The sequence below is a fragment of the Stegodyphus dumicola genome, chromosome 7, assembly GCF_044657685.1.
Source record: "Stegodyphus dumicola isolate Sdum_Otavi_A_Nest chromosome 7, ASM4465768v1".
NCBI classification, from domain to species: Eukaryota; Metazoa; Arthropoda; class Arachnida; order Araneae; family Eresidae; genus Stegodyphus; species Stegodyphus dumicola.
This window is the reverse complement of record NC_140774.1, coordinates 172,599,374-172,743,552: the sequence shown is the minus strand read 5'-3', so window position 1 is coordinate 172,743,552 and position 144,179 is coordinate 172,599,374. Positions and strand designations below refer to the sequence as shown.

The window sequence follows — 144,179 nt, the reverse complement described above, 5'->3', positions numbered from 1 at the left end:
TGATAGCAAGCTTTCTTTCATAAAAAGAAGGGTCCACGTTTCCTGTTTCGGTTGTTTTCTTTTCCTTATTCATCATTAGTAAGAAAACGAGTTACAAACTATAATATCGACAATACATTTAGCTTATTCTATCATATTTTTGTTTACTTTTATGTTGCTTTAGGCTAAGGGAACATTTATCTTCTAGTACATATACCAAAACAATCATTCGATAGAGCATAAGAATTTCATTTATCACATTTATCATTCGGCTGCCTAAATGAGTTATTATAAAACTTATATATATCTATAATGATTTTAAAGTGTCAATTTAGTGTAGTTTCATGGATCCAGTTATTAATTAATTAAAACAGAGATGAAGAAATGCATTTATTGCTTCGTTTGTTAGCAACAGACAGATTCACTTACATAACTTACATAAATACAAGAAAGAAAGAAGAAAGAATATTAATAAAGAATATAGAAAGAAAAAATATCTTGCGATTGTCGAATGTCAACACAGTGGTGCGTGGAAGGCAAAAATACTTTATTTTGGGCAGTGGCAACACATTTTTTTAAATATTTGAGTATTCTGATTGAATTTGAAACACAATAATATCTGAAGTTTTTAATTAAAATGTCATTATTTAACATATAATTTATTCAAAGATATATTATTTAACGAGGTGTCGCCGTTCGACGCTCCATCTGATCAGTAATTTATCTTAAAAATTAAACCTATATATTGCTTAAAAACTGAGCGATTCGTAAAGTAATGTATTAAATGTGTTTTATAATTTAAATCCTCACTCTAATAATGACTCCCATTTAATTAATTTATAAGCTGTTCTTTTTTCGTGTTATTTATAATACAGCTAAGCGAAGATTTTAATAAATAGTTGCATCACTATTACTATCAACGAAAAATGTTTCTAGTGCTGTATATTATTTACTTTCGTCTAGAATAATACTTTGCATGCCGCGCGGCGGACGATATTTTTTAACTATAAATAAATAATAAAAAAAAAACTATAAACAGAACTCAATCAAAATGAGCAAAAATGTATAAAATTTGTTCGAAATTAAAGAAAACTTTATCAAAGTTAAGTAAATATTCATAACATTAGATAGAGTTTATTGATCTTATAGTATTTTGTAGTTTAATGTTATCAGTCAACGTTTTCTAGTTCTTTTATGTCTTATTTTTAACAAAGAGCTATTAATTTCTTTTTGCGTATTAAATAGTGTACGAAATTAATTTTCAAAATTTTCATTTACAGACAATTTTATAGTTTTTATTTAATTTTCATTTGCAGTTTTCATTTACAAAATTCATTTTCAAAAATATTGAAAATTACTTCTTACAAACATAAAGTTTGCAAAAGGATTTAGTTAGCAAAAGCAATAAATCGGAAAACTTTCGCTCACGTTAAATAAACAACGTAAGGTAAAAATTCTTCCTGGTGGTGGTGTATTTAATTATGGCAAAGCACACTAGGGCTATCTGCCTAAGGGGAGCGATGCCTTCGTGGAGAACTTTCTAAGAGAAACCGGTTCGTATACACGTTACACATGGGGGAAACTACGAAAACACCCATGCATCCAGTCCGTTCGCGGGATTCGAACCTCGGACCGAACTATCAGTGTTCAGCGACTTTACCGCTCGGCCGCTGGTGGGTTATCAATTCTTCTTGAATAACGTTTTAAATTACCTTATACAAAAACTAAAACTACTTAATTGCGTTTACTAAGGATTCTGACTGAGAAAATGCACATTTACAGACACATAGGAAAGGTGTATTATGTGTGTTAGGAAGATGTAGTTGCAGTAATAAATTAAAATGAAGCAATGTGAAACTAAAATTGCCATGAAAACCATCTTACAATTACATGCATGTTCTACCTAATTTTATGATAGCATTCTTAGTCATTGAGAAAATGTATACCTTATTTCGTGATAATGCGGCCTGCTCATTGTCCTTTGATTTTCACTGTCTAACCGCTGTCACTGGTAACTGCAACACGAACATTCAAATGAATCCAAGCAATGGCAGTTCTCTGCAAACGGAAGAATCACGATGCCTAGATGCTACTATTCTTAGGTCACATTACATGTAGCGCAAAAGTCATAAACTTTGGAATGGAGCTTTTCAGACCTGGATTTTAGATCGGTTTTCTTTTATCATTTTAAAGTTTTGTTCATGTTTTTTTTTATCCAAGAGAGGTAACTTACCAAGGCTTATTAATTTCATTTTGACATTTTGCGCTGGTTCATTATAAACGGCGTTTAACTTTTCAAACTGTTGCCACCAAATATTAGAGCCCTGCATTATATTTAAAGAAATTAAATAATGAAGAATCTACATGAAAGTATGTACAGTGTCTCACAAAAGTAATGGGACACTTGTGCTTTACAAAAGGAAACTGTAATAAAATAAATTAAAAAAACATGTAAACATTTTTGGTGGGTGTGTTTCATACTTAAATTTAGTAACAATTATTACATAACATACATTTTATCAAAATATTAAAATATTAATTTAATAAAAATACAATTGTTTAGAACGGAGCAAAAAATGGGACACCATTAGATACTACTACGTACTACACTAAAAATATTTTTTTGGGTTTTTATTTTTACTCAAAAGCAATTGGCAATAATTTATAAAATCGTCTGCAGTATTTCCCTCCAGTTTGTTTTGGAAATTTTGTGTTTTTTAGCTCTGTGCAGCCATGAATGCTAAACGAAAAGAAATTTTGCCTGAAATTCAAAAATTAGTTATTAATTTGCATATTGAACGTGGAAAATCTATTAGAGAAACTGCTGAAATAGTTAACTTGAGTCATTCGTTTTCAATATAATTAAACGATATAAAAAGAATTATATGATTCAGGATAAAAGAAGACCTGGCCGACCATCAAAGCTATCCAATTGAATAAAGCGAATTATCGTTCAAAATATTTAAAAAAATCGAAGAATGAGTGCTCCTAAAGTTGCTGCTGATTTACAAGCATTATATAGAGTAATTGTTAATCCTGAGACTATTAGAAGAGTAATTCGATCTGCTGGATATCACGGTAGAGCAGCCAAGAAAAAATTCTTCGTAAGTGAAAAGAATAGAAAACTCAGACTGGCTTTCGCAAAATCCAGCGTAAATAAGAATTCTGATTACTGGAATGAAGTTATATTTGCTGAGGAGAGTAAATTTAATATATTTGGTTCTGACGGTAGAATCTTGGTGTGGAGAAAACCCAGGGAAGAATTTCGCAAACAGAACTTGATGCCAACAGTAAAACATGGTGGAGGAGGAGTTATGGTATGGAGGTGTATGTCGTCCGCTGGAGTTGGTAATCTTGTTTTTATTGACAGTATAATGGACCAGTACAAGTGTATTGACATTTTAAATCAAAGTTTGAAATCTTCAGCACGAAAATTGAACCTTCATAACAATTTTAAATTCTACCAGGACTATGACCCCAAGCACACTGCTTTGAACGTTAGACTCTGGCTGCTGTATAACTGTCCTGAAATAATGAAAATAGCACCACAATCTCCAGACTTAAATCCCAAAGAGAATATTTGGCAAGAATTCCCAAACACACCATTTCTTAAAAACAACAATTAAAATCGGTGCTTCAAGAAGAATGGGGTAAAACCACTCCATAAATAAAAAAAAAAAAAAAAAAAAAAAAAAAAAAAAAAAAATAGTCGAATCCATTCCAAGAAAATTAAATCATGTTTTAAAAGTAAAAGGAAATCCAACAAAATATTAAAACCTTTTAAAAAGTAAAATTTTTTGATAAATATTTGATGGAAAAGTAAGTGTCCCATCACTTATGTGAGCCATTTTTTGCTTTGTTTCTAAACAATTGTATTTTTATTAAATTAATATTTTAATATTTTGAGAAAGTGTATGTTATGTAATAATTGTTACTAAATTTAAGTATGAAACACACCCACAAAATTTTTTACATGTTTTTTTTAATCAATTTTATTACAGTTTCCTTTTGTAAAGCACAAGTGTCCCATCACTTTTGTGAGACACTGTATGTTTCTCGCACAGTGGAAAAAAAACTAGAGATATAAAATTTTGAATAACGTAGTCCTATACTCAAATATGGGCATCTGAAAGCGCGATATTCGAATTTTAAATTTGGTTTATTAACTATTTCATATTTTGTAAAATTTTAGCGAAATTTTGATTAACAAACTCAAAGATTTTAAAGTGAACAATGGCAACACTGCACGAAAAAAAAAATTATCTCCAGCTGGCGAGACTGCGTATCGGAAATTCCAAAAATATGCTCTTTTTAAATTATTTTTTTTGATACTGCTGTTGAACTGAATTTTATGGTTTAAGTTCTAAGAACATGATATTTAATAAATAAAGGTAACAGACAAAACGTTAAGAAAGCCCCTTTGGACGTAATAGGAAATGTGAAAGCTTTCAGACTTTTTTTTCCCTTCTAGATGCAGTAGGAGACGTATACAATTATTATCATTGCCAAAAGTATTTGCTAATTAGCTCTACAAGTTTCGACAAGCTGTTGGATAATCAATACTATGACACTAATTCCATATCTCCCTTGATGCACATGATAGTCAATATCCTAAGTACCTATATGGTGAAGATTGAATTTTAAAGATATCCAGTTTTGTTTTGTCGATTAGTTTCGTCGATTTGTTTTGTCGATTTTGTTTAGTCGATTTGTTTCCTTAGTTTGGCCACCGAGATTACCCTACATTAATTATTTTATCTAAACTATCAAAAATCAAATAATTTTAAAAATAGGCTTGTCTTCAAAATTTGTAATTAAACCTCAAGTTGCAAAACAAGATGGAAAAATAAGATGGAATCTAAACAAAGTGAAAAAAAATGATGATTTTTTTCCATCTTATTTGGACTGAGTAGGTTTTAATTAAATTGGCACGCATTTTTACTTCCTTGTACGAAGTAAAAAGGAATATTGTAATCGCGAAAAGTTTCAGGCAGCATATTTCAACGAAAATATCCATTTTGACCGCTATCAAATGCAATTTAACGATGTTTTTGCGTGATAATCTGTACGTAAGGACAGAATAAAATACTCGTTTCCTCAAAAAACATTATAAAACTGCTTTAAAATGAATTCTGAAGAGAATTTTTCGTGGCGCCTGTACGAACATATGTACTTACGTACGTACGTATCTCGCATAACTCAAAAATGAGTAGCCTCAGAACGTTGAAATTTTGTATATAGGACTGCTATAACGTGTAGATGTGTACCTCGTATTTTGGTTGCAATCGGCCGCACCAAACGTATATAAATATATTTATATATAAAAATTGTAGTAAGCTCGCCTAAAAATTACCAGGAGCTGTTGCTCCAAAAAGTTCAACACGTTTTAAAAAATTAATACATATGAAAATCAAACCATTAAACATGTAAAACATTAAAAAAAAAACAGAATCAGATAAAAAAGTAAGCGGAAAATGGTAAATTAACCCAACTCGACTTCCAAACTGGCTTTTCAAGGGAAATTTAATTTGTTTGAACGTCGAATCAAGCTAACCCCATTACGCGTTTCGCCGAAACAGACAATTAAAACTTTTTCGCTACAAAATTTTTTTAAAATTTAGACAAAGTGTCTTAGAAAATTTTAATAGTCTCAATTCTCTGTTCCAATTTCCCGACGCGTCCGGACAAAATGACACATTAAGGTGTTCAAATATGTTAAACTATACCGAAACATCTTAAATCTAGACTAAAATCAAAATCAAAATTAAAAGTTTAACATATTTTAACACCTTAATGTGTCATTTTGTGCGGACGCGTCGGGAAATTGGAACAGAGAATTGTGACTATTAAAATTTTCCAAGACACTTTGTCTAAATTTAAAAAAAATTTTGTAGCGAAAAAGTTTCAATTGTCTGTGTCGGCGAAACGCGTAATGGGGTTAGCTTGATTCGACGTTCAAACAAATTAAATTTCCCTTGAAAAGCCAGTTTGGAAGTCGAGTTGGGCTAATTTACCATTTTCTGCTTACTTTTTTTTTATCTGATTCTGTTTTTTAAATGTTTTACATGTTTAATGGTTTGATTTTCATATGTATTAATTTTTTAAAACGTGTTGAACTTTTTGGAGCAACAGCTCCTGGTAACTTTTAGGCGAGCTTACTAAAATTTTTATATTTTACTTATTTTGCAGCATATTGCGCAAGATGTTTTCTAGACCAAATTGGTTTTTCAAAATTGTAATTACCACCTTGCTTAATGTATTTATATATATATCCACTCTGTTACCCGGCTCAGTGATCTCAGTTTCTTTACTCGTATATGTTTGTAAATTGTACATTTTTTGCTTTAAAAATGATTGACTTATGTTGTTCTTATCTTCCGGTTAAGGTTTCTATGCCTTTAGTAAATCTTTATGCAATATTTTTAGAATTATCAACAATTTTAAAGTTGTTTAAGTGCCGCTAATACAAATATTTTGAGTTTTTATGTATTTTTACCTTGTCGCGAAGTGAGAACTGAATTAATTGAATGAGAAATACCCAATCGTCAGTGAAAAACTGTTTCTTTTTTGTTTTGTTTGCTTAATTTCTTTTGTACATCATTCTAAATTTAGTATAGTATTTGAATAGAACATGTGGCTACGTTTAGATAATTCTTTAAATGATATAAATTTTGTACATTCTGAGTTATAATATGAACGAAATATAATACGGTTAAGTGAACCTAGCGCCAAAGTGTCGCTATGGTAAACAAATAGAGTGAATTTTAAAGAATGCATTTATTCTATTCTGGTTTATGCGCTGTCGGCGAAGTAGATTTAATTCAATCCAATACGTTTAAATGAAATGCAAGAAAAAATGCGTATAATTTAATATTCCGTACAAGGAAATCATGTGGTGTACACATCAGATTTTTATAGTTGTATTTATGTAAGTGGTTAACAGTTTACCTAAATCTCTATAGACTTTTATTCTGTTAAATATCAAGCACATTAAAATGCCAAAGATGGGAATGCGGACACGGAAAGAAATTTTTAACTCAACTTTAGATATTACACTTTCTACTTAAGCAGCCTTGAAAAGAGCATACTGATGATGTTTATGTATTTTAACTAAGCAAACACTTAATAGGTCATCTAGGCATGATTTCTGTAAAACTGAAGTTGCTTGATGTTTCGTAAATATGAAATTAGCGTTTTGTGAAGATGGTTAAATTAAAGTTATTTAATTGATTAATTTTAACATTTTAAATACAGCTTTTCATTGCCAATTCCCGGAGTCTTATTTCATCGTTTTAAACCCTCTCAGAACTTCTTTCCAATTAAAAATTCCGCTGGAAATTGTCGAGCAAGATACCGACGCACCAAAATGGAAAACCTCATAATCTCATTTCAATATTTCACGTTTAGAAGTAATTTCCCTTTAATTCTTAAAAGATAAGAGAGTTTTGAAGTAGGTAATCTTCCTAAACAATGCAATTCACTCCAACGATCTTTGGACTTCTCCCCCCGCCCTCCATTTTTTCCTGATCCAATCCCAGAAAGGATCCATTCCCAAATAAAAGGCAACAAGCAAAATAATAACAATCATCTAGAAGAGAAGAAGAAAAAGGTGGGGGGAGGGAAGGCAGCAAGATTAGAAAAAAGGCAACGAGCAGCAGCAGATAAATGAAAGGAAATGAATGAAAAGAGCACCATTTCCGTATCTCTTTTCAAAGCTTAGGATATGAGTGACGCCTCGGCCAATTATATGTCACACTGGAAGCGAAGAAGCAGCCATTGGCGGCGAACAGGAATCCAATTTCGGAATTCTTACACTTCGCCGAATTTACGCTCCCCCCCCCCCGAAAAAAAGCAATCGCCGAAATGGAGTGAGAAAGAGAGAGAGAGCAAAAGAGTATGAGGAAGTAAATAAAAAGACAGAAAAAGCTATTTCTTCAATTTTTTTCCCCTTCTTTTTCGGTTTTTCTCTTTCTCTCTCTCTCTCACTCTTACAGTTCCAACCCGAGCCATTGAAGCACTGCTACTGGAACGGGTATTACGGATTTTTTATTCTTTAACATCCAATATATACGTAGGGATAGATATATATAAATCCCTTTCCCTAGTAAATATCGGGGCGGAAATGGAATGGTGTCTTTTTTTAGGGAGGTTGTGTGGATATATTCTGTCGTCCGGGCCTTTGTGATTTTTTTTTTCCCAAGCCTCTGGCACCGGAATCTCTCTTTTTGGCGACAGGTTTGGCGCTATCGTCTGGGATTTATATTTCCTGCTCTGGAACTGAGTAAGACTGATGTTTCCATTCCAACTACTATCGTCAATTGTTAAAATGACGTCGAGGTTCGGGTTCGTTGAATACTTTTGTGGCCACTTACGTTTTTCGTGAGTGATGGTAAAAACTTATTATGTTAAAGGAAAGCGATGGAAGTAAAGAAACTCCGATAAGCGAAAGAACAGCTGAACAAAATAAACCACTGAACAGCGGCAAAGAAAAAATAAATGAAATGTAATACATTCTACTCTTCTTTTCTATGGCAGTTTTAATTGTTGTTTGTTGAATCCTTCTGCATGATTTTCCCTACATTATGGAAAATTTTCCCTACATTATGGAAAGTTTTCCCTACATTATGAAAAATTTTCCCTACATTATGGAAAAGCAGGTTATCAAATCAGTGCATAAACGAATTGCCACAACTTAAAGAACTAATTCAAATAAGAAATTAATTTACATTTAACAGCCTTCAAGCATTTATTATTGACTTTATTAAAAGAAACAAAAATAACGCTTTATGATTATAAGGTATTTCTCCCACTTCCCTAAAACCCTAGTCGCTCTTTAAAAAGAGGAGTATATAAGGTATTTCTCCCACTTCCCTAGCGTGCCTTCGTGGTGTAACGGTAGCACGTTGAGCCGGTATTCCAGAGGTCCGTGGTTCGATTTCCGGCGAAGCTGGTTGCATATTTTTCATCTCTCTAGCTTCCAAAAAATCCTAATGACTCTACAAGGGGCACCCGAACTAAAAGGGTAGTGGATGATGATTCTCCGCACCCAGGATTTGGCGACTAGGTCCCCTAAAACCCTAGTCGCTCTTTAAAAAGAGGAGTATATAAGGTATTTTTCCCACTTCCCTAGCGTGCCTTCGTGGTGTAACGGTAGCACGCTGAGCCGGTATTCCAGAGGTTAGTGGTTTGATTCTCAGCGAAGGCGGTTGCATATTTTTCATCTTTCTAGGTTCCAAAAAATCCTAATGACTCTACATGGCAACTGAGAGTTATTTTGTTTAGTTTCACATACCATTAGTCTTTATTATTATGTATGTATCTTTATGTATGAATATAAGTATTATTTGGTATTATTTTTATTAAAGCAGATTGAGATGACATTCTTCAGATTTTTTTTTTAATACCTTGTATTCTCTTAGTGCTTCCAGTGTGCCGGTTAGCACACTCGGCGCGTTTTCTAGAGGTCAAAGTTCGAGTCCCGGTGAGGGTATTGCACATTTCTTCATGTCTCCTGCATCAAAATAACCTAATGACTCTACAGTGGCCCCCGAAGTAAAAGGTGGTGGATGATGAATCTTCACCAGGACTTAGCGATTGGGTCCCCTAACCCCAGTTGCCCTTTAAAAAAGGGAGTATATAAGGTTGGATTGGAAGACGACCCGGTCCTCCGAATAGAGTATATAAGGTTATTTTCCCCCTCCATTCCGCATGCCTTCGTGGTGTAACGGTGGAAGCGAAGCGATGGCGAGTCTTGGAGAGGACAGTGTACATTTCTTCATGTTTCCCATATCTTCATTCTCCTATTTTCTTCCTCAAAATAACCTAATGACTCTACACATACTTTAGTGTAATTAAATGAAGTTTTATTAGATCTTAGATTATACATTAAAGCAAGGCGCATTAAGGGAAACCGAACAGTATTCATCTTATGGTTGGAAACCAGGAAACCTCCATGCAATCAGACCATTTATTATCCTAGAACAGAATCCGATAGAAACAGTCAGTACACTGAGATCTTACCACTCTGCCAGTGCTGGACTAAACTATATTATGAAAGAATGTAAGATATTTTCTTTCCCGTCTAAACGTGTGCCTTTGTGGTGTAACTGGAAGCACGTCCAGCTTCAATCGGAAAGTCCACGGTTCGAACACCGGCGAGGGCATTGATTTTTCGTGTTCTCAACTTTAGAATAATTCTAAAAAGACTGTACAAATATGAAATAAAATCTATGTAGCATCCATTTTATTAATCAGATTTTAGATTTCTTACTTCTGAACAGAATAAAGACGATAAAATTGGTAATTTTGCTTCTTGACTGTAACAAGAAAAATAAAATAAAATTATTTGCTAGCAAAAAGCAGATTTAAGAATTTAAAATAGAAATGGTGAAATCATATAATTCAAATGAAGTGTTGCAGTGATTTGTTTAAAATCTCGACTCGGTAATTTATAAAATCGTTGCTATAGTATTTGTGACAAGAACAAGGGTCATAATGGTTTGGTTACAGGCGAAAAAATCACGGCGAAAACCTGGCAGGAGAAAAGAAAGCAAGGAGAAAACATCAGTACAAAACATCGCTGTTGAAAACAAAGAGTTTCAAAAACTTCGCATTTGAAAAACATTGTCAAAATTAAAACACCTGCAAATCATTGCAGGACTCTAACATCGCAGACATACGCTTTTCAGGCTTTAAAAGATGTAAATGCATATCCGAATAATGACTTGTCAGCGCAAGAAAGAAAGAGGAATATTTTTACTTTTATATTTTTGAATTAACTAATAAATATTTGCTGAAAAATTAAAGGGAAATTTAAGCATTCAAAAACTAAAAATTAGCAGAAAATTAATGCTCCTGATTTAGCAGTTAACGGAATTTGTAAGTTTATGATTAATTAAACAATTTTAATAGTGGTAACCACATGCAGCTACTCACCTTCCTTTTCTAATCTTTTTAGATTATATTTTTCGCGATAAATTACCTATAAAACCTTATAAATTATAAATGAGCTTAATTAGTTAATAACTTTTATTAGTTAACTATATAAGTTTTTAACAGTCTATTAAGTAATATACCTAGCATTATTTTCCGAGTCATTTCCAGTTTTTGAATGCTTAAATTTCCTGCAAAATTTTATTAGTTAATTCAAAATATGAAATGTAAGAGTAAAAATATTTCCAATTCCTTCTTACGCTCACGAATGTTTACGCGAATATGCGAGTTTTTAAAGCTTGAAAACACACGTTTGCGGTGTTATCGTCATGCGATGATTTGTAGGTGCTTTATTTTTTACCACGATATTTTCGACGACGATGTTTTTAACTGCGAAATTTATAACCGATTTATTTTCAACGACGATGCGTTTTATAGCGATATTTTAGAACTGCAATGTTTTCGTTTTGCTTTCTTTTCTCCTACGATGTTTTCTCCTCGATGTTTTCGGCGGACACCGAATGGCTTTGATAGTCTCTTCTGCAACATTAGAAAAAATGAAAGGAGGTTTCGCTATATTAAAACTATTTGATATTTTGAAAAAACTTAATTCTACGTATTTTCTTTATATAATTTGATGTATTTATTGTATGTTTTTAATTGCTAACTGTATTTTATTGCAAATGTTTTAATTGCTAACTGTATTAATTTAAATCTGAAGAATGGCTATTTCATTGACAACTAGTGTCAAAAACTTTTTCTCGCATAAAAATATCAAAATTGCTTATTTTTACAACTTAATATAACACAACTATATTCTTTAAAGTTAAGAAGTAAATAGGATTTAAGACATAATTGTTCAGATAGACAAGACATAAACATAAAAATTAGTATAGGTGCACTTAATATAATTATTTACAGTACTTTCAAATGCATGTACACTTCGTACTTACGAAAAGATTGTGAGGTGCTGTTTTGCCAAAATAGTATGGGTGATGAAAAGATGACAAAAGTTTTTTTAAAAAATAAAAGGGAAAAAAATTAAGAATTACAGATTAAAATAATAATAATAATAATAATAATAATAAACTGAAAGGTTTCAGATTTTAAATTACGTTCAAAGGGGCGTTTTTTTAACAATTTGTCTGTTACCTTTATTTATTAAATATCTCGTTCTTCGAACTTAAACCATAAAATTCAATCCAAAAGCAATATCGCAAAATAGTTTTAAATTGAGTATATGTTTAGAATTTCCGATACAGAGCCTCGCGCGCTGGAGAAAAAAATCTTCTGTACAACGTTGCCATTGCTCGCTTTGAAATTCTTGACTTTGTTAATCAAAAATTCGTTAAAGTTTTACAAAATATGAAATCGATAATAAAGTAAATTCCAAATTTGAAATTTGTGCTTCCACAAGCCCATATTCGCAATAGGATTACGTCATTCAAAATTCGATGGCTCTAGGTACCGTTGTTTTATCACAATGCGAGAAATATGCATACATTTATGCAGATTTTCCATTATTTAATTTCTTCAAATATAATGCAGGACCTTAACATTTGGTGGCAACACTTTGAAAAGCGAAATGGACATTTATAGTGAACAAACGTAAAATCGAGAAACGAAAACAATAGTCCTTCAGGGACAAAGTCCCTTTGGACTAAAAATTTTTGATACGTTGATAATAAGTCCACTGTTGTGCCAAATACAAACCTAGTACGTCTTTTTGAAGCTGTTAGAAAAGTTATCAGACATTGTAGGACGCAAGTCTCAGCTTTCATTGTTGTTTATTCATTGATCTTAGAGAAAGGATAGTGACTATTTCTCTTCATACGGTCCCATAAATATTCATCCAACTAAAGACTGGTGATTTAGCTGGCTTATTTATTTTTTGAATTTCGGGATCTTCAGGAAACTGGTTGATTATATTTTCTTTATGCTACCGGGCATTATCATCTGTTAAAACGAAGAATCACCTATGGCTAGCAGTAAATGATATTACATGTTGATCAAAAATCTTGCATTGATACCTCAGAAGATTAATTTTCACCAGGAAATACGTAAAAGCAATGTGAACATCCAAAGAGATTTGTACGCAAATTAAGGTACTGAGTCTAAAAGTCTTTTTTTCAGGAAAGTTGCATTGTTTCTACTAAGTATCTTTTATTCGCGAATCGTGACACGGTGTAAGTTACAGTGCAGAACGTATTTGGATTCACATGCAAACATTATAAAACTCCGTTAGTGTTGTATCCATGTGATATGTTCTCTTTATCAAGTTTTCCATCTACGTTGTATAAACGAGACACAAACTAAATACAGTGAAGTATAAGGATTCCTGACAAAAGTATTTGTAAACGAAACCTTTTTCTTAGATTTAAATCAGATATCTATTTTCTACTAGTTACAAAATCATTGTTAGTAACTGCCGACGAAAATGCAGTTATTGTTTTCTAGCTGTAAAAGCTAGAAAGAGATCAATATTAGCATCGACGACTTGGGAATAAACTTTCTAAAACTGAGTGCTTGTTAAATGATTTCTTACACAATCTGCTGATGAAACTGCGATTACTATTTAACAGTCTTAAAGTTTAAACATGTATCAGGTTAATTTTCATTAACTAATTGTTCACCATCTCCTTGAGTCATGTAAAATACTTCTCTGATATGTAGTGGCAATATATAAACACAAAATTTTAATACCTCTTAAGATACAATTGTTTATACATACAAATATTATGAACATAACTAAAGTATCTAATTTTTTAAAAAAAGTAATGGCCTCCGATTACATGGGAGTTTTTTAGTTCCTTGTACGAAGTAAAAAGGAAGTATTGTAATCGCGAAAAGATTCAGGCAGCATATTTCAACGAAAATATCCATTTTTACCGCTATCGAATGCAATTTAACGATGTTTTTGCATGATACCTGTACGTAAGGACAGAATAAAATACTCTTTTCCTCCAAAAAAATTATAAAACTGCTTTAAAAAGAATTTTGAAGAGAATTTTACGTGGCGTCTGTACGAACGTATGTACGTACGTACGTACGTGCGTATCTCGCATAACTCAAAAACGAGTAGCCTCAGAACGTTGAAATTTTGTATATAGGACTGCTATAACATGTAGATGTGCACCTCGTATTTTGGTTGCAATCGGCCGCACCAAACGTATATAAATATATTTATATATATATCTACTCTGTTACCCGGCTCAGTGATCCCAAATTCTTTACTCTTATATGTTTATAAATTGTACATTTTTTGCTTTAAAAATGATTGAATTATGTTGTTCCTATCTTCCGGTTAATGTTTTTAGGCCTTTAGTAAATCTGTATGCAATACTTTTTAGAATTATCAACAATTTTAAAGTTCTTTAAGTGCCACTAAGCCTAATAATTTTTTCCATGGTGGCCATTGCTTGTTTACATTTGAAACAGCAGAATAGTAGATTTGTTGCCAATCTAGAGAGACTAAGCTTCGAAACAACAAAGATAACGCCTTCATATATTATTGCGAATTAAATCATGCTTAATCATTTCTGGGATTTTTTGAAGAAATAAGTGTTTAAGATTTACTTCAAAATTTTTAATATATAGATAGTTTGACTTTTTATGTCTTTTTGCCTTATCACGAAGTGAGAACTGAATTAATTGAATGAGAAATACTGAATCGTCTGTGAAAAACTGTTTCTTTTTTTGTTTTGTTTTGTTTGCTTAATTTCTTTTGTACATCATTCTAGATTTAGTATAGTATTTGAATAGAACATGTGGCAACGATTAGATAATTCTTTAAATGATATAAATTTTGCGCATTCTGAGTTATAATAAGATACTTCTCTTCTAGAGCTCTGCACTAGGAGCAAAAAGTATGTTCCATCTTACTGGATTCAACTCATTATTAAAGATACCCTATTTATAATATATTGGTAAAAGCCGCACTAGGCCGATTGCCTCTTAATTGCGTTACGACATAGATATAGTTATAATATGAACGAAATATAACGCTGTTAAGTGAACCTAGCGCCAGAGTGTCGCTATGGTAAACAAATATAGTGAATTTTAAAAAGTGCATTTATTTTATTGTGGTTTAGGTGCTATAGACGAAGTATATTTAATTCAATCGAATAAGTTTAAATGAAGTGCAAGAAAAAATGCGTATAATTTCCGTACAAGGAAGTCATGTGGTGTACATATCAGATTTTTTTAGATATTTTTATGATTTGCAATCCGTTGTAAAATCTGATGTGCAGTAAAATGGCTTATTAAAATTCCATCCCTTTACTCATAAACAATGTACATATCCTCAAAATGCTTATGTATATTTTATGCTAAAATTTTAAGAAATTATGCATTCTACTCTGCGTGCTTTGTGGCGCAAGTGCAACAACAGATATAGCTAAAAGTTGGAAAAATGTAACCCGTTGAGGAGGCATTTGAGTTTTCACGTTTCCTGTTTTGAAAGGCCTACAACTGTGTAAGATGACACCCGAACTAATAGATGGCGAACAATAACTCGTTGCTGAATAGTTGAGTAGTCGGTTTAGTTGACTAGGTCTCGTGCCTCTTCCCAATTGTCATTAAGTTTTTGAAGAATGTAAAGAATAATCTAATTTCCCAGTGCATTTTCAGAGCTCGTAAATGGTTAGTGACTCCAGCTAAAATGGGGAAGATTCGCGATTCGCAGTTAAGTTTTCATATTTGATATTTCGAAAGCTTAACAGTCTCAGGAAAGTAATTTGAAAAAGTCCTGTAATTGTTTCAATTTGAAGCCACGGAAAAAGGAAGAGTTGCATGGTTGATTGATAATTAAAGGCAAAAGGAGCATTATTATGATTGGATACTTGGAAATATACGAAGATATGCAGCAGGAAGTATGTTAGTTAATGAATTACTGCGAATTATATGTAGACCATTTCTCTCTCTCTGAAAGAAACGATGTCCATGTTTGGTGTTTTTCTAAGAGAAACTGGTTTATTTATACTAGAAAGGATACTCCGGATATTAAAGAATTACATTCATTAACTATCAGCCAATGTAAATAAACACACAAATTTTTCGAGTTCTCGCAGTCGCAGACAGTCATCTTGGGATTTTAGAAAGGATTTTAAAATGGCGCTTCATTTCATAAAATTATTCTCAGAGAACGAAATAACACGCGCTTATAACTGGTAAGTTAAGCGAAACACCTGTGTTTAAACCTTACAAAAATATTCAGATATCAAAAGCAATGATTTGTGAAGACACCAAACACTATGAAGAGCATGGACAATTCGTTTTCAAGCAAGAGTTTGTAAAAAGATAGTAAAAAGTAAGTAAAAAATCATGAAGATGATTAATCGTATATTACTGTAGAAACTGTATAAATCCCTGAGTCAACTTGCAGAAAAATTGAAGAAATCAATATCAGTTATATGTAAAATTAGTGAAAATCTAGGGCATGAAATCTTATATAAAAATGCAAAATAGCTGAAAATAGATGAAAATATTCAAACAAAACGAGCTACTTACAAGCATCTGATTCTATCCTGAAGTGCTCAAACTCATCATAAAGGAAAAATCTTTTGTTTATATTTGATTCTAGTCCCAATGTAGCATTAAGTATTACGATCCAATATTCGATAACTATGTGTGCTTCAAAAAAAAAAAAAAAAAAAAAAAAAAAAAAAAAAAAAGCTTAAGGAAAATTTGATAAGAAAAATTTTACGGCGCACTGTAGAGGAAGCGGGCTATGTTACTAAACAAGTCTTTTTTCAGAAAACTGTAAACATTTTCATTTATTATCTCAGAGGTGCATTATCTCAGAAGGGTTCTTAGTCTCGAAACGAGATCTTGCGTCGAATCACTGTAAAAGGTTGAATCACTTTTCAAATTGTTGCCACCAAATATTAGTGCCCTGTATTATTTTAAAAGAAATTAAATACAGGAGAATGTGCATTAATGAAGGCATGTTTCTCGCATTGTGAAAAAACGACGGTACCTAGAGACATCAAATTTTGAATAACGTAATCATCCACCCGAACATGGCACCTGGAAGCCCGAATTTTGAATTCCGAATTTATTTTATTTTCTATTTCACATTTTGTAAAATTTTAACAAATTTTTGATTAACAAATATAACAATTTCAAAGCGAGCAGTTGCGACACTGTACAAGGGGAAAAAATTATTTCCAGCGCGCGAAGACTGTGTATCGGAAATTCTAAAGATATGCTGTTTTTAAATATTTTACAATATTGCTGTTTTTAAATATGTTACAATATTGCTAAGAACATGATATTCCAAAAATAAAAGCAAAGTACAAAACACATAAAGCCTTCATATATGTTATTTTCATGACATCTGCTTTTTATAAAAAAAAAAAAAAAAAAAAAACGCATCGTAATATAAAATCTGAAAGTTTCGGATTTTTTTATTTTTTTTTTTCAATTAGTGTATTAAACACGTTTTGATTCCTTTCATAAAAATGGAGATACTATTTTGTTCGTTACCAGCCATTACAAGAAGATACTGTCAACGTTTTGCGCAAATTGAGAGATGATGTTATGTATAAATTAAATAACGCTTCTGAACATTCTTCAAGTTACAGATATCGAATTGTTCTTGGGCATTATTAAAAACAAGCACTCCAATGACAAAAATGCAACCTATAAACTTAGCTCAGTTCAACAAAATTTACCTTCAACTCTTCAATAAAATTTCTAAATAAATACTAATATAAGCATGCGTGTTAAGAGCCAGAGCAAAACGTAAGCTAGACTTAAAATGAATTCATGCAGCAATTTAAGCAGTTTAAAAATGTTCATAAAGAAAGAATCAATCGCGTAACATTTTGATATAAGCTCCAGTTTTGTATGAACAACAGCCTTAATCTAAAAAAAATCTCGAATTTGTATTATTCGTATTCGGAACGATTTCCTTATTTTGGGAAAAACAAGTACCTGAATCAAGCCAAACTTACTCGCATGTCACATGACCTTTGACATCCGTTATTAATATGCTTTTAAATGTCAGAAGAGTATCCGGTCTAAAAATATTGCTTTAAATGTCTCATTACTTATTTTTGCGTGTGAAAACAAAATCAAAAGTTTGCCTGATGACTCAAGAACAGGCTCTAAAACGACGCATTAACTTTAACAAGGTATTAGAAGAATAATTCTGATTACACTAAGGGTTTATAATTGTGAGTATAATAACTTTTATGCAGAATGCAGTTTGTATTATATACTACCATCGTGCTTCATAAAATTAGTATATAACACCAAATGATTGTTTTCTACTTTTTTTTTTCTTTTTTAAATGAAATTTATTAATGTTTATAATATAACGATTATTTGGAATAATGAAATATTCAGAAGTTATACTATATTTCTTTAAAGTTTGTTACAGTCTTCTCTGAGACAAATTCGAATTATTCGAAATAGTATAGTATTCAGAAATTATACTACACTCTATAAGTTTGTTAACTTCTGCCGTCTCTGAGATAAATGCCATTTTTTTTATAATCGCTTCTCACACTCTTCGTGTTCTTTACCCATCTACTTCCACTTTCATATTACTTTAAGAAAAAGTAATTTAGAAAAGTCACGGAACCTTTCCAAAGTTTAAGCTCTCCTTTTTTGCAGTTAATTCTGAGGCATATTATATGTTCAATAATCTTTATCTTATATTTATTTTTTTGGAAACACATAAAGCCTTCATATACGTTATTTTCATGACATCTGCTTTATACATTCATCTTGTATTCTAAAAGAGAAACTTCATTAAATACTAGTTACAGAACGATAAAATAATGAGACTAAAATTTATTTTAATATTTATTTGCAAATTACCAGTGCATGATTCTATTTGTTCCAATTAATTAATTCATGAATATTCACTACACATATTGTGAAAGAAACGTAATTATTTGTCCCATTAAATCCCAAGGGTGGTTAACACAAGGTATTTCATCCTAAAATCATCCTAACCCTTATAAGAAATTATACTCATTTATCACAAAATTACTTACTTACTATATAATTTGAGTTTGAAGGACTTTTAGATGGCTTATCCTTTGTAGAATCATTAGGTTATTTAGATGATGTAGACTACAAAAATGCGCAGCGCCCTCGCCGGAAATCGAACCTGGATCTCTAGAAATACGCGCCGAGTGTGCTACCGTTAACACAAGGAGGGCATACTGATAGGAGGGAGAAAATACCTTACATATTAATCAGAATATTTAACTGATATTACTAAAATGAGTTTAGCACAGCTTTTCCATTTCGCCTATTTTTCTTACAGCTTATAAGGGATCTAAATTTTGGTGTCATAACTTTTTAAGATATTCGAGGTACTGTTTACTAATTTACAATGAACTTTAAAATGTTTACACTGAAGTAAAATAAAAAAAAAATCTGATGTGGACAACAAATGACGACATTCTACGGTTTATTAAATTATACATATTTTTTTCTGCACTTTATTTAAACGAACTTCCTCGAATTTAATTAGAGATATATTTCTAATTGAATCAATTCAGTTCTCACTTCGTAGCTAGGCAAAAGTAGATAAAAACTCGAAACATCTTCATTAAAAATTGAAAAATACAGAAAAGCATAAAATACCAAATACAGCTATAAGCGCCCCCTCCCCAACCAGTATAGTGGTTAGCGTCGTTGACTGCTGTACCGAAGAGCCCGGTCTCGAATCCCAAAGAAGGCATGGATGTTTGTAAATGTATAGGATCAGTAATGTTTATAAATGCATAAGGTGTAAATCCGAAAGTCCTTTCGTGTGGTTTGATTTCGTTTTGTCCTTTCGTGTGGAGGAGAGAGGGGTGGGAAACCCTCGGACCCGTCCCCCGCCGGGGTGCTCTCGATCAAAATTGGGGGCGGAACTGAGCTAACTCGCACTGTCACCTGAATGGTGCTCAAGGCTGTTGCCAACGGCAGGCGTGATCTAGCGCTACTTGCCACGAGGTATTTTTGTGGGCTTGGGCTGACTACGTCAGACAAGTGAGCATAACAACAACAATAATTGTCATTCCCTGCTCCGCGCGCGAACTTAATCGCACTGCAGGTCCCCCTGCTCCTTAGAACCAGACTCGGAGGTTCAACCTCCTTTCTGGCCCTTCAGAGAGGGAGGCGCACCGCCCAGGCTATCACCCGGTACGGCACTGGTCGTTATTTGCTACCCACCAGTCGCTCGGGCTGCCCGTCGCAGCGGGTCATTACCCAGCGAACCCGGGGTAAGTCCCCCGGGCTACTAGTTCCACGCCGCGCCAGACCCCGAGGCCGGCCAATAAGTGACCTTTCCCGGAGCCTTCAGAACCACCAAGTTCATAAATCTTATACCCGCGTGGCCGAGACTGTCTAGGTACAGATCCTAGCCATAAGCAACAACATTTATAAGCAGTTAAAAAAAAGTAATTGTTACAATTAAAATTAGGAAAGCAATGAAGCCAGAGACACAATTTTCGGTGCACAAAACTGAAAGTTAACTTTTGGTCACATTGTGCAAAAAGACACGTCAATTGGTGCAACAACTGTCTTAGTTCACTATTCTACCAAGAGTTTCAAATGTGAACAAATGGTGATTTCGTTAGTGTTAGAACCAATTAAACAATTTTTAAAATTGTTGATAATTCTAAATCTATAGCAAGCAGATTAACTTAAGGCATAAGAACCTTAACCGAAACATAAGAAGAACATCATTCAATCACTTTAAAGCAAAAAATGCACTATTTTCCAAAGTATAAGAAAAAACACAAAGCTCACCGAGCCGGGTAACAGAACTGCAATACACATAGGAACGGAAAACCTAAAACTTGCGCTGAAGCTGTATAGTAAGCAATAAAATTTATCATATAAAAAAAAGAAGAAGAAATAATCATCTCCGAGGAAAAGAAAAAATTTGCCGATTGCGTCAAAACAGGGAGGTGCACAAATAGATTTTATAACAGTTCCATACAAAATTTCAACGTTCTAAGGCTACTCGTTTTTTATTTGTGCAAGATACTTACATACAGTCGTCACGAAAACAAATTTCTTTTAAATCCATTTTACATTCCGTTTTGGATAAAAAAATGGTAATTTATTCTGTCCGTACGCACAGATGTCTCGCAAAAGCATCGTTCATATGGAGCGGCAAAACGGTCAAAATCGATATTTTCGCTGAAATATGATACCCGAAATTTTTCGAAATTACAATACTTCCTTTACTTCGTACAAGGAAGTAAAAAATGGACAAATAAATTAACGAAAAATATTTTGGCTGAAATTTGGATTCAGTTATACTTCTTGTAGAAGTATTTATCTTCTTTGAAGTTTCAAGATAGTAAATAAAATTATAATTATTATTAGATTCACAATATGTGTAAATCTGCAGATGTTCTCTAAATCTGCCTCAGACTTAACTGTAAGGTTTCCTAAATTTTCCCGAAACAAAAGCTTCGGGTTTTTCTCGAGATTTATAACTTGGTTCCAATGGGTAAGGTCATACGGATATGATTACTGTAAAGGCAGAAGGTTAAAAAATTATCTGATAAGTTCAAGATAAAAAATAACTCAATGAATGCAATAAACCTTTATTATAGGATATTGAAAGATCATGTAATAGTTAATGCCGACGAAAATTTGTTTGTTACTGCTACCTCTTCAGATATAAAATAAAAACAGAATCTGACAAATCTTCTTCAGAAGTTCAATTTTCAGCTGCTGTGATCGTGAAGTGAATTTTTCAGACAACATCAATTATGTGATTATTATGTTGTTGTAAGTAAGAATGAGAGTGGGAAAAATATTTAGTCACACATTATTTTACATTATTTTAGTGTTAATACGTGATTTATTATTCTCCCAGGGTTTCAAGGGGAACGGCTGTTTGTTGCTTCATGCATGCCTTAAATCTGGGTAAATACAAAATTTCTGTTTTGTACAATTCTTAATCCAATTTAGAAGTCTTTTCTACCGCTTAATGAGAGGGGGAACAGAGAGGTACTGGACAATTGGATTGCATTCTCCGGGTGGCGTTTGATAAACGTTGAAGGAGCTGGACAGCCTTCGTGCACTTTATTGTATATGAAGAAAGATAAGACATATCTTGCCAGAAAAGATATATCTTGCCAACGACAGGCGCAATCTTGTACTCCTTGCCACTATGAATTTCGTGAATTTCTTCCACTATGAATTTCGTGAATTTCTTCCACTATGATTTTCGTGAATTTCTTCCACTATGAATTTCGTGAATTTCTTCCACTATGATTTTCGTGAATTTCTTTCACTATGAATTTCGTGAGTTTCTTCCACTATGAATTTCGTGAATTTCTTCTACTGTGAATTTCTTCCACTATGAATTTCGTGAATTTCATCCACTGTGAATTTCTTCCACTATGAATTTCGTGAATTTCTTCCACTATGAATTTCGTGAGTTTCTTCCACTATGAATTTTGTGAATTTCTTCCACTATGAATTTCGTGAATTTCTTCTACTATGAATTTCGTGAATTTCTTCCACTATGAATTTCGTGAATTTCTTCCACTACGAATTTGGTGAATTTCTTCCACTACGAATTTCGTGAATTTCTTCCACTATGAATTTCGTGAATTTCTTCCACTATGAATTTCGTGAATTTCTTCCACTATGAATTTCGTGAATTTTTTCCACTATGAATTTCGTGAATTTCTTCCACTACGAATTTCTTGAATTTCTTCCACTATGAATTTCGTGAATTTCTTCCACTATGAATTTCGTGACTTTCTTCCACTATGAATTTCGTGAATTTCTTCCACTATGAATTTCGTGAATTTCTTCCACTATGAATTTCGTGAATTTCTTCCACTATGACTTTCGTAAATTTCTTCCACTATGAATTTCGAGAATTTCTTCCACTATAAATTTCATGAATTTCTTCCACTATGAATTTCGCGAATTTCTTCCACTATGAATTTCGTGAATTTCTTCCACTATGAACTTCGTGAATTTCTTCCACTATGAATTTCGTGAATTTTTTCCACTATGAATTTCGTGAATTTCTTCCACTATGAATTTCGTGAATTTCTTCCACTATGAATTTCGTGAATTTCTTCCACTATGAATTTCGTGAATTTCTTCCACTACGAATTTGGTGAATTTCTTCCACTACGAATTTCGTGGATTTCTTCCACTATGAATTTCGTGAATTTCTTCTACTACGAATTTCGTGAATTTCTTCCACTATGAATTTCGTGAATTTTTTCCACTATGAATTTCGTGAATTTCTTCCACTATGAATTTCGTGAATTTTTTCCACTATGAATTTCGTGAATTTCTTCCACTACGAATTTCTTGAATTTCTTCCACTATGAATTTCGTGAATTTCTTCCACTATGAATTTCGTGACTTTCTTCCACTATGAATTTCGTGAATTTCTTCCACTATGAATTTCGTGAATTTCTTCCACTATGAATTTCGTGAATTTCTTCCACTATGACTTTCGTGAATTTCTTCCACTATGAATTTCGAGAATTTCTTCCACTATAAATTTCATGAATTTCTTCCACTATGAATTTCGCGAATTTCTTCCACTATGAATTTCGTGAATTTCTTCCACTATGAACTTCGTGAATTTCTTCCACTATGAATTTCGTGAATTTTTTCCACTATGAATTTCGTGAATTTCTTCCACTATGAATTTCGTGAATTTCTTCCACTATAAATTTCATGAATTTCTTCCACTATGAATTTCGTGAATTTCTTCCACTATGAATTTCGTGAATTTCTTCCACTACGAATTTGGTGAATTTCTTCCACTACGAATTTCGTGAATTTCTTCCACTATGAATTTCGTGAATTTCTTCCACTATGAATTTCGTGAATTTCTTCCACTATGAATTTCGTGAATTTTTTCCACTATGAATTTCGTGAATTTCTTCCACTACGAATTTCTTGAATTTCTTCCACTATGAATTTCGTGAATTTCTTCCACTATGAATTTCGTGACTTTCTTCCACTATGAATTTCGTGACTTTCTTCCACTATGAATTTCGTGAATTTCTTCCACTATGACTTTCGTGAATTTCTTCCACTATGAATTTCGTGAATTTCTTCCACTATAAGTTTCGTGAATTTCTTCCACTATGAATTTCGTGGGCCGGTTCTGATATTACTGTCAGACAAATGAGATAAGTCACAACAACAGCAACAATAAAGTACATGAAAAGTGTTTAGCTCTTTAGACTTGTTTCAAGTTTGGAAAACGCTGAATTTCATTTTCGTTACACAGTTCTCAGTATGCTGTGAATACTTCAGAGTTATATGAGAATTCTAGATTCAGGTTTTCAGCTACAAAAAATTATGAGAATTTATCTTGTGCATCAGTTTCTTATGACCTGAACCTCAATGTGTGCAAAAGCCTTTTCTCTCTTAAGGAGGTGTCAAAGGACAAAAAAAAAAAAAAAAAAAAAAAAAAAAAAAAAAAAAAAATCATAATATTCGCTGATAATAATTATATGTACCTTATTTACTCCCATATTTGTCTTTAAAATACCCAACACGATGAATTTAATATGTCTTTAGGTGTGCTTTTTAAAGTGCGATGTTTATAATTTAAGCGTCTCTTCGGAAATAGCATACACTGCATACTTTCCTCTTCCTGGTTTCAAGTGCTAAAATTAGTATATAAAGATAGGAAATTACGGTATTTCCCTTAGCCATTGTATGAATATATGGAATGGAATTGCATAGAATGACAAAAGATATTTAGGCAAGGTATTAAAAGAGTCACAAAAAGGCTTTTATTGGAAAGACATGATGTAGAACCTGATAGCATTAACGACTTCATGTGCAGGACAAATCAGTTTACTTTTGTTTTTCAGTAGCATCACATCACAGCGATTGAGTAGTCAGTCGTCATGTGCTTCTTCTTAGTAGTTATATGAGCCTTTTCCTCATAACTTCTGGAAATTATTTCAGTTAGGAAAACACTGTTTTTTTGCAACACAGGTTCGTTCATTGCAGAATCGTCGTTGCATGTCAACATGCTACATGATTCTTTCTCAAACGCTACACCTTGCTCTTCCATTTTCATACAGCACGGTACGGGATAAAGTTTTAGCTGAACAAATTAAAAGCAGTGTATTTCATCACTTCTGAGCAAAGACTGACAACGGAAATGGAGAATTCTCCGTTTGACGCAAGCATCGATAGTCATGTGCCTTGCTATTTGACATTACAATGCCACTAGCGGGAGTATTTTATGCTTTGACGATTTGTCTTTTGGCATTACATAGAATGACTAGGAAATGAGTAAAATATTAATCTTTTCATACTTTGACGTCCAGCTTTCGGTATTCTATATATTGCCTAGGCAATCTATACAACGCCTGTTTTTATACATTGCCGGAAACATATACATACTTATTTCCAGCTTCGAATGTAATTTATGAAAGTTTTAGAGATTCATTAGGCTTTCTGAAAAAAGAAATATTAAAAATCACGTGTGCTCGCTAGGATTCAAAGCATGAATTGCTAACCATTTACGCCACAAGACGACACACAAGAAAATTGGACAATCTCTTATATTTTCTCATACTTTTGCAACGACAATGGAACAGTTGGGTTTCAGTAACTGGGTTTTAATTGCTGGGGGCTCTAGAATGTCGGTTGTTGAGGTAACTGTTATTTAGTTTAGTCCCAGTTTTGACACTTCCGCAGGTGGCAAACCCGAAAATCTTTTATCTCTTTCTTTTACCACCAACCTATGGATTGTATTTTAAGCGCCCCCATTGCAATAAGACACTATGCATTTGCAAATATCCATTCGTTCTCTTTAATATGAACCCAACCTTAAATTGCGGCAGCCGGATGCCTTCTCTAGCACTTAGTCTTAGCTAGTATCCGCCATTTAAAGGTCCTAAGCAAAAGACTCACTCTGCCCAAAACAGGTGCCGAGCTATCGTCTATCAAATTTTATTTCAGGTGCCACAGTAGAGACTATTAGACATTTCGGACCTGAAAATATGGAAAAATCAACTGTGCGGAATGGGAGCACTTATAATATTGGTTAGACGGAAATCTTTTCGAGAGGTCTGGGGTTAGGAAAAGGGGAGTTATAGGACTTCGAATCTCTCTCCAGGGACGTTCTTCATGAAATCTAGGACGAAATTGTACAATAAATGCGGTGGAATTATATCTGTAAAACGTTGGTAAAGGTCTGGTAATCCAACCGCTTCTTGTCCTGAAGAGCAAGCATGGGGAAATAAGGTAATTTTACTATAAAGTGCTTTGGTCCGGATATTTATTAAATTTTTAAATTTTTTGTTTTATAGTTATCTACATATTAAGATACTAACATAATACAGACACTTATAATTGAACTTGCTAATATCGATACATATCATGTACCTTAGTCCTTACATTGCATCTTGTATATCTGCGCGTTTTCTTGTGAGTACTATTATTATCATTGCTTCATGAACTACTGTCATCACATTGCTTCACGTATATATGCGTGCCCTATTGAGTGTCCTCTCAGTATCACACGCGCTGTTTAAATAATTACGTGCTATTATGCGTCTCATAACATCATCAAGTGTTTCGTTTTTATGTGTCCACATTATATAATTGTCTGCATCGTGTTTATCTATGTGTGTTCGGTGTTTATTTAGTTACGTGTATTTTAGTGTACCTTTTTGTGTTTTTAGTGCTTTATGTGTTTCTTTATATGTTTCCATTTATGTTTTATCTTTATGTCTTATTTTGTTCTACCTCTGTAACCATATCCTTCAGTTGTCTCACGTTCTTACAATGTACTTCATGGCCCTTGTATGGCCATGTTAACATTTTTTTTTTTTTTAAGATCCTAATAAACTCCCGGGGCGGCCTCATGGGGCTCCAGGGAGTTGTTGCCTCTAGATAGTGGAGGACGCTGGGCATATGCCTGTTTACCTATGTTAGACACCAGGTGCCCCCGTCCTCCGTCACCTGTCACCTGATGAAATTAATTGATTAATTTTTCATTATTAATAATTTCTTAAGTAAATATAATTTACATATAAAACACAGAAAAGTAAAAATTTATTACGACAGGAATTTTTTAAAAATCGATCAGTTAGACTTACAGTGGGCTGTTATAATAAATTATAAAGGTAAATTCTTATGCAGCATGGGATGGCAACAGTTATCAGAATTGGTAATCTGTGAAGTTACGCCGATGTTTGATATGATAAGCGCATGTTGAATAACACAATGCAACACGGCGCAGGAAGTGAAAAATCTAGGTTATAAATATTTCTACCATCAAAACAACGCACGCAAACGATCCATTATTACAAACAAATCCATTTAGGATTTATGCCAACGAACTTTTATGGACCACCCACGGACAGAAATTCTCGTCAATCGCACGGATAAGAATTTCCCAAACGTTCCAATGAAATAAATCCATTCTTGCCCAATTGGCGAAAAAAAGGAGGGATGAGAATGAAGAAACGATTCTAGCGTTTTCCAAAAAGCACATTTCAAAAATCTAAGCTGAAGATTAGAACTTCTCTCGCGGAATGGGAGGGTGAGGAGCGAAATCCTGCCCGAGTGAGAGAAGGAAAGAAGGTTCCACATATAAACGACCAAACATTCATATATATATATATATATATATATACACACACACACATATATAAAGACACTGGATAGCCTACCAGAGGTTTATCAACGTTATTCCAGCGCACTGAGCCCGCCTTGGAGTAGAAATGGCGGGTAGGATAAGGGGGGGGGCAAGGAAGGGGCTCAGCCCCCAGATGGAGCAACGCGCGCCATCAAGCCATAAAACTCCATTAGAGAGAGGAAATTGCCGTGTAAACGCTTATCTTTTTAAGGATGAATTGTATAATGGCTTTCGGGGCGCCGCCTTATCTCGAGCCGGGGCGGAGAAATGGAGCCCCGGCCTCGACAGCTTGTCATTTTTAAAAGGGGGGAGGATTTTATCATGATAAAGGGGTAAATGGTTTTCATAGCGTCGCCTCGGGGTTCTTTGGATATCCAAGGCCTATTATTATTATACGGAGCTGGGCCGTGATTTGCTGAGCTCGGGTAGGAGTGAAGGAATATATATTTCGAATAAAGTGACCGCTGGGAGACGAACTTGTTACCCGTCACTCATTCTCCGCGGAGCGCTGGGTATAGGGAGGGGGATTATTTATATGCCAGTTGCGTCCTAGACGAGTTTCGCGACTTTAAATCGCTTTTATTGTCAGAGTAGGGGCTGTAAAGTTTGCATTTCAATATCTTATACACAGTTTAATAATTAAAAAAAAAAAAAAAAAAAAAAAGAATTAAAAACAAGAAATCGCTGCTAGAAGTCAGGGACTTATAATATTAGGCTAACTGCTGAACTTAAAATGCCGTATATAATAAAGTGTAAATACAATAAAATATTTTTTTATCATAAGAAAGGCATTATAACTACAATAATATAAATATAAAGGTAAGTAGAGTATTCATATATTTGAATGATACTTGACCGGATATTATAGAATATTATAAAATATATAGTATTTTAAGTTAAATATTTATTAATAAATTTTAAATATTAAGTATTAAAACAATCAGAAATTTGAAAATTTGAAGTGTTATTTGCTCCTTCCTCCCCCCCCCCCAAATACAGAAAATGACTGGAATTAATAATGTCGAAAAAGTTACGGATAAAAATGTCATTTAGTATGGGAAGATATAAAATTATTGAATCATTTAACACTGAACAAATATTTTCATCCAGCTACAGCATACCTATTTTCACCATAAAATACCAAAAATTCAAATAAATAATTAAATAAATGAGACGAAAATAAATAGAAAATATTATTTTCAAAATTTATATAATACTATTTGTATGCTTCTTCAATAACGTTATAGGGAATTATCATATTTCCCTTCGCAGGATTTCTCAGTGTAAATGGTAGCAAGGTCAAGTTAAAAATTGGAAAATTTATGATTCGAAATTCTGGTGATTGCATAGTTGCTTTCACATATGTCTTGCTCCATTAAACATAATGTTCTTTTAAGGTAAAGTATTACTTTCCCAATAACTTTACTACTCTTTTTATTTTTTGTTTATTTAGTAAAACATTTAGTAATAAATTTTTGTTCTTTTTACCTCAATTTTCAGATAATTCGAAAATATTTTTGCATTTTTAAATATTCCAATATCTCTTAAGTCTTCAATTTCACCATGCAAATATTTCATTTCAGAGTCTCTTCATAGAACTCATTTACACAACATTCATTACACGTGTAACTTTTGATACATTTGTAGAAACATTAGGTTTATTAGAGGCCGAAGAGATGAAAAATGAGCAAACGCCTTCGCCGAGAATCGAACCACGGACCTTGTGCCCAGCGTGCAGAACCACTATACCACGAAGGCACGCTAGGAAGGCGGGAGAACAGTGGCGTAGCGAGCATAACTGGCGCTCGGGCAAAATACCATTTTGGCGCCCCCCCTCCCGAAAAAAACACAGTGATATGATGAAAATCTTGTTTGGAGACAATTTGGCGCCCTTCTGCGAGCGGCGCCCGGGGCATCATATACCCCCTTGCCCCCCTCGCTACGCCACTGCGGAGAAATACCTTATATACTCTCTCTTTTAAAGGGCGACTGGGACTTTTAGGGAACTCAATCGCCAAATCCTGGGTGAGGAAAAATCATCATCCACCACCCTTTTAGTTCGGGCGCCACTGTAGAGACATTAGGTTAATTCGAGGCCGGAGAGATGAAAAATGAGCAAACGCCTTCGCTGGGAATCGAACCACGGACCTCTGTAATACCGGCCCAGCGTGCAGAACCACTACCCACGAAGACACGCTAGGAAGGCGGGAGAAATACCTAATACGTTCATTAATAAACTTATCTAAAACATTTCATATTGCCATAAATATGAAGCTATGTATAAATTATATAGATATATATACCCCGAATAAAATCATCGATATATACCACTAGAAGCATATATTCACTTCAGACTTTCTTGAAAATCTACATTCTCAATTATGAGAACTGGTAGTTTTCACAATATTATACAACACATATAAAATGAAAGCCCCTGTGATTCGTTTTCTTTCTTGATTTTGCCCCAATGTTTCTCAGTTAGCTCATAAAAGTTGGACTCAAACCTAAGTATACGCTCAGAAGACAAACTGCGCAGTTATACTTGTATTTACAAATCACCTGTAAAATGGTAACGATGTTACTACAAATAAGTAAAACATTTTATGCATTGTTTGAGTAACACTAAAATAACTAACAGTTATACGTCTATGTTTTCATGAAAATCCGAGCTTTGCTGATAAAGTCCTGCTAGTTTAAACTGTTTCCATTTTATGTTAATATTGTTCCGTGCGTACGGGTTCGTTTGAAATGAATGCACAAGTCCGGTAAAAAATGAACAAAAATTTATTATTATCACAAGAAATATGCTTAAATTTCCTCAAATATTCAAGCAGTATTACAAAATCTCACAGTAGTTATATTTTAACTACTCAAACGTTCAAAAGAACTTAATTCAACACAGCTAAAGAAAGCTAATCCGCGAATTCGCTACAATGAACAAGAGCAGTTTTCTAAACAACAACAAACTAAGCAACTACCACGAGCTGAGATGTTTTCCTGCTTTTATAAGATTTTAAAATCACGCGCTAGAATTTTTTAGTACTTTCTCGAAATCAAAAAGATATATTTATTTATTTAATGCACGCGCTCTTGTATTTTCAATTTTCCGGCTTAGCTTTCTTTTAATATTCGTCACGTAACAATATGTACAAAACATAATATGGAGGTTTCTTCAGTGACAATGGATTACACGATATCATACGCTGTAATAATAGACGTAGAATGCACATGCTTGGCATTTAAGTCCGCAATATGCCGCTCACAGTTCTTGGACCTGCATCTCTTGCCATCTATGCAACGGAAGAGTAAGCTTGAAATTAGAGATATGGACTGCCGGTATTCCAATGGACATGCGACACCAGTGAGAGCTTGTGTGTTTATGAACTACCATTTTTAATTCAGTTAATGTAAATATTAATTAATTTGTGCCTCCTGGAAGCCAAATGCAAAACTGCTCTGCATATGGTTTACTTTACCAGATTAAGTAGAGCAGATAAAATCACAAAATTAGTCAAACTATGAGTGATTATTCTTCATATCATAGTGGTCTAATATTTTAAAATCCATTTGGATACTAATCTGATTGTTGAAAGATTCAGTGATATGCGATAAGGAAGAACATCGGTTTACAGCTTAAAATAACCCTTTCCCCCCACAAAAAAAAATCTTTATGATCAAGAAGGAAAATTTACTAAGCAAATTCCTTGAACTAATTAAGCCTTTTGCAGCTGGACAGACATTTGTAAGCTCAAAACGTTTAACACCAAATTTTGGCATTATTGAGTTTGGCAAAGATCTGCACAAGAGGAAATTGACAAAAACCTTAAGCACCGAGCCTAGTCATGCTCAGAGATTGGAAAATAAAATCCAGATCAATGTTCATCAATGCATCATGGCAAAGCAGGCTGACACTCAGGAATGTAACCAATTTCCAGATTTGTTAAATGGAACAATTAAGGTTTCTCTGTTCAGTCACTAGCCATTTACAAAAATGCATACAGAAACACTTATCACACACGGAAGCATTATCATAAACAATCATTTACGAATTTTTAGGATAACCATGAAGCATATGCTTTAACCGCATTTATCTCCAGAAGTTACACAAATTATTTCCAGAAACTTCGCTTAATTTCTCAGGATCATAAATGTAGTAATCATATTATATAGTAATCATACACTGCCCGACACAGAAAATGCACCACCATGAGATATTCAGAATGTGATGTCAATTGTTAACCAGACAGAGCACGTATATATAAAAAGTGTTGCCATTTCTAGAAAGATAAATTTATTACAGTGCTGAAATATACGGGGAATCAGAAAGATGTAGTATGACCTCCTCCCGCGGCGAAGCAAGCTGCAACTCTATGAAATACGTGTTCTATCAGTGTGCGGATAATGCCCTGAGAGATGGAAGCCTATATGCTCTCAATTGTTCTCCAAAGTTCATCCTCCGATAACACAGCTGGGGCAGAGTAGAAAAACGATGACCAATACCAGATATGCTCGACAGGCGAAAGATGAGGGGAAATCGCAGAACAAGAAACAATAGGAAATGCTACAAGGCTTGTCGGCTAACGAAAGCAGTGTGTGGTGCCGCTTGCCCTGCTGTAAAGTACCATTTTGCAGCCGCTGAGGGTAATGTACCACTACTGGCTGCAGTACATCATCAACGTATAATTTAGTTGTGCCGTTCATATTCCTCTGATGCGTAACAAGGATAACATGTTATCATGACTCATGGCATTATGCCAAGTTAACGAACGGTGTGGCGTTGAGCAATAGTAGTTGGATGAGTTCTATCTCCCTGACGCCTTCAGACTCTTAACTGATGATTATCATCAGACAAACAACAACGAGATTCGTCGCTGAATATCACATTGTGCCAGTCATATGCCAAGTGCCTCACTGACGATACCACCACAGTCTTTCGCGTCTATAGTTTGATGTTAATGGCAGTCTTCGCAAAGAGCAGCTTATGTGCAAGCCACTTTCAGCTGAAAGTAGCGAAACTATTCTCCCAGAAATTAGAGCATTCGAAGCTCTTTGCACATTCCGCAAAATATCAACAGTAGTAGATTGTCGGATCGCTACGTGGTTGGATTTTTGACATACACACACACACACCATAAAAAAAATAAAAAAAACTGTTTTCATCCTGCTTTTTTTATTTTGCAAACGGATTCAATTTAGAGGCGTTGTCGCCATGTTCAGTGAATCTTAACAGGAACAGGACCGCGTATCGATGCTAACTGATCATTTCGCATATCGCTTGAATTGCGATTGTATGCGCATTCTGATACGGAGTGAGCAAGGAGCAAGCAATTTGCCGTCCTTTGTTTTCTAAAATATTACTTTTCTACGGAAACGGTTTCATAGTTTGGAGAAGTATCATCAAAAACGGCAGCACCTAGCTGCATATTTTTGACAGCGGCTCCATAACTAGCCACACGTTTATGGACGAGATCTTGAAACCGCTGAAAATAGTGGATATCACTCGAATAGATTAGCCAGCTTACTCACCAGACTTGATCCCGATTGAGCGGGTATGAAAAGCCTTAGACTTCCAAATCGCAGAGCGTCAGCTACGCCCCCGGTCTTTCCAAGGTTTGAAATGAGCACCTTCAAAAGAATGATGAGCCGCATGACTTGATTAACAGATTGTTCAATTCTATGAAATCAAATGTGAGTTTTACGTTTATGTTAAAAGTGACCATACACTGGGATAAAGTAAGTAATTGTATACATGCTCTGGACGCACTCATTAGTTGATTACACGGCTCGCCGCGTATGCTCAACTCCACATGAGGGAGGAGCGGGCTCGTAAAATGTTTCAAGTGGGCCTTCCCGCGATCTTCATTTTATGGTAGCGGACTTTAAAAATTTCTAACAGACCACGTATAAGGTATTTCTTCCGTCTTCTTAGCATGCCTTCGTGCTATAGTGGTCAACACGCTCGACGCATATTCGATATGTCCGTGGTTCCAGTCCCAGGGAAGGCATTGTTCATTTTTCATCTCTCCTGCTTTGAAATAACCTGATGTCTCTACACACGAAGATGTGCAGCTTATTGGAACCGATATCTAGTTTCGAGTGGAGTAAAAAACTGTTGTAAAAAAGGGAGATTAATTATAAAGTTCTATAAATTTGATTTTAATTTCAACATTTTAAGATTAAGAAATAGATAAACATGGTAATATATGTTAAACACTATTTCTGCACAACTTGTTTTGAATGATTTTTAAGTTTTATTTCTATCAATCGTCTTTAATTCTGATGAACACCATGCCTCAAATACATATTAAAATGACTGATTTCACCAGGAAGTTTTTTTTTTTTTTTTGGCTCCTGAAGGATGATTAATTTATTTTATATTTACAGATGACATAAAATAAGTTTTACAGATAAACAGAGACCTTGAATATACTAAAGAGTTAATCTGCAATATGAGCACTTTCGTTGCAATAAATATTGTAATTTAGTTCAAATTATTTTTCATATACATGAAGGGCAGAAACTCATATTGGCATTGTAATATAAAATAAAAATTCTGCATTCAGATATTCGCGGAAAAGTCATGCCAGATGCATGAAACTTGAAATACTTAAATTTGACTGTCAAAGAGAATTAGAATAGTCCTTATGAAAGATATGAACGAAGTGACATCATCGGGGGCAATATCTTTAGTTCGCGCTTGTACTATAAATACAGCAATTTTCAATCATCCAGTGCGATGTCGAATTTTTGACAATAGGTGCTTCAGCACAGTAGCTTTGACAAAATAGAGATACTTATCATTGACACAAGTTCCTTGCTTTCCAGATTTCTCGTCTTCTGACGCCATTGTTTTGTCTAATCAAAACGGTTCGACGGGGTCAAAATTTTCAGACAATTCAGGCGAAGGGCAGTCTATAATAGGTACCAAAAGAAAAATTCCCCAGTATTTTCAAGAATGGTAAGAGGCTGCCATGTAATTACTGTCTACTGCTTTGGCAACTATTGTTACTGAAGAACACTGCAGTACCTACACTGGTGATGACAAACCCGTAAGTCTTCATGGCCTAATCGCCTTGACGATCGCTGATGGCCATAGGTAATCACTGGTGTCCTCAAGCTACTGCTGACAGTAAATTGAGGACATTAACAGTTGGTTCTAGCATATTTTATACCGGTTTCGTGAAATTTTGGCAATTTACCTAGATTTACTGCGCTAACACATACAGGTGCCTTTAGGGATGACCACCAGTAATCGTATGTCATCGACAACAACCGTTACCCGTGATCGACGAAAACTTAGAGCAGGATTTCAAGCAGAGATGATTATGGTTAACTTTTCTGAAGTGAATTAGCACCAGATGGCAACACGTGAGCAGTCTCTTAACCCCAATCTATTTCCCAGGCATTTTTAGCACCCAACCAATAGATGGCACCACATTCGACCCCCAGCTAACCTTAAGTCTCGACTTTGGGCTCACTTTCCACGGCTAACGAGAGATGGCGCCACCCAAGCGGCTACAGTTTCTGCATGCACTTTCAAGAAGATTTCCCATCTTTTTACTGCTTTTCTTCACTTCCACCGCCATCAGAGGCTGACCAGTTCAGCATTTTCTTCTCTAGCTTCTTCCTGCCACAGAATCCACCTGAGTTCTCCACAAACCCGCCACGAGGTGACGAGCAACCGCTTTAGCGTCTTCCGAAGTCAATGGGGAAAACTCATTTTCTGCCAATCTAAATAATCAAAAACAATTCGAGAAAAGCACTTAGAAGCTCATCACAATTCAAGAAAACACCATCAAAAACCAAATCATACGAGGAAATAATCCAGATGTAATCAGATTTTCTCATGAGTACGAGGCTCGAATCTTGGATCATATCTTTACTGCTGGCTTTAGCTACTAGGAGCTCTTACCAGTATATTATCATTATACCATAGGCCATAAAGTTAAAAATTTAAGAGGTGCATTTAAAAATACACCGCGCCCGAAGGCGAGATCAATAAATGAGAGAACTCATAAAATAAGTTTTGCTAAATTGCATATCATAGGTAATTATATCAATTGCGGCGAGAGGCGAAATGAAAGTCTAAGCTTCTGGGTGAGTCTAGAAGAGCAGAAACACGTGATCAGCGTCCGGCATTAAGCCTGGTCGAAGAGTCAGAGTTCAAAAAAGTTTTTTGTAGTTTTTGGAAATAAAGTTCGAATATAGCAAAAGCAACATCTATCTATCTGTGAATTTAAGAGTCCTATGTCTTTTGAAACCCTTGAAAATCATCTAAACTTGCGATATAATCATTAAATGAATAGGAAACTGTAAAAGGCGAAAATGAGGTTATGTGGCTCACTAGGGCTAATCAGTGAGAGTAAGTACTTGGTATTGACCACGAACAGAATAACCCAGTTCAGATATCGGCAACCTTGTTTGGCTGGAGGTCAAAATCAACCAAAATGTGTGTATTAAGAAGACGTTTCGGGTTTCATTTTAACCTTTTACATGCCGCACTACGATCCAGAAATAAAAGTTACACTTCATCAAATTCACATTAGAATACACCCATAAACAAAAAAATTTCTGACTATTATTTCCCGGTTGTTCCATTTTTGGACAGGGTTCATAGCCACATTTTAGTTAAAAAAATAAGCACTTTTCAAGCGCATTTTAAGGAAAAAATAAGCACCTGTCTAGTTACATTATACACAACTGCACAACCTTAAAAGAAAAATTAGACTTGTAATTTAAAATATGAGCAATGCAATATTTATTACGAGAATGAGCATTACCTCAACAATGGAAAACAATTAACTTTTTTTTTTTTTTTTTTTAAATTTTAAATGACAGTTCAATTTACAGAATTAGTTTTCAATAAGAGAAAAAAAAAACTACGCAGAACTAAACTATATTACAAAATTTAATGATGATATTTCAGTTGAAAATATAGAAAATAAATAATAATAAGCCATATTAATTGTCCTCGTTTGGCACCTAATAATAAATACAATTTATTTTTCCACTTATATTAATATTTAAATAATTTAACTTAAATCAAAATTCTGAACATTTTCTAAATTTTCATTCCATAACAGTTTTCTCTTAAAATATATCCCAAACAAAGTAATTTAAGTAAAAAAGAGGCACATTTCTGAAATCAGAAGATGGGAAATTGCTTTATGCAGTCATCCTTTAACAGTAAAAGCTTAACTAACCCGCAGACTCGGAAATTCCATAATAGTAACTGGAAAAAGAGGAGTGGGGGAGATTGTAGCCGTTCTTTAGATTTAAATTTAGGCTCAATAAATGATTTTGACATTTCGATATGTGCATCATATAAAAACAACGGAACTGAGAAATATTCTGCTTAGAAAGCACAGTAAAACTCTTTTAAGTGTTCATAAACAAATCTCAAACTGAACATCAAAATTAATTATCAATGCAAAATACCACAAACGTTATTGCGCAATACGCGCGGCGTAATTCTTCCATATGTGATATTACGCAATCGGAATCAACACCTGCCGGTATTCGAAGAATAAAGGACTAAATAAAGGAAAAGAAAGAGACTTACTAATCTGGGGTGTTTCTGATTCTAATTTTCAACAGACTGTATTAAATTTCCGGAATACAATCAATCTTCGCTTGGGTTGGGTAGACCGCAAAAACGTTTAGTGCTATTCAATCCAGATTGGACAGCGACAAAAAAAAAAAAAAAAAAAAAAAGTCCGCTGCTTCAATATTAGAGATTTTGCGGAGAAACTCCCAACCTCCGTACTGTATAATGTATTGGCAAAGAAAATGAAATTATTTTGACTATTCGATTACTTTCCTTTTATTTAAGCCATTCCGAATATTATTCCTTAGAAAGCTAATCTGTGTAAAAACACACCCATTTTTGGAAGTTTATCTATACTTCAGCAGTTACTGCAACTATATTATTATAAATATTCATACATATGCTCATAATATAAGCACAACGATTACAATAAACATGAATATGAACTGACCACGCGGAACGAGAATGCAAATTATTAAAATCTTGATCAAACGAGTGTAGTATTTGGGTGGGAGGAAAAGAATACGAATGTACCGGAATTTTCTACCGTTTTCGCAATTCTTTGACCAACAGAACGACGTGCACCTGTCTGTACTCTCGCGCGCACCATAGGTTACGTTAATGCAGAGGAAGAGGGGAAAAGCAATTTCCGGGAGTATGATTCCCCATCTGACGTTGCATATAAGGAAGAAAAGTTGTTTATTTAGTTTCGGCTTTGGTACGGGGGAAAAATGCGCGTTTATTAAAAACAAAGGGTTAAAAAAATGCACTAAAAGCAAAAAATAAGCACTAAAAAAAAAAAAAAGAGTAAGCACCTATAAGGGTCTTTATATTTTATTTTCAAATATAAGGACTTATAAGCACTTGTATGGACCGCTACGAACCCTGTTGGAACATTGACATGTAAGGCTGTGTTCAGACGGCGGCGTAAAAGGCATAAAATACGGTAATTCCGTTCACACTTGCGAGAACAGGTGCAAGCCGTGGCCAATGAGAGAAGCTAAATTTGCGCATGCGTGGATGTGTCTACAACTTTCACGCGCTGTTCTCCTGCTCGATTGATCTCCCGCGTTCGCTCTGCTTGTGTTGTGACAGCGAAATCTTCTGTAGAACGCCGCTTCGCTCTGATTGGTCGACGCTTATCACAAACTCGGCGTAAAGTTGACACCTTTGAACCCTATGCCACGAGCCCTAAACCAGATTTTGTGACGTTGCACAAATCTGGTTTAGGGCTCGTGGCATAGGGTTGACTGGTTGCCTTGTCAACGAAGTTCGGCTTTAACCACTTATGCCCTTTACGCCCCCGTCTGAATGAAGCTTAACGTTAACTTTCTCTCTTTTTTTTTTTTCACTTCATGAAAACAAAGCGTTGTATGATGAATCTATCTTTTAAAATTTTGTGCTGTAATAACGGTTTACTGAACAATTTGATGTGAAAATTACTAAAATTTAAGAAAAACTCATTAAAAAATTTACATAATTTTTAATTAGCGTATTATTTTATAAGAAATGCAATGCGAAAGTGTAAAGAAACAATAAAAACAAATTTACACTTGCACAAGCTTGAGTAACAATATACATAATATGAATAAATGCGATTTTAAAAATGTAAGCAATAAAAATACCAATAAAAACGTACCAATAAAAAAATAAAATATTTTATCCTTTAGAAGGTACATGGGATTTCAACCAGTAGCACAAAAAATATAAAACATTCTAAAACACTAATTTTTTATAATCCTTTTTAGCAATTTCTCAGTGTCCATGATATTGCGGGATGCAGTGTACATGGAGCATTTTTTTGCATTCAAAATACATGTTATAGTGTATTTTTATACACTATAACATGTATTTTGAATTTATTTACACAATTATAGTGTATTTTTGGGACTCTACACAATGCCCTTGTGATGATGCAACTATATAATGTGCATCTGATTTTCAGATGTTGACTGATGGGCACGGGGTCCAGGTATAACGCGAATTTTAGGTTTCGCTCGAAGTAATTTCTCTTCCAAGATTCAAGTGAGTCATTTCTAATGTGGTGTTTTTGTGTAAATCAGTGTGTAAGATCCGCCCAGCAGCCACAATCATATTCAGTGCGTTGATAAATAAGTTACAGTACCATTTTTTGATGCGAAAGTTTAGTCGATAACTCCAATAAGTCGATCCAAAGATCTATTCCACCCATTCCTTCATTACATAATTTTATAATGTAAGGATGGAGAACATCAACTTCCTTTTTTTAAACTCAGACACATCTTTTTGTTCTTCTTAATGGTTCGTGAGCGATAAAATTTGATGCAATAGTTACAACAGAATTGTCGTTCCCAAAGGCACATATAAACTTCTCCATCGCATCAATAATCAAATTCTCCATGTTGAAACTTCGATATCTCTTTTGCAGTTCTGCTGTTTTCATTTCGTTTGCTGGTACTGTGCCAATTGCCTTAAAGCCTTTGTTAGACAAATCTATCAGCAGACTGAAATAATGAAATAAAGTTATCAAAAAATACTTTGTGTTTCTCTGAATTGTCAATAAAAGATAATAGTTCAGAGACAGCTTTTGATCTAAGCGGCGAATTTTCATTTTTAGAAAGACCTAATATAAACACACAAATCCTTGTGAAGTAGATGTGGTTATTGCTAACAAAAGATAAAAGCAGATATCGGAGCTCAAAACAGGGAAATACAACTGAAACTAATTGTCACATTCCCTTGGTGAGAGAGGTCATACCCCCTTCCAATCCTCTGTCCCCTCCTTTCTACAGAAATAAATGACACACCATTAATACCTCTAAAAGAAGGGGCATGTTTACAAGGTATGAGCAGTGAATGTATTTAAAATCTAATAAAGAAAAATATATGTGTGATATCACTGATTTTGCATCTCGTTACATGCCAATGTTCCTTTTTTGGAACATTGCAATTTTACGCAGTCCTGAAGAAATATTTCTTGTTATTATTTGAATTTCTTTCATTAACTCATTAAAGTTATCCTTTGCAAGTACGATGGGGAAATGTTTGGGTGGATTTGAATTTTTAGGAATTTTTTAAGTACCGTAAAAAAAGCCAATTTTTAGAAATTTTTTATGCTGAAATATTCATATTAAAAAAAATTAATTTTATGTCAAAAATTCAAGCTTACCGTCTATAATAAATGGTAATTTTTTCAAACTGACAGATATGATATGATAGTTTATTTTTTTTAAAAAAAGTATTAAACATGATGTTCCAAAAAAGGAACATTGGCATGTAAAAGGTTAAAACAGTCTATTTTAGTGAATATTACTAAAGATTTTATTGAGAAAATAATAACAATACGCTTTAGATTTCAAACATAAAAATTATATTTAAAATTCTAATGATTATATAAAAAACATAACAGAATGATCATTATTTTTCTGTTCGATATCAATAGCTCCCCTGATGCTGAATTTGTAAAAGTAATTTTATCTAGTTCACAAAACGAATACAAGCATCTGAATTTTCGGTAGTTAATCTGGTCCAAACTTAAAATAAATTTCATGTGTGAAAATATTTGCTCACATTTCGAAGTTCAACCGAATGCAGACAAAATGGCAAAGCCAGTTTTGTTTTTCAGGTATAAAAATTTCGTAGAAAATGATGACCACATGTTGATATTATGAAAAGATCATAACCTTTCCGCAGTGTCTTGAATTTATCCGCCTATAACACTCTTTAAAATCAATCATTTCTAAACTAAAATTGCCAATTTTAAGATATTGAAAATACTGTAAAGCTAAAACTTTTTCTTCTGTTTCGTCCGGTTTTATTATAAAAGTAAACATGTCGCCATGCGTTTTTGAAATCGATATTCAAATCCGCTTTCGAGCTGTTCACCACTGCAACTTTCCAAAATCCAATTTTCGAACGTTAATGCCGCTCTCATCGATATTTTCCCTTGGATTCGTAAATTGGATTCTTTATTATGGTTCATTATGTCTGTTAAGAACAAAAGCCTTAACAAACATTTTAATCATTAAGTCCGAGACCATGTTCTTCGATTTCATGAAGAAATATCACAACAGTCTACAAATTTTTCAAGAAATTTACCATCGTTTTCTTAATGTTAAAGCAAATCTCCACATTTCGATTCAATTTTCGTCACAAAAGCTTTGAAGCGCTTATTTATTAATGCTGATCGTGTTACTATCATGTCCACGATCTTTAGAACCTTCTCATTTCATCTTCAAGTTGTTGCATAGATGCCTTTTGCAAATAAATTTTCATCATGTATGATACAATGAAACAATCATTTTCCATTAGTTACACATATTCAATAACTTTTCATCTCCTAACTAGAACATCATAAGCTAATAAGGAAAACAATTTATTATTTAAATGGAATAGTTGCCCATTTCTTAAATTAGCTAACTCTTGTTCTTGACGAACAATATCAGTGCCTTTAGTCGTGTCATTCATAGAAGCATGACAGCAAAGCTCTTCATTGACTTTGAAACTATTTATTGATGCATATGTAAAGAAAACTGCAAGCCTACCATACCATTTACATTGGTACTTTTAATCAAGTGCAATGTTAATTACCTCACCAGGTAACAATAATTTTTGACTTATTCATCAATATTTTCAGCCATATCTCCAAAGCGATAATTCCATTTATAGCAAACAACAGCATTCCTTTAATTTTCTCAATGATTTGCTTTTATTCGCAAAGTCATAAATAAGTGTTTGGAATAATTTACGAATGTGTTTTTGTTTGGTAAGAAAACTTTTAAACAATTTATTTTGTTTTCCAAAATTTAATATACTTTTAGCAATGTATTCAGATTTTTGTTCATTTGGCATCTGACCCACATTTTTATGCTTTGAAGGCAGCAGTCACATCTGTACGCAAAGTACATTATCAATTTGTCAATATTTTCGATACATCCATACTTTTCGTTCTATACATCTTGAATTCTCTCGTTTGGTTTTTATTTGTCTATGTTAATAGTTTGTTTTAAATCATATATATTATTCACTGCACAACTGTCACTATTTTTGTGCTACTGAACAAGTGCCAAAACTGAGAGTGATCTCAGAGTATGACACTAGTGTTGCCATATGCCTTCAAAGAATTGTGGATTGGTGTTGACAAACTTATCGATTTCTCTTTGAAATTACATTATAATTTTTATTTTTTATATGCAAAAATGCATGCTCATTACGGCTTGTTATCAAATAAAAATATTACTGTTATTTCTTTTCATTTTTTATGTATTCTTCAATACTTCATTTCATATTTTGTTTTATAATTTATTTTTATATATTTTTGGAACTCAAGTGGGTCACTTGAAATTATGAAATGGGTCACTTGGTGATCTGCAAGTCATAGGTTGTGAAGTCTGATCTAGTTTATACAGACAAAAACAAATGCAAGTGTACTAGAATATTAGGTAGCAATTAAAATAAAATAACAAGTATATAATATACTTACAGTAACATTTAGTTCTACAAAAACAAATTCTCCCTCTCACCTGTAAGAATGATGCTTCAGAAATTTAAGTTGCTCGCAATTAGCTTTCTTTAAATTCACTCTTTTCGAAATGTTTTCAGCATAAAAAAATAACATTGAGTAGGTTTGTTATTTCTCTCATAAAGTAAAAAAAAAATGGTTATTATCCATTTTGAGTCTGTTGCTCAATTTTGGATGTTACAATAATTAAAAAAATAATTAATACTTTAATATTATATCATAGTTTACACCACAAATCTGTAATTGCACCAAACTGTCAAATAGTGAGAAAATCTGCAATATAAAATGGCATTAATATAGATATAAGTGAAAGAGCATGTAACTTAAGAACTTAAGCCATTCTTAATATTCACTAATTTAATTTCTGTTTCCTTTTTAGAAACAGGACGATTTTTTATGAATAAGAAAAAGATTACTAAGCTTCACATTAATTTATCTACTTCATAATAGCCTCCAGAGAAGTTTACACAGTTTTTCCAAAGTTTCTTCAAGTAATCCAAACACTGTTTAGAGGTGTTGGAACTAACCGTTCATAAAATAAGCATGACATTTATTTGATATCTGAGACGTTTTCAAATCTCTGCTCTTTCATGGTTATTTTAAGCTTCGGAAAAAGGAAAAGATCAGCTGGCTACAAATCGGGAGAATATGGTGGATGATTTATCACTGCAACTGAATTGATACTGTTGTACAAACAATGATGTATTGGGTTTAGTGTTATTGTGTAAAAAAAAATTCCCCAGAATAAATAAATTTCTTCCTGATTCACCTTATCCAGTTTCTTAATCAAAAATCAACCAAATACTTACTGATTGATTGATTTTCAGCAAAAATTTCCTCATGAAAAAGTCCCTCATAATTAATTTCTGTTTCTTTTGTATTCAAAACATACGATCAATATCACCTTAGTCTTTGATTTCAACACCCCTGCTTTTTTTTTCCTTTTTTTTTTTTGTATCAGAGAAGATTGCCCTTTTCCACTGTGGGCCGAGTGGTAAAGTCGCTGAACATTGTTCAGTTTGAGATTCGAATCCTGCGAACGAGCTTGGCTGCATGGTCATTTTCCCCATGTGTAATGTGTATATGAGCCAGTTTTCTTTAGAAAATCCTCCATGAAGGCATCCCTTACTCTAGGCAGATAGCCCTCGAGGCTTTGCAGTAATTACATAAACCAAACCAAACCAACCTTTTCACTGTGCCTTCATCTTTTTTTTTTTTTACCCTGGATCGTACTGCAGACGCAAGGTCTTGTCTTCCACTCGGACATTCACTGATATGCTTCGAGAAATTCTCCTACCTCACAATAATAACAAAATATCCACAGCAATCTTTTCTGCTGTTAAGGCACAAATCGAGCAAAAACCTTCCTCCTTTTTAATTAAAATTAACCTACAGCATTCTTTACTTATTCTAGGAAAGTCTTAAAGTTGCCGAGTTGTTACACATCATTGAGATTTTATCAAACAGAGAATTTTCTCCATGCTTTTTGTATTGTTTAAAACTGAAGGGTGCCCTAACTTTAGTTAATCTCCAATGCTTTCGTGCCCACGTTTACAGTAGTTCTACCACTCATACACTTATGTTCTTGATAACAATGCATCGCCATACACTGTTCGACAAAATAACCAGTTTAAACTGGCTTTAACAAGAGATCAGATGTTATACTTTCAAATATACATTTAATTTTTCACATTTTTATTTTATTATTTAGTCTTTTAATTTGTCTGATTACTTTATCAATGCACCTTGTATTTGCACTTAATTCATTAGACATTGCATTAGAGTTGGCCTTTTCACTGTAGCTTTCTTTCTTTTAATGAGTCACTCCTTTGCAAATGCTTTCAGTATAAAAAATTAACATTAAATAAGTTGAAGTTTGATTATTATACATTCTGAGTATGCTGCTTAATTTTAGATGTAACAATAATTAAAAAATAATAAATGTTTTTAGATTATGTCAGAACATACTCGTAATATATTTCCCATTAAATATCTGTAACTGCACTAAGTTGCCAAGTGGTGTAAAATCTGCAATACAAAATGACTTTAATGTAGGTATAAATGACTGAGTATACAAATTAAGAATTTAAGATACTATTAACATTCACATTTAATTTCTGTTTCTTTTTTACAAATATTTGTGCTTAATTCACTAGATGTTGTATTAGAGTTAACCTCATCACTACAAAGGTTTTCATCTATATCAGAGGCAGAAACACTGGAATTTGACACTGCTTTAAGGATAGATTGTTGCTGGTGTAAGTCATCACTGATAGTTGCTTCTATGGGTCCTTTGGGTGGGAGCTTTTCTGGAGGGCCTGCATCTCTAACATCATAACTATGATGTGGTAAAGTTTCAAGCCACTGCAGCATACTAAAAGGAGAATTAAGGAAATTTCTTGTGGAGTCTTGGTTGAATGAATGCCGAACTAAAAAAATACTAAAAGACATACATAAAAGAAACAATAAAAGTTTATGCCAATACTATGCAGATAATATAAAAGGCTACTACAACTGAAAATAGTCAGATATGAAATGCAGAACTCAAATTATAATTTTATGGATATATTTTTTTGCATAAGTAAATTATTTATCTAAGATTAAAGCATAAATGGGTAGGCACTCCTGAGATTTGAGAAAGTTGCATAATGGAAGAATGCATTACCAAAACAGAGAAAGTGCCTGTCAACCAAATCTCAGTCAACACTGCCATAGCACCAAATTTATGTTTCCTAATAGGGAATAATGCACACAAGCCAAAATTGTTTGTGATGCTAAAATCAGCATATTATAGTATTACTATATCTGAAAAGCAGAACTTCAGTTACTTAAACTCTGATAAGTCTTAAGTGAGTGCTTACTACAAAAAAAAAAAAAAAAAAAAAAAAAAAAAAACCCTACAAACTAATGTTCTTTTTGAAAAATGAAATTTCTGTTTCTGGAAATGTTTAATAAATCAGTCTTTTCTTGAATCATTTTGAAATTATTGTCTTTAGAATTTTTTTTTCATGATAATCAGATATTCATTTATCTGAATAATCTACCACAGAGGCATGCTTCTAATGTTCTTTGTGGAATTCTGAAATGTTAAATAATTTCTACCTTAGTTGTAAGAACATGTTTTCTTTTGAATAGTCAAAAATATATGTAAAAAGGTCTTATAAATACAATCTACATTTTTTCTTTAGAACAAAACAAAACTGAGCAGTTTTTCCCCCATTTTTATTCCATGTTTTTAAAGCACTTTTTTCCTCAATGACCACAATATTATTAGTGCCATAAAAATATTAAAAGTGAACTGATTTGCTGGATGGAGTTTGAATCTCTTTTATAAAATTTTTTAATAGTAACAATTATGGTATTGTAAAATAAATTGTACTCTAAAAGCCCTTTATACAAATCAAGCATCACTAAAATTTATAATTTATAATGGGCCCATAGTTAATGCCTTAAATGTTTTTTCATAAGTTCAATATTTTTCATGGCTTTAAGTGCCTTATTGGCTACATCCAGCTTCAGCTACACAAAGAGATAAATGCAAAAAAGAAAAATAGTATTGCAATGCAAATTTTAGGATATCTAATAATTAAGTTTCTTCAAAATAATTGGATAATTTCATTCTTGAACAATGTTTTTGATTTGATATAAAAGAGATGTCTAACAAGTTCAACAATTTTCTTTTTATTATGTATTAATATTTGTTAGATATTAGTGTTGTTTTAATTCATATATATGAGTCAAACAAAGACAATCCAATCAAGGTTTTTCTAGCCTGCAGATCTATTTCTGAAATTGTGATTTACCTATTTAAAATGTTCACAAAAATTTCCAGATCATCTCTAGTAATATTTTTATTTCCTTCATTTTTCAGTTGTTGAAAATTTATAAAACAATTAAAATTCTTAAAATTATATAATTAAAGAAGTGTAATAAAGCAAGGAATTGATTTTTTAAACTTTTATTATGAATGAAATTTTAGATTATGTAATTTTCTTTTAAATAATATATTATTTTTTTTTTTAAATCATGCTAATAACTGATTTATTTTTTGCTGATCTTTAATGACTCTTCTCATCAACTTTTTTTCTCCTTAAGAATGGGTACCCATCACTTTCGCATTTCTTGATTTACAATACGGGTTACAGGCCAATATAACTAATGAAGTGGTGCAATATACTTCCATTTGGGGGGGGGCAATTTCAATATGGCAATTAAATGAGACTCTTCTTTTTTTAATTCTCTCTTTCATTCAGTGGAAGACAAAGGGAAAGAAACTACAAATAGTTCACTGACTGTAGCAGACTGAACAATGAATAGCCAGTAGCTAATTACAGAATTACATGATGGCATATGCCTACATGTAAAAAAGGCTCACAAAATAAAATTAGAACTTTTGAAAATTTTATGAATAATTATTATAATGTCTAAACTTAAGGTTTTCCTGCAGTGATGTTAAATTATGCAAAAGCACAATAATTAAAAATTAAATAAGTTATTTGAAGCCTTGACAATAATAACAGTATTACTGATTAAGCCTTATCGCTCCAACAGTTTTCTTTAAATATAGTAAACTGTTCTATCTCTTCCACTGAAAAAAAAAAAAAAAAAAAAAAAAAAAAAAAAAAAAAAAAAACAGGAGCTCTTTTGCAGCGGTATGATATTTGACTGCCACATAACAGACCTGAGATCAAATTCTAAAGTCGCTTTCATCTTCAAGGGTTATGTGAAACTTGTGTGGTGCTGCACATTTCAATGGAGCTAACAAAGAGTGACATGAGCAAGAAACTATATACCAAGCAACACTAAGTCAGAGTTTGTACACATTTCTGCACACAGAAATTAAGTACTTTTAAGGACCATCAATGAAAAAAAAATTAAAAGGACCTATGAGCAAATGAGAACTGAATAAATTCAATTAAAAATATTATCTGTGCCTGAATTTCACTTTTGTAATACCACCCTAAAAATAAAATAGATCCCTAAGTAGTATGCTTTATTACTAAACATGAATTAATTAACATAATGATTAATAAGTTTGAGAATAAAATAAACGTTACGCAATTTATCAAGTAGCATTTAATATTTTACACTTATAACAGTTGGACATATTTGAAAGAAGATAAGTGGCATATATGTTTTACTAACAGTACAGCTTTAAGTTGATTTTTTTAATGTCTCATTTTGTCACATACTTGGTCAGTCTAGAGGTTTAGTAAGTAGCAGGTAGATTTTTATGTCAAATGACATACGTTAAAATGAGAAGTAAGATCACAATTAGCATGATTCATAACAAAAGACTGAATGTTGTCTCACCACTGCTGCTTGTCTAAAGAGAGACCTGCTGATTAAAACTAACCTGAAAGGCCTCATGTAGGCATGGTTGGCAAGTGCATGAGGCTTTTCAGGTTAGTTTTAATCCATACATTTCAGGTTAATTTTAATCCATAAAGTGCCTACATGAGGCCTTTCAGGTTAGTTTTTCAGGAAAGTTAGCAAGGCTCAGTTTGATGCAGTTAGTGTCATAGCTTCGTGTACTGTTCCAGGGGTTGTAACCCAGTTAATATACTTTAAGGTTCCAGTAAGACATTAAAGCACCAGAGGTGATAAGTTGTTTTGTATTATTTTAAGTCTCACTGGATACAAAGAATAAATTTTACTTGAATTTTTACATTTTTGTCTTTTATCTTGTGACCACACAGTGAGTATTAAAGAAAGGCAATAACTCGTTTTAATATGTAGAAAATTTTTTAAGGGTAAGCAGTTAGTTATAAATAATTAAATTAGGTAGTTAGATAACCTTAGTCATTATGGATTTACATGGCCACTATATTAAATTTTATTTTCTAACAATATTGTTAAAAAGCCCTATTAAAATATAATCTAATAAAATTTCAGTTTAAAATACATGCAATTTATGACATTGATTCTTAAACGATATTAGGATAATTACACATTAAAAGTTACAAGACATTTATGTTTCGTAACAGCAACACTCAACAAAAAAATTTATCTGTCATTTTAATTTGAGGCCTTCCCAAACATTTTGGCTAGTTAATATTGATTTCCTTCTCTTTAATCATCTTTTCTAACAATGAAAGATTTGTCTCAATATGCAAACCAATGTTCTCACTAGTTTCTGAAAGCTTTATCTCCTAACTTGTCAACCTCTCCACAATGTACATATGAAAGTTTACTTGATCTGATAAGTTAAATAGTCCAAAAACCCCGACAGACGTGAAGCAAATTATCACTATGTTTGAAAGTAACTACAGACAAAGATTTGAATAAGCCTCTTATTTAAAAAGAACTTAGAACATAAAGGCATGTTCTGATGCTAACAAAATCAATTACAGCTCCCGGTGATGTAATTAAACAAAAACAGTCAAATTCAAACTAAAAATGTGGACTAGTGGTCAAAGATTATACAATTTAATTTGAATTTAATCTGACTCAGTAACTCTATTGTAGGAGGAAATAGAAACGGGAAATTATAGTAAAGGCTGAAATCATAAACAATTGGGTAATTTACATAATAATAACTGCACATATCTTTGAAGAATAATTTTCTTTATGTTTTTTCTTCAGTTTCTTTCTTCAACATGTTTCCTTTTTATTTTAGAATTTTTGGATTTAAAAATAAGGATTTCTGTCATTCTAAAAAACACTAAATGCATTTAGAATGTATAGAGAAAGTGGCTAATTTTATTTCTTTAGTAATATGAACATTCATAGGAAATATGAAATATATATGGTAAAGCAGGCCAGTTACAGAGTGACGCAACGATTCCACTCCTACTAGCCCAGGGTCCCGTATATGTGACGCAACAATTCTGCTCATACGAGCCCAGCGTCACATATACGTGATATTAAAATGGAACGATTTATTTGAATATTTAAAAGAAAGTAAATGGAGCTAAATGGTAATTGTTTTCACATGGATTGATTCATACGGCATTTGACCTTCATGTACTGGCATTAGTTTTTGTTTGTGCTTCTGGTTTTGAGAGATTTACTGAAATAAACAAACTGGAAATCACGGCTCTTTCTAAGTGCACATGTGATTTAAAGGATGTTTTTGTTTATTTCATTAGGATTTTCTTTTTTTCCCTATTTATTTTGAAACTTAACATAAGCTTTCTTGGTTAATTAAAAAGTAACATTACAACATTATTACAGAAGGGGAAAGACTATCAGCTTTCTCGACGCATAATGCATCTTGCTCACATTTCTCAGGAAAGAGCCAGCGTTTTTGTTTTTGATACTCGATTTAATAGGTCATTATATATAATACCTTGAATGGTCATTATATATAATGACACAGGCATTATATTTTGGTACATAATGTATTATTTACTTTACATATAATGTATATATTGACATGATCAGTAACGAATATCCCACCAGTGGGGGTATTTCTTTGATCAATTTCCGGTAATCGTGGACGCTGTTTTCAATTTAGAAAAACAGGAAGTTTTCTAATATAAACCTGATATCACACAGTGTTTGAGGGTAAAATATTTCTGAGTGTCTTTTGAAGTTTTGTTACATGTGTTGGGGTTATATTCAGTTTCATTCTGTTAGCCATGGCTAAGAGACCTTATTTAAAAACTTAAAAATTTGTCCAAAATCACCAGACACTCCACCTTTCCATGCAACTGGAAGACAGTTTCTGAAATTCACGTTGACGGAGGAGGTTATAAAGGTAGGAGAAGATGCGTTGTGTGCACTAAAACCAAGGAAAAGCGAAAGCAAACAACGTATTTTGAGTGTGAAATATGCAATGATGGACTGTGTATCGATCCTTATTTTGAATTATTTCACATATGGCAGAATTTTTAAACTGGAATTTAATTACCTACAGGTAATTATCGTTTAGATTTTTTTAAAATTTTGTATTTGTAATTTTTTTCATATTTATAGTATTTATTTCTGTGTGTATAATTATGATTTTAGTATTTTGCCTGTTTAACTTATTTCTATTAATGTGATATTCTTTAACTGCTGAAAATGTGTGGGCCGATGGCGACGATCCATTTCAGAGGCTCCGGTCCCGTGACTGCGCTTCATTCTCCCGGCGCTGGTCCTTAAGGAGTTAAGAGCTCTTTTAGAAAAAATTAATTTCAAAATGCTTATGTCTCACTTCTTGCTTAGAAACTTGAGTATCCCATCATTTATTTTAGAAATAGAAACAAATTATAACCCACGAATCCATTCAAAAGATAACCAGTGAATCGCCAAAAAATATTCCTCCAAAATGCTAATTCACACTCAAAATGGCAGTCATAAAAACAGACAGAAATTTCAGATGATTAAAATTAAGGACTTTCTGCTGATTTGGGCCAAAATTAAGGACCAAAAGTCGATTCCAAAAAAACCTAAGGACTTTTAAGGACCGTACAAACTCTGTAAGTGAACATACCACCATTAAAAGGTCACACTGGCGACCCAGAGAAGTACACACTCCACCCCACTAAATGATGACAATGTACATCATACCTGCCAAGGTGCTCCTTCACACATGCTCTGTCTCGAACATAACAGCAACATACATGCCAACAAATGATGTCCTCTTAATAACACTCCATCATGCAACAATGGGTCCAATTTAGCTTGCCCACACATCACATCCACAGCTCATCAACATAACAATCAATCTCATTAACACACTGGGTCCCACAACCCTGCCTGCAATGCACACTTAGTTCACAATTATCTATCATATTGCCTCGTATAGTTTGAGCAAAATGAATGAGCCTATGATCTTATACTCTAAGTAGAGGAAAAGGTATGCAGCCTATTTTGTTACTCAATATCTTTGTAGGGATTTTTAATGTATTTCAGCTGAAAAAATTAGCATTCTGGGGAGCAACTAGTGATCATTAGTGTAAAAAATATTTAAAAACAAATGTCTATATTTAAAAAAGTATATTCAATATTTTCTTCTATGATTTTGTTTTATAAATTTCTACAAGATAATTTTATTTTTATGGTTCTATTTAATTTATTTTTATTTTTATGCAGTAAGCTTAAGATTAATGAATATTATTATTCTTATTATAATTAACATTATAATTGTATATTTACATGCTTTCAAATTTAATTTTTCACTTATTGAGAATATTTGGGGCATCTAATTCAGTTGCACCATTCACAGTTTTGCAGTAAATTAGAGAGTAAAGCTCTAAACATATGCTTACTTCATATAATGGTTAATGTAGCTATGCTTTTAAGGTAATGCAAGTGTGCTTTCACCACTGAAGTAGAGAAGCACATATATGCTAAGTCTCAAATTTTAAACATACTTATATATTTGTAGTTGATTAAATAAGATAAATTATTTAATGCTAAATAGTTAATTCATGCATTTTCTTTTATTTCCATCTAATATAAACCAATATAATTTCAGTATGCATTTGAAATTTTTTACCAAATATCACAATAGAAACAAAGAGAAATTTAATCTACTAAAAAATTAGGGAGCTGAGTTAAAGATTTGAATTCTTTATTATATAAAGAACTTTATAAATTTCTTTTTCAATATGAGTAATTTTACATCCTTTTATTATACTGGAAGAGAAACTCATCTAATTTATGTGATGGGTAAAAAAAAGCAAGCTTAGCTTCATGTAGATTTTGAAAGTGATTAGATAGATATAAGTTGCTCATTTTCAGGAGCAAAAAGACTTTTGCCAAAATCTAGGCCGAAATAAGGCTTTTGGTGGGGGTCTAATTTTAAATAACTCCTTTCCTTACAATTTATAATGTCTAATTCTATTTGTCTTGGAAATCATTTTACTGTACATAATTGACATACAGATATATTTGTGAATATTTTCCCTCTTAAATATACTATACTATCAAAATTGAAACAGATAAAATTTGAATTCATTAAAACAGATAAAATATGTTAAAACACACTAAAGGATACGATTTTTCTTCTCTCTCTGTTTTTGCAATATTCGCACATATTTTTTCTTGTTTAAATGTCTCAATGAATTCCTGCAAAGAATAGACCAGTTTAAACAATACATACTATATATCAAAATAAAAATGCATTAAATTATAGCATTAATATACGAGATGCATTGTAATTTAGTGCACTGCAATTATGTATTATTACTTTTTAATAATGAACAATTTATTCAATCTGAGAACCACAGAATAGTTCTATTAAAATTTGATTAGCAATTAAATAACCACTACTCAAAATATGGTCAAAAGCAACATTTGCTTTCGTTTCCTATCTTAAGATGATTTTGAATATGAAAATGTCTGATAGATATATCTAAACTTCCTGATTTCTTGATTTTAATTCTAAAACACTGATTGGTGATGAAATAGATAATCATCTCATGCCCTTTAATCATTCTAAAAGGTCATTATATACCCAAATATTCTCCAAACCATTCTAGAGATGCATAATAATAGTTTGATGCTGATAGTTTGATAAGCATAATTAGACATTAAAACAGTTATGATAATACCTTGATTTGGTTTATCTGATTATGGTAAATCACATTAGGACTACCTACCCAAGGGAAAGGATGCTTTTGTGAAGGACTTTCTAAGGAAAATTCGCTCATATCCATGTTACACATGGAAAATTTCGCGAAAACACCAGTGCAGCCTGGGCATTTGTCTGGAATTGAGCCCAGGTTGAACTATGAATGTTGAGTGACTTTACTGCTCAACCCATAGTGCCTTGAGCCCCATAGGTCTTTACATGATTACAGGAAGTCTATATATGTCTAAAGTTCTCAAAAAGTATGTTGAAATGCTACAGATGCAATATGCACATTTACTTTACTTTACAGGAAAACACATAAAAAGAAAACTGCTTCAAAAATAATTTTCAGATGAGCTATTCACATTATTCTAAAGTTTTAATTAGCAAAACACATTAATAAACTTCAAAATTAATTAAAAAAACTACAAGAAAGACTATTTACAAGAAGATGTACCAAAATCTTTCACGGAAAGTGGGAGGCAGGCAATCAGAGACTCAGTCTCAGACAAATACCCATATCAGAATCACTAGAAATTTCACTTTAGAAATGAATCATCACTCTCCATAACATGGCATTAATTGGCTCATTTACTATGCGAGTATAGCTTTCCTCTGATAAATAATGCCTTCTTGCGATAATAAACTGGAGTCAAAGCTTTCCAAAATAAAAAGGAAAGAATACAAAATATATACAAAAGCAACATAAAGCCTACAGACCCTACAAAGTGGAGAAAAAAGGTGATTCAGTGGAATATCAGAAACACAAATGTTTTATATCACGTGGCAAATTAAAGAGACAGGACCTGCTTGTTTATATTATGGCCTCCCCCTCGAATGAGTAACGTTTCTTTCATTTCGAGTAGAAGGTCAAATCTACATGTAGCTATGGACATGCAATGCCATCTTGTGTTAAAAGTTATAATTTTTAAAATGCTCCAAGACCCTAGCATAAATGTGTGATGGTTAGGGGTGAATAAGAATGCCAGTCGGGAAATGAATGAATTTCTTGACATGAATGACATAAGCGTGACAATTGCAACAAAAGGGTTAAGCTTCCATCCTAATTTTGACAGACCCTGGGAGGAGGACGGTTTGAGGGAACTCATCCCCTTCCCTTCAGACTTTGAACAGGAAGCTTGTGAAACCATCATAAAAGCAAATTTCAGTATTAATTATTAGCCCAAAGAGGCATATTACCCAGAAGGGCTATTAATTTCACATAGGAATTTTGCCTCATCCACTATAAAATGGTGTTTCACTTTTCAAATTGTTACCATCAAATATTAGAGCCTTCATTGCATTTAAAGAAATTAAAAAATGAAGAATCTGCCCAAATGTATGTGTGGTTCTAGCACTATGAAAAAACAAAAGTACCTAGAGACATCAAATTTTGAATAATATAGTCTGCACTCGAATATGGGCATCTGGAAGCCCAAACTTGGAATTTGTTTTATTATCTATTTCATATTTTGTTAAACTTTAATGGATTTTTGATTAACAAATTCAACGATTTCAAAGCGAGCAATGGCAACACTATGTGGAGAGAACAAAATTATCTCCAGAGTGCGAGACTTTGTATCGAGAATTCTAAAGATATGCTCTTTTTAAATAATTTGTGATATTGCTGTTGAACTGAATTTTATGGTTTAAGTGTGAAGAACATAATATTTAATAAATAAAGGTAACATACAAAATGTTATAAAAATGCCCCTTCGGGCATAATATAAAATCTGAAAGCAGATTTTTTACTTTTATTACTCAGCTATGTTTAATATTTCAGGTAATTTTACTGAATTACCAATCAGGATAAAATATGCCCCATGAACGTTTAATATGAATTCTCTCCATAATAGAATAAAGAATTACACACTTCATGACAGGGAATAAAAATATTATTGCACCACTATAAAAAGACAAATATACATATACTCAGATATATTTTTTTAAGCAATGAAAATAAAAAAAATTTGGAAATTTTCTTTCTTACATTGTATGCATCCCATTTTAATGGTTCATGCATGCCATCAGATCCATACTTTGAATCATACCAGTCATAATGTAACTCTTCTAACATTAGACCTAATCCAGGTGCCTTTGGAATGTCAATCTGTAAAACATATTAGTAAAATCATTGTTGAAGAAAAATGTAAACAATAAAATTCATGGAGAAATATGCACAATAAACATATACACTTGTGTGAAAAATTAAGAAAATTTGCAAATTATGTCAATCTTTAATGAAAAGTATTGAACCAAAGGTACTAATTAAGGCACCGAATGAATATGTAAATAATTACTTAAATGCAATAGCATACATGTGCATGTCTGCACAGCTGTGATTGTGATTATGGAGGGGATATATGTGCCATGAGCAGCAATTTACGTACATGTACTGCTTCATGACATTTGCTGCATTTCTCGCAAGAGTTGGGTAAATTTTAAAATGTATCTGGTAAAATGAGTAGCCATGAACATATGGATGACAGAATGAAATGGAGAATTGTCGTTAGACAATCATAAATGCAGGTGGATACAGACCTCAATGCCTAGTGTCATTCGCAATTTGTGGAAACAGTTTCAAGACACTGGTTCTATATTGTGAGGATTGTTATTTGGCACTTTCAGCAAGGCGATACAGAACTGCTACAGCTTCACAGCTCTCGTGTGAGCTGTATGCTGCCACTGGAAGCTAAGTTCCACAGTCTACAACTGCCAATTACCTTTATAAAATAGGGTTGTATGCAGAAGTTTGTGCTGTTTGTGTCCCACTCACAGCAGTACACAAGAGTATACAAGAGTATGCATTTAACAAGGTGCAAACAACGTGCACCATTGACCAGACTTCAGTGGAACACTGTGAAATTCCCAGATGAGTTGAAATTCAGCCTGGGCACTAATTCTGAGTGTACCTGTACCTGGATAAAGAGCCTAGGACATAATACCATCTCTCCCTCATTAGGGAAAAGGATCATTATGGTGGTGGAGGTATAACAATTTGGACAGGCATTATATTGGATGGCTGAAGATCTCAGCATGTATTTGACAAAGGCTTCCTGATTGCTATGAAATATAGAGAGATCTTGTGAACTTCTGCTTAGAAAATATTTTTAATGATTTCAATTTCTCCATTTACTTCTTCAAAACTGCAGACACTAAAAAGTTGTACGTATTGAATAATCATTTTAGGTTATGTTTTTCTTAAGCTAAATCACAGTGTTAGATTGCTTATGAATATACATAATTGAAAAGAAGTGTCGAATCCACTTTCATGAGATTGTTGAAATTGAAAATGTTGGAAAACATACTAACATAGAATTTTCTGCATCAAAAAATCGAAATGTTCAAAACGAAAAGATAAAATTAAGAACTGTCACCAGGGATATATAAATTATGTTGGGTGAAATATGTTAAGATTTTTTATGAATATATAAGCTTAATTTAGTCATAGTACTATGCTCTCCTTGATTCATGTCATGTAACTCACTCCGGCCACAAGGTTATGCAAATTAGCACACATGCAAGAACATTCAAAATCTACAACAGTTTAACTGAAACGAGGGCCAGGGTCAGAATTGGTGTAACCCATAAGGCCACACTGGCACTGCGTTTGACTTTTCAAAGGTGCACTTGATCTTGGGTTCTTGTTAATTAATGTCAACATTCGTCCACATAGGGCTCAGCTGGTGGATGAATACCTGAAAAGTGAGGATATCTGCTGCATGGATCAGTCAGACCTCCTCCTGATGTTAACCCTATACAGTACGTCTGAGATGCTCTTAGGAGGGCAATTTCATCTCACCATCCTCATCTGAGAACCATTCCTGAGTTAAAAACTGCCTCACTGCAAGAATGGAATTGACTGCCACTATGTGGATTTTGGATATCCCTATGCTATCAGCTTTACTGATAACCATGTGTATATAAAATGGCTTTTGAATGGTACATCAAAAAGCTTAATACTAGTTTTTCAAATTTTCCCATAATACTTAAATAAACTGATCCATCATTGCATAGTCTTCATAGTCTTAATTATTATTAGAGAATTATTACTAGTGAATAAAATTATGAGTTTTTTTTAAATGCTCACAATAAGCACTTGCGATCCAAAAACAGGAGTGGGAGGTAGGCACAACAACAGCAATCTATTTGAATGAAATCAAGCACACAGGCTTGTGATTAGAGATTCAAATAATTAAAGTTTCATACTTGTCCACGCAAATGGTGTCAGCAAGGGCAAGGCTTATTGGTGTACCTATCATACTATGAAAGGTAATGTATAGGTAATTTTTATTTTGACTAGTGCCGCTGTATTAAAGCTATCAGTTTAAAGAGCATTACACCTCTGAAATAAATTCAACAACAATTTTGAGAGCTGGATGCATTCAAGAAGGGTCACTTTATACAAGTGCTTGAAGGCAGGCAGTCATTTTTTCATATTTTTCACTACATTGCTCACGTGAATATTACTGATGCATGTTGCAGGCAGTATTGGATTCAATAAAGTATGCACTCAGATATGCAGGCCATGGAAGATCCCCACACAGAAGAATGAAAGAAAGCTGAAGTCTAATTTGACACGACTAAACTGCCCTATCTGTGATGATCAGCAAGCAGTGATCCTTCATCTCAGCAGATGGCTGAATACTATTGGACTGCAGACCGTTATGAGGGGCACTCCTGACACCACAACACCACCACCAAATTGCAATGCTGCTACAAAAGAACATCATGTAATCATGCTAAAGCATGTACACTGCCTTTCAGCAAGTCTTGCTTTTGTCCTGGTGACAATGAACAATATATTTAGCTCCGAAGACATGCAATCAGCACCACAAAAAACATTTTGTTGCCCTGTATCATATACTTAGATGAATGCATGCCACGATGTCCAATCACTGTTTATCACTAGATCTTTGACAGCTGAATGGCACACTGATGAGGTCCTTCAACCAAGGGCTGTGTAATTTGCAAGAGCCAACAGGATAATGCTCATCATCATACTGCTGTTATCTCAGAGGCTTTCCTCATAGAGATGGACATTCTGCCATTGCAGCCATATTACAAAGCTGATCTATCAAAATTTGAATGTTCCACAATATCTATAAAAATAGCAAGACAGGGTCCAATTTGCAAAGAATGAGCTAATTCAGAAATATGTTAACAGATCTCTATGACTCCATGTTGCAATATTCAGCAGAATGCATTAGAAATAATGGCAGCCTACTTATGATTGAAAGTCATAGTATTTTTGCTAGTTGTACAATAAATAGTTGTACTTCCATTCTCATTTTCGAAACTTTTATTGTTGTTTGTGACTAATTGTTGCTGTTTAATTTTTCAAATGGCACTTTAATTCCATACTTCCTTATGCATGAAACATTTTCTGACAGTGACTGTATATATGAATTGGTACTAAACAAACTTACAAAAAAAAAAAAAAAAATCTGTAGAAGGAACTCAGTTATTTTAGTATACAGTGAAGGTCTGATAATATGGTATTCAATGATTCAACCCCTTTCATCAATATTCTTGCTACAGTATGGCACTACCATTATTTCATTCAACAATACCGGAAGAGGCTCAGCAGTTACTTCATGCACTTGCCATTTTCAGCAAGTCTTTTGTTTAGAACTCTACATCTATATAATGTTACATACAATGTTTCTTTATTATTATTTAAAATATTCTCAAAATTTGAAAAAATATGACCAAATTCCATGAAGCAAAACAGTATTGGAGGTACAAAAAATATTTATAAGCCAACATTTATATTTAAAAGTATTATACAATCTAAAGTCTTCAATTCGGACATCCATAATCCGGAATGACCTCAAAGCTACAAACTTTCTGCACATGCAGAATACCTTTACTCATGCGCGTTTAATGTATAACGGACAGTATAAGCTAAGCTAAAATTATCTAATTATCTATTTCAGTTAATGTTGCAGATTGCATTGTTCCTTAATCTTCGAATTGGATCCAGCTTGTTATTTTTTGCAGACTGTTAGAGCAATTTTATAAAAAGTAAGCTTGAACTTTTGATTATGTCAAAAAGAGTTTCCAATTCTGGAGCTACCAAAGGATCTACAGGAAAGCATGTTTCGATGTCCATTACACAAAAAGTGGAACTGCCCCCCCCCCCCAAAAAAAAAAAAAAAAAAAAAAAAAAAGAAAAGGAAAAAAAAAAGAAAAAATGGATAAAGACATGAAGAAAGTGACAGGCGATTTGTTTCTCTAACTATTCCAAAATCTAGTTTATCAATTTCACACTGCTCTGTGGGGGGGGGACCTAATTATCTATTTCAGTTAATGTTGCAAATTGTGTTGTTTCTTAATCTTCGAATTGGATCTGGCTTATTATTTTTTGCGGACTGTTAGAGCAATTTTATAAAAGCAAGTTGAAACTTTCGATTATGTCAAATAGAATTTCCGAAGCTGGAGCTGCCAAAGGAATCTACGAAGCGAAAGGATGTTTCGATGTCCATCAAACAAAAAGTGGAATTGCTGCAAAAAATGGATAAAGGCTCCTTTGTTTCACTAACCATTCCAAAATCTGTTTATCAATTTCACGCTGCTCTGCGCAGGGGGGGGGGGGGGAACATTGCGGCGTGCAATGAACTGGAAGTTGATCTGTCAGCACTATCCTTATCTTTTATTTTATTTGGCTTATAATTCCTCACTAAATGTAGTGTTTCATCTCGATGTACTCCGATATAATTTAAATCAATTTCCTCATCATTATAAATATCACGAATACACATCAAATAGTTTTCTGGTTGCAATTTTCTAATTTTGACTATGCTTAATGTATGCTTTATGCATGCGCGCATTGAAAGAAATGTTTAATAAAGTAAACAAATAAATATTAAGCTTTTCTTTTCTTTTTTTTTTTTTTGTATATTTGGATACCCTTTAGATCCTAATTGCTCTTTATTTCATAAATTATGGTTTCATATTTTTAATTTTATAATTTCTGTATGCCATCTTACCAGATTTAAACTGATGATCTATAATCCGGAAAAACTGATAATCGAGAATCGCCGAAGTCCCAACGAGTCCGGATTAAAGACTTTTGACTGAATATAAATTACATTACATTTTTTAAAAGAGGTATATAGATGATATATTTGTGCTATGGAAACATTCAGAAAATTAATGTGAATTCTGAAAATTAATTCTTGCTATGCATTATTTCAGAACAATTTCCCCAACTCATAATTTACAGTCAACTGAAAAGTCAAAAGTCAACAGCATTCAATTTCTTCATCCTTTAATTATTAGAAAACACAATTTTCTTCAGATTACAATTTATCATAAGCCAATTGCAGCCCAGCAATAACCCTATTTGTATGTTCCCCTTTTCATCTGCATAAAGCAGAGCTGCCTTTTATTTTTATTTGTAACATGCAAGGATTTCTGTTCCACACTGCTGAAAACAATAGATATCTTCCTGATTTTGTGAGAAAAAATCTTACCAAGAAAACCAATAAACAAGCTTCTACAGTCATTTTTCAAGTATTGTTGTTATCAAAGCAATCATCAAATAATAGTGAATTTCCCTATTCTGTCAGCCTATGTAACTGCTCCATTTTTAACGATTAGGTTATAAACTTGCCATCACCTTAGCCCCATCCATCTGGAAATTGTTAAGATCTGATAAATCAGGTGCCTCCATAATAGGTGTGTATATACTATCCTGATTCGTAACAAGGATACAAACACAGAAACTCAGTATATGGGCTCAAAATATTCAGAAAACTGTCAATAAGAGAAAGAAAAAATGAAAATTTCATTGAAGAGAAAAAAAAAAAAAAAAAAATCTCCAAGCTCTCTTCCAACCATTTCACGAAAGAAAAATGGCATATCTTTAGTCAAATACTTCATCAAGCATCCATAATCAACAACTCATTTGGACAGACAAAAATCATCACCAAATCTCTGCATAAATATAGCCTCAAATTTAAAAAAATGCATCTGAAATTACTGCCAAGCTGTGTTGCAGCAGACACCTTCCCTTCAATTTCCTATACATATGGGAAGTCAACTCTGAGTACAATAATCCTGTGGAAACCATTAAAAGATGATGAACATGATAAAGCTATCCATTCTAGCTACAGCTGACAAAACAAATGCTGTGAAAGCAAATGTATCTGAGAAAGCTTCTGTACTTTTTTCTAGTGCTTAAGCATGGTTTTAGCATGACAACTCACAGTATTTTATCTCATTTTTAACTTTATAATCAAATGTCCAATCTTTTAGAAATATTAAAAATATTTTAGTTTCAATTAGAACGATACATAATGCTTTTAAAAAACAAAATAATGGAATGGACTAAAAATGACAAAAATGCAACAAAGAGCAAGAGTTAAGTGACATTATAACTTAAAGTGTATTGAATCTGAACATGGCAAGTGAAACAGAAAGTAATAATGAAGGAGATTCAACTAAGATCACTTGGTATCAGACTAATGAAGTGTGAAATACATTTGCATAATTTCTTGCAGAAATAAAAAGCATAACATAATCAATATTCACATGCAAAGCATTTTTGAAAAAAGGAAGGGGGGAGGCATGGAGAGCAGAATTTATGAAGCAGATGAACAACCTTGCCTGAAGAGATTTTATGCATTTGCAATGATAGATATTTCAAAGTAAAACTTACTTAATGTAACTAAATCAGTTTATCTACTAATGAATTTATCTCATTAAATATACTTTCAGAATTACTGCATGCACTTTTTTTCATTTTTCAATGCATTCATTTATGGAAAAAAAAAAAAAAAAAAAAAAAAAAAAAAACCTGTTTTGCAGCATTATAAAATTTAAGTTGGATAATTTAGTATTGCTAAAGGCCTGAATGCACCAGAATATCGGACTTTTGCTCTATTATATTAATAATTGTTAAAAGCATAAATATTTAGACAATATTAATTTTAAAAAATTGTACTGTAAAAAATAAATTGAAAAGGAATTTTACACCAAACAAACATGTTATCTTACCCGTTCCTTAAGCCAAATTTTTTCTAAAATACTGTCATCAGCCAAATTGCGCATGAATGCTATAGTAAGTCCTACCATCTTTCTTATTTGATGAAGCATAAAGCTCTGTCCTTTGATTTTTATCACTGAAAGTTCTAGACCACAGGATTCAAATGGAGGGCCACACTGAAATTTACATTGATATATATATATATATATATATATCAATGTAAATTTCAATTAAATATATATACAAAATACTAAAATAAATATTTTTTCATTTCACATTTTGCTATACAAGAAGCATTAAAAAAAAATTCTGCCATCAGCAAGTACATTGTTTAAAAACTTGTACCTTAATGTTTAAAAAAAAAAAAAAAAAAAAAAAAAAAATTAAAATAAAAAAAAAAAATAAAAAAAAAAAATAAATAAAAAATCCATTATAAATAAAAAGTGCTTGTCAAAATAAAATCATTGTAATTATGATATAGTTTAGAAATTATGAATTTGACTTTCAATTTTACATATTTACTTATGATACAGTTCTAATCATTCAGAAACCACAGAAAAGCACATTTAACAAGATAATTATCAAAGCATTATTACTAAATGGTCTTTCTACTGTGAAGGAATAATATAAAATACTAGACTTTGTGTTTACAAAATGCTTTTATGTGTATTGAATCTATATTCATGAAATCCTCTATCTATTTACTACTGGGAATACATGTCTACAATATGTATTTAAGGAAATAAACCATATTTTTCAGACCTCCTTGCATAGTAAAATAAACATCTTAAAATATACGGGTTCAATTGTTAATTACGCACAGGCAAAGGAGCTCTTTGCCAATGGGAAAAAATGATTTCGTAAAAGATTTTCTTTCAAAAACTGCCCTATATTTATGTTACTCAAGGGTAGAACTAAAAATTTCTTTCAGCAAGAAGCCTGTTCTTGTACCAGAAATAGAACTAGGTAAATTCCTAGTTTTTAGCAGTTTTAGTCAATTAGCCACTTGTATGCTTTTTGAATCAAAAGAACAGAGGGATGTAATGAAAAATGTCATCTCACTGGTTCATTAAATTCATTTCATCATAAAAGACACTTTCAGAACTGCTACTGAATTCTTCTTGAACTGTGATAAAAATCTTTTAATTATTAGAATACATAATATATTTATATCATTGATCATTTGTCATGAAACTTACTGGAAAACTTGCACTCACAATTAAGTTGTCAAACAAAATTTTTAATATGGTTGTCCAATATTATCTCTACGTATAATAAAAGAAAGAGTCTGTCTGTGTGTGTGTCTTTTGTTCGCGCTGCACGTAAGCTAATAGACCCACGACTACGAAGTTTGGTACATAGTTGCATCTAGAAAAGAGCCAGTGCACCTCGAAGCAATTTTTCTAAAATTCGAATTCGAATTTTTTTAATTTTATGTTTTGTGATGTAATCGCGTCATTTTGAGACATAATGGGCTATAGGAAAGCGGGATTTTGCTCTACACACTCCATTTTCCCATTGTCATGAAACATAGGCACTTAGCTATTTTACGAACTTAAAATAAATTTTGTGTTTCAATAAATCGATTAAATACGAATTTATTTAACAAAGGGAGCTTAACAACTTTTCAACGATATTTTTTCTAAAATAGTTTTTTTTTTTTTTTTTTTTAAATGTACAGTTTATTTTTCTTTGATTTTTGGACACGTTAAATTTTTATCCTTGCAACTGCTTTTACAAAAAGAATTTTGGAAAAATGATGCATTTTTAAAAATTTTTTTAAGTGAAGCTTCTGAGTACACTTCTCACATCTTTAAAATGTGATTTTGGATAGATTTCTGACGAAATCGCTTCATTTTGAATAGTTTCATTCTTTTAGAAATATGGGTTTGGCAACAATTTTTCATCGTATTTCTTATGTCACTATTTTTAAGAGATTGGCATATTTTATTGTCATATATATATATATATATATATATAATAGATTTTTATTGTTTTTTTTATAAAGTTTTTCTGCAGAGTAAAATTCTGCGTGGAATTTTATGTTTTTTGAGTTGCTTTCATGTTATTTTTTGCTTATTTCACTGTTTGTAAGATATTGAAAAGTTTTGCATGATTTTTTTTCTTAAACTTAAAGTTGGTTCATTTTTTTTATTAGGATAATTAATATTTGTATTAAGGGATATAGCTTATTTCATTGTAATTTTTTTCTCTTGAAAATATAAGATAAAATATCATTAATTATACTTTTCAGAATTTTTGTTTTTTTGTATTCTTTTATGTTATTTATTGCTCATTTCACTGTTTTTAAGATATTGAAAAGTTTTCAGTGATTTTTTTAGGAAACAATGTTTTTAACTTCCTTTATACCATTTGAGTTCTTAAGATTTTGCAAAGGGAAGTTGGTTAATTTATTTTAATTAATATTTGTATTAAGGGATATTGCTTATTTCATTGTAATTTTGTTATACGTAATAATGTTTTTTTTTTATGAAGTTGTTCTGGAAGGTAAAATTCTACACAGTTTTTAAATTTAACATTTGGTGTTCCTTTCAGCCATTTTTCTGGTACATTTAAAAGCCAGACAAAGGCTGGCAGCGAAGCTGCTAGTATGTATATAAATATTTATGTGGGATTTTAAATCCACAACTTAATATTTTTCCTCGCGCGCTGTTTAAATTTTAGCTGTTGACTGCACGAGTGAAATTGATAGAACTCTCGCCACTTTGTTTTATGAGAGGAGATGTAAGATGTTGTTTTATAGATGTAAGATGACATAGATGCTGTATTAATAAATTATATTATAGATGTATTAATGTTTTATTAAATGTGTTTTGTTTGAACATGAATTGTGATTTTGAAACTAAAGAACTCAAAAAATTGGTGTCAGAATCGGGATCAAATTACAAACAACAAATAGAAGAATATGAAGCAATATTGGATGAAAGAAGGAACACTTCTGTTAATAGTGAAATCGATGCATCAACTTATCAAATTTTCAACGACTCTTCTTTTACTGTTATTGATGAAGATTATGAGGTAAAACAAAATATTAGTAAGTCGTCAGTTCACAGTTTTCAAATATGTATATAAATTTTAATGATATTGAAAGCTTGATTTCTAAATTTGATGGTAATCCGTATAATTCGGTTTACAAATTCATTGAGAACTTTGAGGATGTATCTAATTTGTTAAAACTAAATGAATTACAGAAATTGATATTCGCCAAAAGATCTTTAACTGGTAAAGCAAAATTATTTATTGAAAGTGAAACGAAAATTAATTCGTGGAATGCTGTTAAGGCTTTATTAGTAAATGAATATGGTGTTCAGTATAACTCTGCTCAGTTACATGAATTATTATCAAAATGTAAAATGCAGGAAAAAGAATCGCTATATGAATATTTTTTGGTAATTAAAACTATGTGTTCTAAAGGTAATATTGAAAACGCCGCTTTATTTGAATATGTTATTAATGGTATAAACAATTCTACATTTAATAAAGCCATTCTTTATAGTTGTAAAACGTTGGCAGAATTTCAGGAAAAGCTTAAGATATATGAAAAAATTAAATTAGATAATGATAAAAACAAATCCGTTAAGCCTAATTCTAAAACCAGAAGCGACCATTTTGAAAGTAAAATAAAAACAAATATTCGTTGCTATAACTGCGGAAATCTTGGTCACGTGAAGAATTTCTGCAAAAATAAGAGCAAGGGAAAAAAATGCTTTCGTTGTAATTTATTTGGTAACGTAGCCACAGAATGTATAAAAAATAAGACAAATATAAAAGACCTTGCCAGAGTGAATCATATATTTGTAAAGAAGCAGTTAAATGATATGCATAAAGCTGTATCGATAAATAATGTAGAAGTAAAAGCTCTTATTGACACAGGAAGTGATATAAATATAGTATCGGAAAATATTTATAAAGTAATTGGTTCACCTAGTATTAATTCTTCCAATTTGATTCTAGCAGGCTTTGGTAGTAATAAAGTAAAACCTGTTGGTTATTTTAAAGGTTCCATACGAATTGATGATTGTGAAATTAAATCTAATATTTATGTTGTACCTCAAGGAACAATGAAAGAAAATGCTGTTATTGGAAATGAATTGCTTTCGCAAATGGAAATTATTATAAACAAGAATGGCATATCTATGAAAGTAGCAGAAGATGAAAATGAATCGAATTTAATGTTTATAACTGTTGGTCAAGAAAATGGATTATATAATTGTTCGGATATTACTAAAGCATGTAAGTCCAAAGTAAAACACTTAATTGAAAGTTATATTCCCAATAAAACTGAAAATCCCTATAGAAGAAACAGATGCTGTTGAAAATGAATTAAAGGAAGAGGTGTCTCAGGAAGAGAAAAGTGATGTTAAACGTAGACAAGGAAAATTGCAAAATGTAGAGGAAGGGAAGAATTCCATTCCTAAAAGAAGAAGAAAAAATCCACCTAAGAAATTTCAGGAAATCAAAGAGAGTAATAGAAAAATTAATGATTCCAAAAAACCTACTTCAAAGCCAAAGAGTTCTAGAAAAAGAAAGAATTCAGAATCTGAGAAACTAGTTGAATATAATGCTGGTGAAACAGAAATATCAATAGTAAGAAAGAGTAAACAGAGAGAAACTTCCAGCTGAAGAACTGGATCCTGGTATATCTGAAAATCCTAAAGGAAGACAAGCCAAAGAAAAATCTACCAATATTGAAATGCTTAGTACTTTAAAAGATGACCAACCTATTTCTTTGAGACCCAGACGTTTACCAATTATAGATAAAGAACAACTAAAACAGGGGAAAACTATTTTACAAATGGATTTGAATGCTCCTGAACAACAAGTTAGATCTTTGGAAAGAAAACTTTCTGTATTAGAACAGAGTGTAGAAATGTTACTGAAACAACTATCAGAAGCCAAAAAGGAAGTAGAAACTACAAAATTTCAGATGAGAACCAAAAATAAAATCCTGTCTGAGAAAAAAAAAAAGAAGTTCAACATGTTAAATTGAAAATACAAGAAATGCTAGCTTTAGAAGAAGATTGCATGAGAAAAATGATGAAGAAGAGATTATATGACAAACAAGCAGAATTGGAAAGAAACATGTGTATGACTGAAGAAAAATTTCGTAAGTTGCGAGAAATTCTAGATGCTGATGATTGGGAACATTATGGAGACCTAGGTGATGCTGATGCTGTTCCAACAACATTTTCTATTGCGACTTCAACTTACGAATCAACTAAACCTAAGACAAGGACATATATGAGACGTAAATCTTTCTTTGAAGAACCTTCTGTCCCCAAAACAAGATTTCCTAAAGCAATATCAGCTGTTAATTTTATATCTGGAGTAAGCAAACAGAATGCTTCTAATTTTCAAGCAGAAGATGTATAGAATAATTCTGACTATGACGTTTTAATTCGGAGTGATACAACTGATAGCCGAACTGTGATTTTCATATCTAATAATGACTTTTATCTCAGTTACTGTTATTTTTAAGATGAAATGAACGTTTCCAAAATTGTTAAAGATTGAAGATAGTTTTTGATTTAGATGAAATTTACTGAAAAGTAGAAGGGACTGTTGACGATGTTATTGTTGCGAAGATGAAGGACAATTAAAATGTTTTCTTTCAATTTTGTCCTTAGCACACAATCTTCATCTGTCCTTTCATACTTATTTTCAGGTTTCGGCTTATTCTTGATGATGGTTCTTTTACCAAAGACAACGATGATGTAAGATGACCAATGATTTATGTTGTCAAGAGTAGAATAATGTCGTTGAGGTCGACGCATAGCAGGAAGGCTGAATGTGGGATTTTAAATCCACAGCTTAATATTTTTCCTCGTGCGCTGTTTAAATTTTAGCTGTTGACTGCACGAGTGAAATTGATAAAACTATTGCCACTTTGTTTTATGATAGGAGATGTAAGATGTTGTTTTACAGATGTAAGATGACATAGATGCTGTATTAATAGATGAATTATATTATAGATGTATTAATGTTTTATTAAATGTGTTTTGTTTGAACATGAATTGTGATTTTGAAACTAAAGAACCCACATTTATGTATAGCTACTGTCAGAAGCAAGCTATCCAAAGACAACCAGAAAAAGAAAGAAAATTAAACATGAGCATTCCATGTTTTATGGGTAGAAAAAGCTAAATTTGAAATTCTCATGCACAATTTAGCAAACTAGAGAAAAACCTAAAAATACAACTGCAATGAGTATTGGTATTTTCGATAATTTCTTTGTTTGACAACTTAATTGTGAGTGCCACTTTTCCAGTAAGCTTTGTGCCAAATGATCAATGATATGAATATATGTGTTCTAATAATTAAATAATATAATATTTTCTTGAAAACCTGAAACATTTAAACAAAATGCAGAATGTTTTACAAGAAAGAGCTGAAGCAGTAAAGTAATACTATTAACTTATAATAGAATAGCAAATCCATGCCAGAGAACAAACAACCTGTTCTCATGCATTAAAATCATATGCTAATAATAAAGCCAGAAAACTCGTTAAGAATAAACTTTGTTATGCTTCAAACAGAGGCCCACTGGCACAGTGGCTAGTGCATCATGCAGATTTGCATCTCTTGGGTCAATAAAATGAGTACCAAGTTCGCTTGGGGACTAAACACTGGGGGTCTTGCGACAAGCTGACCACTTGTACAGGCCATATACTTATGCACCATGGGGCCCATGGTCAAGAAAGCAAATTTCGGGGTACTGCTGGCCTCGGCCCACTAGGGCTGTTGCACTACTCAATTTAGCATGCTTCAAACATTATCAGAAGATATATTAATATTTCAATCATACAGAAAGAAAGAATAAAATTTTAAACTCTTGTCAATGTACTTTATCTACTGTGCATTTTGTTTCACATTTACTCATAACAATGCAATGTATGAAAAAAAAAAAAAAAAAAAAAAAAGAGGATTACAGGCTCTATTTCCTTAAAATGTTTCATGTAATCAGCTGTAAAATTTTACATAATAAGGGCAATGATTTTATAATAGTTTCAATACAGTAGGTGCAAATACAAAATTTAACGTATTGTATAGAACCTGCCAAGCAAAAATCCTAATCAGTAAAATAAACATAATGCTTCAATCAATTAAATGCAACACACTTTTAATTTTCCAAAATTACATCAATTAAACACTTTGTAAAATTGAAAATTCACAAATGGGAAAATGGTATCAATAAAACTATAAGTCTTTCAGGACTAAAGAAATAGTTTAAAATAATATGTAGTTCATAAATATCAGGATGTTTGTAAAAAATGCAAGCTTATTGTAAAAAATATTCTGTATCTTTCATTGTAAAGGTCAACAGGATATTTATAAATAATTCTCTAAACCTAAGTAAAAAAAACTGCCGATTCAAATTGGAAAAGACACCTAAAAGTACCTTAAATTAGTAAATTTGTTCTCAAATATTTCCATAATTTTCACAAAAAGTTATAGAAATGTCTGCCTTAATAAATTATTAACAATATTTTACAAATCTAAATTTCTGTCCTATGCAAACCATATAAAAAGTTGGATTTTATATGTAGACAGCTCTATAAACACAATGCTGAAAATGTTTTAAAAAAACTTTTCATCTTATTGTTTGAAAATTTGCATCTAAAAGAGCATATCTATAATCAGCATTTAGTAATAAAGCCTATGGTTATCATTTTTTAACACTCTGCGAACTAAAAAGATAATTAAAAATATACTTCATCAATGTGATTCACAATAGTAAAATTAAAAAAGTTTAAAAACTTTTATAAAAACTTTTAAGTAAAAGTTTAAAAACAATTTATGATTTCAGTATAATGAAAATTTAAACATCTAAAAACAATTTATGATTTCAGTATAATAATATATTAATACAAAATTCTCAATATCAGAATAATATTTTAAATTTTGCAATAATTTATAAAACCCAAGGTTAAAAATGAATAACAAAATATTGTTATGAAATGTCAAGGCACTGTAAGATAGCTTCCCCGCAAAGCAGTTTTAGGGTTGTCATAAAATAGCAAGGAAGACAGGGTTGCCACATTTGGCGAGAAATCACCCATTTGGCGACATGCCATGGATGGAGAACCTTTGGAAAGAATTCTTATCGGTTTAGCCCAGATTGTTCTCGAACACAAGCTAAAAGCTATATAAACCCTGCTGGTCTGCAGTCAGACAGAGGAGTGTGTGCCTCGTCTAGAGTGTTAGATAGTTAGTCAGACTGTGCTCAGTCGAGAGCTATACTCTTGTGTATCGTCGAGTGCATCGTGTGGAGAGTCTCGAGAGTATGTGGAGTTTCGAGAACGACCGAGCAGAGTCGGGAGCTGTACTCTGGTGCTTTGCAGTGAAGCTGTCTCCACTGTGATAGCCTGATAACCTGGGGCTGTGTTGCTGATCGTGTCAGCGTGTTTATAGTAGTTCATCGACGACTGTAAAACGTGTTTTGGAGCTGTCCTGACAATACCGGTAAATAAAGTGTGTTTTGATACTTCATCAACTGCTGTCATCATTATTCACTCCAAATCCGCACGAACCCCGTATGAGCGTGAAGGAAGAAAATAACGTAACAATATAAATCTGTTTATAAATAAGTCTGCATATTTCATTCAGAAATTAAATATTTCCATTCAAAAATAAACTAATATCTCTTTGTCTGTTTTTTTAAAATAAAAAATTAACTACAAATCAACACAATATCATTTCAGTAACAGATAAACAAAGGTTGACTAGAACGTTATGAGTGCATAAAATATGGAGTTCAGGACGGTTATTCTACGCTACGAGAGTCGACAGCAAGTTGTGGGCCGCCAGATGTCGCTGCTAGTAAAAAACAGGTCTGCTCGACATCCTATATTCTCTGAGTACGGAAGTTGTCGGAAGCGCGTGAAAAAGTGTTGCTGCGTCGTCAATCAGGGTTGTGCAGTTGACGTACTAAGTAGACAATGGCTTTGTATGTGTTTTCGCTGCTGATTTTTTCATATTTAAACGAAGAATACGGTCATAGATCTCTGAATCGGTGGCGAATTTATAGAAAATATATTGATGCTTTTACTCTGCCAAAAGATGTTTTCATTGTGTATTTCAGATTGCCAAAATTTATAGTTATCTTAATTTGCGATGAACTGAGAGAGTATTTGGAGCCACATTCAGAAAACAAGAACGCAATTTCTACTGAAAGAAAGGTTATACTATTCCTGAAATTATAGATATAAATTGTAATTGTATGCTTTAAAAATGTAGAAGATAATAAGTTTATCAAGCACATAAACTTTCTTCATTTAATACAAATATAGACATCCGACAAGCTTCTACTCGATTTATGTACAGCAAGAATTACGTTTACTTTAAAATCTAACAGTTGAATACCTTACGAATAATACTGTGAACACAAAAAATGTTCACTATTACGCGAAATTCACACTACTGTAAAATAAAAATTAAAAAAAAAAAAATTATAAAACTGTAAAACAGCTTTATAATATCTTTTTCAGTAGCTGTACTACTACTAGTGTGATACTTTTAAAAATAAGTTTTAGTCCAGGGGCTATTAATTTCGTTTTGCCACTTTGTGGCGTTTCACTTTTCAAATCGTTGCCACCAAGTATTATGGCACTCTATTATATTTAAAGAAATTAAATACTGAGGAATCTGCAGAATGTACGAATGTTTCTCGCACTGTGATAAACAACGGTACCTAGAGGCATGAAATTCTGAATAATGTAATCCTCCATCCTAATATAGGCATTTGGTCATAATACTGTTTTGTGCAATTTTTTTCGAACTACAAATGCAGCGCGTGAGTTGGTGAAATAATAGGAGAATATTCCTAGAACTTCAGCCAGCGCGCGTTATAAATTTCGTCACTCGTCTGTACTGCGATTGGTCTAAAGCTCCTTGAAGCCTTGTCCCCTTCCAGTAAAGTTAAATGGACCCACCCGCCCACCAACTGAGGACCACAGAATGGCTTTCTCCGATAAGTTGTTGATGGCTGTCCATACCGGTTTTTTGAGTTAATATTGTTCGCTCAAGTTGTAGACAGATCCAGTGATCATAGAATAGGCGTCCAGTTCTCATAACAAACATAAGGCACTGCACAGATTAACAATACCATCACATACCAGAAATACTGTAATCTTCCACCCCCTAAATAAAAGTAATATTAATTAGAAGAAAATTTGTTTTGAATTCCCCCCCCCCAAAAAAAAAAAAAAAAAAAACAGCACAAACCATCACAACATATGGGCAATAGCTGCCAATAAGAACTAAACGTTATGTTTAAATAGATGTTTCTGCCAATGAAAACAGTAATTAAATATGCAAGCTTTAAATCAAATCACTGCACAAAACTCAGCCAACAAACACCCAACATTTTTACACCAGATACATGGATCGGGACTTTAACTTAAACTGGGATCACAGCTTTTTAGGAAACAGAGAGAGGTAGAAAGGCCTTTTGATTGATAACAGTCTTCTGAATGATTAGAACTCCCATCTTTATGATTAAAATTCATGTGGTTATAGCTAGGTATTAAAGAAAACTGCCACAGTGAACCATGCAGCTCAATATTTATATAACATACATATTATAACTTATATATATGTTAACATATATATTAACATATACATTACATGGATATGTTCTTAATAACATATGCATAATTACTTTCTTTAAACACATGAAGTGCAGATGTATACTGCAGTTATTTAAGGCACATATGTAAGAAAGCTTAAAAGCACACATTAGTCAAAGTATTAGCCCCCCCCCACAAAAGTTCTTACAATTTAAACTTGTAAAAATTAAATTAGAGATTCTAAAATACAGAACAGACAGGCAAACAAATAAAAAATAACATTAAAAAACATTTTACACAAAGGAAAATCATAATTTAAAAAAATACATACACCAACCAAACTGATATTCAACAGTGTAACAGTAAACAATACACTTACATCATCTTGACACAGATATTCAACATAGGCGAAAATGTTTCTTTTATTAATATTGTAATATGCTTAAATATATATTGCATGGTTATAACATCATGAACAAACTATAGGAAATAAAATATTAATAGAAATAGCTATAACTGTACTAAAGGTTTTAATACACAGTTCAGTATTACACTTCATTAAATACATCAATTCATTACCTCACATGATAAAATATATCTTTTGCAACTGGGATCACCAGGTAATCTGAAAAGAGAATCTGTGTAAATATGTATATACATATGTAGATAAAAACAGAAATGTAAATGTTTAGATATACAGATTGACATAACTGATTAAATTTTGAAGCAAGCCAATTTCTATGTCTCTAAAACATATTCATAAAAATATGTATTTGTATGCATATCTAAAATAAAAAGCTTACCTTCCAGACGTAAAATTATAAAAATTATGTGTTCCTATGTAATTCTGTAAGAATTTATTTACTTCTTTAATTTTTTCATCTGAAAAATACAAAAATAAATAAATATAAAAAAATCTTTTCTCATAAAACATTATTCAACATGTTTATAGAATTACTTCTGAAATTCTTATGTTCACTTTAAAGAAAATAATATACTAGCCATCTATTCTTAAAACTAAATATCAAAATCTATAGTACATTTCCAAAAGCTTATAACAGTGGTTCTCAACCTTTTTTGCTCCACGCATTCTTTTCACCATTGCTAGATGATCATTCCTCCCCTTAATTCCCAAACTCAAAATGCATATATTTATTTAAATTTAGATTGTTTTTTAATGTGTTCTATAAATTAAACAAGAAAAAGCGTGGAAAATGCTAATAAATACCAAAATTTGAATAAAAGTAGTTTTTTTTTTATATTCATAAAATAAAACTAACATATAAATAAAAGGTTGACCACATTTATCCCTGAAACAGAAATTCCCCTCTCCTGCTTGAGAACCCCTGGCTTAACATCAACCATCTAAATGATTGAAGGACTTTATAAAATTTTCAGATTATTTTCTTGCCCATCTAATTATTTTCTCACTCGAACTATTTTAACTGTAAAACAAGTTGGATTTACTGAAATACTCTGCAACACATCATATTAAAAAAAATCTGATATGGCCAGCACATGACCTCTTGCCAATTCGATGTTCAGAGACTGGAATTGGCAATGTCTTAGCATGGAATTTTACCAGTATTAAATATCACTTCTGGTTGATAATTTGTAAATATAATCTAATTTGTTTCTAAAGCTTATAGTTCAGTATTAATTACAAACATTACTCCTTTTTTATTATTCTACTCTTCCATACAATGTACAATGACACCTATATGTGCTCAAGTACAAGATAACTGTATGTGTTCATGTTTGTTCTCATGATTTGAGTTGAAAATATCACATCGATTGTAGTATACCGTACAGTATTTTGGTTTCCAAATTAATGAATTAACAATCCCAAAATTTTTAAAAGCAGCATGTCTTTAGAATCCCTGATAGAATGATAAGTGTGCCATACATTTCTTTTTAAATCTTTTCCCAGTTTATATCAGTATTTAGTTTTCTTAATAAGAGGAATATATACAACGTACAATGACACTTATATGTGCTCAAGTACAAGATAATTGTATGTGTTCAAGTTTGCTCTCAGAAAATATCACATCGATTGTAGTATACCGTATAGTGTTTTGGTTTCCAAATCAATGAATTAACAATCTCAAAATTTTTAAAAGCAGCATGTCTTTAGAATCCCTGGTAGAATGATAAGTGTGCCATACATTTCTTTTTTAATCTTTTCCCAATTTATGATATCAGTATTTAGTTTTCTTAATAAGATGACTATACATCAATTTTTTCACATTTATACTGTATAAAAATTTAATAATGAAACCATAAAATCTTTAAAATCAGCTCATCTTTAGAAGTTTCAGTAGAGTGTTAATTGTTGCCATATATCTTTTTTTTAAAAATATTTGTAATATTTATATTTGAAAATGTGAATGAAAGTGAAATGAACACAAAACTGAGGATTGAGTTTAATGCATTTAATTGTTTCATAACCAGAGCTCATCTTCATAATGAGATTATTCTTGTTGTATTTAGCATAATTCAAACACATTTAATGTTTATAAATATAATATGCTGTTTTCAATCACACATCTAATTTAAATATGAAATTTAAGAAGATTTAGATTATCTCGGGATAAATTTTTCACGAAAGTCTGTTTAGAGCTTCATGTAAAGTATCACTTCTGGTTTATGAATTTTAGTCAAAATCTAATATATTGTTCCCATTGATATAAACGTCTCAGATACTGAAAAGTTTTGATTTATATTTTAATATAGTTCTCCATTATAACTTATCACTTCTGAGTGCTCATTAAAGTGCGTTATGCGCTTCTTGTAAAGTACCACTTCAGGTTGTCCAATTTCGTCCAAGATCTAATGAACTCCTAATACAAATGTAGAAAGATTAAATAGGAAAATAGAAATTTTGGAAGTTTTATAAGAATTATCATGGATGAAAAAACCATCATCTGTACATACACATTCAGACAGCCATTACTATAAAATAGTCAAAATATGTGGGAGGGATCCCGATTAGTGTTTATTCACTAAAAGCTTACTTACAAAATTTCTGGACCGAAAACATCACCTTTCTTGCCTGTTTACATATGTTGGCAGGAGTTTAAAATAGTGAATGCCCTTTTTTTTTCATCAGAGTTGTCAAATTATGTGTGTTTCTTATACTCAAAGTCATACAGGCGATACATAAAGGATACAGGCCTGTATGAGCTTCAAGCAAAGTACCACTTCCATTTGTCCAATTTTACACAAAATCTAGTTAATTCTGCATATGAATGCAAAAGGCTTACATACAGAAAATGGAAATTTTTGGAAGTTTCCATATAAGAGTTATTGACAAAAAAATCATTACACACACAAACACATCATTCAAAGAATAGTAAAAAGATGTTTTGGGGGCCCTGTTTCATGATTATTCACTGAAAACTCAGCAGTGGAATTTTTTGAGTGAAAACATGATTTCCCTTGCCTGTGTACGAGGCATATTTTTAAAGCACGTATTGTTTTATAATTCTGGCACAGCAATGCTGTGGCCAATATTCCACATATGTGCACTGTTTAGCTACATCTGTTAGCAAGCCACAAGCACCATTATCAAAATTTTCAACTCTTTTAACATTTATTTCTGAGTACTTAGAATGGCCACTGATTAAGATTCCCACTGACTGTGAAATACAATCGGTGATTTGTTTTCTTAGTGCAGAAGACATGAAAGCGGCTGAAATTCATTGTTAACATTATGAGCAATGGAATAGTGCAGTAATGGGTTAGAGCTTTCATTGATCACGCTACCTTTAGATTTCAATTTCAAAAATTATATAAGTAGTTTAAAAAAATTTACCTGTGAAAGGTGTAATATATTGCGAAGAAGGAATTTTATGGATTTTGAGAAATGGCATGCAACTGCAAGCATGGAAGTAGAACAGTCACTGACACAGGTTTATAAACACCTAAAAGTAGCCAAAAGCATCAAGAATTTGAAAATGATCTAAAGACACTCGTAATGTATGCAGATAATCTTATTAAAGTCAAAAATTTGTCACAACGCACTCTCAGTACCATTATTCAGCAGCAGTTGCTGAAAGAAAACACAACTCATGTCAATTCAGATTGCAAGGCAGTTCACTACAGCTACAGTACTTTGACTATCCAGTTCGGTGGCCCAAAACAAACTGAATCAGATGGAAAGCTTCACCTGCTTTGGTTTCAGTTCATTTTGAGCTACCTAGTATCATAAGTTAAAAGGCTTTTATGATTTATGTTTCAGTAACTCAGGCTGTCAAATGTGCTCAACTGCAATGGTAAAGAGATTATTGTGATTGTTGAAGTACCACAGAATAGAGTCAAGTTTTCTTTACTGATAAGTCTCTTTTTTGTTTGAAGAGTGATTCCAGATGTGTCACTAACCAGAGGGAGCAAAACACATACAATAAACCTGAGAACATCTGTAAAAGGCAGTGGAATCAAGGAATGGGTAAGCATCAATTTGACTGCATGCACCAACTTATACAATTTCAGCAGTGCAACTGTGTATACAGTAATGTACACAGATGTGGTTTTTAATTCTTATGTCCAGTTGTTTAAGGTGGTAACAACTTTCTCTTAATGGATAATAATGCTCATCCCCATCATGCTGTACTAGTGACCGATTAATTTTAAAGGCAGAGGAATCTAGCAGATGAAGTGACCTGGATATTCTCCAGATTTAAATCCAATATAATGTAACAAAATGTCAATTTGCATCACAGCCTCCAGCTACGAGTTCCAGGTGCTTAAAGGCACTACTCATCGTAAATACACTTTGTTACAGCAGGAACTCCTAAAGAATCTAATACACAGCATAGAAAATCATTATAAAGCTAGCATATAGATCAGGGTGGTTATGTATCTTTTAATATTTTCTATGTATCTCTAGAAAGTTGCAACACCAACTTTTCCCTACCCCACTTTATACCACATTTTATATGTTCTTCTTATTTTTTTATTTATTTTTTTTTTTCTTCCAGAAATAGGCAATTTTGCATTTTGAAGCTACGTCAGACATGATAAAATAAAAATCTTGTGCAAGTTCCATATCCTTAGGTGAAAAATCATTCAAATTGCATGAGTTTTAAAAATATTTCCTTAATTCTTCCTGCAAATGCATATTCCTTTTTAATCTGTTTATTATTTATAAATTATATCATGAATTATGTGTAGTATACCTAGCATTAAATAAGAACCAAAATATGGCATTTCTATATAAACCTTTTCAATATGTACCCTGGAGACAGCCATTGTTTGGATAAGTGTAGACAATTTTTAATACATTAGTTTTGTCTAAATGCTTATGCTGTTTCCTCAATCAATACATTAGCTAAACATCCTTTCGGCTAAGTATCCTCTGACTGACCAATTTCTGAATTTTTATGCCAAATAAATGGATCTCTTAAACAAACTAAGAATTACATTCACTTTTACATATTTTAATAATAATAACAGCTTTAAAATTATCAAAAAATATTACCATCAATCCTATATTCTTCAGAGTTTCCTTCTATATTAGGAGCAAATGCAAATGTTGGCAACATATAAGAATAAGTTCTTGCATCGCATGCAATTTTTGCATCAAACGATTGGGTAACTCTCCTTACAGCTGGAAAATAAATTATAACTATGACTATGGAAAAAAAAATTGTTTTGATGGGGGAACATTTTTTGGAGTCTTTGGAACTGATAAAGAACATGTGGAACGGAAGCAAACAAGTTAGAAATACATTGCACAATAATAATAAATAATTAATAATAATACTAATAACCGTAATACAGTACAAAGTCCGTAATTCGGACTCCTCAGGACTTCGGTGATTCTGGATTAGGGGTTTTTCCAGATTATAGATCTTCAATTTAAATCTGGTAAGATGGCATGCAGAAATTATACAATTAAATATATGAAACCGTAATTTATGAAATAAAGAGCAATTATGATTTAAAGGGTATCAAAATTTACAAAAAAAAAAAAAAAAAAAAAAAAAAAAAAGCTTAATATTTATTTGTTTATTTTATTAAACATTTCTTTCAATGTAAGTTGTTTAAGTTGCTTCATTTTTGTGCTAATACTTTCTCTTTAATTCTACAAACAGACATAATTTCTTGTTCAGTTACAAAGTTCCACTATTCAAGTCCTGTAATTGCTGTGTTGAGAATACCAGCTAACTTGTCAATCGAAATTTTTTCGTTTTCCAATAACGTCTCTGTCAGAAGCGCGCATGGGTAAACGCTTTACTGTATTTACATGCATGCATAGCAGACGCGCATGCGGAAGTTTGTGGCTTTGAGGTCCGGATTATAGATCATTCTGGATAATGGACGTCCGGATTACGGACTTTGCACTGTAATAATAATAATAAATGAAGACACAGTGTAAAAAAATTTAAAAATTTTGCAAAATAGTATTCAAAGTGCAATAAATTTCTCTTAAATCTTTTATTTGTTCTAATTTTTTATGCTTTAGAAAGAATATGCATGAAAGGAAAATACTTCCAATTCTTTTGAAATATATCTGATAAAACATAAGAATGATGGAAAATCCCTTTTAATATGAACAAATGCAGCATGTATCTTTCTCCATAATGTACAACATATAATTTCCATTAGTTTCTCGTAAACCAAAATATGAGAAAATTATTGGTAATTTGATAGATTTCATAAAAGATTAAAATAAAATAAGCACAATTACATGAATTCATTGCTTACTTTCACTGTGCTTTTGCTTTCCTTAGTATTTTGTAGTAAATTCCTTATCAAATTTTAGAATTTGTCAAATTTTATAATCTGAACTTAGATTTGGAAGTTAGCGTGATTAAAATTTTCAAAATGTACCTACAGCAGCAATTTTTTTATTTATTATGCCAACTCTTGTTAGAAAGATTGACCACTTTCTGATTTGTTTTATTTAAAATATTCTTCCAAGCTAAGTGATGGTATAATTCCTTCTCACACAAATTTGCCTTACTAATTCTTAAAAACATAAAGATAAACCCATTTTAAAAACTGTTCTGCATCTAAAAACTTATTTATTACAAATAATTTTACACATAAATTAACATAACATTTATATTCTTTTTATTAATATGTTTCCTTAAATTTTTAATCTCCGAGTGCGTGCACTGGGTCCAAAGGACCCACACGATTAAACAAACCTTTCTCAAAGTGCACATATTTCACGCATGCTGTTGAGGTCCAGTGTAGTTGTGTCTTAGATCGACCTCTTTATGTTTCCGAAGTTTATTCATTGGGACTTTATTCAGAGTCCTGATTTTGATGCAATCAGGTCTTTTAGACCCAGAATACCTATTCGTGTTACTGTTTCATAGTAGATTTGTGATAGTATAGAAAGTGGAAAAAATGTCACGTTATTTATTATACAATGAAGTAAGGTTGTAAAAGTTATCAGAGGCATCAACTGGTGAAGAATGTATTGAAGAAAATGAGGATGGAAGTGATCATGAATTTTTAATTCATGTGATTCTGATTCAGACAGTGATATAGATTCTAAAAACGAGAGTGAGAAAGACATAAATTTTTTTGCAGGAATAAAATTATCAAAAGAAAAAAAAAAAAAAAAAAAAAAAAGCATTGTTTGTAGAGCAAAAAAGTTTAAAAAAAAAAAAAAAAAAAAAACCGTGTTTCGCCGAATGTGAAAAATATTTGTATTTGGAATACACAAAAACACTTTCTTCAATGTGCTGCTCACTTTGTTTCATAAAAGCATTTTGAGAAAATAAAAATTTTAACTTGCATATTTTTAAAATTTTATCATAAAATTTATTATTGACATAAATGTCACATTTTTTCTGAATATTCACAACATTTTCTTCAAAAAACAAGAACTGGGTTTTTTGGACCCAGTGCGCGTGTTCGTGTAACTCATATGAGCGCGACCACTCGCGAGTTAAATTTCCCTAGATATCAGCACTTCATTAGAAACTTTAATAGGTTTTTTACAAAATTTAGCATTCATGATGTGGAGATGAAACTGAAAGAAATGATAAAAAATAAATTTAGTATCGAGAAACTGAAAGGTGGAAGGGCAGTCACTTTGAACTTTTATAATTTACTCTACAAGACAATTCTTAAAATGAAATTCAAAATATTATAATTCTACACAAAATTTTCTTCACAACTGCTCTAGATATTACTTTTGTTAATGGAGATTTTCCAGATACAAGCGGGATAAAAAGTACCCAAGATCTAAAAATAAGTATCTTGTATTTAATAAATACTATACTCTCAGCAAAAGAGCAACTGCAAAAAAAATTCTAGAATGTTATCAACAATTTTGCTAATAGGAAAACAGATAAAATAACATTTTAAAATGTTGAAATAAAAATAATTTTTATAAAAAAAAATGGATAGCTTTAATTTATTTCTTTCTATATTATTTTGACATTTTAATGTGCATTGACAGGCAAATGGACTGCCCTGGGATGGCTAAAGCTCTACTTATGCCACTCTTTTCTCCTTAGGTAGACAGTCCTTGTGCATTGAGCCATATTTAAATATTCTAATCTAAACCCATTAGGGAAAACACTACACAAATTTAAACAAAAAAAAAAAAAAAAAAAAATTAAATATTATTTTATGTGTTTTATAAGATAAAGTGCAAGCCCTTTGTGAAAATTTTAACAAATTATCACTGCTGTGGGATAATAGAATACCTGGAAATAAGTAGTATTTACTAAACCAATTCCATGTCAATTATGTGCATTGAAGACTTCCATTATTTTAGGTGTAACAGGTGATGCAAAGTGCAAACAGATTACAGATTCTTTCTTCTTGGTGCAATAGTACATCAAATATCAAATGGTGATAAATCATGCACAAAAAAGCAATGTTTATCAAATTAGTATTAAAGCACAGCTGTTAAGACTAAAATTGTTATACATCTATTTGCAATACAACAAATATATTTCCACAGTAGTCAGACTAAGCAGAAACTTAAAAGTAAAACTTTCTTGGCATTTGATGTTTTTGATATGAATTAAAAGAACAGAACATTTTATATTTTCAAAACAAACTAAGTAAAACTGACAGCAATTTTTAGGTTGTTAATATTCCCAGGGTCATTAATCGGTGTTGCAGCTATGCCGAAACTTTTTTTATACGTATTTATGTGAATAAAACCTCAATGAAATTAAAAGCAAAATAGATAACAAAAAGTTTATTAAATGCTGTATCATATTAAAAACAATTCCTTGAAATATGAAAATAAAATGATGTAGTATTCAGTCTACCACTTTACTAACCCTTTTGTATTCTATGAAGGCCAGTGTTTCAACTTGTGTATTTAATAATGCTATCAGCACTTAAATTCTGCCGGAGCCGCAACTAAGTTGCTCTTCTATATTTTACTTTATTATTTAACTATCTATCAGTAATTAAATTTATGAAGATATTTATTTATGCTTTTCCACAGTGCTCCGACATTTGAAATTAAGCCCTGAGCCCTGAATGTTATGTTAGTGCACTCATTTTATACATATTAAATGTAGAGATATTTACTTATTATATTTTATAGAAATTTTAAACATTTGAGTTTGATTTAATTTAAATACTCACCAACAAGCCGTATTTCAGGAGGAAGATGCTTATTAATTTTTTCAGGAAGGGCATCAGATATTTCTTTCAATGGAATTTTTAGAGAAACTATCTGTCTTACTGCAGATACGCCTTTGTCAGTTCGTGCTGCCCGTTGGAATTTCATTGTTTTAGGAAAATCAAATTCTGATTTAAGAATTACATTGGTTTCCAGTAAGGCTTTAAATAATTCCTCTTCAACAGTAGAAACATTTGAATTCCTAAAAATGTGATTTAAAGCATAAAAGACATAATTTATACATTTTTATTTTGAAATTTTCTATATTACGTACATTAACACAAAATAATTTGTACACTGATTTAAAAGTTAATAAAATGACATCTTTAATACAATGAGAATGTCAAAGCTATCTATCTATTTGTCTGGAGATATATAGATGTATACACATACATATAAATTATCTATGATTACAAAAATGTTTTGGTTTTAACATTTTAAAATTCTTTGTTGCATTTATATGATTTTTTGAAATTTATTAATTATGAATTTCAATTTATGGTCTTTGTGAAATATTAGATCTAAATTTCTTACTTCATAACTTATCTATTATATACAGTGCCTTTCTTCCAAAGGGGAATGAATTTTTCCACATTAAACACATGAACAAAACAATGCCAAAGAATATAATAAATAAATTATATATATATATACGCACATAAAATATACATACAGTGTCTTCTTCTGGGGAGGATATATTATCCTAAACATTTTATAGATCTAATGCAAGGAAGTAAAAATTTTTAAAGTTGGAATAACTTCAAAATAAGCATATTTATACAATTTGTTAAGCTGTATGAAGTGCATATTGGCAACAAAAATGTTTAGCTATATTTACTATTGTGAGAACTAAATTTTTGTATACAGAGTGTAAATATCCAATACTATATGCTGTTTAGAAGTCAAACAACAAAAATCAGCATTACATTTGCAAATTTTCACAGGACTAGTTTCGATAATTTTGTGAAAATTTGCAAATATAATGCTGATTTTTGTTGTTTGACTTCCAAATTAATATTTATTTGGTGTATTATTTTACCTTAACTATATACTGTATTAAATAATCATGTGGGTATAAATGTTATACATAGTTGAATCCAAAATTTCTTGATAATGATACAGTATGCAATTTACTCCTTTTAAGAATATGCTTAACTTCAGCAGTTGCATATAAAATGTTATAAAATAGTTTTACAATGAAATTTTACTTTATTTTAATGATCCAAATAAGCTGTTATAAATATTATCTACTTCTTATATTGTAAGTTTTAAACAAATCTAAGCCCGACCTCATTTGGAAAAGCATACTAAATTGATAAATGCAGTTATTGAATGATAATTCATTCTAATCTAATTAAAAATCATCAAATTCTAAAATTATTTTTTTAAGTCCTAATTTAGCTTTTAGCAAATATTTTACAAAAACAGCAGCAGTTATGAATCTCAAACAAGTTCCATGACTTTGGTGCCAAAAGAAAGCAGAGGTATCAAGAAGGCGTTAATGAACATAACCTCAACCCAGCCCAGAAAATACTGTTAATTGTACAATATGATGGATGTTCTTGGTAAAAAATTTTGCCTACTGACTTTTTCCAATTTGAACTATAATTTTAATATAATTTTGCTGAGTTCCCATAATTTTTTTAGAAAAAGGCACTGATTACATATATATATATATATATATTACAATTACAAAACAATTAAAAAAACATAATAAAACCATGTCTAGCATTTTATGCATTAAGCTTATCAATTTTTGGTCTTTGTGAAAAACTGGTTCTAAATTTCTTACTTTAGGTCTTTACTATATATAGAGACACACAAACATAAAGCCAGTCCTTTACTGATTGTCAGTTTGAGTATATACATGAATGAAAATGTACACATATGTATACATTGTCCTATATATTTGAATCCTTTCCAACTGTGTTTTATTTTTCTTACTGTTGTGGTGCTTTACATTGTTTATTTATTATTTTAAGGTTGATAATTTTGGGGTTTATTTTGCATTTAATTTTATTTGAGGCTACATGTCTTGTATTTAATTGTTTATTTGCTATTAAGAAATGTAGACCTTTTAATTCTGGATGCAAAAATGTTAGAATAATAAAGGTAGTTCAATTACAGAGGGTGCTTGCATACTTTTAGAATGATTTCGATAAACAATTAAATAAGGCAAATGTTTTGGAATAAAAAATTCTAGTAACTGCTTATTATCTGAAATGAGAAATTTTGTCTGCTACTTTAAAACTAATTCTTCTTTCAAAACGTTACATGTAAACAAGTTGTGGATTCAAGGATATGCTTTTGCATTTTCTGAACAGAAATACTCCTATTCCATAATACAAAAATGCTACTAAATGCATGGTATAAAAACTTCTAAGAACAAAACAAGTAACATTATTAATCAGAAAAGAAAAAAACTGTGAATAATTATTTCTACATGGAAAAAAGACACCAAACGAATATCTGAAAAAGGTATGTAATGTTTCTAAAGTTAAACTGCTGGTAACAAGAGAAAATCCACCAAGCAGAAATCAACTACAAAGTCTTACATCTGTAACTACAATAAATAAAATAATAAATCAAGATTTACAACTTAAGAAAGCTAAAAACCTGGTTTGCTGAGGCATGAAGCTCTATGCAGAGTAATTTGTAGAACCCTATATGAAAACTACTTAGCAGGAGATAAATAATGTCACCCTTGATGAAAGTATGGGTTTACTTAAATATGACTGCCAGAAACAAAAGGTCTATTTATTTTCATACACAAAGAGAAAAAATTTGCAAACCTGGCTCTATTAGTGGGGAAAAAAAGTTTCAATAAAAGGTTTTATGATAATTGCAGAATTCTCTAATAATGGGAGATTAAAAATAAAAAGAAAGAAAAAAATTGCTAAAATCAAATCAATGTACTATCTAGAAAAAGCTTTACATCCAATATTTAGAGAAGAAATTCCATTTCTTTAGTCAAATTACCTTTAAAAGAGTGATACTTCAACAAGCAAAAAGTCATATGTCAAAAAGTACCTTGAAAAATTATGTTCAAGATATTGGTTCAATGATTAATGATCCTGAAAGAAAAGTTCCTTGAAATAATGAAGATATTGCATGTATACCTCTTTAATATATAAGTCCCATTTTCACGTATGGACTACTGTGCTTTGATCACTTCAAAAGAGCTTTTTCAGAACAGAAGCCCATCATGATTGATGGACTCTGGAAATTAGTGGAAGAAGAATGGAAATAAATCTATACCCCCTGGAAATTTTATGAAAAGACCTTCTATCATGGAAATCACACTGTAGACCCAAAATATATTCTTTTCATTTTAAACATTAATTAAACTGCTCTAAAACTGTTCTGAAAATATGTCAAAACCTTCTATAAATTAACTTGGTTACAGTAGATAGGACCAGCTTGATTGATGGCAAATTGAGAAATACCAAGTGTTTCTTCAGCAGCATTCTATGTAGCTTTTGCAGCTGAAACAGGAAGTGACATATGTTCGGTGTACAGTTGAGATATTATTTCCTGTTCTGCAGTTAAAATCTAAGCAGTCGATGCAGATGAACTTTCTTGTGTCATTCTTTGATATGATGATTACCCAAGCAGAAGGCACAGCATGCTTTGTTTTAGCACTGCCAGTGGATATGCCCGAGTTCTGGACATTTGAAATGGCTTTTGTTGAAAAATGTTCCTTGACAACACATGAATACCATCCAATGTGGAGTTTTGCTTTATGTGTATGATAGACTATTGAAGTACATTCTGTGATCCACTTGCCATTATTTCTTTCTGTCAATCTCAATAATAGTTTGATTGTGTTGCTGTTTAAACTATGTTCTGATCCTACTACTAATTTGAGTTCTTGTTTTTGCACTTCTGGTGGGATATTATGTACAGTTATCTTAAAACCTTGAAAGAATGGCTGTTTGTGGCCATAGAGTGGTTATTTGGAAGTCAAAATTTGTAAAGGGAATTCTTTGATAAGTTGCTCTTTTAGTTTTGTCTTTCAGCTAAAGTTCTTATATATCAATAACATTGGATTCGAAGAATATCAAATAACTTGTGAATAAATTCTTTCATTGTGATCTATAGGAGGAGTTGGTGAATTACTTGCAGTCACCGATTTTGTATTTACAGCTGTTTCTTTTGCTGAAGTTCATGGGTGAGAATTGGGACTTGATAATGCTATTGATTTTAAAGCTAGAAGTGAAGTAAGCAGTTGTTCTCTTTCTTCCTGAGGGAGTAGAAAGCTGTTATTATTTAAAATTAGTAAAGAAATAACCTTGTAACCTTTGTACCTCTTTCTAAAGATATGAAACTTGCAGTAATCAATCCTTTTTGTACATAGTTTACAATTATCCAAACTGAAGTTTAAAACAATGCATATTTCACAGACTCTTGATTGAAAACTTGGTACTGTTCGGTTATCAGGACCAGATTCAGAAATGTATGTATACATGCACGTGTGTATGTATGTGCATATATGTCTATATGTACACACACACATATATTCATTCATATAAGAAATATATATATATACACATGAACACATACATCCATACATATATTTCTGAACTCAGTTCTAATAACAGAACAGTACCAAAAATTCATTAAAAAACAAGTAGAAACAACAAAAAATAATAAAGCCAACTGAAGTAATGTGAACATAAAATATAAGAAATAGAATAGAAATACCTTTGCATTCCATAAAATTCTTTGCCCAAGTAACACAACAGAAAAACTACCTTTTTTGGTTTCCTTACACGATTTGTATCACCCAAAGCTTTTACAATGATATCATCCAAAGGTTTCTGGTAAGAGAACAAATAAGTAATTAATTCAGACTATAAAAGCAGTGCAAAAAAGTAATAAAATTTAAGATTTCTAATACCAGCTAATCTATATATATAAAAGGAAGAGTCTGTCTGTGCATCTTTCATTCATACTGCACATAAGCCAGTGTACCTTAAAGCGATTTTTTAAAAATTCGAATGAGATTTTTTTAAATTTTATGTTTTTGACAAAATCACATCAAATCAATAATTCTCCCTCATGATGGCATGCAACAGTGATATATTAGCAACAATGGCATGCAGCCATTGTTGCTGATATCAGCACTGTTGCCACTCAAAAAAATGAGATAATTCTATGCAGTTTTTAAATTTAATGTTTCTCTTGGATACTGGCCGTTTGTCAAGAGAAAACAAGGGGAAGTTGATTAATTTATTTATTAGAATAATTACCGTATTTGCCGGCATATAAGATGCACTTTTTTCTTTTGAAAATAGGTCTGAAAAATGGGGTGCATCTTATATATATTGAGTCTTATACGTCAATACTCAGTTTTTTATTATATGCAATTTTTTTCTTCTTTCCTTGGAGTCTGGGAATATTATGGTTATGCAGAGTTCAGTGAATGTGCATGCACTGCCATCGATGATCACACCTGGTTTCATTTAAACTTTCAAATTTTATGAACGCCTTTTCAGTGAGTGAAATTCCGATTGTTGAATTATCTTAAATTTCTTGGCAAGTTATAGCTCAAAAAACAACGTCGACAGTGCTATAAGATAGCATACAAGCTAGTGTCATTGCATATACTAAAGAACATGGAAGCAGGGTACAGAGGACAATTTGTTGTATGAGGACTCGGATACTGATTTAGAAGAGGTTTCAAGTGACTCTTCATTTAGCTTTAGAGATTAGTGTAAGAGTTTTGATGAAGAAGATTAAAAGGTGTTCTTTCCCAGATAGATTGGTATTTGCAGAAAATATTACTTTGTATTTGTATTACTTTACATTTAAAATACTGTAAATTCATTATAATGATCAGTAATACAGTTTTATCATTCAAAAATGTGTATAAAAAAGGGGGTGCATTTTATAGGCTGGCAAATAAGGTAATATTTGTATTAAGAGATATTGCTTATTTCATTGTAATTTTTTTTTATATGTAATATGTTTTATAGAAATAAAGAAAATTTTTTTGGATAAATTTGTTCTGCAAAGTAAAATTCTGTACAGTTTTTTAATTTAATGTCTGGTGTTCCCTTTAGGCATTTTCCCAGTATATTTAAAAGCCAGATGAAGGCTGGCTGCATGGGGTCTAGTATTTTATATTACAATGATAAGTCAACCGAAAAAATACCAAATAGCTAAAATATTTTGGGGCAAATGCAAAATTTTTCAATAAAGAGTTAAAAATTTGTTTTGAAATTATAGAATCTATATAACAGTAAGGATCCATCATCATAATAAATTTCTGTATGCTCATAAAGAATTCCTGACCTAAAAGATGATGACAGATGGTATTTGTTTTTACACAAACATATTGTTTTTAAAGCAATAGATGATACTGCTAGTCTATGTAATGGATATAATGTGCTTTTCCTTCAAATATTGAGAGCTTTTTTTGTTTCCTTTTTCAATAAAAGCAGAAATATATGTTTCTTAAATATATACAAATTTCCAAACCACTTTCGTGGAATACATAGACTATTTTGATCATTTTTTTTACTTCCTTGTATAAAGTAAAAGGAAGTATTGTAATCAAGAAAATTTTCATGTGTCTTATTTCAATGAAAATATCTATTTTGACAGCTATCAAATGCAATTGATTGATGTTTTTGCATGACATCTGTACATAAGGCAAGAATAAAGAACTCTTTTTTCCAAAAAGGATTTAAAATGGATTTAGAAGAGATTTTTTTCATGATGTACATACATATGTATGTATGTATGTCACATAACTCAAAAACGAGTAGCCTCAGAATGTTGAAATTTTTGTATATAGAGCTGCTATAACATATAGTTGTACACCTCCCATTTTGGTTGCACCAAAAATATATAAATATGTATATTTTCATAATTTAAAATTAAAATTATATAAATGAGAGAAAATTGTATCTGTTAAATATATATATATATATCTACCCACTCTGTTACTCGGCTCCATGAGCTCAGTTTTTTTTTTCAATTCTTACATGCTGGCAAATTCTGCATTTTTTACTTTAAAAATGATTGAATTATGTTGTTCTTATCTTCTGGTTAAGGTTTTTATACCTTTAGTTTATCTGCATGAAATAGTTGTGAAATTATCAACAATTTAAAAGTTGTTTAAGTGCGGCTGAGCCTAATTTTTCTACCATAGCAGCCATATTTGTTTACATTTGAAACTTAATAAAATATTTAAAAATAGCATATGGTGAATTCAATTTCTGCACTTTCAGTGTCTTTTAGCTGAGTGGGACCAAATGTAAACTTTTAGTTTTGTGCTCTGAAAAATCTGCTTTCTTTCCCGCTGGCCGAATTGTTCGTTTTTGCATTAGTCCAAAGGAGCAATCTTCAGAGAAGGGATATTAATTTCGTTTCAGCATTCTACTCGATTTACTTCTGAAATTGTTGAAAAATAAATGATCATGTGATCTCTGGCAATCATACACTTGCAGTCATCTGATATCCTTTTCCTGGTAGGTCTTGCAATAAATGTTTATGTAAACAAATATTTAGAATTACAGAATGTATTACCTCATTAGTTTCAGTCTTATTAAGATCTTGAAAAACATCCAATAGCTCAATTTTAGGATTATACCAAGGTGGGAATTCTAGATACTTTACTGCTTGAACCTTGATATCAGACAAGCAAAATTTTTCTATCAGTATTTCTGTTCTTTCTAAGAAAGGAAGTACATTAAGAGGTCGTGCAGAAAATAGAAGTTTGTGACAGTCATCAAGCCTGCACACCAGGAGGGGATCATCAGATTGTGACATAATATTGAAAGACTGGTAAAGAGACAATTGCTCATGCTATAGTTGAAGCGCCGGCTCATAACAATCAACATATAGGCTCTGGACAAGAGACGTTCTGAAAGCTCCCAAACTAATCCTCAGGGCCTGATGATGTACGGGATCAAGTTTCACTAAAACAGAAGGCTGAGCAAATTCATATACAATTGAGCCATAGTCTAATCTGGTGCATACAAGTGATCTGTAAATACAAAGTAAAGAACAATGTTCCACACCCCAGCAGGTGTTTGCCAGTACTTTTAGTAGGTTTACTATTTTGAAACACTTCTTAAAATATAACACGTGAGGAAGAAAGGTAAGCTGCCTGTAGTGTCATTTCAGTTCCGTCAAGTTTCTAATTTAGTTAAAACGGAATGGCAACACTTTCTAGTCTTCACAAAGAATGAAGTAAACAAAGTCCAGTTTTCTATCACACGATTCAACGTGCATGTAAAATGTAACTAAATTTCATGAATAAGTATCTATAACTTTGTAAGGAATAAAATATTGGTTCTATTGGAGTCAGAGAAGTGTTATTTTCCTACATTTGCATACGAGACACTTCAGTGGTGTATCTCAGCGTGATTGAATTCTACAATGGCTGATGAAAAGGAAACCAAAATTAAAGCAACAACTGAGTCTGTCACCAAGGTAAGCATTAAAGTTCCTCCTTTTTGGAAGCCAGATCCTAAAATATGGTTCATTCAACTAGAAACACAATTTAGAAATGCAAAAATAAATGCAAATCAAACAAAATATGATAATAAGTTCCATTGAACCCAATATTTTGCTAAGTCCACCACAAGATAATAAATATCAGGCAATTAAAAATAGACTAATTTCCTTATATGCAGATCCAGAGACTAAAAGAAAACCAAAAAATTACTGAGTGAATTAGAACTGGGTTTCAAAAAGGCCACCTCAATTGCTGTGTGAGATGCATAATTTGGCAGGTGATAAAGTAACAGATACTTTCCTAAAAATGTTGTGGCTACAACGTTTACCCATTAATATGCGTAGCATTATATCTGTAATTGTTGAAGATTTGTCAAAATAAGGCTACAATGGCCGATAAGATTTGGGAATTAAACCCTGTTACTCCCCAAATAGCTGCTACTTCATCTATAACGATGAAAACAAAAGTGATCAAAAGTTTACAAACACAGGTTAGTGAACTTAGCTTACAAGTTTCTGCTTTACCCAAGCAACGTCACAGTCGTCCCTATTGTCATAATCGATCTAAATCAAGAGATAGGAATTACAGTGGTAACAGATCTAGTAATATTTGTTACTATCATAAAAAATTTGGGCGATAAGTCATTTAAGTGTAAACAAACCTGCAACTACTCATCAAAATCACATACAAATAGTCCGGGGGTGTAGCTGAGTCGTCTCTTCATCAGTGACAAAGAATCGGGTACCCAATTTTTAATAGATACCGGAGCAGAAATTTATGTCATTCTTCCCTTACCTGCAGATAAAAAATTCATCTCAAAATTAGAAATCCTTGCTGCATATGGCCATATGCAAAACATATGGCCAAAAATTACTCAAGCTTGATCTTGGACTCAGATGATTGTTCACATGGCCTTTTGTAATTAAGGAAGTAAACAAGCCGATAATAGGCATGGATTTTCTTGCAAATTTTAACCTTTCGGTAGATTCCAAAAATTGCAAGTTGATTGATGGTACTACATTGTTAACAACCAATGGAACTCCTTGTTTCCAAAATAATAATAATAATATTCCAATTTTAAATGATCCATATAAAATTATCATTAACAATTTTCCGGATTTGTTAAAACTGAATGTAGTTAATAATAAAGTTAAAAATCACAAAATCAAACATTATATCGAAACCAGAGGTCCACCAGTTTATGCTCAAGCCAGGAGACTATCAGCTGTGAAACTTTAAGCAGCTAAAAAGGAGTTTGAATTTATGCTCCAAATGGGTTTATGCAGGCCATCCAAAAGTAACTGGTCGAGCCCGCTATATCTCGCTATGAAGAAATCAGGTGATTGGGGACCTCACGGAGACTATCGAGCGTTAAACAACGCCATGATTCCTGATAGGTACCCTCTCCTATTTTTAACAGATTGCAGTTCTATTTTAGCTAGAAAAAGAGTTTTCTCATCCATAGACGTCATTAGAGAATACCAACAAATTCCGATTTGCAAAAAAGATATACCAAGAATAGCCATTCTCACTCCCTTTGGCTTATTTGAGTTCCCATTCATGACGTTCAGCCTACGAAATGTGGCCCAAACGTTCCAACGTTTTATAAAAAGTGTGTTGAATGCAATAGAATTCAGGTTTCACTATTTGGATGACATTTTAATAGCCTCTCCTCATGAAGAATCTCATCGACAACATATACGAGCAGTCCTCGAGAGACTAAATGAATATGGCCTGCGTATTAATGCGGCAAAGTGTAAATGCAGTTAAACAAAACTTGCATTCCTGGGATACGAAAAGTGTCAGTTGAGGGACTTAAACCTCTTTCAACAATAGTTGATGCCATAAAAAATTTCCCAGAACCTAATTCATTTACTAGTTTTAAACGATTTTTAGGTATGGTGAATTTTTATCACAGATTCATACCAAATTGTGTGAAACTGCAACAACCTTTAACAACATTGCTCAGTGGTATAAAAAACAACTGCAGAAACAAGAAATGCCTTCCAGACTTTAAAACATGCTCTTATTCATGTCACAAAGTTAACTCACCCATCTGAAAAGGCTGAAATATTGCTAACAACTGATGCTTCTGATACTGCCATTGGAGCCATTTTACATCAGACTGTGAACAATGAAAAACAACCCTTAAGTTTCTTTTCCCGAAATTTGACACCAGCACAACAAAAATATAGTGCCTACGACAGAGAACTCTTAGCCATCTATGCAGCAGTGAAACATTTCAAATACATCTTAGGAGGGCGACCTTTTACAATATACACAGATTACAAACCACTAACACTTGTCTTCCAACAAAATTTGGAAAAAGCTTTACCACAACAAGCTAGGCAACTGTCATATATTGGCGAGTTCTCAACCGATATCCGATTCATACAAGGGGATGAAAATACCATAGCTGACGCTCTCTCTTGCATAGACACCATTTCTGTACCATCTGCAATGGACTTACAAACTATAGTAGAAGATGAAGGTTTGAAAATACTTAAAAATAACCCAAACTTAAAAATCCTACAGATCCCTATACCAGACAGCAACAAGAAAATTTACTGTGATACTTCTAGAAATTATAATCAACCATACATCCCTGCAAAGTTTCGGCAGAAAATATTTTCTTTAATCCATAATTTATCTCATCCTAGAGTAAGATCCACGATAAAATTGATAACACGACGTTTTATATGGCCCAATATGAATAAAGACTGCCAACTATGGACTAGAGCATGTTTATCTTGGCAAAGATCTAAAGTTCACAGACATACACAGTCATCTTTGGGAGAATTCAAAGTACCTCCACACAGGTTCCAGTATTTAAACATAGATCTGGTGGGTCCGCTAACTCCTTGCAAAGGATTCAAATACCTTCTAACCATCATCGATCGTTATACACGATGGATCGAAGCGGTACCATTAGAAGATCAATCAGCAGAATCTATTGCTAAAGCTATGATTTATACTTGGTTTTCATGCTTTGGAATTCCAAATCGCATAACATCTCACCAAGGTCAGCAATTTGATAGCCAACTTTTTCAAGCTTTAGGAAAATATCTTGGTTTTCATACAAACACTACAACTGCGTACCATCCACATGCAAATGGCCTGATCGAAAGACAACACCGAACTTTTAAAGCAATGGTTGGAAGCATTGCCTTTCATTCTTTTAGGCATAAGATCTGCCTTCAAGGAAGACTTAGGTTGCTCATCTGCAGAACTTGTATACGGAACACCTTTAGCTTCACCAGGAGAATTCTTTTCAACAGTACAGTCTGAATTTTCTCAAAACCTTCAGAAAATAATACAAAATATGAAGCCAAGTTCTACCACTACCCATGGAAATAGAACAGTCTGGTACTTTTCCGTTTCGCCGGCGCAAATCTCGCCAAGCAGACTTTATTGGCGACAACATACAGTATACACATAAAACATCTTTAAAAATATGTTAGTTCTAAGAATTCTTTTTAAAAAAGAAGGCATAAACATTTTAATATCGCTTAAAATTTTATAGAAAGCCAATAAATAAAGACAACAAATTTGTAAAAAGACATTAATTTAAGAATTTACTATGCTTTCATGGTTCAACATCCTGATTCGCCGGTTCATATCACGTGACCCCAAGCGATCTCATATCACGTAAACTACTCTACAAAAATCTAATGCTCTCAGTAATTATCTACATTAATTTCATGTTAAATCTTAATTTGGAACACAAGTCTAAATGCAAGAAATATTTCAATTTCGTACGAATAACTTACTCAGAAATTATGTAAAACTGCAGTGCTTTACTTCGCTAATGCATTCTCATTAGAATTGATGAATTTAACCCTTGACATTACCTTTTCTATATTTTTGGCTTCGGGTAAACGCTGTGATTGCATCCTAATTGACTTAATTACCGAAAATTGCCTTAGACATAAAACTGAACTATCTGATAAAAATTCTGTGTAATGATATGCCAGTATTGAAAGAAACAATCAATCTGATAAGAAAAAGCTGCGACTTGTTTTGAAAATGAGGCGTAAAAGGTTACCAGCGAGAACATTCCGTTTGGCATCGGTTGTACCATTATTGGCGACTTTATCGCTTGCGCCGGCAAAACGGAAAAGTACCAACAGTCTTTGTTTCCAAACAACTTTCCAACTGTTCTCACGTATTCCTATACAACAACATTAATAATTCTTCACTACAGCCTGTCTACCTTGGACCATATCCTGTAAGAGCAAGAAATAATAAGTATTTCGATATTGAAATCCATAGAAAAGTATAAAGAGTTTCAATAGGCAGACTAAAGCCGTGTTTCCTAGTGCAAGGTTCTGATATTCCTTTTCAAAACTCCCATTCCAAGAAAGTGGAACTTGGGGAAACACCTGCACTCAAGAACACTGAAGAAAATTCAGAAACTCATCATGAAACAAAGACTACTAGAAGTGGCACACATGTGAAATTCCCCAGTCACTTTTAAGACTATCTTCCATAATCGCTGTCACTAGGAACGGGGTGTGTAGTGTCGCTTCAGTTCCGTAAAGTTTCTAATTAAGTTTATTTAAAGCAGAATGGCAACACTTTCTAGTCTCCGCGAAAAACGAAGTAAACAAAGTTCGGTTTTCTATCACGTGATTCAACGTGCATGTAAAATGTAGTAAATAAATTTCATGAATAATCTATAACTTGGAATAAAATATTGGTTCTATTGGAGACAGAGAAGTGTTATTTTTCTACATTTCATACGAGACACTTCACTTATGTATACATTTGTATATACATATATACATGCATACAATGAACACATCCATCCATACTCACATTTCTGAATTCAGTCCCAATAACAGAAAAGTACCTTTTTTTTAATGCCATTTTTGTTTATGAAAGTCTTTTATGCGTGGTTTACTTCTGTGAAGTGAAGGAAATGTGTAATGTGTTTGCGCTCACCAAGGAAGATGGAAATAATCAAGTACAGTGTCACATGCCTACGTTATTAAAATCTAACTCCAATATTGCCATAGATAATGGCAAAATCAAAATGAAAGGCAATATCAGCATCAGGATTTTCTGTATACCAACAACATACCTGGTTATCATGTTCATCCTCAACCATCTTGGCTTCTGAATGTTTCATAAATTAAAAGATGATTAGAAATACTATGTAGCTTAATCTGACAAATTAAAGATTCATTTGTAAAATTTCATAAAGCAAATGAGTATGCTGGCCAACAAAAGACAGTCTAAGCCTGGAATAATCTGTATGTGAATTGAGGATCATATTCAGAAACTATACTATAAACATGCATTCAGAAATATATAAAATTATTCCATACAGAGCATTTGTGGAATGCATACTTTGTTGAGTTGCTGCAAAAATCTATTCAAAACAAATATGCAAACATTATTGGACAAAACATCAATTTTATTTTTATTTTTATTTTTTTAAATAGGGGAATATTAGGTGAGTAACTACAGTATAAAGATCGGAGACATGTTTTGAGATTTTTTAACTGAAAAATTAGAATATAATGGAACAGAATTGCTAGAAAATATATAATGACAATATAAAGTGATAATACATAGAAACAAAAACAAAATACAGTACAAAGTCCGTAATCCGGAAGTCGATTATCTGGAATGATCTGTAATCCAGACCTCAAAGCCACAAACTTACGCATGCATGTACAGTATTTACGCATGCACGTTTGATGCGCGCGTCAGCTACGCATGCGCATAGTAAAGCGTTTACACATGCGCACTGCCGATAGTGAAGAAAGTGACAGAGAACGAATTATTGAAAATGAAAGAATTTTGATTGACAAGTTAGTCGGTATTCTCAACACAGCAATTAAAGGACTTGAACAGTGGAACATTGTAACTGAACAAGAAATTATGTCTGTTTATAGAATTAAAGAGAAGTATTAGCACAAAAAACAAAGCAACTTAAACAACTTGCATTGAAAGAAATGTTTAATAAAGTAAACAAATAAATATTATGGGAACTGTAACTGTAACTAAGATTATGTAAGAGCGCCATCTAGATTAGGGTGCAGTCAGATGAGATGAAACGTGAACAATAATGAGGCCAGACGTGTCCAAAGTGTTTTGACGATTATTCTTTTTACTTTTCTTTTCATTCTAATGTAAATAAATAAATCTTAGTTTAACTTCATGAGTTGTAGTTATGCTTATTATCAATCCTTCCCATAATATTAAGCTTTTTTTTCTTTTTTTTTTTTTTTTTTTTGTAAATTTTGATACCCTTTAGATCATACTCTTTATTTCATATTAATTACGGTTTCATATTTTTAAATTGTATAATTTCTGCATGTCATCTTACCAGATTTAAATTGATGATCTACAATCCGGAAGAACCCCTAATCCTGAATCGCCGAAGTCCCGACGAGTCCGGATTAGGGACTTTGTACTGTATTCTAAAATAAAACTACATACAATATTTTAGAGCAAGACAGAGGATAATATTCTTTTTTTTTTTTTTTCTAGTCTCCACGAGACTAAGGAAGATTTAGATTAGGGAAGATTTTTGAATTAATGATTTTTGCTCCTTATTCTACAGAGTTGCAAGAATTATTAAATATCTAAATAAGATTAAAAAAAAAAAGAACTTAAAAATACCTCATCTGATATAAGTGGTTTCTTTGACACAGACTCAGAACAGTCAGAAATCTCATCTACTTTTCTTTTTACAGAATCTCCAGCACATTCGGAACTCATTCTGATCAATTCGGTGCGACTCCTTTTCAAACAGCTTCTTGGTAGTAACAAATCACAAAAAACTTTGAGAAAAAAATAAACAAAGAAATTAAATACCGTAAAGTTATATAATCTGAGAGAATTCAGTTTCTACATACTTTTTAACAACATATAAATATATAAAGAATTATTTTACTAGATACAAAATTTAAAAAAATACAAATTTCTAATATTCAGTTCTCACTCATCTTAACAACTGCATCAACTCTCTTAGATGTTCTCCATTTCTCGGAGAAAAGCACAAATATCCATCCGACATTCTCCATCCTTAACGGTTTTTACTTATACTAGATTCTTCAGTTCACTGATTTGGACCTTCGACCTTTTTCGTCGACTGATGGCCGGCCATCTGAAAACTGCCGTTTTACTGATGTTCTTCAAGTGATACAGAGTAAAAAGAGGCACTGCTTTCTGAAATTCAAATTTACTATGATTTTAGTAGACAGGAACGAAAGCGCGTATCACAGTTATTTAGGTAAAAAGTAATCACTTTCTCATGTACAGTTTATCCCAAATCGGACATTACAATTCAAACGTAGAAATAGAATACTGAATTTCATTTAAGAAATGGTTCTGATGCAATTCGGACGAATTTACGAACAGATTCACACTATAAATATCACGATTTGTAATTATACAGTTACAAAATGAGGTCGTACTTAAACAGTAAAAGGAGAAAACGTTGTAGATATTTCTGTAAAATTAACTACTAACAATGTATGTATATTACCCAATATATCTCACGAAAATCTTCAGAAAATTTTAAAATAACAAAATATATTCAAATTACCCAGCACAGAACGTCTGATCATAACAAACACATCAAAACACACATTAGCCTCAAATATATAATTCTCTTTACAAGTCTTTTAGCCCGGTGGTAAAATTTTATGACTTATGAATTACTTTTTTCTGGTCATTAACTACTAAAGAGTTTTTGCCAGTAGATCGCATTAAAGTGCACTAGGCAAAGATATTTTCAAATAAATGGTACTAGGGAAGTACCAACACCCGTGGGCGAAGAAAATTCAGCTGCGTGAGCAGGCATATCTTAATACTTACGAAAGTAGGCGTTTATCACAAAAATTGTGCAGTGGTAAGCAATGGCATTAAATTGAAGCATGTAGGCAGGTTCAGTGAGTTGTATGGCAAATGCAGGTGGTGAGCTCTATATAGCTAGTAAGAGTGCAGGATAAGCAATAGTGAGACATCATGAAAATGGCGCGAAGACAGTTTGAAGCTGTGAATGGCATAAGAGTTCAAAGTACTTCAGAAGTATGCAGTAGTTAGATAGGCCGTAAAAAGTTCAAAAGTTCGTAGAATCATACGATAAAGTAAAAATTCATACAAAATAATTTTAAAAAATGAAATAGTAACATAAAAATCTTGAATAAAAAATTTTCTTGATTAACATTAGTATAAGATGCAACACAAATAAAAGGATAGAGTCCAATTAGAGTTCAAGTAAATTTTAAAATTAAATTTTACAAGTTACCACCATAACGAATTGTGATGAATTGTCCTTGGGCGTTTGACAGTATATTCAATTGTTGGATCATAATCCAACATTTGTTTAATTGCGTTATACTGACTATGCTTCATCTTCTCGAAGAAGTTGTGAGCTGTCATGAGTATAAAGTGTGGTAAAATTTAAGCAATAGTTGGATAAAAAGGGACGGGTAGAATAGAAACTCACTTTAGAACCAAGGCCAACTAGATATTAATTCAGAAGTCAAACAACAAAAATCAGCGTTATATCCACAAAATTTTCACAGGACTAGTTTCGGTGGTTTTACCGAACCACCATCTGCAGCTGCAAAACCGCAAATGAACCAGATAGGAAAAAATGATTAGATAAGAAAGCCTGGACAAGAATAAGCAAGTGGCGCCATCTGTTGGTGAAACCAGAACTAAAACATAATTTCTTTAAAGGCCGAAGGCAAATTTGGATTGGAATTAGGATCGTTAACTAGAACAGAAAGATTTTTATGAATGTGAAATGCCTCTAGAAAATCCAGTTCTCCAATGGAAGATGTTTTTTGAATAATTTTGGCAGCAGAAAAACTGAAAGTGTGGTTTTCGGACCAACAATGTTGAGCAACAGAAGACTTCTGTGTTTCCTTTTTTCTAACATATGCCTCATGTTCCTTGACGCGAAATTTTAAGGCTCTCTTAGTTTGGCCAATGTAAATTAAACCACACTGGCAAAGAATCCTATAAATACCCCAGGAATTCATATCCGGAATGGGGTCCTTGAGTATGGAACTCGGAATTTTATTGATGGGAGATTAGCTATAAAGTTGCACATATTTTGCAGAAATTTAACTTTCGGGTTGTTTATTCTCCCATCAATAAAATTCCGAGTTCCATACTCAAGGACCCCATTCCGGATATGAATTCCTGGGGTATTTATAGGATTCCTTGCCAGTGTGGTTTAATTTACATTGGCCAAACTAAGAGAGCCTTAAAATTTCGCGTCAAGGAACATGAGGCATATGTTAGAAAAAAGGAAACACAGAAGTCTTCTGTTGCTCAACATTGTTGGTCCGAAAACCACACTTTCAGTTTTTCTGCTGCCAAAATTATTCAAAAAACATCTTCCATTGGAGAACTGGATTTTCTAGAGGCATTTCACATTCATAAAAATCTTTCTGTTCTAGTTAACGATCCTAATTCCAATCGAAATTTGCCCTCGGCCTTTAAAGAAATTATGTTTTAGTTCTGGTTTCACCAACAGATGGCGCCACTTGCTCATTCTTGTTCAGGCTTTCTTATCTTATCTAATCATTATTTCCTATCTGGTTCATTTGCGGTTTTGCAGCTGAAGATGGTGGTTCGGTAAAACCATCGAAACTAGTCCTGTGAAAATTTTGTGGATATAACGCTGATTTTTGTTGTTTGACTTCTGAATTAGTATTTATTCGGCGTGTTACTGTGTCTTAATCAACTAGATATCTATAAGGCTACTATAAAGGGGAGCTGAATCATCATCCATTTTGAAGCTAACTTGTTGGTATTCGCTATTGGATTAGCACTGATTTCTTGACATATTTGTGGATCGATTCGGACCTAATTTTCAGAAATATGGGTGGTTGTGCTGCACCAAATTGTTCGAATCAGTCTAAAAATAACTTTAGGATGTTTCGTTTCCCGAGAAATGAAGAAAGACGAAGAAAATGGATAGTTAATTCTCGTCGAGATCAATGGATCCCGGGCCCAGGAGCGTATCTTTGTGAGGTAAGTTCAGCTTCGTATTTTTCCATAGAATGTTAGAAAAATTACTCTTCTAGGTACTTTAAAATATTTATTTTCATTTAACTGTCACTTATTGACGATCAACTGATTTTATAAGTACAAAATCAACTGCGGAATGTGTATGTGTTTGTGCAGTAAAATATCGTTGTTTCATGTTGTTTCTTTTGTTATCGTGAAAAGTTTATACCGTTTGTAAAATTTGTATCATACATTTCATACAAACTTTGTGCTGAGTTAAAAATGTGATGTGCCTTTTTCTTTAATTTTACTGTACGATTGGTGATTTAAAGTAGCATTCTATGTTTTGATTCTGATGTATTGTCGCCAAATCGGATAGTTGGCGCCAATGTTAAAAACTGGATGGTATGATCCAAATAATAAATGATTTTGTTTTTTCTTTATAGTAAGATAAATATATTCTGTATTTTTAGACATTTTTAAGAAATATTAATTATTATCCTTTATTGTAGTAGTAAATCTTAATGTTATATTTTTAACTATAGGTACTTTAAATTTATTTTTAGTGTGTGAGCAGGAAATATGTTTTAAGTAGTTTTACAAACATGATTACTTTTTAAAAATTTTGTTCTATTTTCACAAAAAAAATTAAAATTTATCAGAAAATTACATTCTTAAATTAATATAATATATGTAACTGTAATTAAATACTAGTGCTTTTGATTTTAATGTTAAATTTCATGCATGCTTTTGTTAAATATGAGGTACATTTTGAAGAAAATCAATCTGAATGCTCTAGGCAAGATGGGCGTAAAAAACTCAAGCCCAATGCTGTGCCAACTCTTTTCAATGTGCCTAATCCCCCACAACTGTTGACCCCACAGCGTCTAAAAGGCATTGGTTTACCAAAGCACCGTTCAGTTACATCCAATTTTTGTAATGTATGTGATTTTATTTTTATGGTTTTTCATAAAAAAAATATGTTTTTATTACAAATGGACTAAATTGCTTTATAAAAGAATCAAAATATTGAAATTAAGGCATTATGTGATAAAGCTGTAATTACAGTCCCTAAGATTAGATTAAAAAATTAAAATTTTGCTGTTGTTATATATATAATTAAGTATGTACTTTGTTATTATAATGATATATTGAAAATTAGGCATAAAACCTCAATTTGATGTAGTTTTTGGATAAAGTTTTTGTAGTTTTTCGAGGACAGTCATACATGGGTCTGGTTTTTTGAAATTTGCTCCTAAAAGAAAGAAACCTGTATCTGATTGCCTTCAAAGTCAAAAGAGTTTAAATCAAAATTTGTATTAAACTAAAGTTGCTTTTTTGCTTAATTTTAAATTCCAGATAAATAGAGGGAAATATGTATGGAGTAAGTAAAAGAAATAATATTGAAATTAATAACTTTAATCTTGAGTAATACAATAATATAGTTATAATACATTGATTTAAATGTATATTTTAATGTCTTATATGTCTTGTCTGAATGTAAAGATTTACAAAACTTATTAGGATTATTTATATTATTTATTATTAAAATTACATTAAGTATATTTTATTTATCAGCATTTTCAGGTATCGTTACTTATATGTGTTTCATAATTTTTGCATCTTCAGGGTGGCTTGCTGCACAGTTTACCTTTATCAACTGAAGCGATTTCTGTTGCTGAACCATCTGTTGTAAGTCTTCATTTGAACAGTTATTAAATATTTAGTATTATAAACTTTTTCTAAAAAGTATTAACACTGTTTCTAAAATTTAAAAATATATTAACATAATATTTACTTATGTTTAAGAAGTATGAATGCTATGAACAGTCCAATGTATTTATGCTTTTTTATAAGTTGAAAGTTACTTTTAAAATGGTAATGATTATTTGTATTTATTTTTATCCGATCAGAGTTTATAATTTCTTTCACTTCCACATATTTCATATATTATAATTTCTTTTAGGTTCATTTGCCACAACCTTCAGCTTCATATTTTGGAGAAATAAATTTTGCTACTGAAGTATTTTAAATGTTTCCATCTTCATAATCATGCACTTTATTTCATTTCACCAGTGGTTGCAAATGTGTCATTACAGTACATCTCAGGTGTGTTTGCAACAACATTTAGCATTCAAGAGTTTAAGAAGTTTTTACTGTTCAGTTCTGTCTGTAAAAAAGTAGAGTAGTTGTCACTGAAAAATTGCTGCTTGTCTCTTCGAATAATAATTAGGCCCACCAACAGCTGAATGGTTAAAGTTACTGAATGCTGGGAGTTCCATCTTCTGTTCTATTTCCCAACAGGCTGGCTGCATGGTTGGTTTTTTTTTTTGTGGTTTTTCCCCATGTGTAATGTGAATACAAGGCCAGTTCTCCTTAGAAAGTCCTCTACAATAGAAGATCTCATAGTCAGCTAAATCAGATTTACTTTTGTGTGACCTTAAATGAGGCATCAATTGTGAATCTGTTTTGGCATGTTATTAGGAATTTTGAATGAAACATTTATTGCTGTTGTGAAAAAATGATCAACTGATGTTTACCTTACTAATCAATGTCTTATAGTATTGTAATGGCTTGCAGGATTTTTCATAATGAGATGTTGCATATGTTTTACTCTTCTTTTTACCAAATAAATAAAGTATGTTCCTAATCAGACATTTCTTCTTTTGTACCAGGGTTATGTAGTATGATGTGTATTTGTTTATAGAATACATAACAGTATTTTTTGACATTCTAATAGAACCAGTGTATTTTATTTATTTACTTATTGCTTTAAAACAGATTTTGAATCAAGGCTTACTTCCCACCCCCCTTTGAGTATGCACATAAAACATGTTTAAGCTATATTTATAATATCAATGAGATATATGTAAATGAAATAAGTCTCTTAGGTTAGCTCCTTTAATGGGAAAAGAACAAAATAAAAATGATATACCTTGAAAACAAGAATACTATCTGAATGGTGTTGGCTAAGATTTATTCAGATGGTTTTTTTGCATTTATTCAAACATCTCCGCATATAAAGGAAAATTAATTATATTATATTAGTTTTGAAAGTAAAACTAATATAATATCATTCTCTATAAAGCAGTTTGATGTATAATGGAAAAAATTCAATTACTGCAGTATGTTTTAATAAAATTTGAATATAATAGACTGAATTGCACTAAATTAGACAAAAAAAGCAAAACATTTTTATTTATTTATCTTTATTTTCACTATATGTGTTTGTCATATGTTTGTTACTAGAGGACTTATTTTATGGATTTGAAGCTGAATAATATTTTTATGTTTTTACTTATGCAAATTAATTAATAAAAAGAACTGTGATTTAAGTATTGTCTTTGCTGTGATATAGATTGAATCTTATTATGTTATGGAATTATCATTTAAATATTCAGATCGTGTAATATTAAGAGCATATGTATGTAAGTATAATTTTTCCAAGTATAATAAAAAGTAACCATCAACAACAAATAAACTTATAAGTAAATAGTATCTGTAAATTCTGTATGTAAAGGTATTATTTTTATTTTTATTTATTTGTGTGTGTATTATTTTAATATTGTTTTTAGCTAAATAAAGAACAAAAAAAATATTTAATGGAATTTTTTACTCTATTAAATCTATGAATACCACAGTCATCTGAACATTGAAGTAATTTTTATAGCATTCTGCACTTCATTCTAAAAGCATTATAATTTAAAGGTGTATATCCTGAATCAGTATTTAAAATCATAAAGTGTTTAGCAGCTTTTTCTGGAAACACACACAAAATAACATTTTTAACAAATTTGCTACAGTAATAGACGTTTGATTCCATGTGAGCAAAATTCAAATAACATATTAAAAATAAAAAACAAGAATTAAAGATTAAACCTTATCCTAAATTAATGGAGGTTGAGGGAAAGCTCTTGTCAAAAAATACATTTTGAGATGAATAACATTATGCGTGTATTTAAAAGAAAAAATTGAAAATTCAATAAAGGAATTCAAAAAGAAAGTATTTTTAATTAAAAATACAAATTTGAAATGTGATATGTGAAAATGTTTTAGAAACTTTTAAAATAACTTGAATCATACGAGAAATTTGGCAATTTAAAAAAAAAAAAAATACGAGAAAGAATCTGAACTGCAGACAAAAGAAGGGGAAAAAGCCACACGTTTTTATATGGATGCAGAAAAAAGGTGAAATTCGGATTCTCTAGAATGTTAAATTTTAGCGGACAGCGCTAAAGAGCCAAAGTTGCCGCTCCACACCTAAATTGCAACCCTAAAGCTTAGATTCAAAATGGCTGACGAGTCAGCCTGTATCTCTAGTAGCTCTAGATATCTACAGGCATGCTACACTGATTTGTGACGTCACAATCGAAGGCGATCGTTCCCCGGTAGACGCAGCCGACTGATTCATTTATGTAGTACGCAGCGTTTTATTTCAAACTCAAGTCAAGTTAAATTAATTTTTACAACTAATATTTCGAATTTTAGGAATAATAACGTACTATGTTACATCGTAATGATGGATATTTAAATACTAAATACCGTTCTACCGATTTATCAAACAGAAAATAAAAATAAGATTCGAGTGATATTGTAAATATAGCAGAGCTGATTTAAATAAACTGAAACATATCTGAACTTTTATACAGAAATAAAATGGACACAAAATTATTTATAAAAATTATACGGTATGTTAATATCAATGAAAATATAACATATGTAATGAACTAAACATGAGATGTTTTCATTTTGTAATAAAAAAAAAAATATGTTAAGGCTCTCAGATGATTTTATATTGCTTAAATTATGAAGACTGATTTATACTGCTTGAATACTAAACAAACATATATAGTATTTCATAATAAAATTAATATCAATTCATTAATTCTAATATAATAAAATATTGCTTTATAATTATTTTTCGGTGCAATGATATTGAAGCAAAATGAACTCTTTCTTTTCTTCATTCCTATAAAGATTTTTCAAGATTCAATCAGAGATCCTTAGATGCTTTTTAATAATAAATACACATGCGGACATTAAGTGAAATACATAAATCTTATTAATACATTATTATATTAAAAGTATATCTGAAGTTTAGTCTACATATTGAAAAAAAGGTTCATTCTAAAGATGTTTTACAGCAAAAACAGTACACAGAATATTCAAAAATATATTTCAAATTCTCTTAAAAAAAGCAAGATCATAACTATGCAATCAATCCCAATGAGCATCATATCATGCTCCAAAAAATTCGTATGAAAGAAAATCTGATTAAAAATACACTCTTAATACATCTCATTAAAAATCACAATATTAAGCAATGAAAAATCCTGAGAGTCATTACGATAGTATAAGATACTGATTAGCCAGTTGAAATTATCATTTCACATCTGCAATAAGTTGTCATTTGAATTTTTTAAATATTAATAATGGAACATTATTATTGTAGACTCTGATGTGATGTCCACAAAAATAAACTTCAAACTTGAATAAGTTTCTACGACTCACTGATATTACAATATATCATCTATATCATTCTATATGCCAACATGGATATAGTTTACAGATGCTTAGTATTCAATTAATTTAGACATTCTTCTTTTTTTTTCTTTTAAAAATATTTAAACTCTTTGTACACCACATACTACTACATTAATTTGTATTGCTTAAATGAATTAGATTGATTTATACTGCTTAAATATAAAAAAGATATGTGATATTTCATAACAAAATTCATACACATTAATTTTAATAAAATTTTGATTTACATTTATAATTTTACATGCAATCCTATTGAAGCAAAAGCCAATTTTTTTCTTTCTCATAAGGACGTTTCAACATTCAATCTAATATCTTAAGGTACTTTGGTACTTACGTATTATCGCAACCAGGTTGACGCTACTCGTAAGTTTTGACGCTATTTGTAAGTTTGAGTAAAAAAAGTATGAATAGAAAGAAAATGTACATTTATTAATTACAGATAATTTTTAATACAGTTTTTATATTATTTTCTTTTAAAATATAAAATAGCAATTAAACCCTTCCGGTTTCGAATTTGAATAAGTTGCAGAATTATTTTTTCGGCGGAAATCATTTGGCTATTGCTTTTAGCACTGTTTAAAAACCGTATTCGCCATAACCATGTACACGTCGACTTATTTTTGCTTAAAAAACATCCGAGAATTGCACAAAAATGGCATTGCGCACACTCTTCACTTTATCCATGTACACTGCTATTTTCTCATAAATTACAAAAATTTGCACGAAAATGCAGGAAAATTTTGTGAATCTCCACATGCTCTTTTTACAAAACTACGTATAACACGTAGGGTTGCCAAATTTCGCAATTTATGAGAATTTTGACCTGGTTGCGATAATACGTAAGTACCGGTACTTTTTAATTATAAACGTACAAGTGAACATTTTGTGAAATACAGTCAAAAGTCGTTAATTCGGACACCCATAATCCAGAATGATCTATAATCCGGACCTCAAAGCTAAAAACTTTCTGCGCATGCGCCGCGTTGACACATGCGCAGTTTACGCGTGCGCGTAAGACCTTTTACCACTATGCATATGCGTGTGCGCAAGCGCAGAATACGTTTTTGTGTGCACGTTTTATGTATAACGGACGGCATAATCTAAAATTATCTAATTATCAATTTCAGTTAATGTTGATGATTGCGTTGTTCCTTAATCTTAGAATTGGATCCGGATTATTATTTTTGCAGACTGTAAGAGCAATTTTATAAAAGTAAACTTGAACTTTCGATTATGTCAAATAGAATTTCCGATTCTGGAGCTCCCAAAGGATCGTACAAAACGAAAGTATGTTTCGATGTCCATCAAACAAAAAGTGAAATTGCTGCAAAAAATGGATAAAAACATGAAGAATGTGACAGAGAGGTTAGTGAAAACGAAAACATTTCGATTGACAAGTTAGTCGGTATTCTCGACACAACAATTAACGGGACTTGAACAGCGGAACTTTGTAACTGAACAAGAAATTGTGTCTGTTTATAGAATTAAAGAGAAAGTATTATCACATAAAACGAAGCAACTTAAAACAACTCACATTGAAAGAAATGTTTAATAAAGTAAACAAATAAATATTAAGCTTTTTGTAAATTTTGATACCCTTTAGTTTATAACTGTTCTTTATTTCATAAATTAAGGTTTCATATTTTTAATTTAAAATTCCTGTATGCCATCTTTTGAGATTTAAACTGATGATCTATAATCCGGAATCGCCGAAGTCCCGACGAGTCCGGATTAACGACTTTTGACTGTATATGAGAAAAAAAGTTTTATTTTAAAGATGTTTTAAAGCATAAACATTATACGAGAAATCGGTTAATCTTTGAATTATGGTAACTTGGCGATTTTTTGGCGAAACTTTGGCGATCAACCCTGCTACAGCAACCTACTAGTTTTGTTTTGGATGCCTTTTTTTTTTTGTTTTCTCGAAGTAAAGGCATGTTTTTTCTTTTTTTTTTACTCAACATTTAATTACGCTTATATTAGAACTTTTATGGAACAAAAGTGCTTAATCATGACGAAGTTTAGGTGCGAAATTGGGAGAAAGTGCAGAACCGCCCACTGCTTGCCGCGTTTTTAAGAATTGCACATGCTCGGTATCCATGTACACGTCGGCCTATTTTCACTTAAAAAACACCCCAGATTGCACAAAAATGGCATTGCGCACACTCTTGACTTTATCCACGTACACTGCTAAAGTCCTAGGTAGTAACCTTTATCGCCTTACCAAAATGTCGCCAAACTACCTGTTACCATATTCCAAAGATTAGCGGAGAAATCTTGTAGCATATCCAAAAATATATTATAAAATTCCCTGAAAATATTCAGGGAATTTTATAATCATAACTATGCAATCTACCCCAATGAGCACCATATCATGCTATAAAAAATTCTTATGAAAGAACATCTGATTAAATATACACTGTAAATTTATTTAATAATAGACAAATAGTAAAAGATGCATGCAGTATTAAGCAATGAAAAATCCAGCAAATATTTACAATGTTATAAGATATTAATTATTAAGTTAAACATCATTAATTCACATCAATAAGAAGTTTGCCATTCAAATTTTTGAAATATGTATGCCAAAACAGGCTTATCATTGTAGCCCCTTATTTGAGGTCTACAAAAATAAACATGATTTAGCCAGTTGTTTTGGCTTACGGCAAAGGATTTCGATTAATGTGCCTTGAACTACTACTTTGTTTTGGTTTTTTTATCCAATCTATTAATGCTTGGCAGTCTGAATCTGATTTAAATCCAGGTGGTTGTTCCATGTAAATTGGTTTATTCAAGTTTATCCATTTAAATATGCAGTTTTTACATCAAAAATCTTATTTTGTAGTTTTTGTAAACATCGTAATTTTCTTATTGATGGATCTTTCAACTAATTTCCAGACTTCATGAGCCTCCATTCAACTTAGTTCTTCTATCATTTCATACATCATACTACATAATCTTTTTTCATTGTTCTCGCTCGTCTTTCTTCTGCTTTAATTTTGGTAAAAATTACTTTTAAATCATGATCTACAATTTGTTTATCTTAAAGCTTATCTAATTGAAGCCATATCTTTCTCTTTATTGGATATTTTATTTATTTTATACATGGAAATGTTCATCTTTGGAAAGGGTATATACTTTTTCGCGATCAGGTAATTTCATATATATATCCATGGCTCAATTATGCAGTTTGCAAATGCTAATTATTTAACTTTAAAATTACGTAAAAAATTCACCTGAATTCCAGAATTATTTAATTTACTCATTTTTCGTTTTTGGTCATTGGTTTCCTTTAAATTGTTATTTTTAACCTTACAGTAATTATTCAGCAATATATTGGAAATGCATGTGGCACAACTTTTCAACAAATCAAGCAATGATTTGCCACACTCACAAATACTATCATCCCAAATAATTCTGTTTTCAACTTTCTCTGTGATGAGACTTATTAATATAGAAAGTTGATTTTTTTGATGAAATATATAATTTCTCATACATTTCAGATATTAGGATTGAAAATATTTTAAATGCAGAGGTATTAATGAAAAGCACAAATTCTGTTGGCCAAAATAAACCACCTCGATCAATAGCAGCTAAGTATGCAAAATCTTCACAATATTCAACTATTAATTCTTTGTCAAGAATTAATTTTTTCCTGAAAAGATTACAATTTATATGCTTCAATACAGATCTACAAACATATCCAGAAATGTAAATTAGACACATTATATCTTTTTCTGTTACATTAACATCATTGGATTGATGCAAAACATCAACAAATTCCTTATCAATAAGTTGATAATCTTTAAAATCTTCAATATCATTACAAGAAAAATGTAAAATAAATGAACCTTTCTCAGAAGACTGCATTTTAAGCGAACTAATTAATTTTAGTTTTTTTCCGACTCTATAATCTGCTGTAAGGATACATTATAATTACAGCCACTCATTTGTCGAAATTGACCGAAACGTCCCTCAAGGTTATCTGTCTGAAAATTTCCTAAAAGAATAAAAGGTAATTTAAATTCTTTTAACAAATACTTTGAAAGTTCATTCAATGGTACTGTTGTATGGAGAAGAGCAACTTGGGTTTCTTTTGACAGTTTCCCAATTTGTGAATTACAGTTTTTTGTTGTTGGGCAAAAATCGTTCCATGATATAAGCCACGAACAAAACTGTGATAAATATTCTAAGCTTTTATCTTCTGGTGTCCTTATAGGCTGCATAAATACATCTCAAAACTGTAATGCCTTTTTAGAGTGTTTAACATTCACAATTTTCCACCACTTTAAAATTATATCAATAAAATGTTTAGTTCCTAAGACATCTTTTCCATACCCAGTTCTATTATTCTGTGATTCAATTTGCAGAGCAGCTAAAGTCTTTTCATCAAAAAGTTTAATAGCAGTACTTACATTCTGCTTCTCCATAGAAGACGGAAATAAAACTTTTCTTGATAAAGTTGGAGCCATTTTAATATTATCATTTTTTTCTATTTCATACAATTTTTTTAAATGTAGAACACTGGAATTATAAACAATATTTGAGTTTTCAAATGACGGTATAAAAAATGTTTGGTTTGAATCTTTCTGATTGAACCAGTTGTTTCGTATAGATTTCAATAAATGAACTGTATCAAATAATATAAATATAGGAAGATTATATGCATGGTAGGGTTTATAAATGAGGATTTTAATGCCCCACCACAAAGCATTTCGAACATATTTCTGTTAATTCTATTATTGTCTGATATTAGAGTTATAATTCGATAGCCACAAGACTGTACATGGTCAATTACTTGTTTTGTAAATATTAATAATTTATGTGATCATAAGTTTTTACGGGAAACATTGCTACAATAGCTCTGTTTTTTGATAATATAGAGCTTATCATAAATGTTTGCAGAGTTGTGGCCTTCATCTGCGAATTATCCGAAAAACCTAAAACACGACCACTTTTATACGAAACTTGTGGTTTTATATATATCTCATCTAATAATAAATTGACAATTTTTTCAGAATCATTTAAAATTTCACATTTTTTTTTTCAAATACATCCAGTGACTTGTTTGCAATCCAGAATCTGCTCGGCCAATTTTCAGAGATAACTTCCTTAAGTAGGACAGATGAGGCAATATAAAATACTTACTGTTACGTATAATATTGTAGCTGTTTGGATTACAATAAAATATATAACAAGACCAGGCAAGGAATTCTGCACTATACGAAGGCTCTTTCATTTGCATTAATTGAATCTGTTCATACAAAAACTTAAATTTCTCAGAATGTGGGTTATTTTCTGTTTCTGCACATTTCAACAGTAGTTTTGATATTTTATCTAAATTTAAATTGCAGTCATCATGAATATCAGAAGCAGAAAAACCATCCAAATGGCTAATCATTGTCTCAAGTTTAGACCATTTATCACATAGCTTTTCTTCTCCAAATATCCATTTGAACTTTTCAATGGGAATTTCATTTTCATTGAAAAAAACTCTTACATTTAAATCTTCCAATATTTTTAAAGATACAAGCACTTTTGGACAGTTTAAAAATTCTAATTTCGATAGCCAAAAGATCTTACCTTTGGTAATGAATATCCATGAAGAGGGAGGATCTATTTTTTTTGCAAAACCATTTATTAGGTTTTCAAAATGGCTAATAATATCATTCTTTTTCCACTGTTCAAATTGTTTATCACAACGAATATCAATTTCTGCTTCTCTTTCTTCCGGTGTTTTTCTTTTTGTTGGAAGTTTCTTCGATAAATAAGATGGCTGGTTTTGAAAAATCGTTGAATAAGCATCTTTTTTTAAAGCTGGAATAGTTCTAGGAACTACTAATACCGTCCCATCATCACGAACAGCTTTATCTTCTCGAACGATAAATTCTTCTTCGAAATGCTTAATGCATACACCACTGTGTTTGCCAGGTACAAAATCTTTGCGATTAATATTTTTTATCCATTTCTGAGAGAGTACAGGATCCGAAGGAAATTTGAAAGTGGACACATGTTCAGTAGTGCTATCGTAATTTGATCGGCATTTAGGTACACTACACTTTCTTGGCATTCTAAAACACACTTTTTCTTATAAATTCGAATTCACAATATAATATTTTACTTTCCGGTAAAATACAAAATTTTTCAGAAGAAAAAACACATGTAAACAATTATCTCACTAGCACTAGTCCTACTGCAAAGCAAGCTCAACCTACAAAATTGAAAGCCTAACATTATGACGTCAGATCATGTGATCATCAGATTGGAGCAGGCCTGTAGATATCTAGTTAGCCTTGTTAGAACCCACTGGATAGCTAAGACTAACCACTGGAACTCCTAGCTAAGACTAACCATTAGAAACACTAAAGAAAATAGTTCAGTATCTGAAAAGAATATGAAAGGAACAGAAAAAGGAATTATTGCGCAGAAACTAGCCACAAAATGTTATGATTCTAGTTCTTTACAAGAGCAAGATCTAAAATATCAACTTGAGACTCAGAAACAAGGGACGCTGAGCAAAGAATTAGAAGTGGAAAAGTGATTAGAAAGCTGATCAGATATTTTGACTGAATTTTGAACTCTTATAAAATACTTGATGTGGAGGCCGCATGGCTTCCTTATACGGCATATTAAAATATACACACTTTTTGCTGTAATTCGTTTAAACTTATTTTTTGGAATTTCACTAAAGATATATTTATCATTTAAACGATTCAGTTCTCAATTCACGCGACATGGCAAAATTATTTAAAAACTCCAAACATCTTCATCAAGTTGTAAAATACAGAAAATAAAGGTGAAACGTCAAATGGAGTTAAAAGCAGTTAAAAAAAAACAATTTTTGAAATTAAAATTAGAATTTCTATGCCAAAACAAGCAATTCCTCCAATGGAAAGAAAAGAAAAATTTTCAGTGAACAAAAAATAACTCATGAGTTAACTCATGGTCCCATACCGTGCAAAAAGACACTGAAGTTGGTGCGACAATGGAGTTAATATACTAGTCTGCTAAGAGTTTGAGATGCAAACAAAATGACGGCCTCGTAAACTTTGAAAATCAAACTTTTAAATTGTTTATAACTCTACAACTATTGCTTGCAGAATTATTAAAGGCATAAAAATCTTAACCGGAATATGAGAACAATTCAAAAAAAATATCCGAGATTTGCCAAAATATTAAAAAAAACAGAGCTCACGGAGCCGAGTAAGAAGTATATATATATATATACACACTTTTCTTGGAGCAACAGCTCCTGGTAACTTTTTGGCGAGCTAACTACTATTTCTCTTCCCATTTCCTTAATTTTGCAGCATATTGCGCAAAAGATTTTGACCAAAATTGGTCTTTTTAGTACTGTACTTACAACCTAGCTTATATATATATATAATTACTAAACAGTTCTTTCGAAAACCATATATAAACATGCTTAGAATTTTCACGCATTAAGCTGTAGAAAAAATTATCATTAAAGACATAAAGTAAGAAATTTAGAACTAATATTTCATAAAGACCAAAAATGAAATTTTTTAAAAACCAAAACACTTTAAACAAGCAAAGCCCCATTTAAAAAATTAATGAAAATTAAAAAAAAATGAACAAGAAAAGAGAACAAAAACAGAAGAAGAATTCAATCAACTTCAATTTTACTTCATTAGGGGGAAGGCACATTGAAATCATTTGAATTCTCTCTTCTACAAAAATCCTTGCTTTTCTGTATCCAGAATTAGCCGATGAACCATTTCAATGTATTTTAATTATAATAGTTCCCCCGAAAATTCTGGTCCTTCCCCAAAGCAAGGAAATAAAAATAAATTCTAATTAGAACAATTAGAAAAACCTTGCAAAAAGAGAATTCTGTTTAAAGTGGAAAAACAAAATACTTCAGTAAAGAATTTAAAATCAAAATGCTTACTTTTGAATCCATATATACATATGTTTTGTTCTGCGAATTGCAATGAAAAAGAGAGGTGAATAACTAGATATTATAGCAGTCTCATATACAAAAATTCACCATTCTACGACTAATCGTTTTTGAGTTATGCGAGAGACATGTATGCATACTTGTGTTCGTCTGGACGTCATGAAAAAGTCGCTTCCGAATCCATTTTACAATCTGTTTTTGGAAAAAGTCTTTAATTTTGTCTGTAAGAACGTATGTAGTAAAAAATTGTCTAAATGGATGCGACTGCTGTCAAAATGGATATTTTCCTTGAAAAATGGTACTTCAAATTTTTCGCGATAACAATGCTTCCTTTATTTCTTACAAGGAAATATAAAAAGCCCTTTATTCTGTCAGTACGTACAGATATCACGCAAAAAATCGTTCGAATGGAATCGACAGTGGTCATCATGGATATTTTCGTTTAAATATGACAGTCGGAATAGTTCTCTATTACAGTACTTCCTTTACTTCGTTCGTGGAAGTTAAAAAATATGTAAAAAAATCTTATGTGTATATAACATGACTTCCTTGTACGGAATATTAAATTATACGCATTTTCCATACATCTCATTTAAACTTATTTCCTCGAATTTCATTGGAGATAGATATCTCACTCAATTAATTCAGTTCTCACTTCGCGGCAAGGCATACCATATAAAAACTCAAAGTATCTTCATTAAAAATATCAGCAGTTTTAACTCTTCGCCCATTGGTGGGGCTCAAATAATAATAATAATAAAAATAATAAAAATAAATAAAAAATCTGAAAGGTTTCATATTTTCAATTACGTCCAAAGAGGCGTTTTTTTAACGTTTTGTGTGTTCCTTTTATTTATCAAATATCATGCTCTTAGCATTTAAACCATGAATTTCAGTTCAATAGCAATGGCGCAAAATAATTTTAAAATGAGCTTACCTTTAGAATTTCCGATACACAGTTCTGCGCCCACTGGAGATACAAAGATTTTCCCCCTCCCCCGCCGTAGAGTGTTGCCGTTGCTGGCTTTTAAATCATTGCGTTTGTTACTTAAAAATTCGTTAAAGTTTTACAAAATATGAAATTGATAATAAAGCAAATTCCAAATTTCAAATTTGTTCTTCCGCATGCCCATATTCGCAGTAGGATTACGTCATTCAGAATTCGATGGCTCCAGGTACCGTTGTTTTATCACAATGCGAGAAACAGACATACTATTGTGCAGATTCTTGCAGGACTCTAACATTTGGTGGCAACAGTTTGAAAAGTGAAACGGACATTTATAGTGATTTAACGCAAAATCGCAAAACGAAAACAATAATCCTTCAGGGACAAAGCCCCTTTGGACTAATAATTGCAATTTATGCATCAATTAGCAGAAATTTACACAAAGAAAATTATAACTTATTAGAGAATAAAATCATCAAAATTAATGAAAGATTAACTGATTAAATTCTTTTTTATTCAAACATTTGATTTAGTAAATTTCTTTTTTTAAAAAAGTCAAGCACATAAAGATGCTTGGCAATTTCATTTTGTCACGAAATCTGACGTTTTATGAATGTTTGTCAACTATTGGTTTTTCAGAGTTTGGACGAGATTCATTCCACATCAGGATCAGAGACAGTATCAAAAAGTCTTCCCTAGCATGACATTACTATGGAAAACTATTTCAGATTCTTTTGCAGTGAGCTAATATTTTCTGCTGCAGCGGTTTCTAATCTTGCTCCGTGTGCATTTCCCACGGAAATTCCCAGCACTCTAAAAAAACAAGAGAAATAAAATCTGAATTAAAAAACAAGAAATGAAAAGTAGAAACAAGTAAAAAATTATATTATGGAAAGCTTGTTGAATTTTGCATTTCTTCTAGACGATGATGCTTCATCATTCCTTTGAACTGAATATTCGAGAAGTTTCTCGCTCATCCTCGATCCTTTGAGAATTCTAGAAATCGTTATAAAAGTATGTATGACTTAAAAAAAGCTAAATATTGTCGTAATTAAAAGGAAAAAACGAAAAAAATTGTTTATTGAAAGGATTTTTATTGCTGCTTAAAAAGTACGATATAATTACCTTCTTAGAAAGCCGGTGATTTTTACTTGCGACAATGACTGTTACAAACCTTGAAAAGATTCACGGTAAGGAGTGCAGTTGGTACTTACGTATTAACGCCACCGCAGCTGCAGGTTTGGCGGTTTTTAAGTGCCTCCAATCTACACCTAAAATTTTTGCGACAAATCATAAATTAAAACACTTTATTTAACATCAAAACACTTTATAAACTCTGCTAAATAAGATTCTAAATGATGCCTCTCTGTCCCCCTATGTACCTTGTTCCTACATTTAGCACCGCCTCACATTCTCTCAACTGTTTGTGTATGAACGCCTGTATCAGGATCAATAAAATTGTATTTATGATTAACTTTAGCATGTAGAAATCATTCTGTTTCTATGCTATTTGTTTGGTAACCTTTCCAACTGTCAGAATAAATTGTGCTACTATTTGCAATGTTTTCAATAATTTTATTAAGAAGGATAGAGCCAGTTCTATTAGGAACAGTGACAACAAACGAATCTTTTGTTTCTCTACATATACCACTAAACATCCACTGTTCGGGTAATACTCGACCACAATTATTTTTACGCTTAGTAAATAAACTTTCATCAATTTCCACAATGCAATCTAGTCCACCTACCTTTTTCAGTGGCGTAGCTAGGGTGGAGCAAGGGGGGACATCTGTTCCCGGGCGCAGCATCCAGGGGGCGCCAAATTGATGGTACGAAATTTTAGAATAAAGTATTTTCCGTTCGTGGCAAACAGAAACTGGCGCAAAATCTCCAGTTGTCCCCGGGCGCTGAAACCTTAGCTACGCCTCTGATCTTCTTGTTTTGTTTATTCTCCATGTCTATGACACATACACCCGCATGTAATTGTTCCAGTCTATTACAGTATTATCCGATAAATCAAGTTGCTTTTCAGAAAATTTAATCGACGTCAACTCCTTGCACCAGCAGTATATGAATCTCAAAGCTGAACAAAATGGAATTCTGCTTCCTTCAAACCAATTGTCTTTTCCAAGTCCCACTTGCTGATCACACTGTCTTAAATTACATTTCCAAAACGTATGTTTACCATAATAAAGTTTCATATCATGCGAATTGATACATTTTCGTTTTTTTGGTAAAATATTTTGCTCCTGCATAAATAAAATTGCATCTTCTTCTGTGTTTGGCAAATCCCAAAGACGCATTCTCGTAGCACTAAAAAATGGCGTCAAAAATCGGCAAACGACAAGATAAAAAGGAATCCAAAAGATAACTGCGTGCGAACAACAGGATTGCTCTTTATTGGCTCATTAGAGCGCAACTTCTGCTGCTGTGGGGTTAATACGTAAGTACGGTGCAGTTTTTCAATGCCTTTTACAAAGTGCCCTCTTCTTTTTTCATCTAGATCAATCTTCATTGCAAAATAAAACAACTTTATCGTTTTTAACAACTCGTTTAACTTCTTGGTAAGTTAAAAGCGCTTTGTTTTCTTCTTCATTATCGCTACTTTCACTATCAGCGGGTGTTAAACGACCATCCAGGCTTTAATTCGTCAGTTTTCGATTAATTCTTTGATTTCTTCTTCCATATCTGAAAATCCTCTGACGTAAATTGCTTTTGCAATTAGTACGATTTCTGTGACTTCATTTTCATTCGATGGTAATTCTTTAAAATTATGGTAACTTTCTGTTAGAACTGGTGCCAGTGAGTAATCAAAGTTGCTAGTAGGAAATCAGTTTCTTGTTTTTTGTATGAATGTATGTTGAACAGCGTATGAAGGAAATTTTCACATTGTTCAAATTAAACAGAAGTAATTAAGATAATGCGTATATAAAAAATGATGTTCCAAAAATCCCCTTTCAGCAAGGTATTACTGTATTTCAAGGCTGCATCACATTGAAGAACATTGCGATCTGGACTACTTGTGTTTTGACAAAATTCTTAGAAGATTCTAGTTCTAAATTTTAAAGGAATTAACTGATAATAAAAGCGTACTTGGGCATTATTTATCGTTTTAGAGGACTGTATACCTGAAGGACAGTGTAAAGGAAACTGGTCCCTATTCTGACATTGTGGCTACAATGTTCAAAGTATTGCCCTTGAAGCCGAATCCAGACGAAATTAGCAGCTCTTAAATAATAAAACTTTAAACTAGAAAAATCAAGGCATTCGCTTAAGTTTCAAATAGTATTTATTTTTTTCAAAAATTTAATTTACAGCTTCAGAAAGTAAAGAAACCGTGATGACACAGGGAAAAAAAAAAGAACACCTGAAGAATTCTAAAAGCTAAAAATAATTTTTTTGCTAGCCCCCCTCAAATTTTTTTGAGAAATTTTTTATTTTTACTTGATAGAGTAAATGAAAAAAAAAATGTTGAAACTAAAAAAAAAAAAAAAAAAAAAAAAAAAAAAGTAGTAGTAAAAGAGGGAAACAAAAAAAAAAAAAAAAAAAAAAAGTCCTAGAAGCAAGATTATATTTCAGGATGAACATCCCTTGAGATTCTTACGCTCGCTGAGTTTAAATTACAAAAACAGGTGACAAGTGCATAATTTAAAAATTTAGAGAAAAATAACATAACACCTCCAAGGTTAAAATAAAGATATGTATCACATTTACTTGAGTGAACTTGACACATAAATTGACAAAAAAAAATTTTTCTGTACATTTATAAAAATTAAATTACTGAAAGGTGAAGTACCAGGATGAATAAAATTAGTTAAATGTCAAGAACATTTCTTAAACTTCTTCCATTAACACGGTTTTTATATAGACCGGCAATATTAATGGTACAAATGAAAGAAATATTTTCAGTTTCATTAAGCTTAAATTGCAAATGAAATCAAAATAGATATAAAGTCACAAAAAACATTAAAAATGCATGTAGGATATATATTTATATACGAAAATTTATGTAGGAGATATGCAAGGGAAAATCATGTGTAATATATGGAGCACATGGAAAGGAAGGAAAATGAATATACATAGAAGAGTTTTTGCATTTATTATATTTTACAGGAGAATCATTTTCAATAGTTTAGATTTTTTAAATAACTTATTTACACAGGATATGTGTAATGAAGGTAAAACGAAAGTGTATAAAGAGGTTAAGCCACGAATTTTAACTTTTCTGCTGAAACATTTTAAGTCAATTGAAATAACCAATCTAATGTATTCTAAAAGTGAATCATTAATCTATATTTTAAAGTGTCAAAGACTTGTTAAGGCCATAATACTCGATATATGTTACACTGAATATAATGATGACTATAAAACACCATATATGGAAAGTCAAATAATTATCGATTTTTGTCTTTACTGCTATGGCAAAAGGGAAAACACGAATAATTCCGCTTAAAGAGTAATTGAAGGGTATGCAGGGAAGCGTTGCTGTTAAAATGCATGCACAGAACCTGAATAAAAAATTGATATTTAACACAACTGAGTTATTTCGTCTTCTTAAAAGTACTCTTTCCGTGCATGTTTTAAAAATTAAAAATAATGAACAAATTACCTTCCTTACACACTATTCTCTATTTACTTACAACTAGCTTTAATAAAACTGAGCTTTCGCAAGTGTTTATGCTTTAACCTCGATTGCAATTGCCGAATTAAGTGAAATAAGAAAATCATAAAGGAATATGCGAATGCAATATTATTATATATTGTTTTTAATATCACATGAAAAAAAAATCGCAGTAGTTTTCTTCAAAAAACAAAATAAAATACTAAGACTAACAAAGATCTTAGGGTAAATAACAAAACTATCGGCTGATTACAACTTAAGCTTTCTAAGCCCCAATCAACGGTCCCTGATTTTAAGGGGTTAAAAGTCACCTTAAAATGTCTTCATAAACTTGTTTTTATCCCCATAAAAACGTTGGAAATTCCCGAAAGAATGCTGTAAATTAGGAATTCTTAAACTGTGGGTCGCGATCCCCGACGGGGTCCCGGGACTTGCAGCAGAGGGTCGCCAAAAATTTTAGCACTTTTGATATTTCTTTAATTTATTATAATAATTTTACAATTACCAAATATTTTTTTACAATGTATCTGAAAATAGATAAAGATAAGACAATACAGACAAAGAAAAAAAAAAAAACGAAAAACGTTTCGACGCATTCTTTTTATAATATAAACGTTAATTTTTCCTTGCTTTGCACGTGACGCTGTCTGTTACTTATTTACGTCTGTTACTGCAATAGTAAATTTTTCACATTGTTCTGTGTCTTAAAATTAGAAATTAATGACCTAAAACTGCAATAGTATATTACAGTACAAGTGAAAAAATTGACAGTTTCACCCACGCGTGTGTCGGATTTGCGCAATACTTATGGGGTCCCACAAAATTTTTGTAAATATTTTGGGGTCCTGGAGGTCGTGAAAAAATTTCAGTGATACAAAGGTGTCGCGACTGAAAAATGTTTAAAAGACCCTGCTGTAAATAAAGGTCCAAGCGATGTTAATTCAGTTCTAAGCATTGCATAGGCTAGTGAAATTATATTTGGTGGCTACATTAAAATTTTGAAATCATAAATAAGGTACGAATGATGTATTTTACACCAGAATTGAATTCTTCAAGTGAACGCCTACAACTTCTCACAGTATCAATGCAATCAGCAGATCACCTCTAAAAATTGTTTGGCAAAGCCTCGAGGACTATCAGCCTAAGGGCAGGAATGCCTTCGTGGAGTACTTTCTAAGAGAAACTGGCTCGTATACACGTTACACATGGGGAAAACCACGAAAATGCCCATGCAGCCAGTCAGTTGGCGAAATTTGATCCTCAACACAACTACAAGTGTACTACAAGTGTGCAGCTACTCGAACTCGAGCACTTGTACCTCGAACTACAAGTGTGCAGCGACTTTACCGCTCGTCCGTTGGTGAGCCACTTCTAAAATTAACTATTTCTAAATGTACTGCCTCCAATGCTGACGACGTTTTTAAGACTACAATTAAATAATGAAGCTTAACTTCAACTATAATCACAGTTTTTTGAGTCCAACAGTCACCTGCGCAGATGGCTAGATAGTCTGCACAAAATTTGCTGCTAAAAATCATCTGGAACAGTGGGTCGTTGCCTGAGAAAGGTTTAACTCTACAGTTTAAGACAGTACATGTTTGTTAACTGTGAATTTTAGAGTGTAAATTTTAAAAGACAATGATCATGAAAATCTTGAAAAAAAATTGCTTCAAAGTTGATGGTAATACTAAGCATCAATTTAAAGCAGAGGATTTTGGAAGCTTCAACTTTTATGGGTTCAAGTTCGAACCCTATGTAAAGCAAGATATTTGAATGCTAGCATTTTTTTTTTTTTTTTTTTTGAAGAATGGGGTACCTAAAATAATGGGTTTAGAGGACTGGGGTACCTAAGATAAAAAAATACCCTCGGAAGGTGGTGGTAAGGGAACAGAGATGAAAGAATTTTGGATTCCGTAATCTGGGATATTTGCTTCAAAGTGCAGAATAAATTGAAAAAAAAGAAAAAAAAAAAAAAAAAAAAAGCGCATCTATCAAAGGTGATATTAGACACAATTGATTAGTCGTGCTCAAGTTTTAGGTGCTACTTTGGTAGACGGTTGCACGGATTTTGGCGATTTTTTTTTGGCGAGCGATAGTACTTATGGCAAACCCATTGCTCGACAAGTTATTTATGGTAACCGATATGTTGTTGTCATTTTATTTAAAAAATAGTTCGTTTTATTATGCATAAATTCCGTGTTTTAAACATTATTTATGGCTTCTAAATATTAAAAATCAATTTAATTTTGCATTTTCATTTGAAATAAAAATTTTATTGTTTATGATATTTTGTATAATTTATGTTGTGGATGATGTAATCAATGACGTCACCTTGCTTTAAATGTAATTGGTTTTAATATCTATAAATTTAGTCTAATGTTTTAAACATTATTTATGGCTTTATGGCTGTTAAATATAAAAATACAATTTAATTTTGCATTTTTTTAAAAATGATTTTATTATTATGATTTTTTAAATAATTTTAATTCTAGGCGTGATGTAATCAGCTCCCTGATTGGTTACTGAATATGTGTGCACTACCGCGCCATTTTAAAATTTTATTATTCATCTCTTCGAATTCCTTAGATTTCATAGGAAACGGATATGCCCCTTTCAAAGATTAATGTTGTTATTAATAAGTACCAAGAATTATTGGTATCGAAATAAAAAAAAAAAAAAATTGCCCTTTGAGACCTTATTTTGACCAACCTGGCTTTCCTAATCAAAGATTTATTTATAAATTGCTACAAGGGTCAGAGGAAATTTATTTTAAATTTTTGGAGGAAACCTTGCTAATTGCTTCTTCAGTGAAGTGCGAGAAATGTGGATCACAGATTGTGAAGATCGTTGGAAGCGGCGATTCTGAGGACAGCCGTATATGGTAATATGGTCACGGTGGAAGAAACAACCGCTTTAACGGTAAAAAAGTATTAGACAATCCTCCTTTTTTACCGGCAATAAACTAATTGCTGTCATTTTAGCTCTAGTGTACGAAGCGATCTTATTTACTTATTTTAAAGTATTTAAATTTAAGTAATATTTTAATTCTTTTAAACGTTGGTATGATGGTTTTTAATTCGATATTCAATTTACGTAATATTTTAATCCAATTTAACGTTGGCGCAATGTAACTTGTAAAGCAGTTCAAGTCTGGCTCTTAATTTACTAAAAATGGTCTAGTGCTGAGAAAATTATGAGGTTAGAGTACAATAGTGTAAATATATAAACAAGATACATTAATACCGCTAAATCAACTTATATTTAAAATTCGTCTTCGAAAGATAACAGTGAAAATTGATTTTCTTTCAATTTTTATTTCAAGCAGATAGATACAAGGTACAATGTCTGTGGAGGTATTTTATTGAAAACCATTAAAAGTTAAGAAATAAAATGCTTTACCTTGTGAGAAAAGCTGCTACTATCTTTTGTTTCAAAATCATTAACTAACTTTCCTAATTTCAAAAGAAGCTTGTGCAATGGGAAGCACGAACATGGCTCGTATTGTTTGGCGAGAAATAAATTAGTTACAAACAAAGCCACGCTGATATTGATAAAATAATTAGCAGACTTTATGAAAAGAAAGTTTTAGAAAAGAGTGCTGATTTTTATCGAAGGCGCTTTTAGAATATATGACAAGCAGCGTATGTGATTAAGAAATTTGTTTAAGTACTAAATGCTGCTTTAGAAGTTCCAAAACTTAATACTTATTTAAAAAAAATTTTAATGTATGATGAGTTGCATGTACAGGAAGACATAAAGTGATAATTCGAAAACAATTACAACAGTAAGGGTCTTTTTAAACGTAATTAAAAGGCAAATGTTACAAGGTACTAAAAATGTAAGATTTAGAAAGAATATTTCAGCTTCTTTATTATTTATTCTACAAAGTAATTTCTTTAGTTTATATTTTACTGTGCTCATTTCGTTTATTTTTCATAACTTCTGATTTATTTTCGACTATGCATTTTATGGATTATATTGATTTTCCTTCTCTTTAGGTAATTAATTTTTACAGCAACTTTGTATAATGCTTAAATTAACTGCATGTTGTTGAGACAATGGCCAAATATTATGGCAAGAGTTAATTTTAAAATAAAAGATATCGTCTCCACGAATAATTACTTAAACTGTGTGGAATGTGCCCAATGAGCAAAGGTATTCTAACAAGAAATAACTATCAATGCGTTGTGAAGGCAATAACTCAATTTTTAAAATTCTAGAATTACAATTCTAGAACTACAACATTCAATAATATTAAAACATGTTACCTTACCTGTACATTGCCTTTTCTTTACTTAAGAATGAATACACAAGAAGCATAATTTTGCACATTTTGTTAATTTTATTTTCTTGATTATCACATATATCATTTTATTATTGCACAGAAATTATCGCTTGTAAGCGAAAGAATTACACACGCACATCTTGCTCGTATTAATGGTTTCGGTTCACAAATCTGCTCGTGCACACTATCGTATCTTAATTCATCTCCATCAATTCATTCAGAAAACACAAAAATATGTTGACACATCGCAGTGAATGATATATTCTCCAAATCAATAGTAATATTTTTAGCAAGCACGCAGTATTACCAAAAAAAGCTGATTACCCACAGCCCTTGGTGAACGATAGATGAAGCTACCTGAATACGCTGCGAAGAATTAGCTGTAGTTTGGTATATTCTTTTGCTTATTCACACATAATGCTTTTGTAGAAAAAATGGAATTTGAAAAAGATATCGACGAGACACTCACTGCCTTCAAACGTGCGAAAAAAAAAGGCGAAGGGGACGAGGAGAAAACCTTGAAGCTCTCGATGGAACAATGTGTCATAAAACCGGTTCGGCCAGACCACGGAGTATAATGACAATGCAGTATTGTATATAGCATAAAGTCGGAGTATAATTATACTCCGTGGGCCAGACTTTATGCATTCGCGCTAAGAGATGACGATTATTTCATCCAAGTGGAAGTGTAAAAGCTTGCTTTTACACTGCCACTACACCTCAATGCTATATACAATACTGCAGTGCCATATACTATAATGTAGTGCCACATACCACTATACTGCCTATATCTCTCTACAGTATTTTTCCCTCAATTCTTTCATAAGCGTAGCGTAACCAGAGGGGCACGGTCTTTCTTTCATTTCGCCATCGACGGAACAGCTGGTCCACTGGGTAGGTGCTCCAGGGGGACGGTCTGCCCAGTTGGCAGTTTTCGCGTGAAATACTCTTGGGTTGCCAGTTAGCAGTTTTCGTGTGAAATACTCATGCAATTCATGGAGGGGAAAAAATTAATCAGCATCTGAAATGCCATATGAAAATAAAAACGAGAAAATAGTTTTTAGTGTAGACAAAATATTTATAGAAATCACCACTAGATTTTAACAGATTTTAACAGACTCTTGTTATACTATTTTATTACGTCGAAACGTTTGAATGAAAATTACGAATACTGATTAAATTATGATTACGATGACATTAATAAAGACGAATGACATAAGATTTTGACATAAATTTTTCATAGTTTCATTTTCCTTATTGATATTGAAACGAAAACAGTGACTTAGAAGGGAGATCATTTTAAATTTTTGCAGTTTATTTCAAAATGCAGTCTCCAGAACAAAGCGTCAGATGTTGTACTACTAGTGTGAACTTTCCTCATAACTGCTGTAAATGCTGATAGTTGCTTTATAAATAAAAATCATATAATACTTATTTAGGAGGTACAAATGTTAATTCTGCAATTAAAAAAAATCTTTTCTGTAAAGTTTACATAACAGCAGCTGGAGCAATAACGTGGACCTCTACAATCTGATATCTGATCGATGGTTTTGCCAACAAAACAAACAATAATAATAAAAAAAAAAAAAAAAATTGAAAGCTTTGAGATTTTATAATTATACCCAAAGATTGTTTTTTTTTTTTAACACTTTGTGTTATTAACTATCATGATGTTCTTCGTACTTAAATTATGAAATTCAATTCAACAGCAATCGCAAAATAATTTTAAAATAAACATATCTTTAGAATTTCCAATGTACAGTCTCGCGGGCTGGAGGAAAATAATGTGTTTTTTTTTTCATACAGTGTTGCCATTGCTCTCTTTAACATCGTTGAATTTGTTAATAAAAAATTTGTTAAAGTTTTACAAAATATGTAATAGATAATAAAACAAATTCCAAATTTGGGTTTCCAGGTGCCCATATTCGAGTGGAAGTCTATGTTATTTAAAATTTGATATCTATAGGTACCACTTTTTTTCCACAATGCGAGAAACATACATACATTCATGCCGATTCTTCATTATTTAGTTTCTTTAAATAAAACGCCGAGCTCTAATATTTGGTGGTAACAATTTGAAAAGTAAAACGAGGTTTAATAGTTGATGACCAAAATCCAAAACGAAACTAATAGCACTTCTGCGCAAATTGTTCATTTGGGCTAACACAAACAAAAATAGCAAAATAATAAGTTAATTTTAAAATGATGGAATTTAAGTTTTTATTCAGAAATAAACGTAGAATTCTAATTTATTCTCCCATATGTCATTTTGATATTTGTTTTTCGGCAATTGCAGGGACTACCTTGGGCGGCAAAATCTCTAACTATGCCACTTCTTCATACTCACTTTTAAGACGTTTATCCTCGAGCTTTTTTGTTAGCTCGGAATATTTAAATTTTTTTAAGGTGTAACAATTTCGGTTTTAGAGTTCCCTAACATTTTTATCATCTTCAGGTTTTCGAAAATACGATTTATTGGAATATTATTGATTGTTTAATAGTTCTGCTTTCCTGAAATGGGTATTGTAAGCAAAATTTATCTTTGGGATTACTTGTTTTTCTTAATTTCGTAATTTTCCCTTTTACAAGTCTTTTCCCCTTATTGTCCAACTTTTACTTTAAGTTTTATTGCCGTTTAGCATCTTTAGGTTTGTAAGTTTATGGAGTTTGATCTTCTTTGGGAGCATAAACAAGCATCAAACTTTTTCCAGACGTTATCGCTGTGTCTAAGTGAACTACAGAGTCTACAAAGAGTTTAAAGCAAGCGTTTTCCCTTTTACAAACCTTTTCCCCTTATTGTCCAACTTTTACTTTTAAGTTTTATTGTCGTTTAGCATCTTTAGGTTTGTAAGTTAAGTTTATGGAGTTTGATCTTTTTTGGGAGCATAAACTAGCATCAAACTTTTGGCAGACGTTATCAAGCGTTTTCCCTTTTACAAGTCTTTTCCCCTTATTGTCCAACTTTTACTTTTAAGTTTTATTGCCGTTTAGCATCTTTAGGTTTGTAAGTTTATGGAGTTTGATCTTCTTTGGGAGCATAAACTAGCATCAAACTTTTTGCAGACGTTATCGCTGTGTCTAAGTGAACTACAGAGTCTACAAAGAGTTTAAAACAAGCGTTTTCCCTTTTACAAATCTTTTCCCCTTATTGTCCAACTTTTACTTTTAAGTTTTATTGTCGTTTAGCATCTTTAGGTTTGTAAGTTAACTTTATGGAGTTTGATCTTTTTTGGGAGCATAAACTAGCATCAAACTTTTGGCAGACATTATCAAGTGTTTTCCCTTTTACAAGTCTTTTCCCCTTATTGTCCAACTTTTACTTTAAGTTTTATTGCCGTTTAGCATCTTTAGGTTTGTAAGTTAAGTTATGGAGTTTGATCTTCTTTGGGAGCATAAACTAGCATCAAACTTCTAGCAGACGTTATCGCTGTGTCTAAGTGAACTACAGAGTCTACAAAGAGTTTAAAGCAAGCGTTTTCCCTTTTACAAACCTTTTCCCCTTATTGTCCAACTTTTACTTTTAAGTTTTATTGTCGTTTAGCATCTTTAGGTTTGTAAGTTAACTTTATGGAGTTTGATCTTTTTTGGGAGCATAAACTAGCATCAAACTTTTGGCAGACGTTATCAAGCGTTTTCCCTTTTACAAGTCTTTTCCCCTTATTGTCCAACTTTTACTTTTAAGTTTTATTGCCGTTTAGCATCTTTAGGTTTGTAAGTTTATGGAGTTTGATCTTCTTTGGGAGCATAAACTAGCATCAAACTTTTTGCAGACGTTATCGCTGTGTCTAAGTGAACTACAGAGTCTACAAAGAGTTTAAAACAAGCGTTTTCCCTTTTACAAATCTTTTCCCCTTATTGCCCAACTTTTACTTTTAAGTTTTATTGTCGTTTAGCATCTTTAGGTTTGTAAGTTAACTTTATGGAGTTTGATCTTTTTTGGGAGCATAAACTAGCATCAAACTTTTGGCAGACATTATCAAGTGTTTTCCCTTTTACAAGTCTTTTCCCCTTATTGTCCAACTTTTACTTTAAGTTTTATTGCCGTTTAGCATCTTTAGGTTTGTAAGTTAAGTTATGGAGTTTGATCTTCTTTGGGAGCATAAACTAGCATCAAACTTCTAGCAGACGTTATCGCTGTGTCTAAGTGAACTACAGAGTCTACAAAGAGTTTAAAGCAAGCGTTTTCCCTTTTACAAACCTTTTCCCCTTATTGTCCAACTTTTACTTTTAAGTTTTATTGTCGTTTAGCATCTTTAGGTTTGTAAGTTAACTTTATGGAGTTTGATCTTTTTTGGGAGCATAAACTAGCATCAAACTTTTGGCAGACGTTATCAAGCGTTTTCCCTTTTACAAGTCTTTTCCCCTTATTGTCCAACTTTTACTTTTAAGTTTTATTGCCGTTTAGCATCTTTAGGTTTGTAAGTTTATGGAGTTTGATCTTCTTTGGGAGCATAAACTAGCATCAAACTTTTTGCAGACGTTATCGCTGTGTCTAAGTGAACTACAGAGTCTACAAAGAGTTTAAAACAAGCGTTTTCCCTTTTACAAATCTTTTCCCCTTATTGCCCAACTTTTACTTTTAAGTTTTATTGTCGTTTAGCATCTTTAGGTTTGTAAGTTAACTTTATGGAGTTTGATCTTTTTTGGGAGCATAAACTAGCATCAAACTTTTGGCAGACATTATCAAGTGTTTTCCCTTTTACAAGTCTTTTCCCCTTATTGTCCAACTTTTACTTTAAGTTTTATTGCCGTTTAGCATCTTTAGGTTTGTAAGTTAAGTTATGGAGTTTGATCTTCTTTGGGAGCATAAACTAGCATCAAACTTCTAGCAGACGTTATCGCTGTGTCTAAGTGAACTACAGAGTCTACAAAGGGTTTAAAACAAGAGTTTTTTTAAATTTAAATCCGAATTTGAACATAAAATGCACGTCTCATTCTCCCACATAATCAGACAGCATTGCAACTTCTGGTGTTGCAAGTAACAATCAAATTCAAAATTTAAAATGTACGCTAGCAGTCAAGACTAAACACTAAGATGGCTCAGAACTTACACTGGGCAACAATTTAAATTACATCTATGCAAAACCGAATAATCACAACCTTAGCAGAGCTGGCAAAACTAAGTAATGTGATCTCAAGAGGCAATAATAGAAAAATCTCAGCTTAAATACTTTCTAAACTCATTTATATTTCTGGTGAGGAAACGGAGAGGATAAATTACAGTAAAGTCTGAAATTATAAACACCTGGTTATTTTAAATAGTAACCTTGTAAGTTTACTTATATAAAGGTTTTTATAAAAAAATTCGAGTTTACTGATATAAAGGTGTATAAAAATTTTAGCTCTCTTAACAAAAACCTCCATTACTACTGAACTTTATTTTCCTTGACATAAGCTCCTTGTGTAGAAATACACTAATTCCAGCGTTTCTACCGCCGATAGAATGAGGTTGCGAAGTCATTTTACTTAAGTGAGTCTATAACCAGTCTGGATTCTTCGCTGTGACAATCCTGGGCTCGAGGAATGGATTATCCGCGGAACGCTCATTGAGATTGTCGCACACTGCAAAGCGATGTTCCCTCTGCTGAGGGTCAGCATTCGGAACCAAGCCTGGCAAAGAAGCATCGCATGTTCATTAATAGATAGAATTATTAATAGACAGACAGAGGATAGAATTATTTGCACTGAACCTGCATAACTCAGGAATTATGTTAACGATGTCACTGGTCGTCTTCCAACGATTTACATGTTGTTGTTGTTGCTAATGCTCACTTACGTGACCTATCCTCCCAAGTCTTCCAAATTTCTCATGGCAGCAGCACAAGTTTACGGCTGTCGTTGTCAACAGGCTTGAGCACCTTACCGGTGAGAGGGCGATTTAGCTCAGTTCCGCCCCAATTTTGATGGAGAGCACCCTAGGGGGACGGGTCCGATGGTCTCCCACCCTCTTTCCTGCATGTACAAGTTCCCAAATCCATTCCACGTTTTCGGGATGATGCTCGTGGTAAGTCTTGCAGATCGCTCGTTGTCTTTTAAGAACATCCTTGCTTTTTCAAGGCACTGTAAACTATGCGTGCAACGCATTGAATCTTAGCCACATATTTAGTGTCTCTGTGGGCGATTTGCCAAGTTTAACGCAAAATTTTGCGTTGGCCCGTTCTTTCGCCTTTCTGTCTATGACGTAATTGCAGACTACTACACATACGTAAACATTAAAACACCATTATAACAATGCTAACACAACAATGTCTCTTGATATGTTGCCTTATCAAGATTGAAGGTCACTATACTTTGCGAGCGTAATTCCACGCTGTGATTTGTTCACAACAACGTTAATCCGAGAACGTTTTGAAACACCCTTTTATTTTTGTGTGTATTCCAAAATTTATTAGAATTTAGCTTCTTCTGATTAAATTCCATAAATAAATAATGAAAATCCTCCTTATGTATATTTGCATGTATAATGAAAAATATATACATACATTTAAGACGACAGAAAGGATCATTTATGGAAAGAAATATCCAGCAAAATGTAAGAATAAAATATTTCTCATACTGCAAGTAGTGAATTTACTGTTTACACTAAGATTGTTTTTGGCTGCTTGCCCTAGATCAAGAAATGTATAAAAATAACATCTAAATCTAAGGATAGAATATTTATTGTTCCAGCTTGCACTTTATTGATAGCAGCGATTTAACCTGCCTCAGTGAGATGGACACCGATCAATGGGACAATACTGTAAAAGCTAAGCTGACTTCTCATAAACGTTCTAACGTATTGCATTGCAAGAACTAATGCTTCTAGAGCTTCTAGAAAAGGATAGTTATTATCCATGGAATGAAACAAATAGTTAAACAAAAATCAGCTCCGTAAAGATAAAACAAGGGAGTTATTTACAACATGAACATAAAAAGTGAAGCAAGGTCTTAAATGACGCTGAACTAATATTTTATTCCGGTTACTTATTTTTTTCCCCGCTATTAAACAAGCCAATGAAAAACATTTATAAAGGGCATAAGAATCTAACAGCAGAATAATTTTGGCCCTCATAAAAAATGAGACGTCAAGAAACAATCACTGGTCAATGATCCTGCTATTACCGAAACTTGATACTTTTTGGTAATTAAAAAGACAAAGTCATGACTTAAACATCCTTTTCTATCGCATACAAATGACGTTTTCTGGTGATGATACCAAGAAATGAAGAACGATTTTACTCAGAGATTAAAAAAGTGAGAAGAAATTACGCGATTGTATTAAATGATAAGAACTGGCATTTTAAATATACCAGAAATACTCAATGGAAAGTACGATAGATTCTATTTCCCTAGTAGAAAAGCAACAACTGTGCATTATCTATATTTCTGGTGATGTAAGAGACATACAGCCTGGGCCGGCGCTAGACACTTTGTTTATGTAAGAGCCATATGACATGGATTAGTCACGAAATAATGCGGTGCAAGTAGTGATTACCATTTTTAGAATATAGAGGAGAAATTAATTAGCGTCTCTAATTTAAATTGTAATTTATCTTTTACATATTTTTTATTTTTCTTTCATACCTTCGGCTTGGCTGGATTGCTCTCTGATGCTCTCTTTCTACTGCAAATGTATAAAAAATGTAAAATAGGCACAAATAATGTGCTAGCTGTTTGTGGCCGCAACATACTATATATATACTGAAAATAAAATGAAGATTTAATCTGCCAGTTTCCGTTTAATTATGGATTAGCATTCTATGCAATCAAAAGTCTTGCTCTTCAGGTACGAATTCAACCTTCTATATTCTATACTATCAATATTGCAGTCCATTTTTATTATGCAATACTATTTTTGATGCGTTGTCATGAAAGCAAAGCGGCAAGACGGGACGAAGATGTTGATACGAAACCAAGTTCCGCTAATTACCATCTTTAGTCCCAGACACATTAGAATAATTTTTCGTAGACAATATATTTTTTATCATAAATAATTACAATAATTTGTTATATACACAGATTAACGGGGCGATATCATTTTAGACGGACAAGCAAAGCAGCGTGGATCTTGGCGTGGCGGGAAGCCAGGAGAACAAGAATGACGCATTTTCATAAATTGACATTAATTGGCATGAAATGAAGTATCGATGAGTATTTAGTCCCAGGGACTCAGAAGTTATTTACTCTACGGGGTACGTCTTAGTGATGAAAAATCCACTTTAGTAATTTAAAGTGGAAAATTTCTTGAGTAGAAGATACTTTGTCTGGATATGGTGGCTCTATCTGTTGGTGGAGGTACCAGTAGTTGCCGGGAGTAGCACTGGATGAGTAAAGCAATTATTTGATAAGCAATTATTGGATAGGCATGTTATTAGATCATGAATGGTGATGATGATTAGCACTTAATATACTGAGATAAAACATTTGTAAGATAAGTAAAATATAAGTATAGAAAAAATAATATGTACAAGTCTCTAATTATTTGAATTCGTGAGAGGACGAAAACCAATCAGAAATTTTTTCGTTGGTCACATGATCACATGCGCTGAAATTGGACTTTGAAACTTTTTTAACTTGATGCGAGACAATTGAATAACTAAGTCTTGATTAAATAGATAAGTAAATAATTTATAGATAATAAATGAATGACGCAGTTTATTTGTGGGTGGTATTTATACTAAGTACTGTGACGATTAGACATATGCACCCCTCGGACTTTCAGGTGCTTAATGAGAACTTCATGTTTTGTTCAGAGACAAAATGGACAGCAGAACTTTGAAGAAATGTGCAGCGAAAACCCCCTCGTGTGGTTTCCGGCAATAAGAGACTAATTATTCTCTTTCCAGGTTTATAACAAAACGAGAACAGAGCTTTAAAAAAGTTTTTGATGCTGATTACGAGAGAAAACGGACGCATTTTGGCGTCCTCGCCGCGCCAGTGGCTTTTGTTTAATTTATGGCTGTAATGATTCAGTTATTTTACTATTTAATCAATAATTTCTTTTTTAAAATAAATATTTTAAAAGACAACCGGTCTTTTCTTGCACCCAACACGGGTGTTCTGATGTCAAAGTACATGCAGAAAAAACTCTAAGCTATGATTGATTAATTTGAGGTTGTTATATAATCATGCAAGGATCTCGAATTTGGAAAAACAGATGAATTTAGGGGGAGAGCACCAAATTGAGAATCATTAATTTTGAGGTCGCCAATTATTTTTAAAGCAGCTATCGTATTTTCATATATCTTAATACATATGCTGGCCAGTATGTTCTAAACATCATTATACATATACTAAACATCATCATAAATACTATCACATCATAATATATACTAAACATCATCAAATATACTAAACATCATCATAAATTAAAACGGCTAGCCATAACGAAATTTATGTCGAAGAGTAATATTACAATTTATAATTAGGCCTGAGGTTTTATAATAATTATGTGCAAGTAATATAACCGTCTGTTAAGATTATTGCACCTTTTGTTGACCGTGTAATTATACATAAATGCATGATTGCACGTTCAATGTGAAAATGGTTAACATTGGCGTAAAGAATACAGTGGGCTCGTGATGACTTGTTGGACCCGTTTCTAGTGAAAGCCGACCTCGCGTCTAGTAGGTACAATAGTGCGGTGGAGAAATACCTGTAAAATCACTGACGAAGTCCCTGTTGAAAAAGCTATGGAGATGGTAAACTTTTAAAGATTGTTAAAATAAGTATATATCTCGTATAAGTCAATAGGAATGCATTAACATTTGTTCTCTACTTTATTTGACATTTTAGTTAGATAAGAAGTGAAGGCTTTTACTTTTTCTTATATACTTTTCTCTTCTCTCTCTTATATATATATATATGAAGGAGCTTCTCTTTTATCTAGGTAATAAAAAATATTTTCTCTGGGCAGTAAATGCAATTTAGAAACATATCTCCTCTTTTCTTTGACATGTATCTGGTATATACTCTAGGTGACGTATATGATTTTTAAATTCATACTTTTCAGCCGAAACAGGTGTTTCAAAGCCCGATTCTGCTTCATCGATTTTGATCTTTACGTCAAGAAATATGTTCGATACAATAAGAAAGTTCGTACTAAATACATTTGTTGGAAAGAGCACAAGAATCAAACATCAATTTTTGACAACATGTTTCATGCATTATTCAAGAAGGTTATAGAAGATTTCTTTTGAAAATTGGACAATGCAGAGAAGATAGTCACATATTCGATAGAAAAAGACAGCTGTAATTTTAGAGTTGATTTTTGTTCAAAGAATTTTGCCAGAAACCGTCTATTTCTGGAAGCTAAGGAAATGTGAAAGTATTTCCACCGTTCTTCTAGGTTTTCTCGAAAATGTTTTGGAGGCCTTTCAAATGCGGATTTCTGGAGCAAGCTTTGGTGCCCGCTATTTAAAATGGAACCAAAATGATTAAATACTTCAGTTTGTTACGAAGAATGAACGATCTTGAATAAGGAGCAGATCTTGATAAGAGAATTTTATACAGCTAGACTAAAATGAAGTTGAAAGACTTCTGATTTCATTTGAATCTGTAAAGTCGATGTGTAAAGTTTTTAGATTTACACAGTCTGTAGAGTCTTGAGTTAAAAATGTGAAAGTTAAATTTGTTAAGGACTTCTAGAATAACAAGGTCAGAAGAAGGTTAATAAATTTTCAAAATGCGATAAAAATCATACTAAAAGCAAAGCAGCTTAACTAATTATTAACTTATTTAAACTTAACTGTAAAGTAAAAGACTTAGCTTGTAGAGACATTAAGTTTATTTCGGAAGCAGGAAAGATGAAAAATGAGCAACGGCTTCCCCGGGAACCGAACCACGGACCTCTGGAATCCGCGGCCAGTGTACAGACCACTACACTACGAAGGCATGCTAAGAAGGCGGGCATGCCTTATAAGCTTATTAGCCCAAAGGGGAAAATTGCCCAGATGGGCCATTAATTTCGTTTTGGTATTTTGCATTGATTCACTATATAACTTTTTAAATTGTTGCCACCAACTATTTGAGCTCTGTATTATATTTAAAGAAATTAAATAATGAAGAATCTGCATAAATATGTGTATGTTTCTGGCATTGTTGTAAAAAACGGTACCTAGAGCAGTCAAATTTTGAATAACGTACATCTCCATCCGAATATTTATTATCGATATATATATATTTAGTACTTTCTGAGTTATGCGAGATACGTAAGTACGTACAGACGTCACGAAAAAATTCAGTTTACTATCGGTTTTGTAATAAAGAGTCCTTAATTATTTCCATAGGTACAGATGTCACGAAAAAAAAAAAAAAAATGCATTCGGGAACTGTCAGAATGGGTATTTTTCGTGCAAGTATAATACCGGAAATATTTCTAGATTACAATACTTCCTTTATTTCGTATTAGGAAGTAAGCCATGACTGAACTTTTTTTACCTGATGCCTTCTGCTGTTTGCCAAACGGAACGTCGACAGCATTGAGATCGACAACTTTGGAATTTGTTTTATTACCTGTTTCATATTTTGTAAACCATTTATGAGTTTTTGAATAAGAAACTCAATGATTTAAAAGCGAGCAATGATAACACTGTACGGAAGAAAAAGCACTCTTATCTCCAGCGCGCGAGACTTTGCATCTGAAATTCTAAAGATATGCTCTTTTAAATATTTTTTGATTTTGCTGTTGAATTGAATTTTATGGCTTAAGTGCTAAGAACATGATGTTTAATAATTAAAGGTGACACAATAAAAAACGTTAAAAAATGCGCCTGTAGGCGCAATATAAAATCTTGAAGCTGTCACATTTTTTTAACTTTTTATTTAAAAACAAAAATCCTATGTAGATAATTACATGGTAAATTACTAGCATATGTTGAACTATAGGCAAAGATAATCACATATTAAACTAATTAATTAGGGAACTTGTTGAAGGACGAAGATGTAAATATTATTTTTTCAAGAATAAAATAAAATCTTTTATTGGCAAAAACATCTGTTAAATAAGTTTGCACATTAAAAAATAACAATATTGGGAGTAGGCATGTAGATAAAAAGGCTTACGCTCTCTGATGCACTCCTAAAAGAAATATTTAAATTTTATATATTATTTTTGAATAGGATCTTCTTGCCCCGCAGTACACTTTTCCCACCTTGCGATGGTTTGTTTCTTAAAATGTTCCCTAAATGCTCATACTACGACATCGTTATCATTAAATCTCTTTCTACGAAGATCAGATTTGGAAAATCAGTATCACTTGAAATATAGGCTGTAAAGTGAGTGGTTATGTTCTTTAAACCCACACTGCTGTTTGTGAATTGCACTGACACGCTGGTATTTGAGAACTGCTGATAGAAGTCGGTGTAACCATTGTTGTTCCTATAAAACAACTGTTTTAGATATATTTAGTCTTGTTGCTATTCTCCTTCACTTTTAATCTTCTATCACTTAACATTTCCTCTTGAACATTATAAGGTACTTCTCCCGCCTTCTTAGCGTGCCTTCGTGGTGTAGTGACCAGCACGCTCGATGCGTATTCAAGAGGTCCGTGATTCGAGTCCCGGCGAAGGCATTGCTCATTTTTCATCTCTCCTGTTTCGAAATAACCTAAAGTCTCTACAGTGGCGCCCGAACTAAAAAAGGTGGTGAATGATGATTCTCCACCACCAGGATTTAGTGACTGGGTCCCCTAATCCCCAGTTGCGCTTTAAAAGCGGGTGTATACAAGGTATTTCTCCCGCCTTCTTAGCATGCCTTCGTGGTGCAGTGGTCAACACACTTGACGCCTATTCGAGAGGTCTGGCAAGGGCTTTGCTTTTTTTTTTTCATCTCTCCTGTCTCAAAATAGCATAATGTCTCTACAGTATAATTAATATTTTCTTATTTTAGAGCTTTCAATGGTCCATTTTCGCGAAAATCTGATTCTCAGTCCAGCGAAGTTCTTTCAACCCTTTCTTTTCCCATGGTTTCTTTCAACCCCTTCTTTTCCCATGGTTTATTAAAGAAACAATTTACCACATACTTGATACAGGCATTGTTTTATTTCTTTGGGATTAAGATTTTCTTTAAGCCAGAAAGAAACATAAATGATTTTACTAATAAAACCGCCAAATGAATTTGTCTACTATTGCCACTACATGTCTGTAAGAGGGATTTATTGCGGAACAATACAATTTTTATTTGTGATGCTTGAAACTTTTGCATCTATATACATGTATTTTAGTGTATCATAATGTTATATGGATTGTAATAACCGTCATTCAGGAATTCATTTCGTTATCACGTCTTTCGATAAAAGATTTCAACATAATATAAAACACGACGCTGTTATTAATATATTTTGTTGAATTTAAAAACCGCTGAGTGTATAGATAGTAAGAAGAAAAATAAAATTACACATTTTTGTCATTTATTATTATTATTATTTTTAATTAAAGAAACACAATAAGTTCCCCATGTACCACATAGTATCACATGGGGCTTACAGAAGTAAGTATGAAACACAATACAAAATAAACAGAAGAAAAAACTTAAATAAAATTAAGGATGATTACAAAGTTTCACAATAAATTGACAAAAAGTGTTAAAAGCAATTTCTCAGAAATAAATTGATAAAATTCTGGAGGCCAGTTAATATTAAAGTTTTTCAGTTCCAGTTTCAATACTTTTCTTTCGTTCTTATATTTAGGACATAGAAGAAGCACATGTTCAACATTCTCCTCTCCACCGAGGCTAAAATCACAGACAGACTCGGAGCTCAACTTAAATCTATTCAAATAACTTCTGAAATTTCCATGGCCAGTAAGGAATTGGGTTAATTTACAGACTGTGAAGAAGTGATGACATGACAATCTCATCTTGATAGAAGGGAAAAATCTCTTTGTTAAGCTCCCTTTATTTGAATTAATGAATTCGTGGTTCCACGACTCCACAATACTTTCATACATGACTTTCTTATAGTAGTGAAAATAATAATTTATTTATTAATGGTTGCTTTAGTTTTGCAACAATAAGTAATTACTAACAAATCCTAAGAATTCTTGTTTTGATTACTCTATAGCATTTTCTTTGTCTCTTTTCTCTCTGCGGCAAATCAGAACAATAGTGATCAAAAGTTATTTGGGTACTTTTCCGTTTTTCCGGCACAAGCGATAAAGTCGCCAATAATGGTAAAACCGATGCCAAACGGAATATTCTCGCTGGTAACCTTTTACACCTCAATTTCAAAACAAGTCGCAGCTTTTTCTTATCAGATTGATTGTTTCTTTCAATACTGCATATAATTACATAGAATTTTTATCAGATAGTTCAGTTTTATGTCTAAGGCCATTTTCGGTAATTGAGTCAATTAGGATGCAATCACAGCGCTTACCCGAAGCCGAAAATATAGAAAAGGTAAAGTCAAGGGTTATATTCATCCATTCTAATGAGAATGCATTAGCGAAGTAAAGCACTGCAGTTTACATAATTTTTGAGTAAGCTATTCGTATGAACTGAAATATTTGTTGCATTTAAACTTGTGTTCCAAATTAAGATTTAACTTGAAATTAATGTAGATAATTACTTAGAGAATTAGATTTTTGTAGAGTAGTTTACGTGAGATGAGATCGCTTGGGGTCACGTGATATGAACCGGCGAATCAGGATGTTGAACCATGAAAGCATAGTAAATTCTTAAATTAATGTCTTTTTGCAAACTTATTGTCTTTATTTATTGGCTTTTTATAAAATTTTAAGCGATATTAAAATGTTTATGCCTTCTTTTTTTAAAAGAATTCTTAGAACTAACATTTTTTTAATATTTTTTATGTGTATACTGTATGTTGTCGCCAATAAAGTCTGCTTGGCGAGATTTGCGCCGGCGAAACGGAAAAGTACCGTTATTTGACCAGTTCTGTACAGAAAACTTTCTGTGCGAGTAATTTATATTTCAGATACCAGTTCTGTAATTTACATGTATATATATATATATATGTATATATATATATATACATGTAAATATACATATATATATATATATATATGTATATATATATATATACATGTAAATATACATATATATATATATATATATATATATATATATATATATATATATATATATATATACATATATTGAATTAATTAACTGAAATTAATTGAAATCGAATATATTTACTAAGTATATATAGTTTCCTTAGTATCAAAAGAATATATATATATATATATATATATAAATATACATATATATTGTTTCAAAAGAATATATATATATATACCGTGTCTATAAATGTGTATACCAGGCCTTCTATTTTCGCAAACCCTGTTTATAAACATATACTTCAAGTTACAAAATGCTTTAAATGTTGCAAAGATTCATGTTTTTCTATTTTGCAACTAAAAAAAAAAAAAGTTTATACAAAATACAAAACGTAACTTTTCATATATTCCTACTGTCCCTATACTTATATTTAGGAAAACTTTGTACTATTTATTAAAAAATCAAACGCAAAACGTTTGACTCTCGTACGACTAAAATTGACCAAGATATTTAATATTAAAAATTGGGAATCATATGCAGGGGCCGTTCACACATTGAAGAATGAAAGTTAGCCATTTGGTGTATAACTAAAAATAAAATATCATTTAGAAAAACGTTTCTGATGTGAAGAGATTATGTGAGAAGCATTTATATATAATGACCATTGTAAAAAATACTGCTCAGTATATATTTTAGCCAAACGGGTCTATTAGTCTCAAAATGGGATTTTACATCGAATTACTATAAATGCGTCGTTTCACTTTTCATTCGAGTCGGTTGCCATTCGGGAAATGTAAGATATTTATCTTTCAAATTTAATCTGTCTTTTGTGGATTAACAAACTAAGCTATTTGAAAGCAATAGATGCAGTTCTTAAGAATATTCGTTTTCTAAATTTTGAATAGGAGCGGTACAAATAATGAAAATGCATTTAATTCATGCATTTAGTTTCAAAGAATAAATTGTATAGATTCCAATTAAAAGTATTCAGTATTTTCATAGAATGACGTTATACATTTTTATTACCTATTTCACATTTTGCTAAACTTTGCCTTTTTGATTAACATACTTAGCGATTTCAAAGAGGGCAGTGGCAATAATATACGGAATAAAACATTTTTACCTTCAGTGCGAGACTGCTTATCTGAAATTCTAAAAGTATGCTGTTTTTAAATATTTTGTGATTTTCATGTTGAATTAGATTTTGAGGAAGTGCTAAGAACGCATAATTTAATTTTATAAATAAATAAAATAAGTTTATTCAATAACTAAAATAAATTTATTTAATAAACAAATATAGTTAACACACAAAACGTTAATAAAAAAATCTGATGTGTACACCACATGACTTCTTTGTAAGGAATATTAAATTATACGCATTTTTTCTTGCATTTCATTTAAACTTATTGGATTGAATTAAATCTACTTAGCCGACAGCGCATAAACCACAATAGAATAAATGCATTCTTTAAAATTCACTCAAGTATTTGTTTACCATAGCGACACTCTGGAGCTAGATTCACTTAACAGTATTAATAATTATATAACAATTAACTTATATAATAATTACATAACGGAAACTAAGTTAACTCTTATATAATCCAAAAATTATATAACAGTTAACTTATATATTTCATTCATATTATAACTCATAATGCACAAAATTTATATCATTTAAAGAATAGAATTACCTAATCGTTGCCACATGTTCTATTCAAATACTATAATAAAGCTAGAATGATGTATAAAAGAAATTAAGAAAACAAAACAAAAAAGAAATAGTTTTTCACAGACGATTGAGTATTTCTCATTTAATTAATTCAGTTCTCACTTCGCGAGAAGGCAAAAATACATAAAAACTCAAAATATCTATATTAAAAATCACGAAGTGTATCTTAAACACTTATTTTCTCGAAAAAATTCCAGAAAGAATTAAGCATGATTTAATTGGCGATAAATAAATAATAATAAATGAATACGTTATCTTTGTTGTTGCGAAGCTAAGTTTCTCTAGATTGGCAACAAATCCACTAGTCTCCTGTTTCAAATGTAAACATCAATGGCCGCCATTAAAAAAAGCGGCACTTAGACAACTTTAAAATTGTTGATAATTCTAAAAATATTGCATACAGATTTATTAAAGGCATAAAAACCTTAACCGGAAGATAAAAACAACATAATACAATCATTTTTAAAGCAACAAATGTACAATTTACAAACATATAAGAGTAAAGAAACTGAGATCACCGAGCCGGGTAACAGAGTGGATTATATATATAAATATATTTATATACGTTTGGTGCGGCCGACTGCAACCAAAATACGAGGTGCACATCTACATGTTATAGCAGTCCTATATACAAAATTTCAACGTCCTGAGGCTACTCGTTTTTGAGTTATGCGAGATACGTACGTACGCAAGTACGTACATACGTTCGTACAGACGCAACGAAAAATTCTCTTCAGAATTCATTTTAAATCAGTTTTATAATTTTTTTGAAGGAAAGGAGTATTTTATTTTGTCCTTACGTACAGATATCACACAAAAACACCGTTAAATTGCATTCGATAGCTGGCAAAATGGATATTTTCGTTGAAATATGCTGCCTGAAACTTTTCGCGATTACAATACTTCCCTTTTACTTCGTACAAGGAAGTAAAAAAGACACAAGTTTTGTAAGCCATCTTACTAAGAAAACTGAGCACTGGTATGATAAACTGAGTAAAGACTGAAAATAAAGAAGAAAAATGTATTCCACTGCATCGGAAATTCTGAATATTCTTAAATTAAATGAAAATTTTGTGATATCTGTCTAATTATATATGGTGTAAGAAGGAAAAAAAAATGATGCTAAATTATAAAGCTAAAAATGCAAAGAAGAATTTGTTAGCAAGAGTAGTTAGTTAGGAACAGCAGATTGTTAAACTGAAACCTTTCATTCAGATATATTTTAGCCCAAATGGGCATCAGCTCAGTCGAACGGCATTTTACGTCGGATCACTTTACATGTCCGAATCGCTTTTCAAAATGTTTCCACCAAATACAGTCATTCTATATTATATTTAAAGAAAATAAGCAATTGAGAATCTACATGTGAAGAAATAAGAGTACATGAATAAAATCAAATATGGAATGTATAACACAGTCCTGCACCTGAGCATGGGCACATGGAATCCCGAATTTGGAATATGGAATTTATTTTATTATCTGTTTCATAATTTTTGATTAAAGAACTCAACAAAGTGACCTGTAGGAAGAAACCTATAGGAATCATTTTACATATACAGGTACTATTTATTTGGAGATTAAAAACAGCACACACTACACTGATTAGATTACCATAAAGACATTAGAATATTTTTGAAATTTTGTCTTTTTATTTCCTTGTCCATGTTGTTAACCAAAATTTTTAATTCAACTTTTGCTCTCTAGATGGCGTAGGTTATCCGTGATCTGTGACCTTATTCACCTGCTTAATATTGATTAACTCTTCCAGGTTGTTTTAAAAGGAAGGTACGTCAAGAGGTATGAGCAAACAGAGCAAATTTAATGGGCTTGACGTAATGGGTGCTTATGAGACATTTTGAACCCTGTTCAATGGGTGAAAACTCACAAACACAAATCTTGAAAGCTAGTTATTAAATATGTAGCTAATGAAAATGTGCTTGAGGCCGCTGATGAAACCGATCCGAAAATAGCTTGTAAAATATGAATATATGATTTTAAATCCCTAAATGAGAAAGCTGTATTTATGTTCTTGGCTTCGTTAATTTTTATTTGTATCTATCATTATAAGAAAGAGATATGAAACTGAAAAAATATAATAAGAATAATGACGCAAAAAAACGGTTTCTAGCATGTGATCTATCTACGACGATTTCTGGCACATTGTAAAAGTGGATATTATTTCTTATAACATTATAAGGCAAAAGGAACATGAACCTAACAAATTAATTAATGGCTTAAAGCTAATTTTAATCAACGTAAAATAGTAGATTATTATCTGGTAGAATAATAAGCTCAAATAAGCCGTATTTTCAGTGTCTTTCAGGTTGTAAAGAAATTGCAAATATATTAATACATTTTCGATGCATTATTTATTATCTGTTCAAATTAAAAATTAAAAGCTTTTATTCACTAACTTGATTTCTAAATACTAGTGTTCATGATTTCTCAATGCTATATATCTACCTGTAATTCCTTCACAGTTAAAATATTTCGAAAAAGTTTAATTTAATTTTTTTTTATTACAGAACGTGATACCTACAAGTTGTTTCAGACATTTTGAATGAAAGGCTAGGCTTTTAGGCCTAGGCATTTGATGGCGGATATATAAAGTTAATTCTTTTCCATTTAGAAACCAATCAGATATAGCGTGAGATATTGCAAGTATAGAATGCTTTACATTGACTGTTTTTAATAACGTTAGGTTTGCCGCTGAATCGAAAACATGCCCATATCGCCATTTCTCTTTTACTGCATCTCTGCAAAAAATTGCCTTAGGTTCCCATTTCCAAATCATATATTTCCACGCATGCATTCAAATTATGCAAGCTGTTAACATTAGAAATGTCTAAAATGAAATTTCCCTCATATGGAAAAGAGGAACACAATCATATGGTACATATTTTGTCCTCCACGAAGCAGTTTTGGTAATTGTTAACTTTAAGCTTTACGTTTGTCTTTGATGAAGGTTTTTTTTTTTTTTACTTTAACAACTCTTAATCTTAAAATATTGGTAATTATTGCACGATGTGCATTAATGAGCACAAAGAATCAATAACCGACGTTGACATGTCTCTGGAGCAATATTCTCATAAAGGGTAATTAAAAATTCCTTCTAGAATTTCAAAAAATTAAAGGGCATTAATTAAAATGCGTACCCCAAGCAACCAGTCTTCTTCAACCTATTGTACCGCACACGGATTGCCTTAACTGAGCACCGCTTGAGATAACCACTGACCTGATTTTGTTGTAAAAGTCTTACAGTGTTAATAGGCATCCTGGCAGAAGGGATTATTTCTTTATAAAAATATAAATATTACATGGGCATGCTAGACCTGCGTATAAGCATAGGTATGTTAATTACAGACATTGTCTTGTACAAGTTACATGCGATAGTTAGATATAATCATGAC

General features: G+C 32.0%; 2 protein-coding genes across 6 annotated transcripts; one reads left to right on the top strand and one right to left on the bottom strand.

The window, feature by feature from the left end:
* Window positions 1-44,661: 44,661 nt before the first annotated feature.
* On the bottom strand, window positions 44,662-98,713 carry Pus1 (Pseudouridine synthase 1). Of its 5 annotated transcripts, none has more exons than XM_035361894.2 (11): window positions 98,575-98,713; window positions 97,375-97,535; window positions 86,976-87,091; window positions 82,235-82,473; window positions 78,141-78,269; window positions 73,465-73,543; window positions 73,241-73,286; window positions 62,084-62,248; window positions 55,071-55,190; window positions 52,505-52,575; window positions 44,662-44,950 (listed from the first exon to the last, which is right to left on the bottom strand). In XM_035361894.2, exons 1-11 carry the CDS (start codon window positions 98,633-98,635, stop codon window positions 44,674-44,676), a joined length of 1,464 nt encoding a protein of 487 aa, XP_035217785.1. In that variant the 5' UTR covers window positions 98,636-98,713; the 3' UTR covers window positions 44,662-44,673. The 5 variants fall into 5 exon arrangements, with proteins under 5 accessions (XP_035217785.1, XP_035217786.1, XP_035217787.1 ...); XM_035361895.2 differs by lacking the exon at window positions 98,575-98,713 and adding an exon at window positions 98,303-98,447; XM_035361896.2 differs by lacking the exon at window positions 98,575-98,713 and adding an exon at window positions 98,243-98,328.
* A 1,784-nt stretch (window positions 98,714-100,497) lies between these two features.
* Window positions 100,498-102,495, top strand: LOC118191100 (THAP domain-containing protein 2-like). The gene is made up of 3 exons (XM_035361892.2): window positions 100,498-100,749; window positions 101,490-101,666; window positions 102,355-102,495. Exons 1-3 carry the CDS (start codon window positions 100,597-100,599, stop codon window positions 102,442-102,444), a joined length of 420 nt encoding a protein of 139 aa, XP_035217783.2. The 5' UTR covers window positions 100,498-100,596; the 3' UTR covers window positions 102,445-102,495.
* Window positions 102,496-144,179: the final 41,684 nt, after the last annotated feature.

Bases quoted from the DNA above. Each gene is read 5' to 3' on its own strand.
- LOC118191100 (XM_035361892.2), top strand. From the start codon at position 100,597: ATGGGTGGTTGTGCTGCACCAAATTGTTCGAATCAGTCTAAAAATAAC. The intron at 100,750-101,489 runs GTAAGTTCAGCT...GTTAAATATGAG, and splicing joins CAGGAGCGTATCTTTGTGAG to GTACATTTTGAAGAAAATCA. The intron at 101,667-102,354 runs GTATGTGATTTT...TTGCATCTTCAG, and splicing joins TTACATCCAATTTTTGTAAT to GGTGGCTTGCTGCACAGTTT.
- Pus1 (XM_035361893.2), bottom strand. From the start codon at position 97,778: ATGGAGAATGTCGGATGGATATTTGTGCTTTTCTCCGAGAAATGGAGA. The intron at 87,092-97,374 runs GTATTTTTAAGT...TTCTCTTACCAG, and splicing joins AACCACTTATATCAGATGAG to AAACCTTTGGATGATATCAT. The intron at 44,951-52,504 runs GTATCCTTTAGT...TTCTCCTTTTAG, and splicing joins ACAGAGAGAGAAGAAAAATC to TATGCTGCAGTGGCTTGAAA.